General features: G+C 34.6%; 1 protein-coding gene across 1 annotated transcript; it reads right to left on the reverse strand.

The window, feature by feature from the left end:
• Positions 1 to 51,402: 51,402 nt before the first annotated feature.
• LOC131066527 (uncharacterized) lies at positions 51,403 to 115,487 on the reverse strand. The gene is made up of 4 exons (XM_058001304.2): positions 115,331 to 115,487; positions 114,511 to 114,835; positions 113,083 to 114,427; positions 51,403 to 55,072 (listed from the first exon to the last, which is right to left on the reverse strand). Exons 2-4 carry the CDS (start codon positions 114,681 to 114,683, stop codon positions 51,800 to 51,802), a joined length of 4,791 nt encoding a protein of 1,596 aa, XP_057857287.2. The 5' UTR covers positions 114,684 to 114,835; positions 115,331 to 115,487; the 3' UTR covers positions 51,403 to 51,799.
• Positions 115,488 to 144,179: the final 28,692 nt, after the last annotated feature.

Raw genomic sequence — 144,179 nt, forward strand, 5'->3', positions numbered from 1 at the left:
AGTGTTCCTTTGGTATGTAGAGTATCAGATACTTAGGATATGTTATTGACAGTGAGGGTGTCCATGTTGATCAAGAGAAGATACAGGTGATTAAGGACTAGCCGTCTCCTAGAAATCTCACAGAGTTATGAAGTTTCCTTGGGTTAGCAAACTTTTATCGCAGGTTTGTGTTGGGATTTTCCCATCTGTCTTGGCCTCTAAATCACTCATTGAGGGGGGGGACACAAGAAAATTTTAAATGGACAAGTGCTCAACAAGAAGCATTCGAGGGGCTAAAATGAAGGTTATGTTCTGCAGCAGTTTTATCTCTTCCTGACCTACAACAGCCATTTGAAATACAAACAGATGCATCAAAATATGCTCAAGGGGCAGTCCTCATGCAACAGGGTCATCCAGTTGCATATCACAGTCAGACATTTTTTGATACAGTGCGTCGATATGCTACTTACGACAAGGAACTGTATGCTATTGTTCAAGCGTGTAAGCAGTGGAAACATTACATTTTGGGTAACGAGACTATCATCCACACAGATCACAAACCCCTTCAATTTTTGCAAACACAAGGGAAGTTGCAGAATGATCGACATCAACGATGGTTAGCATATCTTCAACAATTTCACCTCAATATTCACCACAAGAAGGGAAGCACTAATAAAGTGGCAGATTGTTTGAGCAGGCCTCCAATTGCAGCCATAAGTATGGGTTTGAACTCATGTGGTCATCAAATTGAAGCCTGGGCTTGTTTGTATGAGAACGATGTTGAATTTGCAGATATTTATAATCAATTAGTGAAGGCACAACAAGTGAATGATTTCTATTTGCAGGATGGAATGCTTTGTCACCTTGGCCAAATCTATGTGCCCAATGCAGAACACAAAAAAATGATATGGGAAACTCACTATAGTAAGGTTGCTGGTCACTTTGGTATAGGTAAGACTACTGCTATACTTCAGAAGTATTTCTATTGGCCAAAATTATGGAATGATGTTATTTCATATATTCAAGCCTATGCATGTGCTATTGCTAAGCCTGCCAATCATAAACTTGGGCTGTAATCACCACTTCCTGTTCCTGAAAAACCTTGGCACTTAGTTTCTATGGACTTTATGTCTAGTTTTCCTACCACCAAAAGAGGCCATGATTGTGTGTATGTTGTGGTAGATAGGTTCTCAAAAATGGCAGTAATAGTGGCATGTAAAAAAACCATTTGTACAAAGGACACTGCAAAGCTATTCTTTGAATATATTTGGCTTCATTTTGGTCTGCTGAATACCATTATCTTGGATAGAGACAACAGGTTTCTTAGTAAGTTCTGGTCTACACTATGGGAAAAGATGGACACAAAATTGATAAAGTCTACTGCTTTCCACCCTCAAACAGATGGCCAAACAAAGGTAGTGAACTGGATGACCATACACATCCTACGAATGTATCACTCAAAACATCCCCGCACATGGGATGAAAGTCTTCCATATGTTCAGCATAGCTACAACAGGGCAATTCACAGTTTAACTGGTCACAACCCATTTAAGGTTTGTCTTGGTTATCAGCCACTTGCACCCATGGATGTTGCCATACCACTTATTCAACATGATCTGGTTCCACATGTTGGTAAGGAGGAGGATAAGGCAACTCAGTTCATCGATAGAATTCATCATTTACAACAACAAGTTCATGAAATTTTGGAACACACCAATAAGAAGTATAAGGAGAGACATGATGAGCATCATACTCCTCATAATTTTCAAGTCAGGGACAAGGTGTGGTTGCATATCCAGAAGGAACAATTGCAGGGTGCCAATAGGAAGCTTCATCCTCTGCGTTATGGGCCATACACCATCATCAAGCAAGTTGGTGATAACGCTTTTGAGCTTAATTTACCTCCATTTCTGGGTCTTCATCCAGTCTTCAATGTGGAACTCTTGAAGCCATATTTCCCTCCACTATTAGATGTTGCAGATGTGGCAGAACCAATCTCCACTACAAAATTGAATCCAAATGCAACTACCCCATTCCAATGTGATCAGATTGTGGACACCATGGTGAAAACACTCAAACAATAGCAGATTTACTTGTACAAAGTGGTTCGAGTAGGGCGGATTGCTCAACAAGGAAAGTGGTTTACTAGAGAGTAGCTTCAAGAATGTTTTCCTCATCTCATTCAAAGTGTTGATGCAATGGGGCCCATTGCTTTCCAAGGGGGAAGTAATGATCAGAAGAATTTTTGAATTATAATTTTTTTTAGTTTAGTTTATCTATATGTTAGTATTTTGCAATTTTGAAGGTCTTAAGGGCATTTTTAGCCCCTACGACCATCAAAAGAGCATAGCTAAAAGATATCCTCTTTCAAATGTGGGTCTACATCTCTTTGAGACCTTTCCAACGAGATCAACAGCTCGTAGTTTTGAGTCACGAGTAGAAAGTTATGTCTAGTTGAAGTTAGGATAAATTTTTATATAGTTTTTTAAAAATTTCATAGTTTTTAGATTTTATTATGTAATAAACAATGTGACTGTTGGGCTTCAATTCTCAAGAGGTCTCTGTGACCCTTGGAATCTCATGAACTTCTATATGTTGGATTTTTGAATGAAATAGATTACTTTTTGGCTTGCTTCAATTCTATGATTTCTGGTTTTTGTAAACAGAATTTACAATACCGTAGGTTCTCACTCAGGTGTTGTCATCCAAATCCTTAATTTGGATCAGAGACATGGAGAGATAAGGTGTGATGGTTGGAGACAAGGAGACAAGGGGCTGGAAATAGAGTGATAAAGGAGCTATGACAATCTGAGAAATGGAGTGATAAGGAGTCTTTGAGGGATAAGGAGACGTTCAATCGTTTGTAGTGCAGGGACTGGTTGGAGGGACTGGTTGGAGTGATAAGAAGAGGAATTTAGACATCAACAAGAGATGGATCTAGTAAGTGTTAATGCCTTAGTAATATCAAAATATCATAGGGAGATGGGGTTTTCCATTGTGATCCATTGGTTCATAGTTTCAGTTAAAAGCTATTATGTACCAAAAAAAAATTGATCTTCTATTTTCAATATATATTATGTTTAAATTTATTTTATAAAATTTTATTTATATTCTTTTAAAATTATAAATAAACAGTTCATTATATAATATCTTAAATTCTATTTATTATTTGAAAATTATTTTTTTATTAATTGTATGTTTTCTCTTAAATCATCCTTATAGTTTAATTTCATTAAAATTTTCACTTTAATATTTTTAACTTATAGATATTAGCTATAGGCTATTATTTCTTACAAATCTATTTATTATAATATTTTCTCAACTTTCATTTAATTAAAAAAAAATACTTATATATAATCTAAATCTTTAACGTTAACATATTCAATATTTCTAACGATTTATTTTAAGTTAATCTATTACAGGTAATTGAATTTTACATTCTTTTAAAAAATAGAAATAAAGAATACAATACATAACATCTTAAATGTAATTAAAAAATAACACTTTAATAAAATTAAAAAAATTACTATTTCACATAATCCAAATAAAACACATAAAATAGAAGTTTAAAGATTAATAAAAATACATAAATATTAATCTAAATTGCTATAGAAATATCTAATAAACTATCTAATTAAAGAATTCCATTGCATTTAACTACAACTTTCTTCTAAAAATTGTTTTTGGATTTTTGTATGTTTTTAATGATGTTTTGGATCACACTAATCTATCATTAGAAATGGAGAAGTGAAGAACAAGATGGAGACTTGACTTAAAAAGAGAGAGCAACAAGGAGAAATGGGGACAAAAAGGATTGAAGAAAAGGGATTGTAAAGCAAGACAAAAAAAAATTAAATTAATTTGATTAAAATTAAAAGTAATTTGAAAAAAAATAAAGAAAATGACTAAATTTTAAAGAATAGATTTTTAAGATGGAAATAATAAAATAAAATATAATTGAAAGATGAAAAAAATTAGTAAAAAAAAGGAAGGAGAAATAATTAAAGAATAAGAAGTTAAAAGAGAGAATAAAAAAGTTATAGAAAGAAAAAAAAATAGATTTACAAAGTTAGGAAAAAAATAATAAACAAAAGGAAAATTAAAATTAAAATAGATGAAGATAAAAGAATTCAATAAAACCAAAGACAAAAAAAAGGTGGCGGGGCAGGGTGTAAAATAAACAAATAATCAAACAAGAACTGAAAAGGAAAGAAAAGACCACAAACACAAAGAAATAAATAAATATATATAAAACTATAGAAATAAAATAGCCCATCACTTTTGTAAATTTTTGTTCAATATAATTGGTCCATTTGTGCACCACTATTGGAACATTTGTGCAAAACTATTGAGACATTTATCCACAAACAAGTACAAGCAATTTTGAGTCAATAGCTTTAAGCAGCTAATTAGTCGCATACGAAGACAACAAAAAAAATAATTCAAAATCCGATCTACCATTTAAGATCTGTGGATGCGCGAAATTAGCTATGATACAAGCAATTTTGAGTCAATAGCTTTAAGCAGCTAATTAGTCGCATACGAAGACAACCAAAAAAATAATTCAAAATCCGATCTACCATTTAAGATCTGTGGATGCACGAAATTAGCTATGATACAAGCAATTTTGAGTCAATAGCTTTAAGCAGCTAATTAGTCGCATACGAAGACAACCAAAAAAATAATTCAAAATCCGATCTACCATTTAAGATCTGTGGATGCCCGAAATTAGCTATGACGGCTACTGGTGGTCTTCCCCTATCAGCTGTTGGTTTTTGAGGTCAACCGTATTACTGAAAAATCTTCAGTCCTGTGCGTTATTGTTTGAGACGAATTTAATATTATAAAAAAAAGGATAAAGAATGTATGAGAGCAGTAAGTTTGTCTCATTGATCGGAAGCTACCAGTTGGTCGTCGGAAACTTGTTGTTTACAGGGTGAGTTGATCGGGTCAATAAAATAGACAGCCATGAGCCATCCATTCGTTCGGAATAAAGATGTTAAAGAGTGGACCCCTGCATATTCTTACAACCCATCTAGTCAATCACCCCTTTGCCTATCCAGCACGTTTGACTCATATGCTATTAACTAAACTTCAAACATATTCTACTTAGATTTATTTTAATTAATTACTTTTATTGTTTTAGTCAAATATTGGATAGACGTTACCTAGGAATAAAGAAATTAGAGTGGGATGTGGGACAAACCTCACATCATAAATTTAGTCATTCTTATTATAATTACTTCTAACACTTTTTATAGTTTTAATGGAATATTTTATTATAGAATCAACCTTTTAAACTGATTGAGGAACAATGAATGGATAATTGTCACTAGTGTGCTTGACACGCAGATTGGATCCTCAAATTTAGGGTTTGGGACGACACCATGCATGATATGTGTCAGGATTATGGATATGATGAATAATATAAAGTAACATATACATCCATATATGGGTTGCGTAGGTGCCACGTCAACACTACGCTCCCCTACCGATCTGCTTAATTGCGTTTTCCTTTTCTCGGGGCGATGAAAACGAAGACGGACGTCGCTTTCTGTACTATGTATTTACCTCCATTTTGATCGCGCTGTTTTGGTGGGTAGTTAGCTGCCACCTGAAGTGAGTCTGTTGCGAGCTCCTTTTCTTTCATCTCGGGCCTCGGCTGAATGATTTTCAGATTGTTTCTTTTGGAATGCCTTTTATATTGTGTGGCTGAGGAGTTTTCTTCAACAAAAGAGGGTTTTCTATTGAGAACAGCATTCACCTAGACCGGAAATATCATTATTGAGAGGTTATTCTGTGGCCGTGTTTTTCTTTCTGTCATAATGCCCGATTTGGGTTTAAGAAAACTGTGACCTCTGCGTTTACCGCGTACGATGTTTACATAATCTCACACCTTGACCTGATGGCCTATCGGCAAAATACTTAAGGACATCACTGCTAGAGGCTTTTTAATAGAAGCTTGTAACCGTCTAAAACTGGAATTTTAGCTTCTCGCTACAAAATAGCTACAGAATTTGGGGAAGAAAAACCTTGAGGGATTGATTTACTGATTGAGGGAATAATTGCTCCGAACGGTGTAGAGATGGAAGCTTTACGCAATTCTAAACCATGTCCGAAAAACAACGATTCCGAATTTGCAGTTAGCAGTCAGATTTCATTTTGACCGCCATTTTTGAAAGCGCACAAACCTGACACTAATTTTCCGTTAAAGCTGAACCAGAACGGATAACCGGCAACTTGGGTACTATGATAAAGATTCCCTTAACCTGAGCCTGGCTCGCAGTTCTATATTCGATTTGACGGAAACGGAATACCTGCTAATTGAGTAGGTATCTCCGAGGGAACAGAAAATGGCTACAGAAGTTGTAATAGGAAATGAAAGAGACGAAGTAAGTTGAACAGAACATACTGAATACAATATATACATAGGGGAAGAGCACCAGCACTTGAGCATCCTAACTTCGCGTTTTTCAAAATCTTACGTGGAAATTTCAAATCACTCCCAATAACTAAGCTTTCGGCACCACATCATCAAATATGGTGCCACATCAGCATGTTTTTTGCCAAGGTGTCCAAAACAGCTCAAAAAAAAAAGTGAGACCAATAGGTGTGCAAAAGAGGCCCCACTAGTTGTGCAGCGGATATGGCATCACCTGATTGGTTACTTTTTACAATATTAGTACATTTCTTAACAACTGTTGATACATTTCCTAACAAAAATTGATATTTTATGTTTCAAACAATAGGTTTTATTTGTTCAATTTTTGGAACAAAAGGTATCAACAACCCTCACAACAATTGGTACGTGCTCAACTACTGGTGCTCTTCCCCTAGTTACAATTGCTTAACACTCAAGTTATAATTTAATTTAAGGAACCAACAGCAAACTAATTAGGATTGACAGTTAACTGGACTAAACAGGCAACTAAATTTTACAAATAACAAATTGTTTTGACACCTGTAGTTTATTTATTCAAACTTTTACAACATGTAGAATTCATTTATTACTTATTCTAACACTCCCCTTAAGGAATAATTGAAGTTTGATGGATTTCTAACATATCTTTACCTAGTAAAAACAAAACAGTACATTATGTAGAAGCTACCTTTTGAAAACAGTTCTTAGACTAATAAGACTTCTTCCAATTGGTCCCAAGCTGCTGGTATAGTCATGCAGCTATCATCCAAGTTCCTAACATCATTGGCCACCATTGGTACATGAAGTGTCTCGTCACCCTCTTAAAGGTATAATGTCAAACTTCCAAATTTATAAATATCCCCTCAACTATTTGACGCCAATTCTCACATGTATGTCTCATAACCTCAATGGGGTATAATTTATCTGATCCATTAGCAGTTCATACTATTGAGCATCTATCTACCATCTACTACACCTTTTCCTATTTTCAAAGTGTTGGCCTCTTCAAAATAGAACAAATGTCTCATCCTCAATGAATTCATCAATTGGTGGTTCTTCAACCATAGCTATACCCTTGCGAATAAGATATGAATTGACATGAGTCTTCTTCTAACTCTTCTTGCACCCAAAACCCTTGATCTCTCATATATTAAAATAGATCATTATATTTGCATTGTTGTTTGACTGCAATAGGTGCAACAAATCAAACAACTCTAATATCATAAAAGGAAATGAAAGACCTAAAGTAAATTGAATAGAAAACTTAGTGAATACTTCATTGATGAGGGATACACATACGTAGTTACAATTGCTTCAACAATCAAGCTATAATTTAGATAAAGAAACTAACAAAAAGCTAATTACAATTAACAACTAACTATACTAATTACGTAACTAAACTTTACAAATAACAAATTGTTTTAACACATCTATAGTTTATTTATTAAATTCTATTCAAACTTATTAGCACATGTAGAATTCAATTATTACTTCTTCTAACAAGCAACACATGATCAGTAGCAAAACCATCGACTCAAAGCAATCTAAGAGAATCCCATATTGAAAATTTGTGTTTAGATGTAAGTAAATCTGAGTCAGTTAAAAACGGACTTTCTAACATTAGCAATGATGGAGTTCTTAGTCAAGATTTGTGTAGTGTGCAAAACATTTACACCAATCATTGTAATAGTTGTGATTCTTCATATTGATGTTTTCCTTATCCAAGCATCTAAGGTAGAGAAGATGGAAGATGGAAGGTATAATGGAAAATCACAAGTCAAGAAAATAGGAAAGGTGGTCAATTTTAAGATCTATGTTATTTTTTTGTCTTATAGTACTAATAACTAAACTTAGAGTTTTATAGTACTAATAATTAAAGTTAAACTATATAACCTAATAAACAAAAAAAATTGACTTGATGGTTCGCACTAAATAACTACCCTCAGAGTGTCAGCTTCAATGTTTTCTATTCCAAGGTATAACATTCTTATATGCTCTATAAGTATTGTAAACATTCTTCATGTTTAATTTTATGAATAAATATGGTTACTTATGATTACAATGAACATATTAAATGCATTTATATCTAAAATAGTACTGAGAGATATCAATATGAAGCTCTTTTTTTGTACATTAGAATAATTACATTTATGATATATGCACATAGACATTAATTTTATTGTGTCTATATCAAATTAAAAAGAATATTTGTATACTCTTCTATTTTTCAACCAGCACATCATCAACATACAATAATAGCTCAAATCATAATTTTGTAAAGTCTTATAATACACACAATGGTCAAATTCATATCTAGTATAATTTTGATTAGCTATAAATTAATCAAGTTTTAAGTACCATTGCATTAGAGCTTGTTTTAAACAAGACAAGCTTTAATTAATTTTGCAAACCAGATACACTTTTACTTCTTTTTTGAAGCCTTTAGATTGTTTCATATATAAATTACCATCCAAATCATCACAAAGAAAGACTATCTTGATATTGAGCTTTTCTAATTCTAGGTCATACATAGCTACCAAACCCATTTTTAAAAACTAGTGCGTATTTTGATATGAAATCAATGCCCTTTGGATGATCTTAACCTTTTACCAACAATATAGCCTTATATCTCTTCTTCCCACCTTCTTCTTCCTACAATATGCATACTCATCTGTTTTTCTAATTTTTCTTATTAAATAAAAGAAACAGCAAATCCTATCTTTGATTTTCAATCAAGTATTCCATTTCATCTCTCATATTTTCTATCATTATCTTCACATATTTCTTCAAACGTAGTAGGATCGACTTCATTGAATAGTAACAAATGTTGAGTCAGATCATTATATTTTGTTGGAGGGCTACATGCTCCCTATTCAATATTTAAATCTAAGGAATCAATTCCTATAGAGTACCCTCCTTATTAGTACTAATGCGATGATCTTACATTTCATTATCATGAAACGTTGGGGGCTAAACTTGTGGTTACACCTATAGCTAATTTATAGTACTTTTTTTAACAAAGTGTTGCCATTTGTGATGTCATATAATGGAGAATAATTGATGGATGATATGTTTTATCTTTGTAAAATTTCTAGTACCTTTTCTCAATAAACATCACACCTCTAATTTGTGTCAATTTATTGGTAATTGGATCCCAAAACCTATAACCATGTTTTTCATCTCCATATCCAATGAAAACACACCTTTTAGACTTCACATCAAGATTTTTTTATTTTTTTCTTGTGGGATATGAACAAAATATTGACACCTAAACACCCATAGTTGATTATATTAAATCATTTTCCCCAATAACTTGTCCTTAGGAATTTCTTTATCTAATCAAGAGGATGAACCTTCATTCATTAGGTAGACCATTTTATTTATATCATCCACCAAAAACTATTTTCCTAAACCATATTTGTTAGCATACTACATGTTCTTTGAAAAAAAGGTTCTATTTAACTTTTTTGTTGCATCATTCTTTTGTAGTTTGAGAGAAACTATCTTAATTTATTTTAAGTCATTCTGTACACAATATATATCGAATTATTTTGAATAAAACTCACTCTCATTGTCAGATTTTGAACACTTAATTTTACTACTAATTTTGTTTTTCTATAAGTGCATTAAAATATTTAAACATATAAAAATTATTACAGTCTTCCTTTATAACCAATAAAATCAAACCTTTAAATTAGCAAAATCATCTAAAAATGTAAGAATATAATTTTACCAACAAATTGAGGGTTCCTCAAAGGGGCTGAATACAACTAAATATACTAATTAAATGGTCATGACTTCTTCCCATTTTCATGATAGAGAATATTTTCCTCTTATTGTTTTCATTTACGTAATGCTTGCGTAATACAAAATCTACCAATTCCAAACTTGGAAGTTAATTCTTCTTGTGAAATATCTCAAGACATTTATTTCTTATGTGATGAAGTATTTAATCCAAAAGCTCTAATTTCCTATCTACAACATTCATTATAGCTTCCATTTCTATTTGACTCTCTAGCACATACAAAGGGCTTGCTTTTATTTGCCTACCAATCACCAATGCTCATTTTTTTATCTTCGATGCACTAGCCTTAAAAGTGACACAACATCCATGCACATCATACTGGTCAACTAAAGTTAGATTTATTTTGAGTTGAGGGACATGTTCAACATCTCTTGATAGCTAGCTATTGTTATTTTGTTCAATTTAGTGAAATATCTCCCTCTCCAATAATATAATAGATCTTATCATGACTAAGAAATTTTCTCAAATTTATTGGCTTCATATTATTTTTAAAACTCCCTATAATATGTGACATGAAATGATGCTCCTATGTCAAGAACCCAAATATCTACAGTAATTTTTCCTACACAAATCAAACAAGGAAAATAACATTCTCTTCATTAGTCATATTAGCTTCACTTTCTTTTGATAAATCTTCATCATTATTAAATATTTTAGTGACTATCAATTATTCTTCATATGGCCTTGCTTACTATAGTACCAACAACTAACTTCCTTGCCAGTGGACTTTGATCTTTGGCTAGAAATTGAACTTTTTCTACAGTTATCCTTCCATCATTCCTATGTTTTGCCTCTGCTTCTAGTTACAAAATAATCTTGTGATGGGGTACCTTAGTTTTTCCTTCTTATGTCCTCATAAAGAAGAACCCCAACAATATTATGAATTTTTAACATGCTTCCCTTCTTATGAAATATCAAGAACACCATTCTCATTAACACCACAATTGGCTATTTTTGGTACATCCTCACCACATCATTATCTTGTTGGGTTGAGACATATCCTGTATGCTTCCTTTGGCGAAGATGTCATATTGGTTTCGTAAAATATTTATGACCAAATGTGCCTTCTTTATTTTAATTTTCATGAGTCGGAGAATTATACTAAAATTTATTAGTGTCATGTATGTTACTAGTGCATATATGATACCATTGATTCATCTTTCAAGGATTTTTTTTTTCTTTTTGTTTTTATTGTGGTTTCTTTTATGGTGTTCCCATTTGAAACTTATAATCACACTACTATCTCAAGAATAGTTTTTTTAATTCTATCTCATATTGTACTCACAAGATGGCTTCTTCTTGCTAGAGAAAACTCACTATTTCTTTAAATTGCACTACCTATTTTTTGATGTGTAATGTCATGAAAAATAGCTCAAACTAAGAGGCAAGAGGTCTCAAACTAATTGAGACTAGTAGTTTTTTCTCCATCTTCTCTTTAAATGCTAAAATATAAACTTATAGTTTTGACACATACTATAAGAACTGTACTTTATTTACATATTGCATAATAAATATATAAATTTATGAATAGACATGAGGGATCCTTTTTTTATTCACCTCTTAAATGGTTCATACAGAATCTTAGGTCAACTTTGATATTGTAGCATTATTCACTTGTGTTTAAAGTTCATCATTGATTCTAAGTATGATCAAAATCAAGGATTTGGAATCGACCTTGTCATACTTCCTCTTCTCATCAATGTCAAATAAATGATTTGACACTACATGAGTAACAATCCCTAATAGCTCTTTGAATTGGATAATTGTATATATCTTCATCTTCCATTCTACATAGTTGGACTCTTTTAAGAGTTGGACATCCAAAAGGAGCAACTTTGGTGCTAACATAATGACTCCACAAAAGAAAGTTTATTCCAAAAAAAGATATTTAATTGATTGTATTTTGACATACATGTCTTTTCAAAAATAAAGAGAAGCTTCAAGATGAGATCAATATTCTCATGACTGAGATGTAGACACTTGTCTAGGCGTTCTACCTCACATTCGTTATCTATATCATAAATTTCTTTTATTTTTCATAGGCCGCATTTTCTTGGAATCACACATTATATATGAAGTATTTCAGTAGCTCTTGACAAATAAATTCATCTTTTTGTAGATTATTGGTGTTTTGGAGAGTGCCAAAAAGTGTAGAGTATAAGTTGGTGCTCTCTAGTGCTTTTCCTTAGCATCTTAGTTGCTATTCATTTTTATGATTTCTCACAAGTCTGCTAGCATTAGCTGGAACAGTCAACATCCACCAAAGATTACAATTCTACCATTCTTGGGAAAATCACATGATTAGTTTACAGGATTCAAATCCACATACTTTTTTTCAATGATCTTTCTATATTGTTGGACCCACTTCTATAAACTTTGATCAAGTGATGATGTGTCAAATATTTTAAATTATTTTTATGTGTTTTGTTCCATGCGGTAAAGAGATATTCATGCCCATGCAATACACATGTGCAACTTATCTCGCTTGCTCTCATTTTTTTCATTACCTTTCTCTTTCTATTTCAAATTCCTTGCCTCCTCTATTTTCCAATGTGTAATTTATTTATCCATTTCTATTCAAACACTTTTCACACTCATATGTCCAAGGATATAATGGCTCTAATACCACATGTTGAGCTACAAATCATATGGACTAGTTAGGACTTGAACCTAGAATGTTTCATTTGCTACTAGAGTACTCTACCAACTAATATATCGGTCCCTCTTTTCCTAGCCCATCATTGATTCAGTTGTGCCTTGTTTCAAATAGATTGGTGGAGTTGCTTATTGATATAGATAACCCGACAAGTCTAAAAGTGCAAAAATTAAAGATGGACATAAGGAATGATAAAAAAACTTCAAAGACATGGACCTTTTAGATTTATTTTGCAATATTAAACACAATGAACACATAGGGATGCCAATTTAGATAACATTTCGATAAATTTTGACCTATAAAAAAGCCACTTGACTATGTTATATTTGTTATAAATTATGAGCTAACATAAGGTAATGTGCACAAACCTAGGGAAAAATAAAAAAATAAAAATTGGAAAATGATGTGACAAGACCACCAATACTCTAACATTTCTCATGAAGGCATCAAAATAACTATTCACATTGATCCTTGTCCCTTCTAAGATTATAATTTTCTACAAGGCACATAACAATATAATATTCATTATCATAGCATTTATGTCATCACCCAAAGAACAACTACACCATCTTCTTCCTACATTGATTCCAAGGCTCTTACATTCACCTCCTACACTAAACCTAGCAAAACACAAGATCACTAACACTAGTTGTTTAGAGTATGAGCTATTCAATGCCATTTAGATTGGAAAGTCCTCTTTATTACTATGTCTCATGGTTGACCTCATCTAGGACCAAAAATATATAAATCATTTACTTTGGTGGCATCACATTTTTTCAACATGATATTTTATCTAGTGAAGACAAAGGTACAATCGACCATTGGATCTACAATGATGATTAATTTCGAACATGTTTTCTTAAAGAGACAAACCAAGGTTGTATTGTCTCAAATATAAAAAAGCATGAAATAGAAGGTTAAATTATTTAGGATCCATGAGCAAGGTATTCTTGATCCATTCATTATAAAATTAAATATCAAAACTCTAGAACTAGGATGTTTACTAGTCAATGAGAAATCTAATGAACCAAATAAAACTGCTATGTTTATAGAAAATAATGCCCATGATATTGAAAACATCAATGTATGGTTAATCATTAACTCCTTTCATAATCTAACCATCACAAATATTTCTAAAAAATAAATATTTATATCATTGTCATATCACCTGTGTGTCCTAAACCCGTCAATTAAGAGCTACAAGATCTTTTGTCTTGGGACACAATTCATAACAAGTCTATTACTGAGATTGTGAGGGTCCATGATAGAATCTTGCAAAGGATTGTAAGAAAGGATTTGTTGTAGCCTTCATATCGCAAAATATTTTAGGGAGCAAAGTAAATTCCATATTAAAAAATATCAAACTCATATAGCAAAATCCACAGAGAGGCACTATCAAATGTAGAAAGAGAAATAACATGTGTCTATCTATGGAAAACTCATAAGAAACTGATTAGACCCTAACAATTTGATGATGTATCTTCTTGTATTATTCTAGGTAATCATAAGAGGAGATTTTTTAAAAAATGATGTATCTTCTTTGTATTATTCTAGTCAATCATACAAAGAGATTTTAAAAGAATGTAAAATTATCTAAGTTTTTTTTTCCAAAATCTTTCACAATATAAAAATATTTCATTTTTATTTAATTTTTAAAAAATTAAAATAAAAAAATTCCAAATTTTAAATGTTTGAACTATAAATATGAAATTACACATAATATTATTATTCAATACATCAATTGAATGTAATGCAAATTAGATCAATATAATTATGTTTGTTGTTGTTATTTTGTTTTTATTGTTTCTTTTTTGTTGCATCAGTGGTATCCCCGTGACCCAGCCCAACGCTCAACCCACCAAATGCATCGATGAATCCAGACCTCAGAATCAAACTCAAGACCAATAGGAAGCAAACCCACAGCCCAAACCAACTCTGCTACCGATACAGACTTATTTGTTTTTATTATCATTTTCAACCTGTTTTTACACAAAGCTCTACTAAATTAAAGAATTGGAGTTTAGTGTTTTCAGCTTCTACTTACCTGGTTTGATCTACAATGCGCTTTTTGACTATAACATTTGGAACAAGGACGCAAAGCATCAAGTTTCTACCATTAGAAGAATGAGAGTAATGGATAGAGAGAAAGAGGAAGAGATAGCTACATATAGATGGAGAAATAAAGCTATTCAAATAAAATTTTATTCATAAATCAAAAGTGAATAAACTTTCATTTATAAAATTTATTTTGTTATAAAATTTATTGACTTTTGAACTAAAATAAACTTCATAATAAGTATAATAATAAACTTTGTAAATAAGTATAGCATTATTATTATAATAAGTACAACGTTATTATATTAAGCATTAAACAAATTCCCATTATAAGTATAAAATAAGTAATAATAAAGTTATATTTTTAATTATATATATAATAAAATTAATTTATAATTATTACTAAAAAATTATAAAGTTTATTGGATTAGAAATGGTGTTAGTTAGTTAGAGATAAAGTTTCAGTTATAATTCAAAAATTCAAAAGTGAATAAACTTTCACTTATAAAGTTTATTCAATTATAAAATTTATTCACTTCTGAATAAATTTGATAAGTGAAACTTTATTCACTTTGAATTAAAATAATCTTTAATAAGTATAACATTTTATAGTTATAATAAGTATAACATTATTTTGCAATTCTTTTGTATATTTTCAATTAAAAAAAATATAACATTATTATTATAAAATAAGTAATAATAATATTAGTTTTAAAATTAGGCTTAGGGTTAGGTATATAATTAAAGAAAAGGTTGGGGTAATAACTATTGTGAGGGGAGGAGTTAGGGGTAGAATTTGAGTTAGGGATAGGGATAAAATTATTATTGATTCTAGAATTTTATATAAAATTATTAAAGATATATATATACCTAATTGAGAATTAGGTTTAGTGTTAAATTTTCATAATGTATTAAAGTTATATATGCTAATGTTACAAATTTAATGTTATAATTTTATATAGATTGTTACGACTTCTTTTTGCTATGTTAGACGGCTAATGATTACCTTAATGCTTACATTAGCATTTCCAATTAGATATTAAATTTTTTTTTAAATTCTATAATTAATATATATTTAAAAAATAAAAGAAATAATTTAAATAAAATATATTAAGAAATAAAAAATATAATAGAATTAAATATATTAAAAATTACTAAAAATATAATTAAAATTTATTAAGTAAAATATAATAAAAATATATAAAATTTAAAATATATTAAAAAATAAAAAAATATTATATAAATAAAATGTATTAACAAATAAAATAAATATTAAATAAAATAGATTTTAAAAACATATTACAAAATAATATAAAATAGTATATATTAAAAATCTATTTAAAATATAACTAAAATTTATTATATAAATATAAATAAATTATTTAAAATATTAAATAAATTCATTAAAAAGTATAATATCAACATGCGAAGAAATTAAATTTGAAAATGAAGTAGAAAAAGCACCACTATTTTTAGTGGGGGTCACGTCCAACCGCTAACTCACTTGTCGTGGGCCCGGTCAAAAAGAATGAGCATTTTATAATTTAAATTAATATTTTTTTATCCACTTAATCGTCTTGCATTAGTATCGCCGTTGTATAAACTATTGATGATGAAATGATCTTGCCTCACTTCATATGAGTTATGCCTAACTCCGACTTAAAAATGTTAAAAAAAAAATCTTGGTCATTGAAGGCACGGAGCAAGGCAATGTCACATCAGCACATGAATTGGTTATTAAATTTCTAACCATTTTTAATTATGACAATTATTAATTGTACATAAAAATTATGTATATTTTTGTTCACAAAAATTAAATTTAATGCCTACAGAAATTCATATAGACCAATCACAGCATAAAAAAATCATTTTTTTAATATTTTTTTCTAAAAAATAAGCAAGTTAACATTTGAAAATAGAAAAATTTATTTTAGTTTGAAAAATTTTCAACTCTAATTGGTTACCAAGGACAATAACTAATAACTATTTAATACCATAGTGGATGCTTAAGTATTCCTGCCATGGCCAAGAACTAATAAAAGCATCGACATCGTTGTTAGAAACACGTCGACATGAGAAAAAGCAGAATGTCATATTTAATGATGCTTGTAAAAATAAATCGTTGATGTGCTATTTTGCACACAATCCTGCGGATGCCGAACTTGCCATTTATGCAATATAAGAGGGTGACCCACACGAAATGAACAAAGCTTCTTTACACAGAAACATTATGTTATCATTATTGCGATGCCAAAATCTATTTGTAACCATTTATTATTATTATTATTATAAGTAATGATGTTTCTATGCCATAAGTTTTGGGCGACATCGATGCAGCAGATTGTTGATCCATCATTGGAAGAATAAAAATAGTTAAAAGAGAAAAGAGATTTATTGTGACATGCGACAAACAATCATATGGCTAGAAGGCCGTAGAAAGATGGCCTAGCTTGGCAAGTATGTATTTAATATTATGCTAAATCTCCTGCAAGCTATAGATAGATACTTTTACAAAAACTTGTACTCTCTTTTATCTTCGCATCTACAATACCCAATTTTCTTGGGAGTATGCCGGATTGTACTTCTAACTATTATCAATTTATGAGATAGGGGAGAGGATCCAATATGTTGTGGGGTCTAATATGTTGCGATAGTATTGGGGCGGTAAGGGATCATAATGGTGCACCAAATTTAGTACGTGTCACTTTTTTTATTGAAAAGTATTTTTTGTTCAAATAAAATTAGATAGAAATTATATATATATAACTTAAACTTCAAAAGTTAATTGTGAAATAGGTGGGACAAAATCATTTAGCACTTATCCATATCACTAACACAATGTATTATGTCCATTATTGGTTGTATGATCAAATTTAACTTATCCATAGAGACAAAAATCAGCCAAAACATTGATTGTCATATAAGGCTTGCCACCCTACATAAAAACCACCACAACAAATTATACTGTCATGTGAAATTCCATCGAGTCAAATCAATTTTATCATAGAGATCTGCATACAACTCCTAAGGCTATGTGTGCCTATTAAGACATGACTATGTTAACATGTTATTGCACCCTTTACCCCATCTATCAAGCTAAATTGCAAAACTATCGGTCACTTCTTCACACATGTACTGGTCAAATCACCACTATTCCCACTCGAATCCAATGTACTAGCCTATAAGTTCACCTTTTTCCATTTAAAACCAATCAACTTAAACATAAATGGCAAAAACAAATTGGCACTAGAAATTCAATGAACATTGAAACTTCAAATTGGAGATAGCATAGAAATTAAAGAGGCCATACCAACAAATCCTTAGTTTGACACATTAAAATAGACATGAAATAATCTCATTTGACATAAGTAGAAGGCACAATAACCATTAAAGAGGAGGAAGAGGATACAACAACCACTGAAGAGGAGGAAGAAGACACATATTTGTTCCAAGTTTTACTCTTTTTCCATTTTTCAATTAGTATTTATAGATTTGATGCAATTCAAACTTTGTTGTGCTTGTTCATGTTAGCAACTGTGTATGCCAATGCAATTTTCTACATATTTCTAGTATGTTAAACCCTTTCTTATTGTTTTATCCTCTTAAATATATTTTCCTTCATGTTCATTTCCTTCTCAATTTTTTAAACCCTTACTTATTGTTTTACATACTCTTGCTTTATTTATTTGATTAAACCCTTGTTGTTTTATATCCTTACTATTTTAAGGTTTTAGTTTGTTAAACCCCATCTTACTGTTTACATGAATCTTAATGAAATTTTCTTTCTATTGTTTCCTTGACATTCATTTCCTTACATAGATATCTAAACCCTTACTATTTTACATCTTCTTGGTTTTTAGTTGCTAAAACTTTTATTGTTTTACATCCTCATGCTTTATTTAGTTTATTAAACCCCTCTTGTTTTAAATCCTTCTTGTATTAATGTTTTAGTTTGTTAAACGCTTTCTTACTATTTTACATTCTTAGTTTATTAAACCCTTTCTTACTAGTTTACTGACTTAAGGAAACATTCTTTCTATTGTTTCCTTGATGTTTGTTTCCTTTCTAATTTTCTAAACCCTTACTATTTTGCATCTTTATTATTTTGTGGTCTTAGTTAATATTTCATGACTAGAGATTAAAATAACAAATATTAACAAATAACATGTCCAAGCAACACTTTAAAAAAAAACATTATGTAGAGGGAAGTGTAAATCTTCTATTCAAGCAACATTGTCATCTTACAAAAAAGAAACTATTATTGAATATAAAAATGGATAACGCTTACTCATTAAGCATCTTTATAAAAAATAACTTGGTTAGTTTGTTCCATTTCATAGTTACCCATACTATATAATAGTTGAATTTTTAGGTCACATATCAGAATTCTAATTTGAATTATTGTCTATAGATAAGGAACGTAGAACATATGATAACCTTTGTAAACAAAATAGAAACCAAAAGGTTGCCCCCTCATAAAAGAGGAGTCATATTCCCCCAAGAGCCTAAAACCCTACCATAAGTTGATAGCAATTCAGAATCTATAATACCAATTGTCGAGCATACTACACCTTAGAGACTAGGGCCAAAAGTAACAAAGTAGTAGAATTGTGGCTGATGAATACCATGAAAGGGGCAATCAAAGATGTTGAGGACAAGGATATTTTAGTAGGGGCTGTATCAAAAAATTAGTGCATCCCAACAACCACAATCTTCAAATGATTAGGTGGTCTAACAAACACCTCCAAGAGAGGTCCCCTAACAATCGTCACCAAGGATGAAGAAGATCTAATTCTTGAATGGTGTAAAGAGATGGTAGGAGTTAGTCATGGGCTTGAGATTGTTATTTTGCTCAAATTTGCCAAACTAGACCTAACCCTTTCAAAAATAGGTTACTTAGAAAGTCTCCGTGGATGGGTTTTCAGGGTCAACATCTAGAATTCTCATTACATGCAGTTGATGGCCTTGACAAAGAGAGGGTACTCAACCTCAAACCAGCAATTGTCGCTACTTTTTATGAGACATTATCAAAAGAATATGCTACAAATCCATATGGTTTTAGTTGCATATGTAATTACGATGAAATTGGTGTCCAAGTAGACAAAAATGGGGCAATAAGGGTGCTAGGTAGAAGTGAAAGTATGGGTGTTTCTTACATCATTCCTAAGAGTAAAGAGTGAATTACCATTCTATCTTGTTTAAATACTTTCAAGTAGAGTAGTCATGGCTTCTAGTTGTTCAAGGTCAAGAAGCAATTACTGAATTAGATATCCCACTATGTACCATGTTCTTGCATGGTAGCCCAACCACATGCATGGATGACAAATGAACTATTTATGAGTTGGTTGCACCACTTTGCACTATCAATTACAGGGGCATTGTACCCACCAATAGGCACTTACTGATTTTTGATGATCATGGAAGTTGTGTCGCATTCATAACCATCTAGGAGGAAAGGGTGCTTGATATTGATTTACTAACCTTGTTAGGACACACCTCACATAAAATACAGTGCTTAGATGTGAGTGTATTTTCTCCTTTCAAAACATACTTCAAATTTGAATGTGCATCATGGCTGGAAATGTTTTCCAACATAGAAATCAAGAGGCTAGAACTTGCAAAACTAGGTAGAAAATTTTTGACTAAAGCATTGATAGTTTTTGACATTATTGCAAGATTTAGAAGGATTGGGATATGGCCCCTCAATCTCGATGTGCTCATCGATGGCATGCATCCTACCGACACATTCCAATCAATCATAGTGAGGATGCTTTAGCAATGCAAAACATACTTAGTCTGTCAAGATTTATTGTTTCAATAGAAGATGTCACACAAAATATTGCTCAAAACAGTCAACCTAATTTAATTGTGCAATTAAACTATGAACAACCACCTCATAACTTGGTGGAAAGCTAGTATGAGGAGATTGAGGATAGTCTTAATCTTCCCTTAGTTCCTAGTCAACCATCGTGGTTGGTGGATGGGGTAATTAATATAGGTATTGATTTGCAAGTTGAAGAAGAACAAGGAACTTTCTCTTTCCCATCACCACCACCCACAACCCTCCTAGTAGAACTAGGACATTACTACACAGATTGTGTCATTTTAGATTGTCAAAATGATGCAAATTTTACTCAAGAATCATAGTCAGTTGGAAATGACAAAGAGTAAAACATACAATCATAAGTAAATGAGACTCAAGATTCACAAACAAAGTCAACAATCAATAAATTGTTAAATCTACCCATGCACATTAGTAACCGAAATCACAACAGTGTGGCTACTAATGGAATCCCATTGAGCTATCAATCCTAGCTCTTAATAATAGAAGTTTAAATGAATCTTTCAATTAGCGTGAGCTAAGGGAGAAATAACTTGAGGAGATAGAAGTATGAAAGCAACAATAGACTAAGGAGAATAAGGATGCACTCCTATTCTAGCAAAGGAAAATGATCAGGACATAATAGAAAAGGTAATTGTGAGTAAATAAAAAGAAAGACTAAGGGAACAAGAGAAGAAGGACAAAGATGCCAAAAAATAGAGAGAAGGAACTAAAGGAACAAGAGGCGGAGGAAAATTCCATTTAGGATAAGGCAGGGGTATTAACAAAAAAAAAGAGGTTAACCATTAATTCCACTCCAGTGCTTCAAAACTATGGCATATTGTGCGATATGATCAAAATAAACATCCCACACTTTTCAACTACAATGCAGGGTTTCTATCACATGTATTGAGTAGTGGATATTGCAACCCAGCTCCAAATCAAGTAACTAGCACTCCACAACCAACATCAAGGGCTGAGAATTCAGACCCCATTACAACCTTAAGGACCCAACCTGCATCACCAACCACTTCTTTTCCTAAATGGATGTCCTAAGGTTGAAATGGATCAATAATTGAAATGGCAATCAATGATCTATAGAGGCATCCCTTTTGTTTTGGATTTTGATTTATACTATTAAATGTAAACTAAAATTATATGTTACGAATATATGGATAACACATTCTTTTTTTTTCCAACAATGTTCATTCGGTGTCACCTATTTATTGTACCATATGTGGATGCAATCTATAATCTCTAATATGATGCTTTAGCCAAGGTTTCAAAAAATGCATACACATAGGTAAGGGAATTTTGAGTTAATAATTTAAGTTCATTTTTTGTTAATTTTTAAATTTGTTTTCCATTTGTCAAACATTGATTCATCCAAGGTGTGAATATTTACCATTTTGGTATGGTGACAGTTACCTATGTTGGGCCACCCCCACAACTTGCATGGTGTATTGTTCAAAATGGACATTGTGACCATGCAACATTCCATCACATGGCCACCCTTCTATCTAGGTTGTGTGCATTTATTGCACATTGCCACCCTACAATCTTCCTTGTAGTGGCATTGATATTTGTCCAACTTTACTTAGAATTTAGTAGTGTAGCAAGGACACACTTCCATTTAAAAGTATTTTTATTGTTGAAAAAGTGTTGCAGAGGTATCCCAATCAACTTGATTAGTGGTGTACAACAAATTTTAACACTAAAAGGGTATAAAAAAACTGCAAGTCCTAATTGCTAAAACCAAAATCCAAGACTGAATTTATGTCATCCTACACTCTTCCTTGTAGTGGAATTAACTTTGCATCTCTTCTCCTTACTTTCACCATATTGTCCATAAATCTTGATCACAATTGCATTTAATTCTCCTACCTATTTCCAATTGATCTAATTTTCATTCCTTTCATTCCTAGGTCTTCTCGAGTCTTCGACACATTAGGTACCAAAATAAGTTTTGCCTAGGACCTCTACAAGTTAAGGTGTTATTATAGAACATGCTAATGAGAGACATCGGTCTCCCTTCCTCCTTGACAATGGCTATGCCCTAGTTCTTAGACAATTCAGATCCAATCTGAATTATGTAGTGCAATAGGGACACACTATCATTTAAAATGACTTATAGTATTAAATTATGTTGCAGAGATCTCCCATTCACTTTGAATGGTAGAGTGCAATAAAATTTATCACTATAAGGTTATCGAAGAACCACATGTCCTAGTTGCTATACCCATAAATCAAGGAGCATTTTTATGTTGTATTTGAAATAAATATTGTTGGAAATGGTGTGCACATGTGTATATTGTGTACCATAGATAGGCTTGTGCACATGTTTATGTTTTCATTTTGTATGGTCTGAATGTCTTAAAGAATTGAAGGGTAAGCATGTTTAATTAAGTAATACAATAAGGAAAAACTAACATTTGAAATCCTTTTTAGTGTTGAATTGTGTTGCAAAGCTCTCCCATTCACTTTGTATGGTAGAGTGCAGCAAAATTCAATACTAAAATGGTATCAAAGAACTAGATGTCCTAGTTGGTATTACTGCATGGTGCATTTGAAATAAGTGTTGTTGGCATTGTTGTTTCTACTTATTTTTTGTGTATGTGTGTGTGCACATGTGTATGTTTTTATTTTGATTCTATTCAAATCAGATTTACAATTGAAATAAGATTTACAATTCCAATCATATTTACAATTTAACATTGGTATCTACAATTCAAATTAGACTTCTACTTTGAAAGTTGATATTTTGTTTCTATTTTTTTTAAAGTGTGTGTATGTGCACATGTTTATGCTTTTATTTTGATGCACAATTCAAATTAGATATTTGGACAAATCAAATCATATCATATTAGATGTACAATTCAAGAAACCTTCCCTACTCAAAAAACCTTCAAACAACAAAGGAGACCTATTATTAGGTGTGGGGGAGACTCTTTATTTCTATAGTGTGCACTTAGTATTCTAAATTTATTTCTTAGAAAAATCTCTCCTCTTTTTGCATAACCTATAATTAATAGTCAAAAGTCAGTCGCTAATTGTGAAAAGTGCCCATCTCATAGGGACATTAGGGGTAATAATATCTGATGGTAGAGAATTAATACATAAATACATTTTGGCAACTATGGTGACCCTTCTCACATGAGGTATACAATAAAATTTCCTCACAATCCTTAAATAGTAATGATTGCCTTCATGTACAATAACAATTGTCCTTTTAATTATTTGAAGCCATTAAAAACCATGAAATTCATAGGAACATAATCATGGCCTATCCCATCTTTCTTTTTATCTTTAAGATAAATTCATAACACTTTCCTTTTTATTATTGTGCCAACTCACCCTTGTTTCACATGGCATGTAGTCATTAGAACAATTTCCAAATCTTTGGGAAGGCTTTCCTTGGTAATTCCTATTTGCCAAACCTAAAAAGGTTGATTTTTTGTTATTATTCCTCTTGATATTTTCTTTCATTTTTTCCATCACTAAGTGGCACAAGCTATAATCCATTTTCTCCATATTCCATGTGGCAAAGTTTCACAAGCCTTTGTGAGAAGTTCCCTTTGGAGATTTACAGAAAATTTAATAGGAGACATGTAGCATGAAATCTACCTCCCAATAAGTACTCAAATTCAAATTAATATTATTTTGGCATCTTTTATATCTCCTACCTAATAAAAGGTAACACTCAGTATTCCATTTGTTCTTATTATCGCCATTTGGCCTAATTTTATAGCCTATCATAATATTATCCCTTTTAACTTTATTTCTATGTGAAATGGATCCATGTGTCAACTCTTCACCATTCCTATATTTCTTTCTATTGGCAATTTGGCATTAAGTTGTCATTGATGTCAATCAGTTTGACTAGGTCACTGATAAGTAAGAAATGGTGATAGGGATAAGAAGATCAAGACAAAAGAACTGCTACCGATAAATGTGACTTATGTCATCTATCTGTAAAGAAGGCTTACTGGTAAGGCATAAACCATCATGAAGGCTGCTTGTGTGCTATGAAGGCATAACAACCGGTAAACAAAATAGAGGGGATGGTGGATGGTCATACCAGTAACATAAACTAAACCTATAATCAACCTGGGTCAACAAAGTATGTCAAACCGACATAGGAATCCAAGAAAAGGTGGATGTCGACAAGAATGACAACTGGATGCCAGGTGGAGGTATTGCATAGGTTGGTGGAGTGTGCATCGATGTAACAAATCTACAAGCAAGTCAACTTTTATGAGGAACCCGGAAGTCATGCAGGATGTTGGAAGATTGCGGCTCGAGGAAGGCAAGCTGGAAAAGAAATCAAACTGATCTTGCAAGAAGATTTGATCTCTATACCTATTAGGTGAAGGAAATAACAAAGCCATTAATGGTGAGTGATAGAGAAAAACAGAAAAGCATGGTGCAAACCTCCAGATTTAGAAAATGCACATTGGAATGCGAAATTTGGCTGATGATTGATTGTTGTCATAAAGATAATATCCCTGAAAAGAAGATTGAATTAAAGGGGATTCAGATTTAGCTAGAAAAGGAAAACCTAACAAGGTAGTGTTTGAATGCATTCTTGGTGGGAATCAATGATTATAAATATACAAGCTCGAAACAGAAAAGGGTGATGTTGGTGGAGAAGAAGAAGAGAGAAGAGAGCTTGAGTGCATAGAAGGATCATCTTACTTAGAAGTTATTCTAAGTAAGTTTCAGAGTGAGTCAACAAGCAAACCAGTGAAAGGGTTTAACCAGTAGTGATTGAGCACCAGTATAACTGTAGCAAGTCTGACAGTTGAGTAAACCAGTGAGGTGTGGTTGAGCAAGGTGTCATCCAAGTGTGTCATAGTGAGTTGTGAGACTGTGAGAGAGAAAGAGAAGAGATGCCAAGAATTTGAGAGAGTGATCTCATAACCGGTAGTGTGAGATCTAGTAAAGAAGAGAAGACTATCAATTAGTAGTAACATATTTGACTAAGAGTTGCAGAACTCATTTGTAACAAGAAGCTATAACTAGAACAAAATTGTATTTCATTATACATAACCAAGTTGGATCTTGGTGTAGGGGTTGGTGCTCCTTGGGTCGGTGCCCTAAATCAGAAGGGGTTGGTGCTCCTTGGGTTGGTGCCCTAAATCTTTGTAATTCATTGTTTTTACTTGTGAGGCTGGATTGGAGCAGTAGTCTCCAGTAGCATTTCTCACTGAGGTTTTTCCCATATTGGGTTTTCCTCACACATCTAATGTTGTGGGTTACATTTGTGTGATTGTCTTCTTTGGTCTCATCATAAAAACCAATATTCTGAAGTTGTCTTAAAAGTGAAAAGAATTTAGGAACCACTAATTCACTCCCCTCTCAGTGGTACTCTATGTTCAACAATTGGTATCAGATCCTAGGTTCCCGGTTATTTATAAACCTTGGGTAGATTCTGGACTTAGAACACAATGGCAAGAAATGAGTCTCCTTCCTCAAAAGCCCCCATGTTTGATGGATCCAACTATGGAGCAGAAGAATGGAGACCTATATTTCCTCCCTTGGTTTTGATGTGTGGATGTCTGTCAAGAATGGGTATGTTGTCCCTAGTGTTCCTCCCACTAATCTGGATGCCAAGAAAGAGTATGAGAACAATGCAAAGGCCAAACATTCTATTTTGAGCAAGTTGTCTGATAATGAGTTTGTCAAGGTCATGCACTATGTATTTGCCAAGGAGACCTGGGATAAAATGCAGAGGTTATTTGAAGGAGATGCAAAAGTTAAAGAGGTTAAGAATCAAACACTAAAGGGCCAACTTGAAAGCATCAAGATGAAGAATGATGAAAAGATTATAGACTACCTTCACAGATTTGATGAAGCTATGAATACCATCAAAGGACTTGGAGAAGATATTATAGATGAGATCCTTGTCAAGAAGGTACTTAGGTCCCTTACACCTAAGTATGATACAAAGGTGTCTCCCATAGAAAAAGCCAAGGATCTGAAGATCTTTTCAATGGATGAGCTATTTGTCTCACTACCTGCCTATGAAATGAGAACAGCTGGTGATGCTTCCTTAAGGAAAGAGGCAACATTCAACACCACTTAGAAGGGCAAAGAAGTAGCTGCCCATAAAGGATCCAGTGAAGACTCTGATGCAAAGGTAGCAAACTTTGTCAAAAAACTCAAAAGAGGATCCAACAAGTATAAAGGAAAGATACCACTCAAATGTTTCAACTGTGGTAAAGTTGGAAACTTTGCTGCAAAATGTCCTTATAGTGAAACTGGTAGAGATGAGTCAAGAGGGTTTAGAAGATCAGCTAGAAAAGATAAAGAAAGAAATGTCTACTGGCAAGGAGGAAGAGGCTACTGGAAGCAGAATAGCCTCTATACTATTGAAGATGATGCCACAGATGAAGAAAGTGCATCAGAAGATGACTACCAGGAGAATGACATAAAAGTCAATCTCTTTATGGCACTTCATGAACCGGTTGGTTAAAATGAGGAAGAGGAGGATATTGAGGCTAAAGTGGATTTAGAAGGTGATCTTATAAGTGCTCTTGAGGAATTGAGTAAAACAAGAAGAGAACTCAAGAAGGTCAAGTTTTTTGTAGTAGATGAACAAGGTCTCTTAAAGAAATCCCTAAATGAGTCCAGTCAAGTTATATCCAACTTGAAATTGTAGCTGGAAGAAACCAAGAGGATATATGAAGTTACATCCTCTGATCTAATAAAGAAGGAAAAGGAGCATCAAGATTTGGAAGAAGAAATAGTGAAGCTCAGAAAGGTGCTTGAAGAAAGTAAGGAAGAAATAAAAGTAAAGAGCAAATATGAAGGCAACACTAAAGCCTTAGACAAGATGTTGAACAAACAGAAGCAATCCAATGATACCGGTAGCTTAGGCTTTGAAGAAGGTCAAAGTTCAAACAACAAAGACACATCCGATAAAGAAATAAAGCTCACCTCTTCAAATGAAGGTGAAGAAAAGAAGACATTCACTATAGGCAAGGATACTAGTAAAAAGACATATGCAAATGTTGTTGGAAATCGCCACACAAACCGGTATACATAAGCAATAAACTGGAGGCCACACTCATCGTATTGACATGTAGATCCAAGGAGAAATGTAAGAGTTGACCATGAAGGATTCACCAAAGTTAACAACATTAGGGGAAGACCCCCGATGAGGCAGTCCTTTGTAGGACCAAGGCAACCTAACCGGTATGTTTCTAACTTTCATGGCTACTATTATTGGTGTAAAAAATTTGGGCATAGAATTGTTGACTGTGGATTAACCAATAAGCCCTCTAAGAGTTATGAAAGTAGAAATCCATTTAATGCACTCTAGGATATGAATGTTGTCTATTATCAGTGCAATGGATATGGTCATAGGACTTTTGAATGTAGAAAGAATAAACCAGTGCCCCACAATAACTTTAAGGATTTATCTTTAAATAAAAATGTGAAATGATATAACTATCAAGAGTTTGGACACATAGCAAGGTTATGTAAATACAAGAAGATCAAGAAAAAGAAGACAAATCCTGATCAAGAACTGATAGGTGAACCTGAGCATAAAATAGCAGCTTACAAAAAGAAGCAAACCAAACTGGTATGGGTTGAGAAAGAAAAAGAAAAGGTAGAATCAAGTTTGATAGTGTAGACTACCTTACATTCTAAAATGAAAAATCTATGGGTTGTAGATAGTGGTTTCTCCAACCACATGACTGGTGACAAAAAGAAATTCATCAAACTTGAAGACTAGAATGGTGGTTCAGTAAGATTTGGAGATAACTCATCTATCAAAATAAAGGGAAAAAGTACTCTAAGTATTGATGGAAATTGAAGGCACATGATGTATATTATGTGGAAGGCCTAAAGCATAATCTGCTCAGTGTGAGTCATATGTGTGACAGAGGTTATAAATTAACCTTTGACTCAATCAGCTGCTAGATAAAGAAAGACAATACCGGTCAGGTTGTAGTAGAAGGAAAGAGAAAAAATGGTAATGTTTATAATCTGAAGGAGTGCTATAAGTCCCAATGCATGTTAGGATAGGTTGATGAAAGTCGGTTGTGGCACTGAAGACTAGGTCACATAAACTTTGATAACCTAGTTGTAGTAAGAAGAAAGGGGTGTGTGAGGAATATTCCACCCATCATCAAACTGGTAAGCACATTTTTTGATGAATGTTGTGAAAGGAAAGAAAACTAAGGTGAGTTGTAGGATGAAAGAGCACAACACCTCAAGACCACTTGAGATTGTGCATACAGATCTGTGTTGTCCAACTAGGACAAGAGTTCTAGCTGGTGAAAGATATTTTATGCTCTTTATTGATTATTACTCAAGAATGACATGGGTCACCTTCCTGGAAGATAAGTCACAAGCATTTGACAGATTCAAAATCTTTAGGAAGATGGTAGAGAAAGAAAGTGGGTGCAAGCTAAAATGTATAAGATCAGACCAGGGTGGAGAGTTTACATCAAATGAATTTGAAGATTATTGTGAAAACATGGAATTAGAAGGCAATACTCAGCCCCTAGGACACCATAGCAAAATGGTGTGGTAGAAAGAAAGAACGGGATAGTTAAGGGGATGGACAGAACCATGTTAAATGAGACCAATCTGCTAGACACATATTGGAAGGAAGTTGTTCATACGGTTGCATATACTTTGAACCGAGTTCAATTAAGAACAAACAAGAAAATGACACCTTATGAGCTATGGTATGACAAGAATCCATCAGTCAAATTCTTCAAAGTATTTGTCAGTAAATTCTATATCAAGAGAGATATGGATGGTCTAGGAAGTTTTGACTCCAGGATTGATGAAGGAATCTTCCTTGGTTACTCATCTAACAACAAGGCCTACAAATGCTACAACAAAACACTAAGAAGAGTCATTGAGAGTGTGCATGTAAAAGTCCAAGAGGATATGCACAAAGGAAGCCAATCACAAGTGAACCGGTATGATGATTCTAGTGATGAAGGTGAGGAAGCTTAGTCAGACAATAAACCAGAAGAAGCATCCAAGAAGGCTCCAAACTGGTATGTGTAGTTAAATCATTCGGAAGAGAAAATTCTAGGAAATAAGAGTGATGGTGTGCATACTAGAAGAAGACTTGCCCGGAATGATGAACAAGTCAACTTCTGCCTCATGATTGAAGTGGAACCTAAAACATTCATTAAGGCCAGAAAAAGACAAGAATGGATGGATACCATGGAAGAAGAACTGCAACAAATTGAGAAGAAAAAAACTTGAGAATTAGTGCCTAGACCAGAATACAAGAACATCATTGGCACTAAATAGGTCTACCGGAATAAAATGAATGAAGAAGGTAAAATTGTTATGCATAAAGATAGATTAGTGTGCAAAGGATACTCTCAGGTAGGGGGAATTGAATTTGAAGAAACATTTGCATTTTTAGCTAGATTAGAAGCAATTAGAATATTTTTGGCTTTCTCTACCTACAAGGGTTATAAAGTATATCAAATGGATGTAAAATTTGCCTTCCTAAATGGAAATTTAGAAGAAGAAGTATACATGGAGCAACCAGAAGGGTTTCTTCTACACGATGATGAAACATTTGTGTGTCAGTTGAAGAAAGTCATGTATGGTCTAAAGCAAGCTCCTAGAGAATGGTATTCAAGATTAGATCAGTACCTGAAGGAGCAGGGATTAAAAAAGGGGAGTGCTGACAATAATTTGTACATAAAGAAAGATGGAAAACACGTGACCATTGTGGTTGTGTATGTAGATGACATTATCTTTGGAGGCAATAAGGACACCCTCAGCAAAGAATTTGTTGATTAGATGTAGTCAAAATCTGAGATGTCAATGCTTCATGAATTGACATACTTCCTTGGTTTGCAGATATTACAACAAGAAAAGGGAATCTTTATCTCCCAAACCAAGTATGCAAATGATATGTTGAAGAAATTTCAACTAGTACCCCCATGGTGACCGAAAGTAAATTAAGCAAGAATGATGAATCACTGGTGGTGGATCCGACCTTGTATAGATCCATGATGGGCAGTATATTGTATCTAATTTCTTCTAGACCAGATATAGTATAGGCAGTGTGCATGGTGGCCAGATTTCAAGTTGCACCTAAGCAGACACATATGAATGTTGTAAGTAGAATCTTTAGGTGCCTACAAGGAACACTTAGTTATGGTTTGTGGTACTCTAAAAAAGGGGAATTCATCTTGGAATCATACACTGATGTTGATTGGGTAGGTTGCATTGATGATCGAAAGAGCACAAGTGGTGGTGCATTCTTCCTAGGTGACTGGTTAGTCTCATGGCATAGCAAGAAGCAAGACTCGATCTCTCTATCAATAGTTGAAGCATAATACATTGTTGCTGCTACATGCTACTCTCAGGTGTTTTGGATGAAGAAGACCCTCAAAGACATATAGGTGGACATCATTGATCCTATTCTCACCCGATGTGATAATTCAAGTGCAATCAACATAGCAAAGAATCTGGTGATGCATTCTAGGACAAAGCATATAGCCATCAAGTATCATTTAATCTGAGAGAAGGTTGAAGGATAGGAAGTTAGGATGGATTATGTCCCTACCAAAGAAAAAGTAGTAGATATTTTCACCAGACCTTTACCGGTAAGCATTTTTGAATACCTAAGACACAAATTGGGAGTTGCGTCATTTGACTTATGCACTTGAGAAAGGAAGGATTTATCTGGTTCAGGGGGAGCTCATAGCAGTCTAAGGTCTCGGTATGGATCAAAGGGGAAGTGTATAGTAACCTTTGTCATTGTGTCAAAGGGGGAGAAATGTATCAGATTGAAGTGTCTTGCAGTAAGTTGACATCAATGCCAAAGGGGGAGATTGTTGGCAATTTGGCATTAAGTTGTCACTGATGTCAACCAGTTTGACTAGCTCACCGGTAAGTAAGAAATCGTGACCGGGATAAGAAGATCAAGACATAAGAACTACTACCAGTAAATGTGACTTATTTCATCTATATGTAAAGAAGGCTTACCGGTAAGGAATAAACTAGGATGAAGGTTTCTTATGTGCTATGAAGCCACAACAACCGGTAAATAGAACAAAGGGGATGGTTGATGGTAATACCGGTAACATAAACTAAACTGGTAATCAACTTCAGTCGACAAAGTATGTCAAACGGATATAGGAATCCAAGAAAAGGTGGATGTTGACAAGCATAACAACTGGACGCCAGGTGGAGGTATTGCACAGGTCGGTGGAGTGTGCATTGATGTAACAAATCTGCAGGTAGGTTGGCGTTTATGAGGAATCCGCATGTCACAAAGGATGCAAGAAGATTGGGGCTTGAGGAAGGCAAGTTGGAAAAGCAATCTCAGTGATCTTGCAAGAAGATTTGATCTTCGTACCTATTAGGCGAAAGAAACATCAAAGCCATTAATGGAAAGTGACAGAGAAAAACAAAAAAGCATGGTGCAGACCTCCAGATTTAGAAAATGCACATTGGAATGCGAAGTTCAGTTGGTGATTGATCATTATCATAAAGATCATATCCCTAAAAAGAAGATCAAATCAAAGGGGATTTGGATTGAGTTGGAAAAGGAAAACCTAACATGACAGTGTTTGAATGCATTCTTGGTAGGAATCAATAATTATAAATATACAAGCTTGAAACAAAAAAGGGTGATGCTAGTGGAGAAGAAGAAGAGAGAAGAGAGCTTGATTGTAGAGAAGGATCATCTAACTTAGACTTTATTCTAAGTAAGTTGCAGAGTGAGTCAACAAGGAAACCTGTGAAAGGGTTTAACCGATAGTGATTGAGTACCGGTATAACTGTAGCAAGTCCAAGAGTTGAGAAAACTAGTGAGGTATGGTTGAGCAAGGCATCATCCAAGTGTGACATAGTGAGTTGTGAGACTATGAGAGAGAATGAGAAGAGAGGCCAATTATTTGAGAGAGTGATCTCATAACCAATAGTGTGAAATCTAGTAAAGAAGAGAAGACTGTCAACCGACAGTAACATATTTGACTAAGAGTTGCAAAACTCATTTGCAACAAGAAGCTATAACTAGATCAAAATTGCATTTCATTATACATCACCAAGTTGGAGATTGGTACAGGGGTTGGTGCTCCTTGGGTTGGTGCCCTAAATCTTTACAATTCAGTGTTTTTACTTGTGAGGCTGGATTGGAGCAGTAGTCTCCAACAACATTTCTCATCGAGGTTTTTCCCATATTGAGTTTTCCTCGTACATCTGGTGTTGTTGGTTGCATTTGTGTGATTGTCTTCTTTGGTATCATCATTTTCTTTACTAGTTTGATTGTTTAGTACTTAAGATAACAACCGGTATTCTAAAGTTTCCTTAAAAGTGAAAAGAATTTAGGAACCACTGATTCACCCCCCTCTCAATTCTACTCTGTGTTCAACACTTTCTTTGTAATTCCATTTTCAGCTTTAATCTCGTGGTTGAGCTATTAGTTTTTCTTCTCAAATTTATTGGCTTATAACCTTTGATTAGCAACATTTTTTTTTTTAATTTTGGGGAAAATTTTGCTTAAGACTAGTAGGTCCAACCTCTATAATTCAATCCCCAATTGTAAACTACATCAGTGGCCAAGTTGCCTTTTTAGCATGTGTTGGATTTTAAATTGACTAAAACTCCTTAGAAACTTTATGTTGTCTTTCAAAATTTCTCTCATTTGCTAGGGAGGGGAGGCTTCCCAATTAATATTTTGTTAATAGTATTATAGTCTCCTTCAATTTAAATTTTGGAATGACCCCCAATTATAATTCTTTTGATAGCCCACTAGACCATCATATTTTTGACAATATTAGTTGAGGGGTGGCAAGCCTTTAAGATTAAAAATTTATCAACATTATTTTGTCATCTCTTATAATTGCACTAGACGTTGCCTCTCTAAGGTTCCCTTTGGAACACCCATGGAAATTTATTTTGGTCCAACCAACCTCAAGGGAACTCTACGTAGAATTGTATCTTTTGAGAGATTTTATCTTGATGATATTAGCAAGATCATGAACAATGCCCAAAATTTGTTTATTCTAAGATACTATTATCAAGGAAAGTATTTAGAATAGCCATAATGTCTAGAGTTTAAAATATACTTTATGCTCTAGAAAATACTTAAGAATAGCTCCTTACTGTTATTGTTTTGATCCTTAAAAATACAGTTGTTTTTTTCTTTTCAAAGGCCCCAAGACATGAAGGGAGGAGTTTTATTTCATAAATCTTATATTATGTTATGGGAGAAACTAGGGTTATGATACCACCTAGTCATAAAATATTTCTCTGAATTAGGAAAATTCAATGCAAAGAAATGGATTGGAGAATATAAGACCAGATTTCTCTAGAATAGGGGTAGTGCATTATCAAATGGTCAATGTCTTCTTCAAGTTGACAACACAAATTGAATTTATTTATGAATTGGAAGCCTCTTTTGTGAAGATTATCTATAGTTAAAATATTATTATGAGACATTATCCACCAAAAGTTGATCTTTAGGATTAAGTGAAATCTTTATATTAAATTCCAATTGAAGTTAGGAATTGAGTATGTTGATTTTGAAGAACATAATCTAATCTCATAGAGATTTTTTTGAAAGGTTTAGGGTCCAGATATAGTTTTTTGGACGAAAAAATTCTACTGTTTTGTCCAAAACCAAAATTTTACCACTTTCGATTGAACAAAAAGAAGCTTTTGATTGAACATAAATGTTTAATTATTTTGATCAAACATTATGTTCAATTGAAAGAGCTTCTAGTTTGATTTTTTTTAATATTTAAAGGGGTTCGATGGAACCCTTTAAATAGGATTTTTTTTAAATGTATAAATCTTTTAAAAATTTAAAATTTGTGCCATTTATGTTCGATAGAACAAGGGTTCAACCAAAACCTATTATGTTTGATCAAAGGTTCTTTGATCGAACACATGTTTTACTGAACTTTCCTATTATGCCTCTCCCTCCAACCTCTCCATATTTTTGCAGATTTCTAGCCTACGAAGCTCTGATTGAAGGCTTTAATGGAACAATGCTGACAAACCCAAATGCATGATAGTAGTACTCATATAAATATTTCCAATCATTATAATTTTAATATATATTGAGTTTATTATGACTTTTTTTTTAAGTTTAATTTAACATAAATTTTTCACCAAACATCAACTTCTTTGTTCAATGCTTATGGAAAAATAGTATACTAACAAAAAGAAATCTTAAAAATATCTATGAAATAGGTATTTAAGTCCTCTTTCTAACAAAAAAGAAATAATTATATTTTGAAACATACAGAACAAGTTACGAGTTATCAAAGGAACCTATGTCAAAATTATAGTTAACTCAGCTTCAAAAATTAATAAAATATGAATTATTGAACACAATGTTATGAAAGGTCAATTGCAAGTTAATTAGATATTGATGTTACAAACCTAAATTTGAAAGAATCACATTTTTATCTATTTTAGAAAAAATCTTATGTGGTACCAAGTGAGTATTACTCTTTAAGAATAATGTTTGCTATTAAAAACTAGTTTTTGAGGGAGGTACAAAATAAAATACAAATTGATTCAAAAAAAATTCAAAAAAAAAAAATTTAGAACCTACATACAAAATTTCACAAATCACTAATTTACATCATCTACAAATTCCTTGCAATTTAGCGGTAATAGGTGTCTAGATAAGAAGTTATTTTTCAAAATGTTTATTTTAGTGTCCAAGTTGGCTAAAATGTGTAACCCACTATTATGGAATCACCCAAGTATTCATCCCTTTTAGAAGGAGAATGAGAGGATATATCTTTGATCTATTCCAATAACAATCAAATAGAATTGTATAGGATTTGGTATCTATCATTTTTTTCCTCAAAATTACCCCTTATTTATCCTCAAACTTTTCTCCATTGGGGTCTTTCATCCTCCCAATTAATATAATTATAAATAAATTTACTATTAATTTTGATGAAGACTTATTTAAGATAGCTAAAATTTTGATTAGACGAAAAAGAGGGACCTTCCCTCCAAGACCTTCCCTCCAAGAGTCATTCTAGAATCAATTATTTTACCATCATCTATCATCCATTTGATTCATTTTCTAAGGATACTTCTAATATTTAGATTATTATTGTACATGATATAAGAATTGGGGAGATCCAAACTAGAGAGGATGCAACTCTTATCAAAAGTTTCCATATATTTAGCTTTGACTATGTTCCCTTGGCCTTTATTTTCTTCAATCAGACTCCATGCTACTAAATGGCAAGCAGGGTTTTGTATGAAATTTTGAATTTTACATATTCTCAAACCTCCAATCCTTTTGAGTAGGTGCACCATTTACTAATTAACTAGTTCCATCTAAGAGTGTTCTTAAGTTCCTATCAAGATAAATTTTCTCATATCTATTCAATCTCATTAGAGATGAAAGCTCTAATCTCAAATAGAGAAAGATAATCAATAGGAACATTATAAAGAGATGCCTTGTAGAGAATAAGCTTTCCTTCTTGGCTTAAAAGTTTTCCTTGCCACCTAGCAAGTTTCTTCTAAAATCTTTCAATAATTTTTATCCAAAAGGAATTAGGTGGGCCTTTTGTAATAAGAGGTAGTCCAAGATAGGTTTAAAGTAAATCTGCACATTGACATGTTGCAAAATCCTTTTACTTTTGTTGTAAATTATGTAATTCCTAGAGGCTTTAGCATGCTTATAAAGAGTAGTTTTTCAATACCTCTCTTCTAGGATAGAAGCATCTCCAAAGAGGATAGTATCATCAACAAATTGTTGATGTGTAGAGAGGGATAAGGATGAAGTAACCTTGACACCTTTAAGAGACTTTTTATAATCTCCTCCAAGTAAATAGGATTATGTAGCTCCTTAATGTCATTGCCATTTAGTATGCTTGTAGTATATTGAAGAAGGTTGTCAAGACTAGAGAGCTATGGATTCAAGTCACTTAGAGATTATTTGATAAATAAATTATGGGCTAAGGAATAAAACCTTCATCATTGAGAACATAATTATTTTTACATTAAAGCCTACTAATAAGATTTATTTTCCTATGCTTCATAGTATATTGGTGAAAGAACTTTGTATTGTGGTGTCCTTCTGCTTGTCGTTTGATTCTCAAATTTTTTCCCTCTAGACTTCCTCCAATTTTAAAAGTTTCATTCATCTATTAAGTCACTCTCTTCATCATATAATTGATGATCAATGTTTCTAGCTACCACATTATCCTAGATTTTTTTGAGAATAGTAAGAGTATTCTCTTACTAGGATAGAGTAGTTTTTCAATACCTCTCTTCTAGGATAGAAGCATCTCCAAAGAGGATAATATCATTAACAAATTATTGATGTGTAGAGAGGGATACAGATAAAGTAACCTTAACACCTTTATCCTGTGACATTTTTATTTTTTAACAAGGAAAAACATTGGAGTTACAACATAAGGTATACTCCAATAATCTTTCACCAAGTCTTTGAACTCCAAGTGGGAAGCTCAAATTATCTCATATCTAAAGGGGAAGGAGCCTCTAGGTACCTCATCATTCCAATTAAATAGAATTGCATTGTCCTCTGAACTAGTTTTGGGATTACCTTATAAGGAAATTTTCAACAAAATATCCTAGCCAATAGAGATTAACAATCTATGAATCTTACCTTGAATATGATTATTCCCTGATCTTCTATTTGAGCAAAAAAAGTATAATCCCCAGTGATCAACATCTAGTATACCATAGTTAAAGACAAAGTTTGAAAGATCATCCATACTTTTAGAAAAATCTATGTATAGGCTACCTAATTTCTCTAAATTAAAATGTGGGTTGTTAAAATCTCCTCTAAGAATCAAATTCTCCAATGGTCTTCTATTCATTAAATTCCTTAAAGTCTCCTTGAGTCATTTTCTCACAACTCCTATGTTGGGTTCATAGATATTGATAAGGTTCCATTTGGTATAGGTTTTTGAGATCCTCAAAGCTAATAACCACACTATTTTGACATTTTAAAAATTCAACCCCTTTCACTCTAAAGCAATTCCAGAAAGTAACTATACCTTTAGAAACCCCATCAATAGATCTAATAGAAAAATGGTTATTGACCAAATGTTCTTAACAAATTAAGAAAGCATAGAATCTATCATCTTAGTTTCTTGAATGGGGATAGTATCTAATTTCTATTCTATTATGTAGCTCTTAGTGAGGTGTTGTTTTAAAGGACTATTATTTCCTCTAATATTCGAAGAGAGAATATAAATATAAGATTAGAGATAAATTAGCAAGACCTTTATTAATAAAAAGGGGTGGGCCCCATACTAGAGACATTTATTTCTTCGTAGATGTTTTACCCTAAAAGGTTTTTCAAAGTCTATTATTTTCCTAAAGCAACATTCCTAGTAGCTTCATGATTTCTTGTGTCTCTTTGTGAAGGTCTTTCTTGTTTTCTCCTCCTACATATTCTTTTTTCTTCTTCTTTGGTCTTCAATTTACCTAAGTCAATGTTTGCTTAGTGTTTTCATATAATTGCTTCACAAGTGGGGAAGGAGTACCATTTCCCCAAAACCATGAATAGATAACAAGTCTTGAAAGGTCTTGTCATCTTGATCTTTAATTTCTCTTTTGATCAGATCATTATCAAAGAGGGGTTACAAATAGGAACAAATATTTCCTCCTTCATCCAAATTCATGAAACCATTGATAATGGAATTTTGAAAAACAAGATTTAGATTAATTATGAGGTCAACCTTATGTGGGGCTTCCCCTACTTAATGGTATTTTTAAAACCATTTCCTTCTGGGACATCTTTATATAGTTGTCTAAATATATTGTAGTCATTGGGTTTTCATTGTTTCCTTTTTTCTAGCTACAATGAAGTAGTATTAATATGCTCTATATTAATTTATAATGGTTTTGTTACACTCTTAATCCACCCTTTTCTTTGGATTAGGAGGATAAAGAACTATTATGGGTAAGTGCAAGAAGTTGAGTCCATTTAATGTGAAAGTTTTACACTTAGAAAAAAAGGCCAAATCGGGCGGAGCGCATGGGACACGAAATGGGATCCCGATTAGCCCTGGTATCATGTAGCGTTTGGGATCCTGAGCTTGATTTTAGAAATGGGATCCTATTCTAAAATGAAATGAGAACCCCTTCTAAATGAAATGGGATCCCATTTGAAACAAAATGGGATCTCGTTTCTAAAAAATATAAAAGTTTAAAAAAAAATTGGGACCTAGTCATTTTTCCTAACTGAGATCCCATTTGCTGCTTCCACCTGCTCCTCGAGCCTCCCAAGTAGGCCACCTTCTCCATATTTTTTCTGTTTTAATTTTTAATGTATTTTTTTTAATTTTTGAAATAATTTTTTTTGTTTCATTTTTTTTTTTAGTGTTCAATGTAATTATTCCATTGAATATTCTTTCCAAATTAAGAATTAAATTATTGTTTAGTTTATTCTTTATTCCAAAATTTTTGTTTAGGCTTTAATATGTGAGCATTTTTTTAATAAAATTATTTGTTTTGCATAAATGAAAATGAAAAAATTGAAAAACAAAAACCAAAATGAAAAATAAAATCAAAAATCAAAACAACAAAAAATGAAAATGAAATAAAAAACAAAATAAAAAATAAAAAATGGAAATGAAAACAAAATTCAAACCCAAACCTAACCTGGTATGCAAAATATACTTTCAATACATACATTTAAACCTACAACATTTAGGATCTCATTAGAACCTATAGTCAAAATAAGACCCGTTATGATATTAATATCACAAATGAGCCTAGGTTAAGACATCTTAATTATGACAGTGACCCCTTATGTACAAGTTTCAACATTAATTCAACATGATCCCTTAAGACATTAATTTAAATGACATGGCTCCTTACATGTACTTTCAACATGTATATGTACACCTAATGTAAATTCAAGATCTCATTAGGACCTCTACCTTTAATCATTTGTCTACGAACCCTTAAGACAAATTTATTAATTATCACATGTGACCCCAAGTTAAATCATTCATTATCACACACATGACTTAGGCTTAAGACATAATTAACATGGCCCCTTAAGACATTCATTATCACATGCCCCCCTTAAACTTTTGAAATGTGTACCTAATATTCAAGATCTCATTGCGACCTCTAACTGATTTATAGGACCCCTCAAATTATATACTTTCAATGTACACATGTACTTGATGTATCTAGGATCTTATTAGGACAGGTGACCTCTAGATCTCAAATAAGGCCCGTTAAGACATTATTTATGATCTATGACCTAGGAAGTATTAAATTCTTTCAATGTACATACATATCTATACTATTTCAACATGAAGGGGATCTTAGGACCTAGGCTTAATAATCTACATCCTTGATTTATAACATGTGAAACCCCTTAAAAATTAATTTTGAAATGTACATGTGATATATATACACATACTTAAGATGTATTCAGGATAGATCATTAGGAGCTCTTTGTTGAAATAGGACCCCTTAAACTTGATGTCCTCAATCACATACATGACCCCTCCAAACAAATTGAAAGAATGTATGTACATGTGTATTTATTTTTTAATTTTTAGTGTACCATGTGTATATTTTTTTTAAAGTTTCAATCTAGAGATTTAAATTAAATGTTCATGTTATTTAAAATACACATGTATCATGTATGTGTGCTTAAAATTTTGAAATTCAACGTGTACATGTGTGATTGAATATATGTTATATGTATGCACATGTCACACTCGAAAGTTAATTTTCAACATGTGTAGTTGTACATGTATCTAGATTGATTTCTATATCTCTATCTAGTTAGACTATATATGTAATTTAAACCTTTAAACTACTTCAAATATTATATATATCTCTAGTTTAAACATTTATGTCATGTGTGATGCACATATATATTTCATACATTCAATGTGTTGTTTGTACATGTATGTGATCTCTAGGATTTTATTTATATGTGTATTTGGACCTAGATTTTTAAATTTTATGTTAAATATATAAAATTTGAATTATATATATGTACATATAGATTTAGATTCATTTTAAAAGTTAATTTTTTAATCTTTTTTCAAGTTTAATATTGTTTGTGTATGTATATACAGAGCTACCCATCTCATAGACACATATCTAGACATCATGGATGAATTTGACATTGATGAGTTACTTAATCCACCACCTCCACCCCCCTAGATGACCCAACTCAAGGTGAACCACCTCCATCTCCACCTCCACCTTCACCTCCACCCCCTGGATCTAATGAGGCATGATATCAAGCCAAGATTAATGAAAATGTTGGATCCATTCAAGAAAAAGTTAATGAGATCCTTAATGCACCATGTGTGCCTCCCACATAGTGTGTTTTGAATCGAAGATGCAAAACATTATCAATGCGGTTAGGGCCATTGATGAAGAACTTGATTCATATCATGGACGGAAGGAGGAGAGACGTCGATTCTATTTTGATGGCCTCTCCTATAGGGATATTTTAGACTTGAAAATAACCAAATCCCACATAGCTCTATATTTTATTGACCCTGTCACAAACCTACCAATTCCTCCAAACAAATCACATATATCAATGAGGTGGTGTATACATAAGTCGATGATTGATCATTTTTGGGACCGGTGGTACATGTTCTTTGACCAACCACCACACGTTAACTTAGAGTGCCCACTATACTTAGAGAAAAAAAAATATGTAGAGTTTATTTTGGGTTTAAAACCCAATTATTTTGATATGAGATCATTCCAAGGTGTTGGTGTTGGTGGTGGCATGCCACAACATAATTTGGCCACTATACTTTTAGAAAAAAATATGTAGAGTTTATTTTGGGTTTAAAACCCAATTATTTTGATATGAGATCATTCCAGGGTGTTGGTGGTGGCATGCCACAACATAATTTGGGGACACATATTGACCCCAATTGACCTATCCCTCGCTAGCCCATGGTGGATCCCCCTTATATTGTTATACCTATTCCTATTCACCATCGTTCTATGATCTTCGCATTGGGCGCATTGACTTCACTTACTACTAACCTTATTGAGCAGACATCTGACTTGGTAGTTGGTCATGATGTTGATGAAGAATTAGGATGAGATGATAATGACATTACATCCATTCCCCATACATCAGCAGCCCATTTTTGTACTAGTTGTCATCGATTATGCTATGACCCTAGCGGTGATCTAGGTGCATCAATTTCACATCATGATTCACCCACTTCAATTGTTGCATAGGGAGTGTCTTATGATCATGCTAATATTGGTTCATATATTGATTTCCTATGTTTCGATGATCATTCAACAGATCACCGTGATAGATAGGTACATACTATACATATAAATGAAATAATTAAACTATATAAAGTTTCATACATATCAATTGTGTCTCTAGGCCATGGTCAAGGCTAGGCCCCACACATCAACTATATGTAAGGAAACTCAAGTGCGGAAATAGCTTCCTACACTAATCTCTAGAGGAAAGTATTGTGCAAATTCTTTTAAATCCTTATAGTTTTAGATTCGTTAACTACTTTAACAAAGATATTGCAGCCATATACCATGCATACAGAAAATAGAGAATGACACAATGATTTACCCTGGGGAAAACCTTTCGGTAAAAAACCCTAGCACTCCAAAACCTGCACAATGTATTATCTTCAACACAACGGTTACAGCACACTTGCAATGCAAGTTCTTTTAGGAGACAATCGACTCTTAAAGACAAATCTAGTAGCACGATATCATACCAACAATACACTCTTTTCGTATCATAGTCTATAACCCTAAAAAACACTTATGCGCTTTCCTTTTTAGGGCAACATTCAAAGATAGCCGTATTAGGGTTTTACCATTCTCCGAGAAAATAGGAACCCTAAAATTTTTTTGTACAGTACTCAACTTTATCAATTGCCACATGTCTTGCATGTCTTCACCCGTCATTGAAATCTCCTAGAAATAGCTCTTGCGTGTCATAGGAATCCGTCATAACTGTTTCAGCCATGATCTCCTTACACACAATTAAAGATGCCGACACATCAAGTGGAGTGACACATCAACATGCCAACTAGACATGTACACTCACACTTAATTACATTATTTGCAAGAAATACATTTTACAAAACAAATAATAAGAACAGGAATTATCCAAGGTTGAGACACCTTATTCCTAACACTATATATGTTGACCGATTTAGTGTTTTGTTGACACCTAGGGATCTCGACACACCTTTTGGGTAATATTTTTAATTCGATTCATTTTTTAAATTAAAAGATTGATTTTAAGTTGAGTAACTTTTTTAAATGTCTATGTATGTATATATTAATTTGTTGGTATGTATGAAATTTTTGAAGGGAAATATGGCATCAACTTCCACGTTAGATCATCCACCTATGATTGTGGTGAGTGCTTCTCTGATATCGGTTGTTGTAGATGAGCCTACAATTAGTGTATGTTGAAGCTGACCAATTTTTGTATCTAGATATAAAATTTATATATATATATATATATATATATATATATATATATATATATATATATATATATATATATATATATATATATATATATATATATATATATATATATATATGTATATATATAACATGTAGTTGTATATATACACATACATATTGAGAACTTAAGTAAACAAAAATTGAATTTGGTTACAGGTGGACTCGACTATTAGGATGGGTTTTTCACACCCATATGGTCCTCTTGGTGAATTTTTGGAGACATCGGTTCTAGTTTAGGTGAAAATTTTAAATACTTTTAAATAATATTATGTGTGCATGTGTATATAGATAAATTGTAGCTCATACACAATGATGTATGTGCTCTTTTGACCTTGTAAGAACTTGTTAATACCACTTTTGCTCATAATATTACAACCACTTAGCCCATGTATCACCTACACATACTAATGCATAGCATGTGGATGTGCATGGAGTAGATTATCAAGTATACAATATATATATATTTGTATATATATATGATTAAATTATAAATTTAAAAAGCACCTAATTTTAGGACACATGCATAAAGTTTCTAGGACCTAATTTTATTTATAATTATTAAATTTAAATTTATTTCTAATTTTTCATTTCTAACATGTATTATCTAGCATGAGAGAGGCTCAGAGACTTCAATGATAGTCCCCATAGCACCTGGAGTTGCAAAATACACAATCGAGAGAGGAGATTACCAGATTCATGTATGGTACATTTTGGTTAGTTTTGATTTTATAATTTAAATTCTAAAGTGAATTTATATTTTAAATCATTTTAAATAGTTGTAAATTAATATTTTATTTCAAGTTCATCTTTGTCTTGCAAATTGATTATCTTCATCCTAGTTTGTGTGTCTTGAAGAGGAGTCTATATTTTAGGGAGTCCTCTTAATTTTAGGGGCTAGATATGGATTTAGTACAAGTTTCATGCAATTTGTTTCATCGTGGACTTATTTTACATTTCAAGACCTACATGTATTATACTTATTTCATTTGCATTATATTATATTCTTTCTACACATGTACATGTATGTACATTCTTTCTTTCTAGTACTTTGGTCTATGTATATGTATGGATTTTATATTTATATGTCTTCTTAAATGCACACATGTTAAATTATATTGATTTCTAGCAATGCTCATATGTAGCTTGATTACAAATTGAAAGAATAGATAATAATCACATAACTTAAATAATAATATACATTTAAAAATTATATATACATGAATTAAAACATTATAAATGAAGCAGTTTACATGAATCAAGATTGAAATAATTTATTCGTGCATAAGCAACTTACATTCAAAGCAATTGATAATTATGATCCACATACCTCCATACAAACACTTAATGTTTCTTATAGACCAAGCTTGAAACATGTTCAAAACAGAGCTTGGTATTGTTGAACTCCATCCCAGTTTATTATGAAGCCAGTTCCAACATTTAAGTGAGAAATCACGGGATAATAATAAGTGATCCACATTTTCCTCCTCCTCGCAAAGAGGGTATCTACTTGGGCCTTCATAACCCCAATTTTTAAACAAGACGACAGTAAGAACCCTATTATGTAGGGATAGCCAAGAGAACATTCCTCCCTTTGGGAGGCAATTTTTATCCCAACATAACTTTAATGGAATGTCATATTTTGGTCTTAGTTGTTTTCCAACCAAGATTTTATAGCCCTCCTTGGTGTTATAGCTTCTAGATTTGGAGCTATCCCACACTAGTATATCATGGCTAAGTTGGAAAGATATGACTCTCGATTCTAGGATTCGAATCAACCCCTCTTTCTCTCCAGTTAGAATATCTATATTATCCAAATATTTTCATCTCCACTTCTTGGTTATGCTTCCATCTTCTACTTCAATATAATTTCTGACATGTTTTCCCCATTTATCTTCCAAGAGGGTTTGTGCATATTTGAAATTAGCCAACTTGTTGATTACCGGATAGCCACCCCATGAGTCTGACTAGAACAAGGCCTGGCCACCCTCTCCTAGATTTCATGTGAGTTTTTCCAAAATAATTCTTTTGCAATCAAGCATTAAGTTCCAAATGTGTGACCCTCTTGGGCAGTTAGCAGTTCTAATGATGTTCTTAGGGTTGATGCTATTCAAATATTTATGATAAAGGATTCTGGCCCATTTAAGGTGGGGGAATTTATGCATTCTCCACACTAATTTCTCTCCTAAGGCCTTACTCTGATCCACCATGTTCTTAATTTCAAGCCCACCAATCTCCTTAGGCCTACAAACTTTATCCCAAGCTAGTAGTGCAAATTTCTTTTTATCTCTCGACCCTTGCCAGAAGAAATTTCTTAGGATTTTGTTTAGCTCCTCCTTTTTTACTATCACAAGGTCAATACAAGACACTTGATAAATTGGCATGGAAGAGAGGATTGATTTTATCAGGTAGCTCTGCCCATTGAGGAGAGCAATTTTCCTTTCCAGGATTCCACTTTCGATTTTATTTTGTTGACAATATGATCCCAAAATTTAGAAGATCTACAACCTTTAGCTAAGGGTAAGCCAAGGTATTTGCATGGTAATTCCCCTACCCTAAAATTCAAAATATTATGGATTGCATATTCCTCATTTTTATCAGTGTTAAAAAAAGAAGATTTCAGATTTTTCAGTATTAATTTCCTACCCTAAAGCTTTGGCATAGGAATCAAGAATTACCTTGAATGAGCATGCCTCATGTCTCCTGCCTAGGCCATATAACATAGTATCATCAACAAACTGATGATGAGTGATGGGAGCTACCCCCTTGGTTATTCTAATGCCTACTAGGGACTCCCTATCTCTAGCTCTAGAAATTGACCTACCCAGAGAGTCTGCCATAATGATAAAGAGAAAGAGAGAAATAGGATCCCCTTGCCTCAATCCCCTAGAAATGCCAAAGAAGCCCTCAGGGGATCCATTTACTAGGATGGACATTCTAGGAGAGGAGATGCATTCATAAATGAGGTTTACCCATGATTTAGCAAAACCGAAGGCTTCCAGACATTTACAAAGGAAATGCCGGTCCATTTTATCATAAGCTTTCTTAATATCTAGCTTGTTTTGTTGGATGGAATGAATGTCCTCTTGGGAAATGATAATACCATAAAAAATAGACCTACCTGGGACAAAACTAGTTTGATCTTCACTTATAAGGAGAGGGAGCAATTTCTGCAGTCTGTTGGCAATAGTTTTGGAGAGCAGTTTTTAAATAGTATTGCATAGAGATATTGGTCTCAAATCACCAAAGTTCTCTACCTTTTCCTTCTTAGGAATAAGGGTAATAAAAGTGTTATTGATTTCCTTGAGCACCTTAACTGAGTTTCTGACTCCCTCCAGTGCCCTCATTACATCATCCCCAATAAAATGCCAACACTTCTGAAAAAAGGCAGTTGGGAAGCCATCAAGCCCTGGAGCCTTGTTAGGGTTCATCTGCCTTAGGGATAGTTCCACTTCTTCTTTGGTAAAATTGGCACCTAGACTCTTGTTCTGTGCATCAGTATTAATTTTTGAGATGCTGGCCAGGATAGCATCTCGGGAGCTTAGGTTAGAGCCTTCCCAGTTATTTAGGATATTCTCAAAATACTTGACTGCCTCTGCTGCAATTAGGTTAGGGTCTTCAGTATAATGGCCATCACTCAATCTAATTTTAGTTATTCTATTAACTGAGCTCCTCTGTTTAGTGCTATTGTGAAAAAACTTAGAATTCCTATCTCCATCACTTAACCATAACTCTTTGTACTTTTGGTGCCAAAAAACTTCCTCCTTAGCTAGTATATCCTCATAATTCGCTAGTAACATTTTTTCTTCCATGAAAAGAGTCTGATCCATCCCATTATCCATAACTATCATATTGAACGCACTGATCTCACCCTCTAGTTTGGCCTTTATTTCAAAAATATTACCAAAGTGTTTTTTATTCCACGTTAGCAGGTTATTCTTAATCACCTTCATCTTGCTAACAACATTAAAAAGTTTGGACCCTATGGTTTCTGACTCTTTCCACCATTGCTCAATCAATCCCAAGATCTTGTCATCTTTCTACCACATCAATTCAAATTTAAAAGGGCACCTTCTAGGTTTGAGTTCCTTTGTAATTGATAACCAAATGGGATAATGATTTGAGCTAGAGATAGGAAGGACTTCTGCATCAAGTGAATTAGGGAAGTCGATTAGGCTTCCCCAGATAAAAATCCTACCCAATTTTTCCACTATGAAGCTAAAGCCTAACCTTCTATTGTTCCAGGTATAAGTTTCCTTCGCTATCTTAATCTCCATAAGACTGGTTCTCTGTACCCAATCACTAGAATCCTTCTCTGATTGTGACCTTGCGCTGATCCCACCCCATTTCTCTTTTGGGTCCAAGATGGCATTAAAGTCTCCCCCAATGATACAAGTCTAGTTAGGGATTGTTTTTAGAAATAGATCTAGGTCCCTCCACGTCCTTCTCTTATCCTTATTTTGTGTTGGGCCATATACATTTATAAGCATGATTTAATGAAAGTTGTTTTTGATACTTTTAACCCAACCACTCATCCAATGTGCCTGGCTATTAACCATCTCAAAGGAGACCTTTTTGGGATCCCAGATTACAGCCAAGCCACCCAAGGCTCCAATAGTCGGATGTCCTACCATTTCCCTAATGCTTAATTGTTTCTTAAAGATCTCAATATCATCTGAGTTAAGCTTAGTTTCCTATATCATAACTATCTCAGAACTAGTAGATGTAATGCAACATTTTATGATCTATTGCTTGTTAGGGGCATTCCACGAGAGGAGTTTCATGGCTCCTTGGGAAGGTACTTCCCCTTCCCTGTATCAAACACAGAAGTTAATTTTACTTGGCCTTCTGCAAACCCATCCAGATTTCTCAGTTCTAATAGAGATTTCCTGCCTCTTCTTTTACATTGTTTTGCACAATGCGGGGTTTCCATGCTCCACTCATTCTAATCAATCCCCAAAACTTCCATCCTGAATTCCCCGACCTCTTCATCTTTGCTGCCTAGCCCTTCCCCCAGCTCATCCTGATTGCTTGCTTCCCCTACCACATCTTTTAATTCCACGATCTTCGTAATTAAGGCTTTTTTCTAGAGAGCCAATTCATCTTCATTCGCGATTTGCTCTATAAATCTATCCATAAGATCATTAATAACTTCATTACAGGCTTGGTTGATTGAATCCTCCATTCCCTCCCCAATTGACACATCCTTGTCACGTGGTGACATATTATCTCTACCCTCTAGCATCTCAGGGTGCCCATTCACCAGCTCATCAACACAAGCCACCCTTTCAGTGATATTGATTATTTCTATAGCCCTCACGGGGTTCTCAAGAAAGGGCTCCTGACTCCCACCTACCACTTTCTTGGTCTCTAACCCTCTATTGGGACCACTCAGAATCTCCCCCTCAATTCTTCCCAACTCATGATTATGTTCATCCTTATGAGATGAAGGTGTTGATACATTATCATACGAAGGATTTACCAAACCTAGTTGAGCATATCCCAACAAAGGACAATTCCCATCAAAAATTACAGTCTCATTATTTTTTGGGGGCTTCTCAAGTGCTAGTGGGGAAGCAAAGAGAAGTTCCTTATCCGACATTAATTCTCCTTCAATTTCAGAGGAAGGGTTTGGGACAAAGGCCACCTTATTCAACCTAGGCGGGCACCCAACGCCCTCAGAGCCCTCCTATAGTATGGTTGAATTAGCTAAATTCAGGGGCTTTGTTAGCAAGGGCTTGGGAGTTTTAATCTTCCTTCTTACAAGAAAGGAGGGTGATAACTTAAAGGCTAAGTGATTCGATACCGAACCGGCATAAAGTTCAGGTTCTAAATGGTATTTACAATTAGTAGTAGTGAAGATTATTGGTTTAAGCTGAGGTGAGCAAGAATCCAAATTGATAAGCATTTTAATATCCAAAGAGCGACACAAGTTCCTCTCAAGGCCAATAAAACCCCAAGGCAATCCTCGATATTAAACAGGATTTGGGCATGCATAAGTTCTACTATGATGTATTTAAATCTAACCCATTTTGATATTTTCTTAAACTTATACGTGCTAGGGCAGAAGTTCGACTGCCAATCTATGAAATTAAAATTATAGCTACGATAAAATACAAATTTACCACTTAACAGCTCCATTTTTAATGATTGCCTTGTACAATCGATAAGCAAAAAGTCATTAGGGAGGACAGTAATACTTACCTGTCCCGCATAAGTGTCTTCCAACCAATGGGCAATAGATTCCACTGATTGACCTTTCCCACACCATTTAGCAAACAAACCATACTTTCTGCAATGTTCCCTCAAACCCTTGGCAAATTTTTATCATCCTACGGTCTAGGGTTTGCTATTACTGGTTTGTTTGGCTTTTTCTGAATAAAGACACCATTCCTTGATCTTGTTTGAGGCAAACGACGAAGGGGCGATGCTGCTCCAAGGATAGGGTTTCGTCTTCCACCCAGGGGGGTCACATTGGCACCTGTAGCAAAACTCAATGTGAATGAGGATATGGGGGCAATCCACACCTTCTCTCCAAGATTTTCGCGGTTAAAATTACTAGAGAACCTCTCCTAGGTCTCATCGGTTCGATCCTACAATAGCCTATGGGATCTCTTGCTTAAGACATCATGCCAGTCATTCGCATTGTTACCTTTGGATATATTTTCTTGGTACTGTTTCTGAGGTCGCCGCTCCCTCTCATGGTAAACCAAAGCAGGGTAAGCAACAGGTTCTCTACCTGTAGCAAGGGGAGGATCGACCTAGGATTCCAAATTTGTTCTCTTGAAACCTGTAGGCAGGAGAGCTCGATATAGGGTTTTGCCATATTTTATGTTTTACTGCCAAATTTCGCTTCTTGTGAGCCAGCACCGCCAGTGCAGTGATTATTATAAATATTAAAAAAAACACTTTACACACATTTTAATAATCTAAAAGTATCTTAATTCATGTGAGCTAGGTTAATGAGATAGTTAACGAGAGCATTTTTATCTGTAATCTCTACCCCAAACATGAACATTAGAAATAAGCTTATAGTTTTCGATTATCAAAGAACTGTTACTTCCAAACTGAAATTATTTGCAACGGAGAGCAACCAATTTTTAATCCAGTTTACTCGCAGCCCAAGAGGGATAATGCATATGAAAAAATTCGAGTATGCAGAATTTAAATGAAATCCAACAACCAGGTTTAAAGGCAAACACTTAACCACCTGGGCTAGCATCACTGTTGCGTACGGATAGAACACTAGTATTCTCCGAGGGTTAACAAAGTGGGAGCATTCACTTAGGGTATGTAAACTGGGGTTTTGTTAGAGATTTTAGTTTCTACAGCTCTCATACATGGGAATACTAAATGTGAAAACCTCCAGAAGGGATGCGATATGTTTGTCAAAATGCTTCCTCCAAAAGTGGTGTTAATAACTGCAATCACTGCTGGTATGCAGAGAATGGGGTTTGCTGTAGAAGGATTGGAGATTCTTCAGAAAATGACCATTCGACGGTATAAATTTAAGCTTAGTAACGTTGGCCAGAAATTTTTAGAGTACTGTAGAAGTTTAAAACGGCGTAGGATTTTGGCCTAGTGATGGACACTAATTGGGGAAAATAAGAGAGAAATATTGTGTTGGAAAGGAGCCCGTGGCGTTGTCTGATATGGTTGCTGCTTCTGGCTAACCGAAGCTCACTAATTTCTTTTCTAACTTTCAGCTCTAGTAATGGTAGGGGTCGGTAATCTTATGAGCAGAGTACCTCAACTATTTTCATTAAAATATCTGATATGTTCAAGGACTTGCAAGTAAATTATTTTGACAAAAGTAAATAACAGAAAAGTATAAGATATTGGGTTTTGTATGCGTTGTTTTGAAATGTAGAAGAAATTGGGATTGCAGTTGTACAATATTTTGTTCTCTATATGACGATAATAACAATGAACAATAAGCAAGGGAGTACTTCTGGCGCAGATTGGGATTGCTTACTTTGGTTATGGCATCAACAAAGATTGGTAGCACTCAGAACTTACAACCATCTAAACAAACTGAATCTTCTTTCTTGCCACAGGAAGTTAACCAAATTAAAGATAAATTTGGCAGGTTTTAGAAAACATTTCATGTAAGAGAGAACTAAATGGTTTTTATTAGCCAGTGATACAAAATTCAAAATCAGAACATATCATAGCGGTGAAGTCAATACAAGTATCTCGTGCAAGATAAAATTAGTGTTCATCCATTGCAGCTCATGTGTACAGTTCTAAAATTACATTAGATCATCAAACATTAGCTTTTCAAACTTGCAAAAAGTATTTGACGTCAACACAAAAAAATCACTGGAAAATCAATTACACTACCGTATCTGCCATTCAACATACCATTCCGTTTCTCAGTAAAATTTATTTCTGTTAAGTGTGTTTGTTAGGCTGATATACCTTATCCAGACTATTACAGCTGCTGTCAGAGAGAATTCCTTGTGCTTGACTACGTCATTAAATTTATCACTTCAGTTCTTTATCTATATTTGTTTGCAGTCACAGCTAACAAATCTTATCCTTTTCCTCTGAACTTGTTTCAGCAAATGGTAATATAGGCAAGGATTGCTATCTATGCTCTTTATGACAAGGCGGCTTCAATAGCTGCTTTGCACCCTGGCTTAATTTCACTGGTTCTGCCAATTTGGGGAAGCACCCTGCATTTGAGCAATGCAATCCAATTGTTGATGTCATGATTTCTGTTTCCAAACGCTTATTCATAGGTTCGATGTATAATCCACTTTTCCTTTCCAGACATTTTTGAGAGAGCCCAGACTGAGGAGGAGCATTCGAAATAGAATCATTCTCTACCTTCTTGTGGGAAGAGATTCCTGCATCCCTTGAAAATTCACCCCAGCTGTTATTTGTTTTGCATATTTCAACATGCCTGACACCCAGCTTGTTATTTTCTGTTCTTTCGCTTTTCTTGAGATGTTTAACAGCTATATTGGTAGAACCAATTTCTTGATGAATTACTTCCTTTCGTTTCTTTGGATTGTGTGTTGTTGAGAATTGATCAGATTTCCGCATTGGCTCTGCTACACAATCTTCATGCTTTCCAGAAAACCTTTGCCCAAGTAATCCCTCTGTCTCTTTATCATACTTTCTTGTCCTTGAATCATCTCTGCACTTTGTGTCAACATCAGAAGCATTTGTTACTCTCATATTCTCACGCCTAGTCTCACAGTTATTTTTGGTCATATACTTGGGTAATTTTGGTATCAGCTTTTCATTTTTAGTTTTAGCTAAATTCACTGAGTGGGTAAAATTCCCTGGCATTGCCAAGGTTGGAGAATCTGCAATTGAAGGATTTTGCCAGTGAGATTGCTTTTCAGTTAGGAAAGAAGTTGAAGGAGCAATGGAATATGTAAAAAAATGTAGAGGGCCAGATGAGGACCCCAAGCTGTAAGTGGGGCAGGCCAATGGTTGGTTTGGACTTGAATGGACTGGAGAGAAACAAGGGTTACTGGTGTACGTCCAGCCATTACACATTTGTTTCTGGAATGCAGATTTTTCTAAATATGAGTTCAGAAGTTGGCTGTAAGTTTGTTTTTGTAGGGGAGAGCCTTCCTTACTTACATGAGGATCTTTACATTTCATTTTGTGTTCCTCATTGAGGCATGTGTTGCCGCAGAAGTGCCTGACTGGGGAATTGGACATATTCCCAATTGGAGCTGAGAGTGAAGAACTGGATATCCATTCTTGACCAGAATAAGTTTGATCCTTTAAAGAATGTCCACGAACATAATCTGTGGTGGGCCTCTTTTCTACCAGTTTAGGACTATTATTACTCAATATGCTATCCTCATGACTCGGAATACTTTCTGTATGATTCAATTCCTGACGATATGCTTCTTTGAATTTATTTCGAACACTTTTTGATATACTTTCTTTATCTCTACAGCATTCACACAAAGCATTACCCCTAGGACATTGAGAATCAAATTGACCTTTACTGCATACTATACACTGATCTATATAAGCTGCCGTCCTCTGCATAGTAGATGACATACACTTTGCGGCTCCCGTGGTGCTTATAGTATCTTGAATATTGCACTGCTGAGGGTGATTTAGGGAATTTCTGCCCTCATTCTCACCCCCAATTGTAAAACTCTGTCCCATCAGCCTCATGATTGGTTGGGATGTAGATTGTTTCCATTTTGTGATATCCACTGCATTACAAGTTTTCTCCAACACATCTTTTTGACTCGGATCTGCATTGTATTTGGACTGAAGAGATGCTTGCATAGATGGCATTGCGATATCTGGCATCCCAGTTGATGAAGTTGAAATTCTAACACATGAGCTTCCACAGTGCATTTTGTCACTCTGGATTTGATCAAGCAGAGAAAAATTCTCTGAGACTGTCTTATCAGGATTTGACTGATTACTTCTAGATATCGAGTCCTTTAGCTGATGGTCAGCCTGTTGACACTGATTGCAATAGTTCTGCTGTGATAGGCATTTAGAACGACATCTTTCAAGGGGCTGGATAAGTGAAGTAACATCACAACACTTTGTAATGCTTTCAACAAAATTGAATTCTCGAGGTGTTTTGGTACCTTGTGAGACTGATGGCTGATTAGCAACTGTATAATTTGGAATCCTGCATACTTCACTAAATCCTGGTCTGATATTGGGGTTGTAGTTAATGTGTTCCCCTTGGGAATCCAGGGGCAAACCTATGTAACCATGAACAGTGCGATTTCCAGTGAGACCAAAATTTACAAATTCCATTGCATTTTCAGATGTATTTAGTGAACTTTTGGGTGGCTGTGAGGATATACGACTAGGTGTTTGTTTCCATTGATGAAAACGTCTATCACCATCTTTACACCCATTAATAATGTCAGAGCTAAGGAAACGTCCTTTAGAGTCTCTTGGAATAACACAGACCTTCTTGTTGAGATCCAATCGAGCATTTCTAAGGTGAGGCCTCTCTGTTGACTTTCTGGTTTCCCACATGTTTCTTTCATTTTGCAGAGATTCCACTGCCTCAGGGTTTTCTTTTTCCCTGTCAAAACACTTTTTGAACGAATTATTGCTGGTATCACCCAGATTATGTTTGGCATTATCTTGTGCGGTATTTTTTCCTTCTGTTTGAGCAACAAATCTATACCCAGAGTTAACAGGTTCAGCATGTTGATCAGAAATGTTTTCCTCTGTTAGAGGATGGTCCTCATTGATGCAATTCATGGCAGTGCATTCTGATTTTCCATAGGTTCCATTTGATTGTTCAACTTCCCCTGCTTTTTCAGGATTTAGAGATGTAACCTTTCCATACACAGGATTCTTTCCAGACAAGTCGAGCAAATTAGGATCTTCAGATTTGAATGTTTCTCTTGCCTGCAATATGGAATCATCAGCGCTGTATACCTTGTCATGGCTGCATTCATTTTCATGCAGAAGTTTGGAATTCTCATTGTTAGAGTGAGATATATCATTGCTTACAGCGACAGTGTCACTGGTCACATAAGAATGGGAAACATCAGTAGTAGCGTTTGCTATTCTGACTATTGAAGGGGGCCCTTCAGTATTCTCATCTCCAAAAAGAATGTCACTTTCTTCTCTTTGTGCGTTATAATTAGAAGTGATGTCTTCCTTGTCCCTGTTCTCTTTGGGTAACATACTTGCAGATTGAGCATGGTCCATAAGATTATCAGACTGTTGATGCTGATTGTCAGGTAAGTTGCAAATTTCCATTGTATTGATTTCCATGCTTACTGGTTGCTCAGTATTGGAATCTCTTGAATCTTCTTTTATGCTTAAGGGCTTTAGATGACGTTCTACACCATGATTTGCTTTTGTGGATTTTGTTGTCAGTAATGGCATTTTAAGCTCCTGAAATGCAACAGACATCATGATTAGTGCTACATTCTTACCTCACAGCACCTGCATCCTTTTATCATCAGTGGTCTTTTGCCTGCATTATTTAAGATTCAATTTGATGAAAATAGTCGAATTATAAGTGCAATTTTAATGTTCTAGAGACAGACATAGGAACCGACAAGTATATTTGATGGCAACAATGTAAATGACCACAACATTAAATTGAACTAGATCATTAGGCATTTGTTTAAGATGATTTAATTAAGAGCACCTCTGTTGCTTTCCATGTCTTTGATTAACAGTTGGCTCATTAGAATGAGAATTTAATAGTCTGTTGAAAATTGTAATCCTGAGTTAGAATACCAAATTTCTAACATACACCTTTCACCTGACTGAGATCTTTTGGACCTTGCAACCCTCATTCCCCCTACAACCACCAAACAGCAATCAATTTTGGGGGCTTGTTTCTGATGCCCAAATTTGGGTGTTTTGAACAGAAATTTATTTTTGGGGGAAGATTAAATACTGGTAGGTGAATTTGCAATGGCATGAGAAAAACAAAAGAGAGTAGAGAAAAGAACAATTAGTAGAGTTTAGAAGAGAAGTAGAGGAAAATGAAAAACTACAAAAAACTACAGCTGCAGTAGAGGTCTGGAGAACAAAGAATAAGGAAGAAGAAATTGTGTAGCAGTAGCTAGTGCCACACACACAGCAGCTCCGACAATGTAGCTCTAGAAATTTTTGTGACTAGAATGTAACTTTTTTCATTGTAAAAGACTTTTTGATATAAATAGAAAAATATGTTCTCTATTTTTATGAGTTTTGTTTCTTGTTCCTTAGTTTCAATTCTTGTTTATTTTGGCTTTTATTCCAACAGCTTAGTCCTTCTTAATCCTAAGTCTCTTTCATGCTCATTCTACATTTCTGGAGCTAAATTTTTTTATTGTTGAGCTCAACATTACAGAGCTCTTCCAAAGCTTGGCCATTCAAGAGCTCCCCATTCAAAAGCTCAACCATTCTACAGCTCGCCATTGTCAGAGCTCTTATGAAGCTTGACCAAAGTGTGTTCAAAATTGATTGTGACGTCTCCAAAGATCTTGCATTCATGATACCCAAAATCTTTCTTGAGCATTAACCATTGTCTTTTGGGAGTGCCTTGATCAAAATGTCTATAAAGTATTGCTCAAACTTGCAATATTGAACTTTAGTATCTCCTCGTGAGTGAGACAAAGCTCTTTATGATTGCCTCCAGGTGGTCCTGTTGATGTGTTTTTTATGACAGCGTCTAACACAAAATAAAGTTGCCTAACTGTCATTGATATCAATAGATAATGCTTTAGCGGACAAATTCCAAATAAACCAAGCTCTGCTTCGCCAAGTTTAACTACAACTCCGCAAGAACCGGTGCAATCTTCTAAGGATGTTGAAGGATTTTAACATTGAGAAACTGCATTTAAATACCCAACACGGTGCAATCCAAATGACTATTCACAATCAAACTTAGCACAAATTTGGTGGCTAAGGCTAGCTTTACATTGCAACTTATAATTAACAAGATGCAAAAAGTATGAACCATGGAAATTCATCAAACACCATTACATTCTCCATTGAAATTAAAGCACTATACTACTACTCTAAGCGAGGAAGGTGAAACCATGCAAGTTTTTGAAAAATAACTTAAGTGGACACCATCAGAGAACAATGTTTCACTGTTATCATCTCAAAAACTTATCGCAACAATTTCATACAAATCTCCCTCCCTTACAAATGAGGGAGTCACTCCTTTATATAGGCTTCAAGCCACGACTACACGCAAGACCCTAATTAGGGTTTTCCTAGAAAGATTCCTCACACATGATGCAACAAGGTGGGAATCAACAATAAATGCCATTATGCCCATATACAATTAATTCTATCCCATTATGATTGGTATCCAAAATGCATTAAATGCACCACTCTTCTTTAAATTCGTCCAACATGCACTGAATATTCCTCCATGCAAAAATCGCCCATTTATGTCATAAATGCACCATCATCTCCACATGCAATGATTTCATGCAAAAAGAATCTATCATAATGTCTTAAATGTGTTAACCCAACTACCACTTGGCAAGAAACCCCTGGAGAGAGAAAACTTTACTCGAAAATAATTTCCTTTGTGTTTTGATTTCATCTTGTTCTAGGGAAGCTTTTTCATCGATTTTCCACAACTCCTATTTTTTAGGGATTTTTTGAAATTTGAGTCCCTGGGTCCGGGAGAGAGAAAATTCTCTCACTAAGCCAAATCTAATTTTTTTTGAAATTCAGACGGATTTTGATGCCTGAAATGGGATTTTTCAAATGTTTTACCGGGGGAGGGGTGGGGGAATTTTCTTTGTCAAATTAATTCATCCTTGGTCTCCAATTTCCTTGCCTTGGAATTTATCTCTCAATCTTGGGCATGGAAATTCACCTTGAGGTGGAATTTTCAATTTTCTTGTTTTTCCTTGACCCCTTGGGGTCTCGGGGGCTTCACTGGCTAAGCAATATTATATCACATGCATTCATATTGGGGGGTTTAATATCTCATAAATGAAGGTACAATATATTGGTTATCGGTGAAAATAGGGGGTTTTTAATTTGGGCAATGAAAAAATATAATATCTAGTGAAAATAGGGGGGCTTTTAATTCGGACTGTGTATTGGGAGGGGGTGACAAAAAAGGAGTTTAGGGCAATATTTTTTGAAAATAGGGGGATTCTTTAGTATGCCATGAATGCACGTGCTATAACCCAGGTTTACTAAGTGAAGCCCCTGTGCTTGGGATTAGCACTCATCCTTGTCCTTGGGTGCCAAATTGCTAGCATGGAGGAATTTTTTTTCTTTCCTTGACTCATTCCATGGCCCCCTTCACCTAGTGCCTTGCCTTGACCTTGGGCGCTAAAACACCCCCATGAAGGAATTTCATCCTTAGCTTGACTTTCCCTAGCATCCTCATTTTGGTGCCCATCACTTGTCTTGGCGAAATTATCATGCTTTGGAGGAAATTTTGGCTTTGATGATTTTCCATGGCACCTCCCATTTGGTGCCCATTTCCAGGGCTAGGTGAAAATTCCATGCAGTGGAGGAATTCTACATTCATTGACCTTTTCCATGCCTCCTTCATCTTGGTGCCCAAGCACCTGACTTAGCAGATTTTTGGCATAATGAAGGATTTTATGGTGTAGAGGAAAATTCCTCCGCACCCTTAGTTTGGCACTCTCCCAACAACTTGGGCACTAGATTGGCATGGTCAAGGAAAAATAAGGGTGGAGGAAAATTCCTCCACCACCCCATTCTAGCGCCCATTTTCATACTTGGGTGCTAAAGCCATTGGGTGAAGGAAAAATTGTCATGGAGGAAATTCCTCCATAACTATGATCTAGCATCCATTTCCTTTTGTCATGCACTTCAATGCCTTAGGACATTTGTAACCCGACTTAGACATTTTTCAGTCGTTTTCAGATCAAGATGTCATATTTGGAATTGAAGAGATTTTCTTGGCTTGGGAAGATTTTTTGATGCTTTCCACATCTGGAATGATTCCCACACAACCATTTTTTATTATTAGCCTACATTTTCCAACATTCAGTTTTTCCAAAAGCCTAAAGGAAAGGCCTCAAATCCAAGTCTTAAGGATGAAACCCTAAATCGAACAAAACAAACTCCAGACTTAGCCAAATTTGCTGAAACAAGCTGCAAACTAGATCAAACTGACCCCCAAACACCTACAAACTGCGGAGACTGATGAAATTGTTGCGAAGAGACCCAACAAACAAAAGCCAAAAGACCAAGAGGACCTAAAAATTAGGGGGTCCCCATTTGCAATGGGGGGATGTGTGAAAACGTCACAACATCTGGCCCCCACCCAAATAAATGTTCCTAAACATTTCAAAGATAAAAATCCAATTCATGGGGAAAGAGTTTAAAAACACTTGGGGTTAGAACCCAGATTAAAGCACATTCATCTGAGATTGCATAAGTACGTGCATATGCATTAATTCTATCTCACAAGACTATCCAGAACTCCTAAGATTAGTCATGGCAAGCTAAAGCTATCTATACTTCAAAAGTATCCGAGACATTGCCTCACTCCCAGTCAAGTGTCTATAGCTTTGACAAGGTTGTCTCTGAAATCCCACAAATATTCCTCTACTACTGGCCTGGTGTCCATAGCCTTGGTGGAGTTATCCGCATATTCCCAAAGCCAATGTTTTAATATTTTTTTCCGTTTCTTTCATCTTTTCTTTCCTTTGATATTTCATTCTATTCTCGTCAATTCCTTTGGCTCGTAAGTAGTGAAGCCTACTATGAGTTTGGAAATTTCAGTGGTGCTAAAGGAAGATGTAGGGTTTTTGCCAGCCATAACTTCTCCTAAGAAATCTAAATGCCTTAGAGAAATTGTTTATTTGTGAAAAGCATGACAATCTCAAGAATCAGGGGTTAGGATACAACAAAAGTGGAGTACAACCAGACCTGTGCAAGGGAGAACATCATCACCCCACTCACAAACAATAACTCCAAACAATTTAGGCCACACAAAACCCTAGACCTAAGCAAAACCACTTGAGCGGACAGGCTCAAGGGAAACTAGTACCAACAACAGAAAACCAAAAACCAAAACCCAAAGCAAAACAAAACAAAACAAACCAAAACCAAAGAAGGAAAGGGAAACAAAAGAAAACAAACCAAAACCCACAAAAGGGAAACCTAGTCTAAAAGAAACCAAAAATTTTGAACGGACAATACTCACAAGACCTAAATATATAGAACTCCTAACATGATTTCTCAAAATGTGCAGGAGCAGTATGGCATTAGTCATGGTTCGAAGCCTTACAAATTCATCTTTAAACTCGGAAAAGTAATCTTTCACAATACAAATCTCAAACTCAAGAAAAACTTCAGGAAAGATTAGCAACTAGGGAAACTCATCTGGACCATGATTAATCCTTAAGCAAGTTGTTCTTCGCAAATTTCCATAATCAAATTCATAACTTTCAAACTCAGGAGTGAGGAAAGAGACAACCTAGTGGTCTTCATCCTTGAGCGAGAATTCTCGCATATCATCCACTGCTTCATCAAGAGGTTGAAGTTGGTGATGTATCATCCCACTTGCATCCACAACATGTAACTTGGAATTCTAGTCCTTGGTAGGTACACAGTGGCGAAATCTAGACTCAAATGGAAACTTGGAGATTTGAAGGATTTCAACCACTAGCTTCTTTTGAATCTTTAGTAATGCATCTAGCCCCAGCCCCAACCCAAATTGCTCTTTGTACTTTGCTTCCATCTTGGTGACCCATTGGTCATCAAATATTCCTCCTTTCCTTAGGTTGGTTATCATTTCTTCCATCTCGAGCATGCATGGATGAACTTCTTCATCAAGGACTATTCCTTCTTGAAGTGCACTTGAACCGCTTCCCTCTTCATGTTTTCCTCCTTGGATGAATGAGCTTTGGAAATCTCTCACATCACGTCTACTTTGAGATAAGTCCTCCATTTTTTGTTCTTGATGATCTTCAGTAACTTGTAATTTTGTATATTCATTTGCTTCCATATGTCGGGAGTCGCCTTGGGTGGTTCTCCTTGCTTGGATGTATCCATTGCTTCTTTGATCTTTACTCCAATGGCATCTCATTCTAGTGTGATGTAGGAACAATATTTATCCACTTGAATGCTTGATTCAATTGTACCATCTTTTTCCAATTTTCCTCCTTCACAACCTGACAATGTTGCAATGCTTTGTTCTTTCAATGATGTTGACTTCATTTGTTCAAGATAGACACTCTAGATTCTATCTATAATGCATTCCTTTGTAGGCTCTAAAAATATGGACTGACATTTGACGTTGTTGATAGCCTCTTCACATATTGGACAAGTGAATTTTGAATGTTGTGCATTGTGAATCCAACACCAATGAGGAAGCAACACACTTCCAAGTCGTTCATTGCCCAACTCTATTTGATTTTGAATTCTCAACTTGAATCTTGACAAAGGATCATTTCCATTGACCTCATCGTCAGGATTTATGCACAATTCCAGTTTTGGAACATCCTAAAAGATGATTTTCCCTTGTAGAACCAATTCTATCCTTGCCAAGAATGTCAAACAATTAATCTCATTATGTTTGGTGGTTTCATGAATCTGACACCTCCTCGGTAAGAAAAATTGAGATAGATTCCTCGACTGCAGTTGTGCATTCAAAATTTCTTGAATTTGAGCAATGTCCACAAGGAGATTATCTTGACAACAAGAAATATGAAACCGATGCATGTCCATTGAGAAATCTTCTTTGATTTTCTAGATTTTTTTATTTTTTTATTTTTCGCCTTTTTTGGATTTTCTAACATATCTCTGATTTGGCATTTGAAATTTCATACTGGTTCTTTCCAACTTGAATTTCTTCACATGTGAAAATGAATGGTTTGATGTTCAACCCTCCTTCTAGCGCCATTTCTGTCGACGTGGTTTTTATGACATTGTCTAACACAAAATAAAGTTGCCTAATGGTCACTTCACTCTCTCTTGATCAAAGTACAATTGTATGATAAGATTGTAGTAAGTTCAAACAATCGACTTCAAAGTTCCTATATGCAATGGATGTGAGTCAGTCGGCTGATGCGATATACTTGTAATCCAAGGGGACTTACGTTCAAATTATTCTTTCACCTCTTTGTTCTGGCTGGAACTTCATCATCATATATAGCAATTATGTGATGCTTCTTCTTAAACTAAAATGTGTTAGACAATTCAAATAATCGAAAGACAACTGAGAGGGGGCAGGGGGGGTGGTGAATTAGTTGTCACATATTACTAGAACATTTAGATTTTATAACTTTAATATTGGAATGCTTAAACCAAATACCAAAATAGCAGTAAAACCAATTAAACATAAACAATAATTAGAGAATAAATACCATCCACATGATACCAAGATTTATACGTGGAAAACCTCGTAAAGGGAAAAACCACGGTGGGAAGCCTACCCATAGTCAGATAATACTTCTGCAGTAAGTATGTGAATTACAATTGAGGGGCCTGCACTTGCAGGAAGGCCAACAACCTAGAGCACACTGCTCATCACAAAAAGAGTCTCATTGACTACATAGAAATCCATACTACAATCTAGAGAATTGATTGAACTGCAAAAATAACATCTCCTATGCCTGAGTATAGTTTCGGTTAAGCTCAATACCAGAGGACTAGATCCTCTTACATAAACCCAATTAGATCTCCAATGATCGACCAAATCCTCTGCCTGAATGATATTACATTATTCGCATATTACATATCCATATCTTATTCCCTGACCATATGCTTATGATGATCTACAATGAGATCTTACATCATATATATACAAACCCTCGACCATAAACAATCAAGTCAGCCACAAAACAATAAACCAATTACATAATTACAAAATATGTCATCCTTAGACCAAACAAACAATATCTAGCACATAATTCATCCTGGAAACACATCGAGAGGTCCAATCCACACGTTACCTTAAGTCGGTCCATAACCTAGATCAATCGGGACCCAATGTAGCTCCACACGCTAAAGAAATGATCTCCATCCGCCAAGTCTCAAACATGATCACCATTAGCATCCTGAATCTCCACCAAAGCTGCACCAACACCACTTATGCAATTCATCAAAGATCTTCATCAAAAGCTCTGTCGGTGAAACCCTCGCCGGAACCACAAGCCAAGCTTTCAAGCAAGTAGGATAGCATCCGATCACCAGACCAAAACCAATTGACTGAATATGAACATGACTATCATGGATAAGCCAATTCCATAACCAAATCATACCGGAGCATACCAGATCATGCCAGATCCAAACCAACCAGAAACTACTCAACCTACTGGGACTAGAAGGGTGTCGGTAAAGCATCCAAAACAACTAGTGTTGACATCAATGACAAAACATCAATGCAACACATAATCAATTCCTCCAAATGGCCAACAAAATGAACTAAAATAAAGCAAAAAGGGTTAGAAGGATCTAAATCTACTCCTAAGGGCACTGATATCAATAGAAAATGCTTTAGTGGACAAATTCCAAATAAACCAAGCTCTGCTTCGCTAAGTTTAACTACAACTCCACAAGAACCGGTGCAATCTTTTCAGGATGTTGAAGGATTTTCACATTGAAAAAAGTGCATTTGAATACCCAACACGGTGCAATCCAAACGACTATTCACAATCAAACTTACCACAAATTTGGTTGCTCAAGCTAACTTTACACTATAACTTATAATCAACAAGATGCAAAAAATATGAACCATGGAAATTCATCAAACACAATTACATTCGCCATTGAAATCAAAGCACTATACTATTTCTACTCTAAGCGAGGAAGGTGAAACCATGTAAGTTTTGAAAAATAACTTAAGTGGACAGCATCAGAGAACAATGCTTCACTGGTATTATCTCAAAAACTTATTGCAACAATTTCATACAAATCTCCCTCCCTTACAAATGAGGGGGTCACCCCTTTATATAGGCTTCAAGCCACGATTGCATGCAAAACCCTAATTAGGGTTTTACTTGAAAGATTCCCCACACATGATGCAACAAGGTGGGAATTAACAATAAATGCCCGTTATGCCCACATGCAATTAATTCCATCCCATTACAATCGATATCCAAAATGCATTAAATGCACCACTCTTCTCTAAATTTGCCCAACATGCACTGAATATTCCTCCATGCAAAAATTGCCCCATCATGTCATAAATGCACCATCATCTCCACATGTGACAACTACATGCAAAAATAATCTTTAATAATGTTTGAAATGCATTGACTCGGTTGCAACTTGGCGAGAAACCCCCAGAGAAAGAAAACTTTCCCGAGGAAGAATTTCTTATGTGTTTTGATTTCATCTTGTTCTAGGGAATCTTTTTCATCGATTTTCCACAACTCCTATTTTTAAGGGATTTTTTGAAATTTGAGTTCTTGGGTCCAGGAGAGAGAAAATTCTCTCACAAAGACAAATCTGAATTTTTTTAAAAATTTGGACAAGTTTTGATCCCTGAAATGGGATTTTTCAAAATTTTTACTAGGGGGAATTTTCTTTTTCAATTTAATTCATCTTTGGCCTCCAATTTCCTTGCCTTGGAATTTATCTCTGAATCTTGGGCATGGAATTCATGTTGAGGGGGAACTTTCAATTTTCTTTTTTTTCCTTGACCCCTTGGGAAATTCCATGCAGTGGAGGAATTCTATATTCATTGACCTTTTTCATGCCTCCTTGATTTTGCGCCCAAGCACCTGATTGGGTGGATTTTTGGCATAATGATGGATTTTATGGTGTGGAGGAAAATTCCACCACACCTTAGTTTGGCGCTCTCACAACAACTTGGGTGCTAGATTGGCATGGTCAAGGAAAAATTGTCATGGAGGAAATTCCTCCATGACCATGATCTAGCATCTACTTCCTTTTGTCATGCACTTCAACACCTTAGGAAATTTTTAACCCAACTTAGCCATTTTTCAATCATTTCCACATCATGATGTCATACTTTTGAATTGAAGAGATTTTCTTGCCTTGGGAGCATTTTTTGATGCTTTCCACTTCTGGAATGATTCCCACACTTAACCATTTTTTATCAATAGCATTCTTTTTCTAACTTTTCAGATTAGACAATTCTTCAAGAATGTTCAGTCTTTAGTGTCTGCCTGTGAAGAGCCTCCCAAAATAGACTTTCCCAAAATAGTAAGAGTTTCAAAATGTTAGGATTAGGGAAAAATAAGTCAGGAAAGTACTTCCTAAAAATAGAAACAACTAAAAAATAGTAACTTTGATTTTCAGTGAAATAAAGACAATCTGGGAGGCAGTGAAATCACTAAAAATAGGAACTTTCTAAAAATAGAAATTTGCTAAGAATTCGCTCAAATTTCATTGGCGGGTTCCTTCAAGGGTCATGATTCCAATACAACATTCAGTTTTTCCAAAACCCTAAAGGAAAGGCCACAAATCCAAGTTTGAAGGATGAAACCCTAAAACGAAAAAAATAAACTCTAGACTTAGCCAAATTTTCTCAAACAAGCTACAAACTAGATTAAAATGATCCCTAAACACCTGCAAACTACAGATATTGATGAAATTGTTGCGAAGAGACCCAACAAATAAAATCTTAAAGACCGAGAGGGCCTAAAAAGTAGGGGGTCCCCATTTTCAATGGGGCAATTTGTGAAAATGTCACAACATCTAGCCCCCACCCCAATAAATGTTCCCGAACATTTCAAAGATAAAAAACCAATCCACAAGGAAAGTGTTGAAAAACACTTAGCGATAGAACCCAGATTAAGGCACATTCATCTGAGATTGCATAAGTGTGTGCATATGCATTAATTCCATCTCACAAGACCATCCAGAACTCTTGAGATTAGTCATGGCAAGCTAAAGGTATCTATACTTCAAAAGCATTAGGGACATTGCCTCGCTGCCAATTAAGCGTCCATAACTCTGACAAGGTTGTCTCTGAAATCCCACAAATATTGCTCCACTCCTAGTCAGGCATCCATAGCCTCGATGGAGTGCATATTCCCAAAGCCAATATTTTGATGTTTCTTTTCATTTTTTCATCTTTTCTTTCCTTTGATATTTCATTCTATTTTCATCAATTCCTTTGGCTTGTAACTAGTAAAGCCTACTATGGGTTTGGAAATTTTAGTGGCGTTGAAGCAAGATTTAGGGTTTTTGCCAACCATTAGTTCTCCTAAGAAACATAAATGCCCATGAGCAATTGTTTAGTCGTGAAAAGCATGACAACCTGTGCAAGGGAGAACATCATCACCCCACTCACAAACAAGAACTCCAAACAATTCATGCCACTCAAAACCCTAGACCTAAGCAAAACCACTTGAGCGGACAAGCTCAAGGGAAACCAGGACCAATGGAGAAAAACCAAAAACCAAAACTCAAAGTAAAACAAAACGAAACAAACCAAAACCAAAGAAGGAAAGGGAAACAAAAAAAAACAAACCAAAAACCACAAATGGGAAACCTAGTCTAACAAAAACCAAAAAATTCGAATGGACAATACTCACAAGACCTAAATATATAAAACTCCTAACATGGTTTCTCAGAATGTGGAGGAGTAGCATGGCATTGGTCATGGTTTGAAGCCTTGCAAATTCATCTTTAAACTCAAAAAAGTAATCTTTCACACTACAAATCTCAAACTCGAGAAAAACTTCAGAAAAGATTAGCATCTGGGGCAACTCATCTGGAGCATGATTAATCCATAAGCAAGTTGTTCTTCCTAAATTTCTGTTTAATAAAATTCATAAATTTCAAACTCAGGTGCAAGGAAAGAGACAACCTGGTGGTCTTCATCCTTGGGTAGGAATTATTGCATATCATCCATTGCTTCTTTAGAAGGTTGAAGCTGGCGATGTATTATCCCACATGCATCCACAACATGCAACTCAAAATTCCAATCTTCAGTAGGCACATGGTGGCAAAATCTAGACTCGAATGGAAACTTGGAGACATGAAGTATTTCAACCACTAGCTCCTTTTGAATCTTTAGTAACGGGTCTAGCCCCAACTAGAATTGCTTTTCGTACTTTGCTTTCGTCTTGGTGACCCCTTGGTCATCAAATATTCCTTCTTGCCTTAGGTTGGTTATCATTTCTTCCATCTTGAGCATGCATGGATGAACTTCTTCATCAAGAACTATTCCTTCTTGAAGTGCATTGGAATTGCTTCCCTCTTTGTGATTTCCTCCTTGGATGAATGAAGTTTGGAAATATCCCACATCATCTCTACTTTGGGCTAAGTCCTCCATTTTTTGTTCTTGATGATCTTCAATAACTTGCATATTTGTATATTCATTCGCTTCCATATGTCGACAGTCGCCTTGCGTGGTTCTCCATGCTTGGATGTATTCCATTGCTTCTTTGATCTTTACTCCAATGGCATCTCATTCTAGTGTGATGTAGGAACCATCTTTATCCACTTGAATGCTTGATTCAATTATACTATCTTCTTCCAAGTTTCCTCCTCCACAACTCGATGATGTTGCAATGCTTTGTTCCTTCGATGATGTCGACTTCATTTGTTCAAGATAGACACTCTAGATTCTATTTGTAATGCATTCCTTTAATTTGGACTGACATTTGACCTAGTTGATAGCCTCTTCACATATTGGAAAAGTGCATTTTGAATGTCATGCATTGTGAATCTAACACTAATGAGGAAGCAACATGCTTGCAAGTCATTCATTGCCCAACTCTATTTGATTTTTAAATCTCAACTTGAATCTTGAGAAAGGATCATTTCCATTGACCTCATCATCAGACTTTATGCACAATTCTAATTTGGGAACATCCCAAAAGAAGATTTTCCCTTGTAGAACCAATTTTATCCTTGACAAGAATGTCAAAAAATTAATCTCACCATGTTTGGTCATTTCATTAATCTGGCATCTCATCGGTAAGGAAAATTATGACAAATTCATGGGGTGTAGTTGTGCATTCAAATCTTCCTAAATTTGAGCGATGTCCACAAAGAGACTGTCCTGAAAGCAATAAATATGAAACAGATGCCCATCTATTGAGATATCTTCTTTGATTTTCTATTTTTATTATTTTTTTTTTTTTCTTTTTTCTTTTTTTTGGATTTTCTAACATATAAGAGATCTAACATATCTCTGATTTGGCATTTGAAAGTTCATACTGGTTCTAGCCAACTTGAATTTCTTCACATGTGAAAATGAATCATTTGATAATCAACCCTCCTTCTAGTGTCAATTTTATTGACGTGTTTTTTATGACAGTGTCTAACACAAAATAAAGTTGCCTAATGGTCACTTCACTCTCTCTTGATCAAAGTACGATTGTATCATAAGATTGTAGTAAGTTCAGACAACCGAGTCCAAGGTTCCTTTATGCAATGGATGTGACTTAGTCGACTGATGTCATATGTTGGTAATCCAAGGGGACTTACGTCCTAATCATTCTTTCACCTCTTTCCTGTGGCTGGAACTTCATCATCAGATATACCAATTATGTGATGCTTCTTCTTAAACTAAAATGAACTGAAAATAAAGGGGAAAGGGTTAGAAGGATCTAAATCTACTCCCACAGGGACTAATATCAATAGATAATACTTTAGTGGACAAATTCCAAGTAAACCAAGCTCTACTTCACCAAGTTTAACTACAACTATGCAAGAACTAGTGCAATTTTCTGAGATGTTGAAGGATATTCACATTGAGAGAGTTCATTTGAATACCCAACATGACACAATCCAAATGACTATTCACAATCGAACTTAGCACAAATTTTGTGGCTCGGGCTAACTTTACACTGCAACTTATAGTCAACAAGATGCAAAAAGTATGAACCATGGAAATTCATCAAACACCATTACATTCTCCATTGAAATCAAAGCACTATACTACTACTACTCTAAGCAAGAAAGGTGAAACCATGCAAGTTTGAAAAAACAACTTAAGTGGACAGCATTAGAGAACAGTGTTTTACTGTTATTATCTCAAAAACTTATCGCAAAAATTTCATACAAATCTCCCTCCCTTACAAATGAGGGGGCCACACCTTTATATAGGCTTCAAGTCATGGCTACACCAAAACCCTAACTTAGGTTTTGCCTGAAAGATTCCCTAGACATGATGAAACAAGGTGGGAATCAACAATAAATGCCCATTATGCCCATATACAATTAATTCGATCCCATTACAATTGGTATCCAGATTGCATTAAATGCACCACTCTTCTCTAAATTCACCCAACATGCACTTAATATTCCTCCATGCAAAAATCACCCCATCATGGACATAAATGCACCATCATCTCCACATGCAATGACTGCACACAAAAAGAATCTGCCATAATGTCTTAAATGTGTTGATCCGATTGCAACTTGGCGAGAAACCCCTAGAGAAAGAAAACTTTACACGGGAAGAATTTCTTGTGTGTTTTGATTTCATCTTGTTCCAAGGAAGCTTTTTCATCAACTTTCCACAACTCCTATTTTTTAGGGATTTTTTGAAATTTGAGTTCCTGGGTCTAGGAGAGAGAAAATTCTCACACTAAGCCAAATCTAATTATTTTAAAAATTTGAACAGATTTTGATGCTTGAAATGGGATTTTTCAAAAAAATTTAATGGGGGATTTTTTTTTCAATTTAATTCATCCTTGACCTCCAAATTCCTTGCCTTGGAATTTATCTCTCAATATTGGGCATGGAATTCCCCATGAGGGGGAATTTTCAATTTTCTTGTTTTTCCTTTACCCCTTGGGATTAGCGCTCATCCTTGTCCTTGGGTGCCAAATTGCTAGCATGGAGAATTTTTTTTTTCTTTCCTTGACTCATTCCATGGCCCCCTTCACCTAGTGCCTTGACTTGACCTTGGGTGCTAAAACACCCCCATTGAGGAATTTCATCCCTAGCTTGACTTTCCCTAACATCCTTATTTTGGCGCCCATCACTTGTCTTGGGTGGAATTTTCATGCATTGGAGGAAATTTTGACTTTGATGATTTTTCTCCACTCCCTAAGTTTGGCACTCTCCCAGCAACTTGGGCACTAGATTGGCATGTCCAAGGAAAAATGGGGGCGGAGGAAAATTCCTCCACAAACCCATTCTAGCGCCTATTTTCATACTTGGGTGCTAAAGCTGCTGGGTGAAGGAAAAATTGTCATGGAGGAATTTCCTCCATCACCATGATCTCGCATCCACTTCGTTTTGTCATGCACTTCAATGCATTAGGAAATTTTTAACTTGACTTAGCCATTTTTCAATCGTTTCTGGATCAGGATGCCATATTTGGAATTGAAGAGATTTTCTTGCCCTGGGAATATTTTTTTATGCTTTTCACTTCTAGAATGATTCTCAAACTTAGTCATTTTTTATCAGTAGCCTTCTTTTTCCAACTTTGCAGATTAGATGATTCTTCAAGAATGTTCAGTCTTTAGTTTCTACCTATGAAGAGCCTACCAAAATAGATTTTCCGAAAATAGTAAGTGTTTCAAAATGTTAGGATTAGGGTAAAATAGGTAAGGAATGCACTTACTAAAAATAGAAACTACCTAAAATAGTAAGTTTGATTTTCGGTGAAATAAAGACAATCCAGGAGGCAGCGAAATCCCTAAAAAATAGAAATTTTCAAAAAATAGAAAGTTGCTCAAAATTCACTGAAATTTCACTACCGGTTCCTTAAAGGGTCTTGATTCCAATTCAATGTTCATTTTTTCCAAAACCCTAAAGGAAAGCCCTCAAATCCAAGTCTGAAGGATGAAACCCTAAAATGAACAAAACAGACTCCAAACTTAGCCAAATTTGCTCAAACGAGCTCCAAACTAAATCAAACTAATCTCCAAACACCTTCAAAGTAGAGAGATTGACAAATATTTCATGAAAAGACCCAACAAACAAAATACAAAAGACCGAGAAGGCCTAAAAAGTAGGGTGTCCCCATTTGCAATGGGGAGATGTGTGAAAATGTCACAACAAGTCCCAGTGAGGTTTTTTGCAGCCCAAAATGCCTTATGTGAACAACTTCTCACTCTTGAAGACCTTAAAGAAGCTGTCAATTCCATGGTAGATGAAAAAGTTCATTTAGTTTTAGGGGCTTTCCCTTGCCCATTTGACTTGGGTTCGTGCCTTACAATTTCACAAGCAAGGCATTCACACCCCCAATGATTTATTTTCTAGAGCATTGATGAATCTTCATTCTTGGGAAGATATGAAGCCCAATATTTTCTTTTTCAGCCAGATCAAGAGACATTTGACATTATTATGTAATCTCTACCTCTGAATATGCTTAAAAATTTGGCATTCATTTTGTGAAGCCTTGGAGGAAAGATTGGTGTTGGTCCCCTAACACCACTTTCTATAATTATAAGTTATGATTGGGCTACTGTTAGCTTTCTTTGCCTTCGAATCTTTGATGACACTTGCAACCGCTTGTATCTATTTGGCAATGTCAATCTCATAAAATCTATTTTTCTATCACCGTGCCTAATCTTGCTCATTTCACCTGGTGTATTCTTTTTCAATGCTCTCATTTGGGCTCTTGCCTTTAGCATATGGGCATCATGGACCCTCGTTGTCCATTTTGTGTTCAACCAAAGTCTTTCAAACATCTCTCTTGATTTAGTCATTGTGCTCAAAACTTGTGGAGTTGGATTCAAGACTTTTTTTTGCCCCTTCCAACCAAAAACATTCTCTTGGGGTTCTTTTGGGGGTTCTTTTGAACTTTGGTTGTAAGCAATTTTAGATGAAAGTGAGAAAAATTAGGAATTATATGCAAATAGATATTGCAGTTATTTAAAACATTTAGAATCTTGATATAAAATGTCCTTAAGATGGTGAAAGTACCTTAATTCTTGATAGCAATAGTTGAAAGTTTATGGGATAAAGTGGGGCTTGTAGTGTAGATGGAAAGTTTTATTTTTGTCGAGTACTTTTTTTTTTCAATTTCATGGGAATGGCCTTTAGGAGCTAAAGTCCCTTACATAGGATCACCACTACTACAATATTACCTTATCCTTGGATCATATAATTGTGTGGTTGTCATAAACTCTTTTTTAATCTATAACATAGATATGATTAATTTCAAATTTAGATAAGCTAAATTATTTTTTGAAGCCATTTGTGAAATTATAGCTGGTTTATTTATTTGATCAAGCATAATATTGTAATGTGTTTGCATTTTAAATGTGTATAAATATTTTCTTTTAGTTCAAAATATTTAACATGATTAATAAATTTCTAATTTCAAAGCACATACTTATACTATTGCAATAGTGAAATTTACATGCCGACATGAATTTCAATTTAGTTTGTGTTCATTTTAAGAAATGACTTAATACAATTACATATTGACAAATGAAATATTTTGTGCAATGTTGGGCTCATTATTCTACCATCCATCTATCTTCATTACACAGATTTCCAAATGTTCCACCATCCATTACCCATATTTGCACAACATTAATATAGCTCAAATATTGACCTACCATGATGAAACATTTATTCATTTTGTGTAAAAACATTATAGTTACATCAGCTTGGGTCATATTTGTAGGTGCAAAGTCAATATAGCATCCATAAATGTGACCCTTGAATTTCCAAAATTTAAATTTAAAACTAGTCAACTCCCACAAATTTCACTAGACATGATTTTATATTATGTATTTATTTTTAAAGGAATCCAATAGAATTCATTTTTATCATTCTCATATTCAATTTCTCTTGTTCTAGAGTATTCACTTAGAGCATTTTCTATATTAATGTTTTGAATTGGTGTACTAAAAAAATCAATGATTGCATATTTAACCTATGAGTATTTACACAACTAAAGCTTCCTGTCTTTGATCATTGATATGATCATAAAGACAATCCTTTCTAGTGCTTGATGTAACATTATTTTTTTGAGAAAAGAGCAAGACCCTATCTTTGTTCACTCAATAATTGACCCTCTTAATCTTCAACATTTTTAAAAAATCCTTAGTACTTTAAAAACTATATTCAAAGCATTGGAATTATCATTCTTATCACATCTTTATGTTTCCTCAATAGCTCAAATTATTGATTGATATTTATTTATTTTTATTTAAAAAAATTCTTTTTATGAAACCTACTGTTCATGCCCCATTTCCCCACACTAACCAATCAAATAAGTTATATCTCTCTAATTAAGCATGTCTCCCAAGTTTTTATTTTCTTACAATGCATAAGTTTATTAAAATATACTTCTTGGCAATGCGATGTTTGATTAATTGGCGTAGCATACCTTTTAATATAGGATTTTGTTGTTAGTGTTGCACAAAGAAAACCTTAACCTTATCTAGAGGGCCTCACAACACTTCACTATATGTAGTGGATAAATATGTTGTTTGTGGTCCATATAGGTGATTTGGAGTACTTGATGCCCTCATACCCTTCTCTAGTTGGTATCTATTTTTTGTTGCTTCATGCATTTTCTCTATATCCTCTCTCTTCTCTCTTTGGTTTCTCTTAAACAACTCTTCTTATTCTTGTCTCTTTATTCATTTTTTATTTTTTCCTTCCATCTTCTTCCTTCATCTTCTACTTATCCTACAATTGCAAAACATATAAAATTTCTTTGGCTAAAGCTTATCAAACAAGAGAAAACTTTGTTAATAGTATGCCACGTGCTATTTTATTCTATTTTTAGATGAGGACCTCTTCTATTGGCCTCTACGTGTCCACCATCTTAGCCATTACTTTTTTTAACTATGCCAAAAACTTTTGTTGTTTCTTCATTATTAGGAAGGTTTCAGTGTGTTCTTACATCATCAAATCCTATTGTTTGTATAATGCATCCATACTGCAATGTTGGAAAATGGGATCCTAACCTAGAGTCATAAACTATGATCCCAAATCAATACAACTCATTAGGGGAAATAGCCAACAAGATCCAACTTCAATCCTAAAGGAGAGCCAAATATTTTCTCTAGTTGTTTCCTCTTTTTGATCTGATATGATTAGATATGAATGTGCAACAACTAGGTTAAATGATGCAAAATTGGCAAGATTACACACAAACAAATTAAAATAGAGCAGATAGAAAGCTCACAAATGTACAAATCTAGAAATCAAATATAGAGAGGAACCTAGAACCAAAATTCGAGCCTAAAAATCTTGGTCAAGTGTTCTAGGCAAAGTTTGAGGACTCAGACTCGCCACAGACTCAACAACCCAAAAATTGGACTCAGACTCAAACTCTGAAAAAAAAACCATAGTTTTACAAAAAAACAAAATTGATCTTGTTTCCTATCCTTCTTCAAACCCTACATACCTATTTTGAGCAAATAAAAATGCCAAATGAGTGAAAGATAAAAAATAAAAAAAACACTTTAAAACCTTGGTTGGGTGTGTTTCACTGCAAGGCGAGTCTTCTCATTGGACTCACAAGTCTTGACTACAGAATCGCATGAGTTTGGCACATAATCATGAGTCTTCTGCCATGACTCTCACGGACTTTGCTTGTGATTCCTTGGCAAGTCGACTTGACTTCCCAATATACTTGCAAGTCTAGGTAAGTCCATGGCAAGTCAGACGAGTTTGCAAACCATGGTTCTAGGTGCCTCAGACCTGGAGATACTTCTATTAGTTAAAACTTTGGATTTCAAATCAAGATTCTCTATAGATCACTCCCTTTGAAATTCAACAAAAAAGTGTTGATCACATGTGCAAATCAATATAGAGCATGGGTTTTCGCCTGTTCAAAATTTGGAATCGTATCTCTCAATTTGCTCTCTACAATCCCACAACTTTCAATTTTCAAATCTATAATCTAAAAATAGAAAAGAGGGAAAATGTTGTGTTATATTGGAGTTTACCTAAGTCAAACCTAGGTACAAATTAACCTCCATGACAACTATGATTGATTAAAACACAGAGCTTACCCTTGGTAGGGGAGAGGCTAAACCTGAAGTGAAATGTTGAATTAACAAGATAATACCTCAAGATTGATGACGGTGATGATGGAATGCTCTTTAGATAAATCCTTCAAGTGTTGATACAATAACATGATAAATCATAACAAAATCCATCATGAAAACATACTTGAAACTATCTTCTTGTAGCTTGATGCTCCTTGTACTCAAATTTTCTCTTGAAGGAGTTAGGAATGTGTTGATGGGTGTTTTGTGACCAAAACAACATAGAATAACATTTCCAAAGGACACTCTACCCTCTCTTGAGCAAAATCTCATGTAAGCTAAGATTGTGAAAGATCATATAAGTGATTCCAAGATTCCTACTGTGAACGTGTGACTTTGTGGTGGATATGAGCTCGTTTTGCTTGATGTATGTTGGTAAGTTAAAGGGGACTAACATGATGTGAAATAATATTTCAAGGAGACTTAAACAAATTTGAACTTCAAGGAAGTATTGCGAATGATTTCGCAATGACAAGTACTTTTGAAATGTTTTTTTTTAATAAAATATACTAAACGTAAATGAGAGTAAAGGGTTGAGAGACTCTATTCTAATCCTAAAGAACTCAAAAGACAATGTTTGTTTAGGTGAAATCAACCAAAAATTGTTTCACCAACCTAGACAACTAGGCAAAGGAGGTGCAATCTTCAAAGGTTATGCTAAGAATTTTCATACCATCAATGAACACCATCAAGAAGAACAATGCACATCCAATGATCAAAGTTAAACATACACATAAAAGGCTCAAACCAACCTTACACTGCAAGTAGAAATCATCTATTTGCAAAAGGTATGAGCACATGATTTCAATACAAAACAATATTATCCATTTCTTTCATCTAATTTCTTGAAAACAAATCTAATCTACTTGAGGAAGAGAAACCATGCAAACTCCAAAACAACACAAGTAATCACCAAATTTCAATGAGTTTCTCTTATTATATTTATAGTTTATAGCAACAATTTCATAAAAAATCTCCGTCTATTACAAATAAAGGGGCAAACCCCTTTTATATGCCCCAAAAATGAAATGGACGACCAAGATCAAATTGGAATCAAGGGACAAAATTTCTCCATGCAAACCCTAATTAGGTTTAGACCAAAATTGACCCATGTGGTGTTGAGTTGTGGTCTTAAACATTAGTGAGGCATCACACTCATTATGTATTTAATAGCCCATCACTTCAAAATAGCACACCCACTATCTATTTAGGAGCCTATCACTCCACTATGCATTTAATAGCCCATCACCCAAAATAGGACACCTACTATCCCTCTCTCTAACAACAAATGCAATGAATTGGTTCATGACAACTTCAAGTTTGCCCATAGACACACTTGGTGCGGTCTCAAGCTTATACTCGAAAATAGCTATGTCCTTTCCAAGCCTGCAAAAAATCTTCTCCCATCCTGCCATTGCATCTTGAGTTTTGTGCATGATGCTTGAGAATATGGAAAAATTCTCCAGGTCATCCTTTGAGAAAGATTCCATGAAAAACAATTCGTCTAGCTTGTTTCTCAAATTATCCGCTGCCATCTCCTCATCAGTCGGTCTCCTTGCAAATAATTCTTCAACTGTATTGATGATTCCTTCCTAATTGATTTCCTCACTCGAGTTGACTCTTCGTTTGACCTTTCAAATAATTATTTTTTGTTGGTCACTACACAATACCATTGAGGGAAGTCATATTCTTCATTTTCTGTTGTGACTTCACCATCTATCAATGATTTCTTAGGAATTTCAATCAATGCTTCCAGGTGTGGAATGGTCTTATCCTAGTAGATGTGTGTGTCTTCTCATGCTTGGTCTACATTCTCTATTCTACCAACAATAGTTGGGAACCTCCCATATATCTAGACCAAGTCTTCAACAAACTTACATGTGGCAGAATGAACGTTCTTTGCCCTTTTCTTAGTGCCCTGGGTGATTTTCCTTATTTCTTCAAGGCCATCAATTTCTTCCTTTGGAAGAGTAGCAGGAGGAACAAAAGCCTGATCTTCCTACCTAAATGGATGCATTAGCCATTGTACATACCCACATAGAGGTTTGTTGTCATTTTTCAATTTCTTGTATTTCTCTTCCATCTTCATTTGTTCTTTCAGTGCCTAAGAGGAATCATCAAAATTCTCCTTTACCTGTGCCTTGGTAACGCGTCCTAGATCAACTGTCATTACATCATATTCTTCTAGAGTGATTTCATTCCTAGCCTTGTCAATCCTTAGCACTGTCATATGGAGAGTTTTGGACCCTGATCCATTCCTTGTGACCTTCGAGAATTTATTTGCCACTGCCTTATTTATTTGGCTTAGAAATTCCTCCAACTCTATCATGGGATTGATTTCTTCTTCTGGATCCTTCCAAATCCTTTCCCTTATTTATCCTAGACAAACTTATTGTTGATCACACATTTCTAGTTGTTATTGCTTCCTAGAATGTCAAGTCTCCAATGGTCACTATCCTCAAACATTCCTAGGTATGCAATTTTGTATTCAGAGGAGGTTTTTTTTCTTCATTCCTCAGCTGAGAAGACTCCCTGGAAGCATTGGCACTTTGTGTATCTTGTTCCTTCAAAGCCATTTGACCCTTTTCTAAGGATTCATTCATTTCAACATATTAAAACCAAGTATTTCTCCTGTGAAGAGGTCAACTTCTTGCACACTCGAGGAATTGCTAGGAGATGACCCACCGAGGCATCATTTAGTGAACCTGGGTTATAGCATGCGGGTTCATGCAATACTAAAGAATCCCCCTATTTTGAAAAACTATTACCCTAAACTCCTTTTTTGTCACCCCCTCCCAATACACAACCCGAATTAAAAGTCCCCCTATTTTGACCAAATAATGTATTTTTCCATAGCCAGAATTAAAAACCCCCCTATTTTCACCGATAGGCAATATATTGCACCCTCATTTTTGGGATATTAAACCACCCAATATGAATGCCCGTGATATAAGAATGCATAGCTAGTGAAGCCTCTGTGAGATGATCGTACTTCCTTTGATCCTTGTCTCTTTGGTTGTGGTTCCTCTTTCAGGACATCCTACCTTTTCTTTGACTATGAATCTCGAACAATGCTCTTCTCTTTTCCATGCTTTGCTTTTCCTAGAGGATTTGTCTGTTCTTTGGCTTGAACTCTTGATGATTTCTCAATAGCTTCATCTTGTGATTCCAAGTCTCCCATCAAATCATAAGTCAAGTGGGAATTCTTTGCTTTCAAGTTGCTATTGTGATGCTCAACCCAAAGTCTAATGAATTTTGTAACTGGCCTTCTTAGTGTGTCATGATCAACAATCTCTACTTTTGACCAATTAGGTGCTTGGTTTGGCTTGTCTTTCTCTTTCTCAAAATTAGGGTGAACATTGTTCACATCCTCTTCCACCTGGTCTAGCACTGGGAGGATTTCACATATCCTTATCATCCTAGGGGGCAACCTAGAAAACATTCTCTTCTTGACCTCATAATCACCCTTGGCATTAGCCCAATAATATTCAAGTTGTATCTTATTCTTGTGCCTCAAACCAACCACAATCTTTATCTTATCATATGGATCAAAATTTGATCTTCCAGTGTGGAATGTGAGGTGATAGAACTGTAGTTCCTCTATTGACTTTTTTGCTATAGCTAATGACAAACACACTTAATTGGAATCCCCCATGATGATTGGGAACTCAATTCCACCCTTCTTCTTTCTTTGGATCTTGTCATGAGCCATTTATTACCTCGTTACATCGAGCAGTACCATCTTGTCAGTTGGGTACCTTGGGAGCCTATAAGGATAGGAGGAGAACCCTTGAAGCTAGGTGTAGGTGAATCTTGGAAACTCAATGAACCATGCTCCATAATTTTTTATTTGTTTCCTTGATTCTTGTGATAGGCTCATGTGAATGCCTCCCTATATGGACCAGACAACATGCATGGTGAAGGTGTTGTTATCTCTCTTGAAATAGGAGGTGATATATAAGTGCAACTGGGGGTAGCACTCACATACTTTGAATTGTCCTGAACCACATCCCATGGGTCCTTTGCTCAATAATCCATTGAATCTGGCTATCCTTGCCAACATATAAACAATGTATGAGCCCATGTAAGAGGATCATGAAAGCATTAAATTCTTCAGTTGCACATCCAGGTTATCACTGATTACCCTTGCTGAATCTACAATCTTTATTGCATCCATCACATCCTCTATGAATTAGAACATCCATGGCTCCAAGATGAATGCCTGCGGACATCCCATGACTCAACTCATCAACATTACGAGGTCATTGTAATCTTTCTTGAAGTCCATCCTAGTAAGTTGCTTAGGCATTTTGGAATGATGGGGCTTTGGCTTCTGCATCCATTTACGGTTGATGATACACACACATCCATCCACTCTGGAATCATAGAGCCTTGCTGCTCTCTCCTTTGTCTTGTATACCATGGAATTGTATGTGGGAATTCCAAAAGCCTTAGTAATTGCCTCAACTATGAGATTCACCAAGAGTTTGTTGTCAGGAGCTACAATTGCTCTTTGCTCAGAGTTGTAATATTTTGCACATTCCAAGATCAACTTCGGGCACCAAATGGTAGGAGGAAAACCAGTCTCTACCACAATTTTGTTGGCATTGTGTTGTCATTGATGTCAACTGGTAATGGTGTCATTGATGTGAACCGGTATGTTACAAGATGGAGTTAACCGGTGAGTAAGGATTTGAGACCGGTATGGAATGACAACTGGTGAGTGATGTATTGGCAGTATGTTTTGCCAACCGATAAGCATGTGACCGATAAGAAAGCAAGGTTGAACTAATGAAGAATGTGCAGGTAACCGATAAGTTATTGGATGTCATACAACAAGACTCCCACCGGATGAAGATGATATGATCGATAGAGTTTGGGTTGCTGCAAGTGAGTAAGGTAGACAAAGGGGATGTCTACTGGATTATGTGCCCGATTGAAGATATGTCTGCTCAATTTCGGTAAAGTCAGGCTTAGTGCATTGGTCCATCCACTTCTACCGATAAGTGGTAATTCTTAGCTTATCTCACAACATGCATGGAATGCATCATAACCCTTTGAGATATGACCATCAGAGAAGTTCAAGGCAGGTGGTTGAAGACACATACCAGATGACCAAAGTGAAACATCATAAGCCTCCAGCTTGTGAAACCAAAGATGTGCACTGGATTAGCAAGAGAAGGCATGATGAGTTACTGGTACAAAAGAGGAAGAATCGGTTGTGATGAGTTTGCCACTTTGGCAAGGATTGAGATGAGGTATGAGCTAATGAAGGAGAAGGAAAGATTTTGCATTTGCAGACATGGACCTACTCTGGGGTGCTAATGTTAACTAGAATGTAGATAGAGATTAGTGTCACCAGTGTATAGGTAGATGAATTGTCAAACAGTAAACATATCTACCAGTATGCTAGAAAATCAGATAGAGATTGATGTTGCCATGATTGGACACAGCTAAAGATTGTCAACATAGTGACCCTATTACCGGTATGCAGACAAGAGTGTACTCAACCAGTAAGAGAGCAAAAAAAACAAAGTGAAAAGATCCTATCAGATGGACATGTGTGTGAGTTTGGTGACCAGACAAATGTGATCCAACCGGCAAAACAAAGAAGAGATGGCATGCAAGTTGATAGGTTAATGTATAACTGACAGGGAAGTTGAACCGGTAGGTGAATACCGGTAGAGAGTGTTGGTTGGTGATTGAGCCTAAACCGACACAGTGGCTTGAGCTGAGGTGGATGCCAACAAAGAAGACACATAGCTTCCAAGTGGCAAAGTAGAAAATCTAACATGTAGAGGTCGGTGAACAAGGTAGTTGGTAATTGGGTTGACAGTTAATGCAGATCGTGAAAATCACAGGTTAGATACAGGGGGTTTACGGCTCAAGATAGAACGAAGGAAAAGATATGGCAATGTTGCGTGATTTGTTGAAGGTTGTCAATTTCAAAGACAAGATCCAATATGATCTGATATGCCTCTCAGTTTGTGGAGGAAACCGTTGCATGCCAAAGTTTGAAGTTACATTTTGGCGGGAATGATTGGATATAAATATGTAGACAAAAGACCTAATTTGTTTGCTGTTGGATGAGAGTGTGATGTCGATGAAGTGAGTGCAAACAAAGAGTCAATCAGTTGGGGAGTCTATTGCAAAATATTGAGGAACCTGAGTAGAATCGGTAAGAGGGTTTAACTGGTGAGGTTAAAGTGACCGATGAGCTTTGATATAAACTAATAGATCATTCAACTGGTAGCGTCAGAACCATGAGAAGGCAACATGGAGTGAAGTAGTGCAGAGTAAGTGTATGAGGAGATCTGGCAAGGTAGAGCAAAGGCAAAGTGGCAAAAAGAGATTCAACTGGTAAGGGTTGAGGTAATCGGTGACACAACTACATTGTCTATCAGTTCATTTAACTGACAGTGTCTAAACTAGTAAGGTTGTAGCATAAAGGGACGAACAACATGAACAATGTGAGTGGAGAACAGATAGAGCACAAAGCAGAGGTGAACCAATGAAGAGATATTTGTGAGAGTTACAAAACACATTTGTAACAAGGTTATTACTAATCTATTGTTTACAGTTATTGTAATCACTGAGTTGGTGCTTGGTGCAAGGGTTGGTGCTCCTTGGGTTGGTGCCCCAAATCAAGGGTTAGTGCTCCTTGGGTTGGTGCCCTAAATTTTTGTAGTACTGTGTTTTATTGTGAGGCTGGGTTGGAGCAGTAGACTCCAGCAACATTTCTCACTGAGGTTTTTCCCACATTGGGTTTTCCTTGTATATCCGGTGTTATGTGATGTGTCATGGTGTCTGCTTTCATATTGATCTCTTCCCTTATCTCACTGGTATGTTTACTTGGTCTTTGATATGTTAACTGGTACACACATTTAGGTATAAAAGTTTAAGATTATTGAAAACCACTGATTCAACCCCCCTCTCAGTGGCATCTTGTGTTCTATAATTGGTATCAAAGCCTAGGTTCCTAGTTAGATAAGCTTTCTCCAGCTTGGGAAGATTCTGGTTTTGAGAACATAATGGTTAATTTTGAGTCAACCCATACTCCAGTGTTTGATGGGTCAAACTATTTCATTTGGAGTTGTAGAATGGAAGTCTACCTATCCTCATTAGGCTATGATGTATGGATGTCAGTTGTTAATGGTCTCTCTAGTCCGGTCAGTACTCCCACCGGTCCTAAAGCTAAAAGAATATCTACATGCAATGCTCAAGCCATGAAAGCTATACTCAATGGGATTTCTAGTGATGTTTCTTCAAAGGTGGATAGGTGCAAGTCTGCAAAAAGCCTATGGGATAGATTGAATAAACTTTATAGTGAAGAACCTTGCATCGCTGAATAAAATTATGGAAGCAAGAAGATCAATGAAACAAACACATGTGCAGATAATAAAGGTAGATCAGTCAACTGCTGCAATAATGATGAAGAGGAAACTCATCTCTTCATGGCTCAAGAGATAGAAAGTGAGAAGCACACACCAAAAGAGGATAGCACAAATCAATCCTATTGACAAGATGTGTTTGGCAGTGATGAAGAAGATGAAGAAGAAGAAACTAAAGTTGATCTTGAAGGAGAAATTGTAAGTGCACTCGAGGAGCTTAGCAGAGTAAGAAAAGAATACAAGTTGTTTAAGAATCTTGCTATTGTGGAACAAAACCGGTTGATTGAAAGTCTTCAAGAGTTAGAGTCAACCATTGCAAATCTGAAAGCACAAGTGGATCAAACTTAGATTTGCACATTAAGAAGTGCAAGTGCAAAGACTTCAAATTAGAGCTAAAGGCCAAGGAGCAAGAGTATCAGAAGAAAAAAGGAGAAATAGATAATCTGAGGAAAGAACTTGAGAAATGTCAAGATGAGCTGAAGGTGAGGGTTTGGTATGATAGCAGCTCTGAAGCCTTGGACAAATGTTGAAGAAACAAAAACACTCCAAGGATACCAGAGGATTGGGTCTTGATGTCGGCATGTGCTCCACAAGAAAGGACATCTCCAACAAAGACATTTAGTTTGTCTCCTCAAGTGGAAATGATAAAGGACAAACCTTCACTTTTAGAAATGCTCCTAGGAAGGAGATCGACCTAACTGCAACCGGTGAAGACATGAGGATGAAGACCGGTGCTGCAAGAAGGAACAATGTTGATCCAAAAGGAAAAGGTAAGCTGATAGAAGATGGCTTCATCAAAAATGAGAACATAAGAAGATAGTCTAGAAGACCTCCTACTGGTGGAAGACAATGTAATGTTGCTGCCCACAAGTCAAGACAAGTGTGGGAAAGGAAGGGATCAGATGAAAGGACTATGGAAACCGGATAGTTCAAGAACAATCCCCAGAGAAGTAGAAATGGAGAAGCCAAACCAGTAAGATCTCCTCACGCATGGTAGAATAAGTTTGTAAGTTATAAATCCCCCTTCTCCAGTTACTGTTTCTCTTACAAATATTATGGTCATAGGGTAGATGAATGTAAAAAGAGGTCTAGGAATAAACAAAGTACTCTTCCTAGGAATAGCAATTTAATTTGTCAAAGATGTAATGCATGTGGGCAGAAGACTTCAATATGTAGACAATTGCATATGCCCCTTCCTGGTTATGCTAACAAGAATCATTTAGCTATTCCAAGAAATGTAAATATCGTATTTTATTAAGTTGCAATGGATTTGTGCATAGAAGTCATGAATGAAAGAAGAAGAATTTTTAGAAACATGGCAACCCTTCCACTTTCTCCTCAAATGAAATTGCAAGACCTAGGAATTATGGGCAGCATGGAAGGGGTAATAGAATGTGTGGGAGAAAGAGGTTTGCATGGAACAAAAGGAGAAATGTTCTTGCACAATCAAGAAATAAAAAGAAACCGATAGCTGGCTACAATGGCATGATTAGAAGAAGAGGGGCAAAGATCTGATAGAAGGTCCTCAAGATAGTTGCTTGGCTTGAACATAGTATGCTACTGCAGCAATGTTTGTAGAGAAAGAACAAATGAGCAGAAGAAGGTGAACACTACTCCAAAGATTGTAAATGAGAAAAGAAAATAAATCAAGTAGGAATGGAGGAAGAAGCAAGAGGAGATAACCATAGATATGCATTATGCATTCAATGCACAAGTGGCATCTCCCAAGGCTTAAAGGAGATGTAGTATTTAGGGGAAGATACTTATTGATCACATCATTCACCACCAAAATTGAAAAGGATGGGATGCAACTGGTATGAGGAAGAAGATGAGATGGCACTGTCTGTAGTTAGTGCCTTGGCTACACATGTACACATGAGAGATGTATTATTGTTGGATGTGTCAATGGAGGGTTCAAACTACAAATTGGGATCAGAGGCACTTGACACAAGAAGATAGAGGCTAATGGATAAGGTGTTCCGGTAAGAGATGTTGGTCTGGTATAGTAAACCGGTGTGTATAGCATGTTACCAATATGGATATTAACCAGTATTGTAGATTATGTAAGTCAATGTGTTCTGGGATCATTGCAATAACTCTACTGGATTTGAATGAGGAAATTATGTCTCGAGTGATACTGGAGAAGACTTGAATGACAATGTGTTGGTCCAGTAGTCAACCTTATATGGATACATCATTTTGTTTTAACTGGTTTGATGGTTGACATGGTGGTGATGTGGTTTGGCATTGTGGTCATGTAAGATCATGTCTCAAGTTGTGATGAACATCATGGAAGTGAAAGATCATTTGTAGATCACATATACTATATTCTACTGGTACAAGGTACACTTTGGATCCTCAGTTTAGGACCTGACAGGCAAAGAAGACTTGAGATCTATGGTTCAGGGGGAGTTCACAGCTTTACATCCCTTGATTTTTAAACCATATGATAGCCAAAGAGGTAGAGTTACCTGCACAGGGGGAGATTATATAGTTGGTATCCGTGTCAGCATCAACAATTGGTATCAACAAAATGGTGTCAGAATAACTTTCCACATATCAAAGGAAATAAGATGCAGTCTGACCGACAGGTAAGTGAAATTCATTGACACACTTTTCAACAATTGGCATCAGACTGGTATATATAGTTGGTGTCAGATTGTGTCTAATCCCTCTATCTCAAGTGTTACTGGATAAGAGGATGCAGAGTATAATGGTCAAAGGGGGAGAAGCCACAGGTAGAAATTTTTGTCAGTACCCTTAGCCATTGTTGTCAAAGGGGGAGAAAGAACCAGTAGTATACTAGATACTAAATGTGTTGACATCGATGCCAAAGGGGGATATTGTTGGCATTGTGTTGTCATTGATGTCAACCAGTATGTTACAAGATGGAGTTAACCAGTGAGTAAGGATTGGAGACCAATATGGAATGACAACTGGTGAGTGATGTATTGGCAGTATGTTGTTGCCAACTGGTAAGCATGTGACTGATAAGAAAGCAAGGTTGAACTAATGAAGAATGTGCAGGAACCGGTAAGTTGTTGGATGTCATATAACAAGACTCCCACTGGATGAAGATGATATGAGTGACAAAGTTTGGGTTGCTGCAAGTTAGTAAGGTAGACAAAGCAAATGTCTACTGGGTTATGTGCCTGATTGAAGATATGTCTGCTCAATTTCGGCAAAGTCGGTCTTAGTGCATTGGTCCATCCACTTCTACCAGTAAGTGGTAATACTTAGCTTCTCTCACAACATGCATGGAATACATCATAACCCTCTGAGATAAGACAATCAGAGAAGTTGAAGGAAGGTGGTTGAAGACACATAACGGATGACCAAAGTGAAACATCAGAAGCCTCCAACATGTGAAACCAAAGATGTGCACTAGATAGGCAAGAGAAGCCATGATGATTTACCAGTACAAAAGAGGAAAAATAAATTGTGATGAGTTTTCCACTTTGGCAAACCCGTTGAGATGAGGTATGAGCTAATGAAGGAGAAGGAAAGATTTTGCATTTGCAGACATGGATCTATTCCATGATACTGATGTCAATCGAAATGTAGATAGAGATTAATGTCACCAATGTACAGGTAGATTAACTATCAAACCATAAACATATCTACCAGTATGCTAGAAAAATAGATGGAGATTAATATTGCCATGGTTGCACATAGCTAAAGATTGTTGACATAGTGACCATATGGATGTTACTGATATTTAGACAAGATTGTAGTCAACCGGTAAGTATGTCAACTAGTAAGCAAGAAAAAGAGACAAAGTGAAGATCTCCTATTAGATGGACATGTGTCTGAGTTTGGTGACCAGGCAGATGTGATCCAACCGGAAAAATAGAGAAGAGATGGCATGAAGGTTAGCCGGTTAATGTATAACCGGTAGGGAAGTTGAACCCATAGGTAAATACCAGTAGAGAGTGTGATGGACTTGAAAAGCACTGAGAGGAAGGAGGTGAATCACTGACACCAAAAATAAAACTACTTCAAACACTAACCGATAGATGAACTTAACAAAGCTTTTAAACACAATGCATGCAATCCAAAATGATATAACAAAATCCACTAAAAGTAAAGCATCCACCATATCACAAGTATTTGTACATGGAAAACCCAAATAGGTACAAACCACGGTGAGATAGAACTCACAAGTTAACTATCTACAGTAATAGATAACTGACCGGTTAAGGTATACAAAGTGCTCTACTAGGAGCGAATCTTGTTAGAGATCCCAAAGCTTGATTAGAAGCTTATGCCTTGTTAAAGGCAGTACCTTGTTAGGAGTAACCTCGGTGGAGGATTTATGAATCCAAACTAATGGATCACCCTGTTACATGATTTATACATTGAATCTTGTTAGAGCTTACCCAGCTAGGGGATATGATTTTGATGTAATTGTTAGAAAACAACAAGAATGGTTTGATCTGTTTTGAGTAGCACAATACTTGCTTGATTAGATCCTTCTAAACATATTCAACACTACTCTACTGCATACTCTGCAACTTAACTCTTTTTTCCTTTTGCACATAACATAACACTTTCACTTATATCAAAATAGTTCATTGCGATGTCAATATATAGACCTTATGATTTCATGTCAGCCTTAAGAAATCATAACACAATTTCCTAGGTGCAGTGTATCTGGACAAGTAATCATAACTCATCGCAAAAATTATCGCCAAGCAGTCGATGCTAGTAACTCATCACGAAATGTGGTAGCTCATCACAAAATTACCGAATACTGGTTGGAACAATCAAATACCGGTTTGAGTAAAACATATGAACCGTTGTCCTTGAATCTCCACTTGATCTCCATCTTGATCTTCATCTTGATGTCGACTTAGTATAACCACAGATTGTCTCTTATGCACATACCAGTTAACACATGGTACTAGTTAGAGATTAACCACTAAGTATACCTATTGACAGTGTAAATAATTGGGGGTACACTGGTAATCAATATAATCATGTATGTGTGTGTGAGTGTTTCATCAATGACAACATATGATGAATACACTACAATCATCATCAAGCCAACAATCTCCCCCTTTGGCATTGATGGCAACACTTAGACAATTTTACAGTAATACCAAATTGAAAAAGCAATATATATATATATATATAGAAAATTTGTATCAAAGTGTTTAGCATATACAAACTAAAAAATCAAAGTTTAGGCATAAGCAATTCTCATGAAAATAACATTGTAGCTCTTCTTCAATTGTGACAAAACATGGGTCCATGATTCCAACACGTTCTCAGCATACTCGAATGTAGACATTAGCTGTGAATGAAATTCTTCCATTGAGTCCAGTGTACGGGTTTCAAGAGTTGCAAGGATAGCCTCTGCATTTGATTAGGCTCTCTGTAATATGTCTACTTGTGATGTTAGGAGACTCTTGAGTTCCTTGAGAGACCAGAGTCTCTTTACCTTCTCATTATCATAGATGTCTAGCCTGGTATGAAAATCATCTATAGATTTGCTCAAGGCAAATATGGAGTCCTGAAGTGGGACATATGTCTTACATATCCTTTCCAGCTCTTGCTCTGTTTCTGTTTGTCTTTTTGAAATGTCAGAATAAAAGAACGAAATGTTAGAGGTGGAAGCAAGATACTTTCCTCCTGTTTTAATAACATTTCTCAACAAATCTTTGTTGTGTGAGAGAGCCATTTTTCCACTATCAATATCCTTTGCCAGTTTTTCTCCATACTTCTTCTTGTGACTCTTTTCAGCATAGAGTTGAGCAACATCTTCTAGTGAATTAATTTGATCAAAGGCATCTACAACTAACTGACCAAGTTTGCTAATAGGTATAGGTACATGTGTTGTAGATGTTTCCGGTAGCAGACCAGATAAAACATCTACTGCAGTCTGAATTGTTTCAGCTTCAACCCTTTGCTCTTTCAGTCTCTTTTTATGTGCTCTAGATTGCATGACACTTGCAATCTTCATCATTTCCGATGCGCTCAGGTTGTTCATATCAATAGGTCATCAAATACTTAAAGAATCATCATCATCTTCATCAAGTTGTGTTTGCTTTGTTGGTTCAAAGGATACAACCTTAATGATTTCTTTTTTTGTATACTTCTTCATTTCCTTTTCAGAGGAATGTGTGATAACAATTTCAATAGGCTCCTTCTGAATAACTTGAATGACCAGTGGAGATTGGGGTTTCTCTAGTTGTGTTGTTTCCGATGGATTGTCCAGTTTTAATTGAGTTGTCGGTTGCTCAACTAAGGTAACCTATACATCAGTAATTGCAGGAGGTTCCATATCTAGTGCAATGTTGTCTCCAGATAGATAAATTGTGTCCTAAACATCACCAACAACATGAATGATTGAGTCATCCTTTTTCTTGAGAGGATAGACCTCATCTTCTTGAATAATCTCTTCTTCGTCCATTTCCAGTTGATTAACATCATTTGCAACATTATCCTCATTCATAGAGGATTGGATGAGTTCTTCCATTCTTTTGATTTCACAGGCTATTTGATGAGTCTCAGTTTCAACAATTGCCTTATTTCCACTGAGTAACTTCAGTCTTCTTGATTTTAACGTAAACTGAGATTTGTATCGAGCAACTAAAGCACTAATATCATCTTTAGAAAGTTTAGGAAAATATTGTACAAATATTTCATCCATGATTTCTTTTTCTAATTTTATAGCTTCCTCCCATTTGTTCAAAAGAATAGTGTACAAAGAACTTGAGATATCCTTTTCCAATTCATGTGGATATCTACTGTAATGACACAAATGAGTGATTACTTGTTGAATGACTTGCTCTTTCTCATTTTCAGTGAAGGAATCAAAATGCTCTTTGACATTGTCAAACCTATTCCTCCCTAGTGTCTTCATTGTTCTTTCAAAATGGGTTTCAGGCTTGAAAGATGCTATATCAATAGGCACAATTGCCTTTGGTACTTCCTTGACTGCTTTTGCTACTCTATCGGTAGCCTTCACCTTCTTAGGTTCTTCTTCATTATCCGAACCTTCAGATTCTGGTTGGAGAATAAGTTTTTGATTCCTATTCTTTGGTGCATTCTCCTTCTTTGTATATACTTTAGGTGTCATTTCCTTTTTGGTTAGGACACTCCGAGTCACCCTTGTAGTCTTTATTACTAGAGGTGAGTCAGTTTTCTTTTTCTTTCCTTTCACATTAGTGACAGGAGCCATATTGGTTTCTACTGGTGCATTTTGGACTGCCAAAATGTCCAATTTTGCCTTCTTTTTGTCTTTGAGAGATGCTAATAGGGTATTAGCATAACCAGCCAGTAGATCATAGTTCACCTCATAACTCATGTCTTCCATCTCCTCTTCTCTTGGCTCAATTGCTTGCATCAAGCAAAAGTCGGTGGTAACAGATTAGACTATGTCTTTTTCAAAGTGCCTTACCACAGCTTTTGGTAGTCTCATTCTCATCCTCATCTTTTTCTGAAATTCATTAAAATACTTATTCATGGTTGCAGGGAAAGTATTCTTTACAACCTTAATGTTGTTCTTGATTTGTGCAGAGACTAGTAGGTCTTTTGACCACTCAATGTCTCCAATTCCTGATAGAAAGTTCTGGAAATAGAAGGATAACCCAACCAATAGTTGACCATACTTGAATTTTTGACTGTTCTCCTTTTTAATAGATTGCAAATTTTGAAATAATTGCCTTTTAATGGCTTCACAAAGATCATAATTTGCATTATCAACAATAATTCTGTGAGCTGTATGAATTGTTGCAAATGGAACACTATTAAGTCTACTAGAGTAAAATACTTGGTAGCCTATCACCATTGCTGCTAGTTTTGCTGCAGGGTCTCTAGTATTGTTGATAGAAAAGGCATGCTTATCAGAAGTAGAACCAGTTAAAGAGAATACCATGTCTTTTGAAATTCGTCTGAGAATAGGTACTTCACCGGTTGAGAAATAACCAGTTACAGCCTGAATGGCTTCCTTAGTTATTGTGTAAGTTCTCTTTAAATACATTTTCTCTCCATGAACTCGAATTAAAATGATTCTAATATGCTCATCCTCGAAATCTTCAAGAAAGTAAGCGACATTATGAAAACCCTTTTTGAAAACCCTAGCATACTTTGTTTCAATCTTTCCGTTCTTATCACAAAGTGATTTCAACTGTGTATAAATGTATAGAGATCCTAAATCTTCTATCTTGCAGTCAATATAACTAGATAAATCACCTTTGATCAAAAATCCACTCGGAACTCGTGACAATGCATTATATGACACGATTTGTTTTGCCTCTATAGCTTTCATAGGCTCAGAATTAATCATTAACCTCTCTACAGTCTTTGAAGTTGATGCCATTTCAGATGAACAAGATTCAAAGTGGGATGTTCAAAGAAATACCTTGTTTTGCACAAGTTGCCCCATTTACCGGTTGAAATGCCCAAGTGCACACTAGTTCAACCTTTCGGAACCTTCAATTCAACTTAATTACACAAGTTAGAAAACAATTCAACAATTGACAGCAAAACAATCTTTCTCAGCTCAATAGGCACTCCAAATTTCTTTTCTCGAATGCGTTAGTAAAAATGATAAAGTAAAACTCGCTTTTATCCTTTTTACCTACTTCATTAAATGCTCGACCGTTAGGGTTACAAACCCTAATTTCATCGCTCAAGGAGAAAACTGGTTGATAACATATTGACAAAAAGTTACCAAAATTTCATGTTTCAAAATTCTTTTATTGCTCATTTTTCTCAAGGGGTCCAGAGATAATTTGATCGTTAAGCTCCCCTTAGCCATATTAAAAAGGCTTAAGTCACCGATGCAGGGTTCTCTTCATTAGGTGAAGGAATAGTTTCCTCTCTAGGTGAGTCATCACTTTTCTTCTTCCAAATCTCTTTCATTTCCTCTCTGGTTTCTTTAGCATTAACTTTCTGCTTTCCTTTCTAATCCTTAGAAGAATTGACCGATTTGTTATTTCTGGATCTACAATGATAACAGGCAATACCAGATGGTCTCAAAGGTCCTGCATTGCCTCTTCCTGTTCTTCTTCAGCATTCATAGCCACATGACCAAAGTTATTATAGATGATGCAAATAGCATTTGTTACCTTTTCCATCTCAAATGGGCTAAACCGGTTGCCGTAGGGTCTTTGCTAGTTCAGGTTTACTCGATTGTCAAAGTTCCTCATCCGGTCACCATTTGGTCTTGGATGCATGTGCGGTACAGGATTGTTTGCTCCATATCTACACTCAACAGATCTATGTCCATACATTCCACATGTGAAGTAATGACCTTTAAATTTCTTGGACACATACCTAGCATTATTGTGACTTACATTTCTGTTAGGTTTGTCTCTGCAGACATTTGCAGTGTGACCTGTTTATGGTTAAAATGGAAACAACAATATTGAAAGACTAAATGAATTCAACCACAAAACCCTAGCCTAACAACAACAAAGATCCACCATAGCATATGAAGATTACCTAAGACAATGCAAATCAAATGAAATCACAAAGATTATACCATCACATGTCCAATAGGGTTTGGATCTCCATTCTTCCTATCTCCATTGATCTTGCTTGATATATTTGCTCTCAGATTTTGTATGCACAAGAGCTCAACAAAGAATAGAAATGTGGTTGCAAGTAGGATCGCATATGAAAGATCGAATGCTAGGTTGCTTGAATAGAATGTATATGTCCAGGGGTTGAATGCATACTGAGGGTTTGATAATGAAGGAAGCATCTCCTTATATAGAAGACACTATAAGAAATGGAGGGATAAGATTGAGAGGTGTAAAAGATAAATGGTCGGTATGATTAAAGGGTAGGTAGAGAAAATAAGAAAATAATGAAAGGGTAGGTAGTGTATGAATTAAGAGATGAATGACATGTGTCATGGGTAGAAAAGGTTAATGAATTAATTAAATAAATATAAATTTATTTAATTAATAGAAGAAGTGGGATCAATTAAATAAATAAGATATTTATTTAATTTAGGAAAAGGGATAATTTAAATAAATAAATGTATTTATTTAAATGAGAAATAAGGTTGGAAGAGGATAAATGAATTAATTAATTAAATAAAGATTTATTTAATTCATAGAAGAATTAGGCTTAAAATAATTAAATAAATAAAAATATTTATTTAATTAGACATGACAATTTTAGGTGTCTACATGACCAGGTTATGGCAAACAAAACAAATAGGTTTAAAGACCTTCTTACCGGTAGGCTTATTAATCTTAGGAGCAGATTTGTTCTTAGGAATGTTGCTCTTTGTAATCGAGGATCCACCTTTTTCAGATGTGTGAAAACCAAGTCCAGAGATATCACCTTTCATTTTTTGTGATTGAATTTGTTCTTCTAGCATGGTAGAACTTCTGTTGAACTTCTCCAATTTCTCATTAGCTTCAGTAAGTTGTTTGGTGAGATCTTCACTATGCTTTGACAGGTTCTCTCTCAGAGATGATGCAAGTTCAAGATCTAGCTATCGGTTCTCCTTTTCTTCTCTTTCAGCAACCAAATGCTCATGCGTACTGACATTTTCCCACTTGATCTTGACAATCTCTTGATCTCTTTCCTTGATAAGATCTTCAACAACTCTTCTAGCTTCTAGTTCCTGACTCATGCGGATAGTGAGACCTTCTAGCTCTCTCCTCAGATTTAGTTTCTCACCGTTTAACTTTTCAACTTCCTCTGCTAAAGCATTAATATTGGCTTCATCTGAAGAACTATTATCAAATATCTCCAATAGTTGTTCGGTTAGCTCTGTCCTCTTGCCTTGTGAAGTTTTTAGTTTGACCCTAAGGGTTTCAAGCTCATTTCTACTAGCTTCTAGCTCTCTAGCCATCTCAAAGTAGCTCATGTCCCCCATGGTGTTTGCAAGGCTCCCTTCTAAGCGATTAGGCTTCAAAGAAGTTAGGCTCTGATACCAATTGATGGAATTGAAAAGCACTAAAAGGGGGGGAGGGGTGAATCAGTGACACCAAAAATAAAACTACTTAAAACACTAACCGGTAGATAAACTTAACAAAGCTTTTAAACACAATGCATGCAATCCAAAATGATATAACAACATCCACAAAAAGTAAAGCATCCACCATAACACAAGTGTTTGTATGTGGAAAACTCAAATAGGTAAAAACCATGGTGAGATGACACTCACAAGTTAACTATCTGCAGTAATAGATAACTGGCTGATTAAGGTCTACAAAGTGCTCTGCTAGGAGCGAATCTTGTTAGAGATCCCAAAGCTTTATTAGAAGCTTATACCCTATTAAAGGCAGTATCCTGTTAGGAGTAACCTCGGTGGAGGATATCTGAATCCAAACTAATGGATCACCCTGTTACAGGATTTATACATTGAAGCTTGTTAGAGCTTACCCGGTTAGGGGATTTGATTCTGTTGTAATTGTTAGAAAACAACAAGAATAGTTTGATCTATTCTGAGTAGCACAATACTTGCTTGATCAGATCCTTCTAAACATATTCAACACCACTCTACTGCATACTCTACAACTTAACTCTTTTTTCCTTTTGAACACAACATAACACTTTCACTTATATCAAAATAGTTCATTGCGATGTCAATATATAGACCTTATGATTTCATGTTGGCCTTAAGAAATCATAACACAATTTCCTAGGTGTAGTGTATCTGGACAAGTGATCATAACTCATCACAAAAATTACCGCCAAGTAGTCGGTGCTCGTAACTCATCACGAAATGTGGTAACTCATCACAAAATTACCGAATACTAGTTGGAACAATCAAATACTGGTTTGAGTAAAACATATGAACCATTGTCCTTGAATCTCCGCTTGATCTCCATCTTGATCTTCATCTTGATGCTAATTTATTATAACCACAAATTGTCTCTTATGCACATACCGGTTAACACATGGTATCGATTAGAGATTAACAACTAAGTATACCAGTTGGCAGTGTAAATAATTGGAGGTACATCGGTAGTCAATATAATCATGTGTGTGTGAGAGAGAGTGTTTCATCAATTACAACATTTGATGAATACATTACAATCATCATCAAGCCAACAGAGTGTTGGTTGGTGATTGAGCCTAAACCAACACAGTGGCTTGAGCTGAGTTGGATGCCAACAAAGAAGACACGTAGCTTCCAGGTGGCAAAGTAGAAAACCTAACATGCAGAGGTCTGTGAACAAGGTAGTTGATAATTGGGTCAATAGTTAATGTAGACTGCGAAAATCACGGGTTAGATGTAGGGGTTGGTCGCTCAAGACAAAGCAAAGGAACAAATATAGAAATGTTGTGTGATTTGTTGAAGGCTGTCAGTTCTAGAGACAAGATCCAATCTGATCTGATATGTCTCGTAGTTTGTGGAGGAAACCCTTGCATGCTAAAGTTTGAAGTTACGTTTTGGCAGGAATGCTTGGATATAAATATGCAGTTAGAAGACCTAATTTGTTTACTATTGGATGAAAGAGTGACACCGGTGAAGTGAGTGCAAGAAGACAGTCAATTAGTCAGAGAGTCTATTGCAGAATATTGAGGAAGCTGAGTAGAACCAGTATGAGGGTTTAACCAGTGAGGTTAAAGTGACCGATGAGCTTTCATAGAAACTAACATATCATTTAGCCAGTAGTGTTAGAACTATGAGAAGACATCAGAGAGTGAAGCACTACAGAGTAACTGTATGAGGAGATCTGACAATGTAGAGAAAAGGCTGAGTGGCAAAAAGAGATTCAATCGGTAAGGGTTGAGGTAACCGGTGAAGCAATTACAGTGTCTGTACTAGTAAGGTTGCAGTAGAGAGGGAAGAACAATAAGAACAATGTGAGTGGATAACCAAGAGAGAACAAAGTAGAGGTGAACCGGTGAAGAGATATTTGTGAGAGTTACAAAACACATTTGTAACAAGGTTATTACTAATGTATTTTTTACAGTTATTTTAATCACTGAGTTGGTGCTCGGTGCAGGGATTGATGCTCCTTGGGTTGGTTCCCTAAATCTTTGTAATATTATGTTTTATTGTGAAGCAGGATTGAAGCCCTAGACTCCAACAACATTTCTCATCAAGGTTTTTCCCATATTGGGTTTTCCTCATATATCCGGTGTTATGTGATGTATCATGGTGTTTGCTTGCATATTGATCTCTTCCCTTATCTCACTGGTATGTTTACTTGTGTCATGGTGTAGACAACTGATGGAGGATGTCCATCATGAACAAACATTCTCCTCCTGAATTGATACAAATTGAATGTTCCCAAGTTAGTGTCACTGACTTCCTTCCAGTTTGAAATGATCCATGATTTTTGGAGAAATCCTTTGAGTTTATTCTTGATTTGGGTCTGCCTGGACATGTTTGCCACCATTGACTTGACCATCTAACTTCATGCAAAATAAAATAACTAATATCTATCAAAATTTAAAATCCATCATGAGAATATTTCCACATTTCTTATTCCAGACTTGGAATAAATTAAAACCTTTGAGGAAAGGATTCTTCAATGAGAAATCCATGCATTAGCTACCTAGCACGCCTTGCTTTTGTTTGTGTTCTCCAAAATGTGATGTGAAAAAAAAATTATAATCTCATGCTCTATTTAAATAGGGAATTCACCCACTATGCTACCAAGTTGGCACTGGGATAAGTTTAGTAACTTCATTAATTCCTTCCAAAACACATTTTTTGTTTCCATTGTTAAGAGATGACTTGTCATTCTAGTGGCCCCACTCGTCATACCCTGTTTCAAAATAGCAATGTCCATTATGTCTTGTGTGTCATGCCTCATTAATGAGAAATATTCCTTTTTGGGCATTCAAACTTTGTCTTCCACACCACTTCTTGTCTTGGGTGCATATGGCATAAGTAGGAGGATTCTCCATGCTCAGACACCAATTCTCCATGGTGGAGGATTTCTTTCATACTTAGTCAAATTTGTTCATTTCTTCTCATCCTAAAGTTACAATGCCTTGGTCAAATTTGTTCATTTCTTCTCATCCTAAAGTTACTTAGTCAAATTTGTTCATTTCTTCTCATTCTAGAGGTGAAGGAGGAATTTACAATGCCTTAGCCAAATTTGATCATTTCCAAGACTTCTTGAATGCTTGGGCACACTTCAAGGATAAAGGCTAATTTTTTCAACACTTAGTGAAATTTCTATCATTCCATGCCTACTTGAAGTTGAGTGCATTCTAGAGATGAGGGATAGATAGACAAATTTGATCATTTCCAAGACTTCTTGAATGCTTGGGCACACTTGAAGGCTAGAGGATAACTTTTTCAACACTTAGTGAAATTTTTATCATTCCTTGCCATCTTGAAGTTGATTGCATTCTAGAGGTGAGGGATGAATTTACAATGCCTTAGCCAAATTTGCTCATTTCCAAGACTTCTTGAATGCTTGGGCGCACTTAAAGACTAAATGAGGATTTTTTCAGCTCTTAGTGAAATTTCTATCATTCCTTGCCATCGTGAAGTTGGACACATTCCAAAGGGATAGGAGGAAATTTACAACACTTAGCCATATTTCATCATTTCCAAGACTTCATGAATGCCTGAGTGCACATTGGGCATAGAGGAGGAATTTTGATTGAAAGGATGAATCCTCTGTGTCTCGTGTTTTGCGCCCAAGGAGACCTTCCTAGTACAATTTGGGGTTATAGGATTTTTTAGTTGACGATGATTCCTCCTTGTCTTGGGATTTGTGCCTAAGGAAAGTTCTTTGATGTGCTTAGGCCTTGAAGGAAGATTTCCAGACAGCCAAAATTTGATCATCTACTTGCTTCATTCATCTTTTCAGATTTGGAACTAGATGCCTTGGTTCTTTCTACAATCAGTGCTCACCTATTGCAATGTATAGAATTTCTAAAAAATAGACTTACTAAAAATAGTAAGTTCTTCCAAACACAAAATTAGGGCCAATAGGCACACAGTGAAACTTACTAAAAATAGACTTACTAATAATAGTATGTTTGTTCAAACTCAAAATCAGGGCAATCGAGGGCACAATGAAACTTATAAAAATAGTAAGTTCATGAAAAACACTCAAATTCACTAGAAGGCCCTTTCAAATATTTTTTTCCTATACTTGCCAAATTTCACTATGCTCAAGATTACTGACTTCCTTTCTAAGTCTGCAAGACAAAAACCCTAAAATAGACAGTGCTCAATTCCAGACTCAACACAAAATCATCAACACTTATTCAGACGATTGGAACTTGAGGAAATTATTGCCATACTACCCAAAAACTCAAACAAAAAACCAAGTGAAGAAAAATGTAGGTGGTTGCCATTTAGAATGGGGTGATGTGTGAATAAGTCACAACATAATTCTTGTGAATTAAATTTCTAGCTGTGTAAATGAATTAGAAATGATGTCTTTATATAGGGTTCTCAAGGTATGTTCACATTTAGGCCAACTTCCAATGGTCATATCAATTTATTGAGATCAAATCACAAATGGTAAGAACTAGCACTCCAACAATTAAAATTTGGGCACCTTTTGGAGGGACTATGGCACCAGGTGCCCTAGCCTGCTAGGACTAGAGTGCTAGGCACCATTGTCTAGCTAGAAAGGGACCAAAGCAAGATGGATGTAAAGTGCACAAGCCTGAGACATTGGATCAAGTCACCTCATGAGCATATGATGACAATTTGGATGTGATAAGACCAAAATAAGCTGAAAATGACCCAAAAGAAAGCACACTAAAGCAAGGGCCCAAAAAGGAGCATGAAATTGTAGCGGGTTACAATTTATGACACTACATTTAACTTTGAAAATAGTATACGACACTAAAGATGAATTCACGGGCTATCAAATTCATAATGAATTAATGAGCCTTGATACAAATAACTTTGTAAATAAATAGGATTTTATCACCAAGGTTAATGATCGAAGAGCACAATGTAAAGAATGTGGAACTACGAAAAAGGAGATTCACTTGGTCTACAATGTTTTCAAAAAAATATGTTAGTTTTTCTTATAACTTTCATAATCAAAAGCTAATTATGGGATCTCTGTATACTAAAATGTTATTTCTAATATGTTAATAAATGACCAATAGAAACTCATGTTTATGGATTTTAAAAAATCATCACAATCTTATACTTTTCTAGTTAGTTAGGTGAAAAAGTTTGAACAATTTGATAAGCAATAGAAGAAATCAAAGAGCAATCCACATACACATCAAGCATAAAGAAAATCCTTTCCAAAAGGGAATTCATCTAAGAAGGAGAAGCCTAATATTACATATTACAAGAACCTTGGATGTGAAGAACATTCTTATTATAAGGAGATTGATGAATTGAAACATCTTATTAAGAGGAATTGCATTGATTTATCTTCCCAAATATCTAAGTAAAATAAATGACATTCTCTTTATGCTTCTATAGGTCTTGGATTAGGGAGATGGCTTTTAGATTCAAGGGCATCTTATCATATGTTTTCTTCATAGTCCATGTTCTCCTCATTCAAATATTGTGCTATGCCACCTATTTTGATGGGAAATCATACATACATGCATGAAATTAAGAAGGGATCTATTAATATTGGGGATGACACTTTCAATTTTATCTCATTTATAAAACAATAATATTTCTATCTATTCAATTATCTATGGTGGAGTAGACAAAATTATGGAATTCACACCTCATTTAGCTATCATTAGAGACTTGGATAATAGAGATATCATAGCTACTATGGTATTTGAGCATGAATCTAGTTTGTAGTCCTTTTGAAACTTTTTCTCTTTGTGGTGCTTTGATCCTTTGGATGATAATTGCATTTCAAGTATGGACCATGATTTTGAGGAGAATTTTTGCTCCCTAAACTTGGGTATTCTCACATGTGACCTAGATCTTTAGCCTTCCATTCCATCTCCTACATCTACTATTGCATTAAATGATTCTTGTGTTGCTACAATCATGGCCACTTGCCATCCAATACAACACGGATGTATGTTATCTCCTAGATGTGGCTACTTAGGATGACTATTTGATAGACATTGCAAGTTTGTTTAGTGAGTCTTATTTCATATTTGGGAGATACCATTGATGATATTGATCTTCTCTTTGAAATCAAGATAATTAATCTTCAATTGTTGTGAGGGAACATACAAACTTGCTTGCTTATTCTCTAGATGACCACTCATCATAGTTTGACATGAGTGTGGATACTTTTGAACAACATTTGCATGAGGAATTTCTCTCTTCAAATGAGACACTTGTCTCTTTCTATATTGTTCTACATGTACCTTTTGACAAGGTTCAAGATCATCATTATCATTCGTGTGGCCTAGAATACTTGATTTGGAAGTGGCAACTTTCAACATCAGCATGGGGATACTTGAGCAATTTTTAGAGACTTCATACATCTTGATATTTCTTCCTACATATTTCTTTGAGGAATGGGAAGTCATCATCCATCTACCCATGGTTTTGTTTCTTCATAGAGGGGAAAACATTGTTTTGTTATCATGGACCATCATCTACATTTTGTTTCAAGCATCTACCATTGGTATTGATTGAACATTGCCTAGTGTCTCCATGAGGGGTCCATGGTGTCTCTGTCATCTCTCTTATAGGGGTGAATTTATCCTCACATCTGATTTTTCTCCTTGTCATTCTTGATTGAGAGTATTTTTGTATCCTTTCTCTCATGTGGAGAGTAGTTTTGATCCACTAGGTTTTCATGTTTTCTTTGTTTGTGAGATATTACATTTGTCCATGGGTATTTGACATGGCCTAGTATTCGAGACCCATCTTTGTATCATTTATATTTTTCATCATTTTCCCTAAGTTGCACTTAAAGGGGATGTTGGAGTGAACATGGTTATTTCCTATTGAGATTCTCCCTTTGTAGTATGAACAAGGTACATTATCTAGCTCGTTCCTTATTAGGACATTTTATCACATGTTAATATCTTAAGTTAGTAAAAAATATTTATAGAAGTCTCTTGTAGACATGTGATCTTATCTCCTAGTTGTTGCTTGACATAGGATTAAGACACTTTTCATCATCCTAATCAATTTTATTTTTCAACCTTGTCTATATAAACAATGTCTCATATGTACATTTTTTTCATTTCATATGCACATCATTGATCATATTGATCTAATTGCATCCATTATCACAAATTTATGCTCTTTCCTTTATCTGTTGTAGAAGGTTATTTTGGTTTTTGTAGGTAATCCTAGAAGCTTGATTCCTTGAGTCACTCTAACACTTAGAGATCATTCCACCAATTGGTTTTAACATAACAAATGAATAGGACCACACAAAGTACATTTTTATTTTTAATGTTACAAATAAGATCACTTTTATGTGTACTTAGCATTTGACTCTCTTAATATTATCTATTTAAAAAAAATAAAATTTAGAGACTAAATTCAAAGTACTATAATTCTTGCTTTATCACATCTTTGAAATTTTTTACTGAAGCCATCTCAAGTTATGCATCAAAATTTAGGTTTGATTCTTCCTAGAAAATATACCACTTTTGACTTTATTTTTGTCTCTAATTTCCATGCACATACCTAGATTTCTTGAATATAGAGTATGGATAAACATTATTGATGCACTCATGATTTTGATTAGTGTAAAACAGGTTTTACAGGGACCCGAAACCCATACAAAAAGAAATAGTCTTTAAAGACAAACCAGAATCAAAGCCATAGCAGGCTGGTAGCAACTAAACAACAGAAAATAGGATCTAAAACCCTAGAGACCAAACAATTTCGTTCAGCATTTGAACAATCTTAATATTTTTCTCAATAAAAGCCCTAATGATACCAGATAACTCCTCCATATTAGTGTCTTTAGCATGCTTACCTTTATCCCTACTTCGGGTGCAAGATGAAGGTACCTAATTAGTCTGGGTCTTGCCTTCCTTGATAAGATCCTTTACCTTGCCTTTTCCACAGATCGACATTGAGACGGATGCATGAGTGGTTGAAGGGGAAACATTAAGAGATTGAACCTTTTCATTTAGGCTTAGAAGGCCCTCCATGCTATTGATCATGGCAGTTCTGCTCACTGCAATGACCACTCTCAGCTTCTCATCAACCCTATCCATAGCCACCTCCGAGTTCATTTTTTTTCTTCATGATCATTATTCATGGCTTTGACTTCTGTAACCAATTTCTAACTTAACTCAAGCATTTTGTTCGTGTTGTCTGAAGAAGGGGAGGAATTATGTCCCGTGGTAAGGTAATTGATCCTTCTTTTCAAACCAGAGATCTTCGCGACCACCCTATTGAAAAAACTAGTTTGGCCCTCCATAGCCACTTTCACCACAACTTATCTAGCCTTAGAATCCACCATAGAGGACCCTGCATCTTTACCCACATGGGCTGCCTTGTCCTACTCGACTGGGATTTCAATATCAAAATATAGATTTTGTTGATCCCCAACAATCCCAATGGTATTTTCAATCTTTATGATCTTGGGAATTTTAATTCCTTGAGGATTCCCTTGTGTGTTGGGGGAGGGGGGGCTCTTAACACTCTAGAGGTAGAGCCCAACTCAAAAAACATTTTATTTCCTTCTGAGGCAGGAGGCCTTGGGGCTTTACCCTTTTAGAAGAGCCCAGGCTGTAAGAATCAGGAACAAACTCATCTGAGGGGGCATAGTTAGAATAATCCTTATTCGACACATCCCTTTCAGGGACAAAACCCTTACCCTTAGAAGAAGATTTCTTTTTACAGGTTCCAAGGTAGAAGGCATCTTCATCAGATGTTTTAGACTTCAATGACTCATCTGTGTAGTGTCAATGAACATTTTGGGCATAGCAAATATTTTTCTTTCTAGAGCCCAAGGGATGGAGCTCAATCTCAAGGGATTTGACATGTTCGACAATCAAAAGAATCAAACCCTGGTGGAGAATAGGGGATCTCTGATTCTTGAGGTGGGCATTAACACAATTACATAAAATGAAATCGAAATGCATTTGTCATGCCTAAAACGGTTGATAATAGTGAAGTGATAGGTAAAAATACTTTTGTAGTGACCATCCAAAGTAATGTACCTTATAATAACTTCAGCCACATCTGCCCACAAGGATTTCAGGTCCTCACGATTATAGACACCATCAATCGTGCAACAGACTTTTGCTTTCTCATTCTTATAGAAGATGTCAAGGGCTTCCTTTGAAGCTTTCCTGTCTCTATAAAATTTCCTTCATTCCATAAGAATCCTTGTAAGCTCAACAATGAGGTTATCATCCACCACAAATTCACCCTCAAACATCCAAAGGGTGTCATTATTCCAGCATTTGATGAAGAGCCAAGTAGCCCTAGGGTTGTGGCCATGGATTTTCTCAATGTAGGGCATAATTTCATCCCCAGACACTTCATCCCAAACCTTTGCCTTGTTCCTCCATGTTTCATATGATCTGGGCTCCAATCTATTTCTATCACCACCCATTATGGACCTATGATTTTTGTTTGAAACCTCCCAATTGCAAGCCACTTGACCCCAGGAAACAACATAGAAGAACCACAATTCTAGACTTGTCTAAAGAACAAACCCCACCTTTTCTAAGAATATAGTGAAAAATACATCCTAGATCAATTCTCCACATAAATGAAAAGCGCATCAAAATAATCCAAACGACATGCCCCATATCAACACGGTATATAATTATCATAGATGAGATTTTTAATATCCTCAGGGATGAAATCCTTGGGTCTGAGCCACCATTTAATATTATGAATCTTAACTCCAATATTGGCCAGGTCATTGATCACTTTGTTTCCTTCTCGAAACACATGGGTGATATTGATGTAATCATGTTTAATCCTGACCATGCTATCTATAGAGTGAAAACTATTTGCTAAAGGATTGGGGTCCTTTGGCACCTTTTCTAGATAGAGATATTAAATTTTCATTTGTTCAAAGTATTTTTACATTTCTTCTAATTTTAATTCTTAATAGTTGTCACTTAGATGGAATTTCTTACACTTCCCTTTTCTTAATTTTTTATATTTTTGAAGATACTTTTCAAGAAAGTTATAGTTAGCATTTATTTCAAATGTTTGACAAATGCTAATCATTGCATATATTTTTCATTTTATTTTTTTTCAATTGACCTCTCATTATAAGGAGAGGTAAAAATAATCATATATATCTATCTCCTTTATGTTTTCAAAATGTATCATCAAAATTAATTAAGATGCACAAGTTAGGAGAGAATGGAATGTAGTTAAAATTGCATAGCCATTCCATTTTCCTTTATTTCCTTGGACCCACTATATTAGAGAGAATAGTTCATACAACAAAAAATTCTTTAGCATACTAATATATTCTTGTATGGAATTTGGCCCATGACCTTATCCCATCTTGATTCCATCATCACTCATCCTAAGATCTAGTTATGATCCTTTTATCTTTGTTTCATCACACTATATTAGATCAATGAGTGTGAAATGACCCAAGATACATTTTTGCCTATTGATATGAACCTCAAACATTTAAAATTCAAAGTTCAAATTTAAAATTTGATTGATTTGTTCACTATCCATTATGAGTTGACTTGCTACACATTACTGTGGAAATTTAGTGTATGTTATTGTATTTAGGGATATTCACCATTATTTTTGAAGTCATTCAAGAATAATTAGAGTATTATTGTGGAGAATTCACAATACATCTATAGAAATATATTAGAGAATGTATGATCTTATTAATCTCTACATACTTTAATCTTAACTTTAATCATTTTTACAAAATTATTGCATCAATCTACCTAGGGCATTGACCCAATGATAATAAATCCTTTCCTAATAGGTTCCTAAATGACATCTATAGACATCATGTCACTTTAGCATATGTATTATGGGGCAATTTATGTTTGCAACATTTTTCAATTCACATCTCATTCACGATCCTTGATCTAGGTTCAATTCCATGATCTATAATAGCTTTGTAGGCACATGGATCTATTATACAAACATAGATTTGAATGAGGCTAAAGAACTATCCTTTTACAAATTTATTGAGACAAGGCCCTATTTTAAACACATTGGCAAATAAATTCCTACCATCTTGAACATATATTCCTCCATCCTTAATGCATCTAAATATCACATTTAGTTTACAAAAATTCCATATATTTAATTGAGAATTTTTTTTTCTAATCCTAGCTATAAAATCCTAGGGTTTTATTATTATCTGATTATGTGCCAATCTTACAATAAATACTTACTATAATATATTACATTAATTTAGAATACAAACATGCTAGTAGAATTTACATTAACACAAATACAAACATGGTAGTAGAATTTACATTAACGCAAATTTACATTTGCATGTAATAGTGAAATATTTATGTAGTTAGTTAAGATGAATTGTGAGTAGATAAAATTTGTTAATAGTGATTGGATGAAAATAAAACTATGAACACAAGTCAATAGAAACGGGATTTGATGGAACATTTGCTAGAAAGGACTAGTAAATAAATAAATACGTAAAAGTATTTGGTTGTCTAAATTTGAGGATGAGTATAACATTTTGGATATTTCAATAATTGTAGACACTTGATTTCATATAGTAACATTGTTTTCAAACGTTTAATAAGTTTCTTTTAATAATATATTTTAAAACTTCGAAGACTATTAAATAAAATCAAAATCAATTGTAATTTAAGCTTTATTCTATTGGTAAAGTTATTTGGACCTAAAATGTCTACAAAGAATCCTATCTCTTTTCTTTTTTTACAAAAGCCCACCCATAACAAATCCTCTTTTATATTTCATAAACAAATAAATATTATTCTATAAAAAACTAATTGTAAGTTGTATAGCTCAGACCTATAATTACTATAATTCTACTTGTCAAAATTGACCATAAACCTAGTAGTAAGATATCATAAGAATTATCTTTTAAATAATTAAATAATATTTGTTTAATGTGACCATTAGATTAAGCATCCTTTTGCCCACCAGCCACCAGCCATCAGTTATTTAAGTTATAAAAAATGATATGAGGAGGTATTATTGATTTTAAACTGAAAAGCAATCCATTAATTCTAATTTAAACTTTTTTTTGGTTAAATTTAAATTTAATAACCCTAGTGACTATTATAATAGAGTAATTATTCCTCTATACCAGTATATTCTCTCGTCCTTAAGCATTGCCAATATTTCAACTCCTATGACCATAGTAACAATAATATTTTTGTTGGCATCCTCGTTTCCATCACCATAACGAGGCAATGAAATTCATGTAAGATTTTTGGTTGATGATTGTTGCATCTCGTACACTCTCACAAATTGACATATTCAATTCGCATTGTTGTAAGGTTTTAGTCTTTTGTACATATGTCGTCATGCAGAAACTTTGATGGCTTACCGTATACATGCATTCAAGCATAAGAGAGGCTTATTATCATCGCCACGAAACTAATATTATGTTCTTAATAAACCTGGTTCCGTAAAACGTTTGGAAGATGAATAGATCATTAGCCAGAATCCATCTTTTCTAAGTAACTTTATGTATATAAACCAAAATAGAATCGGTCGTTCCTCTTAAGATATCTTGGCATCTTTTCTAAGTAACTTTATGTATATAATCCAAAATAGAATCGGTCGTTCCTCTTAAGATATCTTGGCATCACTCCTTTCCTCCTGCGGACCACGAATATGACAGTAATGGGTCGATAACGACGTTAAACGTTTAACTATGTAAGCGCTGGTAAACTGGAAAATCGGAGTTTCAGTACAGTTATTCTGCATCAACTTAATTTGATCCCCGGCGCTATTTTCTGTATAATCATAATCTACCGAGTAAACACCGGCATCGCTGTAACAAACACGTCGACAGAAGAAAAAGCAGAATATCGTATTTAATGATATTTGGAAAAGTAAGACGTTGATGTGCTGTTCCGCACGCAATCCTGCCGATGCCCGATTTACTATTTGCGCACTATAGCCAGTCGGCTGGCCCACACGAAAGCAATGGAGCTTCCTTACACGCAAACATTACGCAATCATTAATTCGATGCTAAAATCTATTCGTAACTGTTATTTTATTTATTCTAACTAATGATGTTTCTGTGCGATCGTTTGTGTTTGACAGACACAGACGCAGAAGATTGTGGACCGGGCATCGGGTAAACTTTAGTGGAATAAAGATAATAAAAGGGATTTGTTGCCACCTGCGACAAAATCATACCGCTGGCAAGACGTCGACAGATGGACCAGCTTTAGGAGTCCGTATTTAATATTTATACTACATCTCCTGTAACCGAGATATTTTTTGGAAACAGTGGTAGTCTCTGGTATATTTTAGTCTACGCTACCCAGCTTTATAGGGGAGGTTGTACTTATCACTTGGCAAGATATTAAACGTCATGTCAAACCTACTTTGCATTGTTTGTTTTATTTCCTGTACATGAACTACTATACCTTTTTAGATATCTGAAAAAAATCTCTGACTGTTCTTGAAGTTCGAAAAACATCAGAATTACAATTGCGGGCAATGTTGACTAAATTTTGAAGCAATTGAAAATAGATTATTATTACCAAAGTTAGTCATGTTTTCGACCTCAACAGAACACAATACAAACCTCACTCAAGACTAAAGTAATAGGTTTAAAGGCAAACGGGTAAAGGCGGAAAATAAATGCCTTTAATAGCGAAAGTGGAAACCTGTATCGATCTTGATAAAGGCCAGGCCTGGTTAAGCGTCGCAATATTACGTTTATTGAAGTTCTTTTAATAATTTAACAACGAAAATTTGATGCAACTATCTCACGTTTTCATGACTATCTTATCTTATAACTATTTTATTACCTTATTCACTGAGAACAACTTTTAAGGTAACAAAAAAAGTTTTTAATGGACCAGCTTTGAAACGTTACAAGTTATGTTTCCTGTATTGCTTATCTGATATAATTAAGTTATGTAGCTTTTAAACAAATTTGTCAACCAACTTTTGAGGAACAAAGTATTAAAAATAAAATTCTCATATTATTTAATATTAGTGCTGACTTGAAACGTGTGCTATCAGAGAAGAGTTCTTCGATTTTTTTAAAATATTGTTCTGTAAAATTTAAAACTGAATTTTATTCATTGGATTTTAGTGGCATTTATTGTTGTTTGATTATCTTTATTTAAATTTCTAAGCTTTCTTAATTAATGTATTTATCATTTTGTAAAAAATAATTAAATAATTAAAAATTTATTGATTGGTTAGAACCTACATTAGAAAAGATGAGCAATAAGAAGATTCATTGTAATGTCTATACAATGAGGATATATCTAGGAAATGAATAATATCATGTATATTTGATATATCAAAATTTCAGTTTGTGTGGGATAATTTAAAAAAAATAAAATTAGAACAGCAATTAGAAAAACAAAAAACACACACAAGAAGTGCATACCAGTAAATAGAATTGTGTGGTTCATCAATGTATGACTACATCGAAAAAACTTTAATTACTTCCAACATCAAAGATACAAAGTTTCATCATCCTATACAAGTGATTGAGAACCAAATGTCCTTTAATTTGTTAGTTTTCTTGAAAAAAGTAGTTTAGATATAATATAGACCTTAATTTTTATTTTTCAAAATAGTGTTGTAATTTAGTTTCTTAATTCATGTCCATATTTAATATAAACAATAATAACATAAAAGTGAAAAAGAAATATAAATAGTAAATTATTAATCATTGAAGATCTTGGATATGGTTTAAATAAAAGAATAATTGGGTGGATTACAATATTTTGAGTATCTTGTGAGTTGAAAAAAAAGGCCTAATTTGATGATAATATCAATTATATTGTGAAATCTTTTTTACATGAATGAGCATTCCACTATAGTCATAATGTTGTTGAATTGTACTTCATATGATAATCTTCTTCATTCTTATCTAATTGGTGATATTGTCTTGTTTCTCTACTTTTCTATTTAATTATGTATGATATGTTAATGTAGAATTTTTAAAAAAAAAGTTGATTAATTTTCTTATGATAATTATCAACTAAATGTTGTCTTCAAAATGCTAATATACTTTTAGAAAGGTGAAAAATATAGAATGGTTAACTATATTTTATAATTAAAGTTAATGATTGACCACAAATGAGACTTAATTAATAATTTTTCTAATTAAATCGGATAAACAATTCAATATATTTTCAAATTTTGAATATATTTAAAAAGAGAGTTTTATATTGATAAGATTAGCTTTTAAATTACTAAGACATATTTAAGTTGATAACCTTCTGTATACTTTAAATATATATTCTAGTACATTCCTCGTATTTGAAAAACTATTTCTTAAAAATCTAGAAAGCAATAAGGACTACTACTACTCATAAATTGATCAACACAAAATTTGCAAATGATTCTGGGAAAGAAAGGTCAACCAACCCTTGAAACTAAAGATATTCCAAAAAAAAAAGAAAAAAAAAGTCCCCATCTACCAATGCGCCAATCAATAGGGAAAGAGAAATTGAAGATTGCTTCCTTGTCAAATTCCTAAGTTGAGAAACATTGACATAAAGTATTGCCTCCTTCTAGTTCTTAGAGCATATAACTCTTTCAATTAGCATTAGAAGAGTACTATAGCCCATTCCTTCTAACATCTTACTATATTTCATAACAATAAGATTTTTTACCTCTTCTTGTAGGTTGAAACAAACTATGAAGGCCATAGGTCAGAGTACTGAACATCCAAAAACCTCATTATTTAACACACAAAAGTCACCATACTACGTGTGACAAATCTAAAATAAATGAGTCAAAGATGAACTTCATATCTAGGAAAACAAGGCACTCCTTCTAAAGAGAGAAATTCATCATCCAACATTGCATACACACATCCAAAATGTTAGAATCTAGCTCTTGCAAGAAGTCTTGGCTAATAGAGAACTTACTGTTCAACTGACCCAACACAACAATTTCTCCTAACAATCAAACTTCACTAGATAGAGGGCTAAGATCAAGAAAAAGAAAATTGCTTTAATAAGATGTCTATCTAGCATGGCCTCTCAAGTGACTTTGGCTTAGGATTTGTAACTTTCGTTTCCTGATGGCATTGCGAGTGGGGCCTATAGGTAGGACAAGGAGCCATGAGGGTGAAAAAACCATAGCTGATGTACCAAAGAATTAACAAAATCATTTTAAAAACATGGCATAAAGTAAGTCCACAAAAATACTCAATAGGCAAGTTGTTTAAAAAGTGACATGTGTCAACATGCCTCTATACTCTCATCGCCAACTCCTAAATCAATCAAATACTTCCATCATTGAGGATGACCCCACACTGTAGCGGTTAGCTGCAAGCCTCCTACATAGAAGGTCTTAAGTTCAAATCTCAAAAACATTGTTCAATTAAAAAAAAACCAAAAAAAAAAACAAAACAAAAACAAACACTTCCATCATTCACTATGCTTAGGAAAAAAATAGAACGATCATGAGAGGCAAATGATCATTTAGAATGGGGAACTAAAATTGAGAAACATTATACTAATGTGACCAACTATGCACACCCTCATACCTAACACTTTGACATTTCCATTTCTAAACTAGCACCATGGCCATTATATTCATATGCATGGATGACCATAAGATAGACTAGAGGGTTTAAGAGTTAAAGTCTACACCAGCGTTAGCAAGCAAATTAGTTACCTTATTACATTTCTAAACACAATGATTCCAGAGGATATTATCAAGACTATTGCAAATAACAAGTGCGTCACCTAGGATGTATTTTAGCTTCCAATTAAGCCAACCCATTTTGGTTAACCCCTTATATGACATTTAAAGAATTGTATTCCACATTCCTCAATTAACACCCTTGCTAAAAATAGGAATGGAGAGTGCTCACGTAGGAAGGGAGGATGGTCGATGATCAATTTTCAAATCTTCTAAAATCTTTTTCATTAAAAACTAGTTCTACGATTCCCTGACTATAATATCTCACTTTAAAAATAGATGCATGTCTTCAAAATTCAACTATCTAATTGCGAAAGCCCCTAAATAGATTTGAGAATTTAAAGTTTGATAAATCCTCTAAGGAAAAGCTTAGCATTGGAGTTGTTGATAAAAAATTTTAAGGAGCAATAACATTTTTTTGGGAAAGAAAAATGTCCTTTCCTAGGACCTCACATCAAGAATGAAATCGAATGGAGGGTGCTAAGTGAGGAATTCATCTTTATCATCTATTCCAAGCCTTAAAATATGTTTTTCATATTTTTTTCGAGCTAACAACATATTATACTATTCTAGAATAATTTATTCACAGTTTGGCTTGTAAGTAGCAAGTTTGATTGAATATTTTCACATGTGATTATTTCAACTTTATATAAGACTCGCATTCTTTCAAAGCGCGTGGTAGCAAATTATATTTGCCACTAATATATGTTGTTTTACATAGCTTTTTCCAAATTTCTATCTTGCATATATAATTAAAAAATTAAATGTATTGCATTTTATAGTTAAAGGTTTAGTATGAACGTAATTTCATAAAATTAAATCTTTGTGTATAATAATACGTTTTCAATTTAGAGTTGGGACCTCTTCCAATTTTATCTAATGAGAATGTTTCCATCTTAAGACCTAATTATTCTGTGATTCGAAAGAAGACTATATAACATAACTAATAATAGATAAACATATTCAATAGCTTTTTCCTATCGTACATAGGCTAAAAGACTACATAATATACAAGAGACATTTATTGTATCGTACATAGGCTAAAAGACTACATAATATACAAGAGACATTTATTGATGCATAGCCCATCAATATAAGAATTTTTATTTTATTGCTAGGAATTTTTATTTACTAATAGGGATGCTTTTAACTTGGTTTTAACTTTCTTTATTAGGAGCCCAATTTATTTTATAAGAATTATATTGCAGAAACGAAAATGCATTAAGTAATGGAGAAAATGGCTGTAATCTATTCATTAGTTTAAATAATTTATTTGTTCTAAGAAATTGGTAGGGCGAATGTCTTTGTTCCTCTTAGAATTAATAGTTGGACTCCATAAGCTTTGGCTCCTTATTGATGATGTATATAATTGTTCTCATCTAAGCCACACATTCGACAACATCCTTAACTTTCATAGCACATGTTGTATCGTTTGCATCAATTTTACTATTTTATCAACCACACTGAATGCTAGGAAGAATATTCAGCTTTTCTATAATAGTGAATCATTAATAGAATAATTAATATATATGATTTTTACTAGTGAATCATCAATCTCAAAAATAAAAAATGATGCTTTTTCTATTCAAAATTTTAAAATAGTTTAAATTATTATTATTTATTGTAAATTCTACATTTTCAAATATATGTTGAATGTGATTTTTTCTTCTCTAATTTAATCAATCAAGCTCCATCACTTATGTTGTCATTAATATACTTGATTTATTTTCTTTCCTTCGACACTGAGGTAATTGATAAAAGGTAACTAATTAGCTGGGCTCCCATGTAATTTTATGATGGCACCTAGACTTACGTTAAAGATAAAAATATGCTCCTAATATTCAAAACATTTATCACTAAGTGTGAATAATTTTTAAACTAATTTTAATTTTAGTTATTATTATTTATTGTAAATTCTATATTTTCAAACATATGTTGAATGTGATTTTCTCCTCTAAATTAATCAACCAAATCGTATCACATGTGCCACCGCTAATATACTTTGTTTTCTTTCTTTCTTCTGCATTGAGGTAAACATTCAATGTTCCTCAAGTGATGAAAGGTAACTGGCTAGCTATGCCTCCATGATATTTTACGACAGCACACTGGCTAGCTATGCCTCCATGATATTTTATGACAGCACATAAAATGCATTGGAGGAAAAAAAAAAAAATATGCTCTTAAAATTTAAAAAAAATTATTTTATTTATTCTAAATTCCACGTATTCACGCGATTTTTTCCTTCTAAATTAATCAACCAAGTCCCATGACATGTGCAGCCATTAATATACTTGGTTTTCTTTCTTTCCTTCTATATTGAGGTAAACATTCAATGTTTCTCAAAATAATGATGAATGGTAACCGGCTAGCAATCCCATGCAATTTTATGTTGGCATGTAAAATTGCATTGCAGGTGAAAAATATAGTCCTAAAATTTAAAACTTTTCCAGCTCTAATGTGAATAAATTCTACTGGGTTTAACTTAAATTACTTTAGCCAGCATATGGGAACCTTTCATTTGAATGATCGAAACAAGCTTATAGGGAACATGATGAAAACCCTTCTCTCAAAATTTGTTATTTTAAATTTTCCTTACCTAATTTTCCATTGCTGTAACACATCTAAAATATTAAAATTCTATCCTTTCAATATGGCTGAAAATATCTTCCCCCTAAAAGCAAACTAAACAGATAATTAAAAGACAATTAATTTAAATCTCTGTAAAACTTGGGTGTAAGATGGACCAGCTCCTCGCATCAGAAAAGTGAACGAAAATAGGGGATCTTGTAAACGCTAGTTTTCAGGTATTTTTCAATGGAGCTCAACCGTGACTTGACTGGTGAAACAATGCGCAGTTAAGTCATTTAATGACTAATAGCATTGACCTAAACTAAAACTCCAAACTTAGAATGCTTTAAAAATGTTTGCTCGCATTGCAGACGAATGCTTCCACCCTTTATCTGTACGTAGTAAATTTGAGCTTAATGGAATATTATAGCTGAGAGAGAAAGGTTCTTCATTGGATAAGTTTCAGCACTCTTAAAATTGAATGGCCTTTGGCTGCAATTAGCGTTTACAATTGAAGACTTATAACGGAGGTTTTTGGTCCATTTTCTGAAACTCTTTGTAGATGTAACAAATAAATTTTTATTCGGTTGCTTGGTACTGGTCACACGCCAGATTTAGAACGTTATAGATGGTAATAGCGTATCCTACGCTATATTCGTCAGATATCTAATACTTGCCCTCAAAATTACGACCTAAATTCAAGTACTTTGTTTATCAGTTTATGTAGCTGATGTTTAACTATGTAGTAGCCTATTTGGCAAGACTTTAATGTTAACTTCAAACAATTATCCGCCTATTAGTTTCTAGAATTACTAAATTTTGAAATTAATATTGAGAAGCAGAAAACCAGTGTTCATTTGAAGTTTTGTCCTCTAAATGATCATTTCATAATCAAGATTTGACAGTAAAACTCGGAAAATATTAACCAGCATTGATATCACAAATACAATTAACAGTGAAAAGGATTAACAGCATACCTTAACTCCGTCCAAAATACTGGATAATGTTCCAACATGCTGGCGTTTTCTTTTTATCTTCAATGACTCAGCTTTTCCATTTCCAGATTTCCCATGTTTAATTGGTGAATTTCCTTGATTTGCCCTCTTGCGCTTGCAATTGAAAGTTGGCAAGTCATCACGAACTGCATTTTCTAAACTTGTCTGTCTCAGTGGAATAGTTTCGTTGAGCTTACAACTAGGAGCTGCTGAACCTTCTGATTCATTCATCCCCAACTTTTCTGGGTGATCCAAATGGCTGTCAGCTGGTGGAGCAACAGCACAAATATCAACAATTGATCTCTTCTTTTGTCTTCTTGATTTATGTTTCTGCATTTTACCTTGTTTCTTCTCTGCTTTAGATGCCTGGTCAAGGCAATCATCAATGTGGGCATTCACAGCTGTTATGGTTGTTGAGGTAAATACTTTGCAAACCGGGCAAACTTTGACTGCAGAAACTTCATCATTTGCAATATTACAAATGTCATTTCTAACCAGCTCAGATTTACCCGATTGGGAATTCAGATTTTCAATATTGCTTCTCTCCATTTGTTGGTCTGGAACGCGACCCGCTGGTACCTGCTCATGTGCTATTTCTGTAGCCTTTTCTGTTTCCGCACGGACACCTACATCCTTATATGTCCGGTATTCCCTTTCGTTCAAATCAAAAGTAGTACTCCGTCCCGGGCTTTGGCTGACGGAATCTTTACGAAAAACAATACCCGGTTTTCCGTTCTGGTTTTGAATTGCCGGAACATTATCAGGTTGCTCAATTTTGTGCGCTTGGGCAAGCTTCCCCTTGCCAGCGCGGTGGGAAATGCGATCGAGGGTTCCAATCTTCGAGGAAGCGGTTTTGAAAACTGGCGGTCCTAATGAACTCTGCCGACAACAGTACACATTACTTTTCCCACCTTTAGTTTGCGTTCTCCTTATACACCCTTTCTCTTCAGCAGTATTGTCGTCCCGTCCGGAAATCTGAACAGAGCTCAATTTTAAGATTTGTTCTTCCAGATCCTCAGAATTGTTGAAATCCCCATCTGAAATTGGACCTAAAGAAATGTTTATTTTCCGGTTTCCAAATCGGTCGATCTTTCTGATATAACTTTCCGGCTGACCAAGATGATCCTCCATTCTGTGAGAAGAGTTCCCAAAGGGCTTGTGTTCCACCTCCCAACCACAATGTTCGCATGCCCACCATCTGTGATGAGGGCTCTTTAGAGGTGGAAGCACGCAGTCTCCACCTTCCCTTAAACATCTTTCCAGCAAACTCTCAGAGAAAGGCCAACATTTCCTGATGTTTAAACTCCTGACTTTCCCCACATAATCACTGCAAAAAATTGGACCCTAAATGCTCACATTCATATTGACCAAAACTCAATTACAGATTTAAAATTAGCATGGTAATCTTACCGAATTGAGAAACCTTGGCATAAGACGCCTTTAGCATTAACAAAGCAGGCCCCGTCGTTGAGAAAATTACTGGGATTTTCGAATGCCTGTAAAGACCGATCTGTTTTCAGCCCGAGAACGGAAACTTCTGAAGCGTTTTCACAATCACTCATTGAATTGGGTAAAGTTTCCATCTCCACACCTGCCAGGACCAATTCTTCCTTCAACAATCACACAGGTCCTCTAATTTGTCCAAACAATTTTCTGCTGGAAGCCGATACACCAGTTTGAGGGTTACAAACTTTTTTATAAAAGAACACAGCAGTATTGTCAAGCACCTGTCCAACTGTCAAAGCAATCAAAATTTTAAAAGAAAAATATACCACAAATCCAACCTACAATTTTCCATATTTTTACGAAAAATGGAACAGAAGAGGTATTCAGCTAATCCATCACAAGCTTTGAACAATTAAAAAACCCTAAACAATGTGTCCCCAAAAGAGGCTGAACAAAATGCGTGGTCTGCCAAAAAAAAATCGGATCACACAGCCTTCTGTAATCGATCAGAACTACTAAATAACGCAAATAATTTACGCCTTTTAGGTCAGACCTTCACAGATTTCTTTAACTCAAATCTTCCAATACAACAAAATAACGCCGCCACAGAAAACAATAATAATAATAGTAATGGTTTTTGGGGTATGGGCAAAGGCTGCTCAGAATAAACAGCTTTCTGGGAACGAGAAGAATGAAAGCACTCAGGAAGAAGCAAACTCTGATAAATAATGAACAGTCACTGGAATGAAATAAAAAATGTAAAAAATTTCTGAAACAGACTCACCTGAATTCGAACCTAATCCTCCGGCAAAGCAAAAGGGATCAAAATCTGATGAAACGAACAACAGAGAAGGATAAAGAGGGGCTCTTGTTCATATGCATCGCCATTTTCATGGGTGGATGGGAAGGCAAAGGCAGATAATGAAGGGAAGGGAGCAGATTAGGGATGTAACAGCAACCCCATGATGCACATGTGCATCATAGCCATATAACATGCATAGAATGATTATGATATGCGAGGTTGGATGTATCGTGTGGGGCTCTTGTTTAAAAGCGGTGCAAACCAGCATATGTCCGACCGCCTGAATCTGCGTTTTACTGAAAAACTGGAGAACATGCAATTGTTAGGGCGGCGGGCCCACCCACAGTGCCTTTCAACATCCATATCGTAACTAGAGTAAAATCGAAGCAAGAGCCCTGGCTATTTTATTAAATATACATCAAACCTTTTTGCACACGGTTTGAAACGATGCCAAAACAAAAAAAAATTAGACGAGAAAAACCAGATAAAAATGAAAGCACTCGGTCAAAATTGTTATCATTAACCGGTCCAAGATTTTACACAGAAATGTGAGACTATGGCATCAAATTTGACGGCCAGTCCCACATAGTAGTGGGACTTCCAATGTATAATTTCGGAGCAAACTCACATACTCAATGTTGTTGCATGTTTTAAGATATACTATAGGGCATAATATAAAAAATATAATAAGATTTAGGATGATGGTGATGAGAGAGGGAGAGGATTATTATTGATCTTTCTTAGTTGTAAATTAGATGGTTGAAGTTTAGTTTTTTCGTTGTGTCATTAGATGGTTGAAGTTTAGTTTTTTTGTTGTGTCATTAGATGGTTGAAGTTTAGTTTTTTCTTATCTTCGTCTTACTTAGAGTCAAGTTGGGGTTCAGGATATTAATCATGTGTAGTTGTAAATAAGACAAGTTGGGGTTCAGGATACTAATCATGTGTAGTTGTAAATAAGATTATTGATGTTTTGTTGAAAGTGTATGAGATAGTAAAGAAAAGGGTGAAGAAGACATAATCACTATTACTTATTATTCTTAGCTGTAAATAAAATAATCTAAGTTTTGTTGAATGTATATTAGATGGTGAAGAGAGATTGGTAACAATGGGAAAGGATTGAATTTGAGAATATGGCAAAAAAAACAAAACCATTTTCTTTGATATTAGTTAAAAAATGAATGGCTTCTATTGTTGTGGATATGCATTAAATATTGGGAATAAAGAGAGGGATGGATTGGGAAGATTGAATTGGACATACATAGAAACATTACATAATGTGTGCTCATAATTGTAAATATGATGATTTCAATTTTGTTGAATGTGCACTAGATGGTAAAGAGTTAGATGTCAATGAAAAAGTTTAATTGTAGGAAATAGGGAAGTCATACCATCTTCTTTATGTTGGTAAATAATTGATGGTTTCTATCACAATTAGTGTGCATTAAATAGTGGTAAAGAGAAATAGTTTGCAGTGCACAATTAATTAATAGGAGTAAGTAAGGCAAATAAAAATATTTCTCTTTTCACTTCTTCATAAACATAAATAACATTATCTATAATAGAAAATCATAATCTCTAACTAGAGCATGGTAGTTGGGATGGAAAAAAGTTATTTGTAAAATGGGCTATCTGATTTGTGCAACTCTTTTGAATAGAAAGGCTTCTACTAATTTTTCTTGGTAGTTGGCTTTTATTGTTGAGTACCCCAGTTAAAACCAAAAGGTAAATCAAAAAGTTTCTTCAATTGTTTCATCTTGATCAAGAGTAAGTTCTTCATCATGACTCATGCTAGTAGTTTGGTTAATGTACTATTTTACTTTGAGGGGTGGGTGGTATTTTGTTAGATCATCTTGAATTATTCCTTTTTTTAGCCCTTTTACTAACTATGACTATCTAGAAATCTCTATCTTGTAAACATATGTTACATTATTTTTATCTAGAATGAAATTGTATAAAGGATAATTGTCTGAAAATATTATCTTTTCATCAGGAAAAAAAGGTAAACATTATATTAAATGAGAAGTCTTCTTAGAATACATAGAAATTTTCAAACAAATATAGCCACTAAGGGAAATAAGATAAAAAAAAATCAAAGAGGTTTCCACCAATCCACCAAGAACCTAGAGAATAAACAAAGCTTACACTGTACAATCAATAATCAAATCATATCATTTTAATGATGAAGAAATTGAGTAGCTTGATTTGGAGATAAAGATTTTTGAAAGTAAAAACATTCTATCTCTGAGTAGTAAAAAAATTCCATTTAACAAGAGAATCAACAATGATATGATATTCCACTGTCAAAGAATATGAATAAAAGAAATCAAATCAAAGTGGAGAGAAATATACCAAATCTAAGCAACCAATGATTTCAATCATTAAGAAAAAATATCAAAGATTTTTTTATTCAAAAGGTAAACCAAAGCTATAGAATCTATCTCACAAATAATCTTTTTTTGATCTAAAACGTAAGATTTCTTAAAATGTACATTGATTAACTGGTAAACCAGATAACACAAAATCACAAAATATTAATAATTATTATAATTAACATTTAATATGATGATTTAAAAAATAAAAAATAAAAAAAGTTATTTTTGACAAGATAGGTGGCATAATACATGCATTAATATACCATTGAAAGAAAATCTCTCCGTAACATTAAAATACCTATAACTTGGTTTAAAAACTTATTTAATAATGATGCATGACATTTAAAAAATATGGATCATTTTGAAAGAGAAATCTATTGTGTCATGCACACCAAATTTTATGTCAAAAATATTTAGCTTGAGAGGGTAATAAACTCGATATTCTCTTACAGTGTGGATATGGGGTAGAGTGTAAAAGGGACATTTCATTTTTACTATCACTAGTGACAAAGTTTTAAGATATTCAGTACGGTTTGAACAACATAGAAGACATGGCACACACTAAGCATATAGGGTATGGGTAGAGGTAGTATTAAAGAGTCATAATATTAATACTTAGATTAAAGTTTATTTGTCTTAGATTGAGATATATTTTTGTTAAAGAGATTGAGGAGGAGTGAAAATTGAACTTCGAACTTGACTACAAGTACAGAGGGGCTAATTGAGAATAATCAAGCTGAGAGATATACACTATACTAATATCTTAGACTTCTCAAGAGGTAGTATTAAAGAGTCATAATATTAATACTTAGATTAAAGTTTATTTGTCTTAGATTGAGATATATTTTTGTTAAAGAGATTGAGGAGGAGTGAAAATTGAATTTTGAACTTGACTACAAGTAGAGAGGGGCTAATTGAGAATAATCAAGCTGAGAGATATACACTATACTAATATCTTAGACTTCTCAAGCCAGAGGTGATATGCCATATTAGAAGATTGGTGATATGCCATATTAGAAGGATGCTAAACCTTGCAATGAGAATTTATAAATTTATAATCTAAAATATTAGACAAACTCAAGGAATTATTACATTCATGATCTAGTCAATATTATGATTTAGATTCTAATCATTCTCAAGATAGTCTACTCTAGTTGATTATGTTTTTGGATGTTTATTTATTCATTTGATGCACCTATTTGAAAATTTGATCTAAGAAGCTATTTTTTGTTATATGAACATATTTTATGTATGTTTGAATGTTCATGAATTTTTATATTCTTTTATCTTATATTTCTCATGTAGAGATACAAATAATATAACTTGATAGTAAACAACAAAGAGTTATATTAATATATCATATGCATAAATTAACACTTTAAATCAATAATAAAGCAATGTAAAAATATATCACATACAACAAACTTCAATGCATAGCTAAATGAAGCAGAAAATCAACAATAAATTAATATAAACTATTATACTTTTCTATAATAATGAGTTTTCACATATAAATATTTTAAGATTCATTCCTTTTCTTTGAAACATTATTCTAATGAATTTTTAAAATATTTAGATACATAATCTAGATTTTGTACATTTTTTGTCTTGATAGAACTATTATGTCTTTTTTTATTTGTATCCATACTTTTTCATAATTTTATTTTCTAGAGCCTATAATTTATCTATTTCTATAATTATATAGAAGAAGCCAAAGTATAAATAACTGTCTAATCACTATTGCAAACACAAGATGAATTTATTTCATCACATCACAAAGTTTGTAAGGAGGTCGTTACATAAAATAATCATATAGATTATAACCTTATAAATTAAGTTTATGTTTTCTAGTGTGAAAAATGTACATTCAAACCAAATATACTCAAGTTGTTAAACCAATCCACACAATATCATATGTTGAGGAATCTTTTTCTTTAATTTCCATTTCATTTTTCTTATTACATTAATTAAATTTACAACCCACATAACATTAAACTATTAACAATATATTAACATATTATATTCTATATTTTGATAAATGGTTTATTTTTAAGAAGATGGTAAATGTCACCAATAAAAAATCAACTATATTTTGATAAATGGTCTATTTTTAAGAAGATGGTAAATGTCACCAATAAAAAATCAACTAGTGATATGAAATCCCCTAATTATAAGACCAAAAGAATATGTTGAATAATAGTCAACTTTGTGAAGAAGGAAAGATAAAAAGGCCTCAATAGATAATGCATCCCCATACATGAAGTATAAACCCATAGAAGTATGAGAGATGTAAGGATCATTTGATATAAAGTTTAGGAGCTACTAAAACTAGTGAGGAAGGAAAGAAAAAAGGCTAAAGTATGACCATCTAAAAGCTTTCATACTGAAAAAAATCAAGAATATCCAATCCATGGATAGGTGAATGGGGAAATTGTATAGATATTACTATTGAAAAAATCAATAAAAAATAAAAGTAAGTCAGAATGAAACACTATCTATATATCTTATTGTAAGGAATATATTTAATTTCCTTTTCTTAAATATATTTCTAAATTATATGATTTTTGTATATTCTATTGGGTTATTTGATTTGTATATTTAAATATATATTTATATGTACTATTTTTTAAGATAAAATTGTATAGCTCTTTAAACTTCATTACTTTTCTAAAATCTATGTTATGTTAATTAAATAATTATATTTTTTTAGATTTGATGATTTTCTTATATGAATTGCAATTTTGTATCTTTATTAATCTTACCATGCATAAGTCAAAAGATTAATTTGTTAATAAATGTGTACATTATTTGATTTATATTTGTGTTGCTTGTTAAGTATGTAATTTAATATAATGGTGATTATGGTTCATGTAATAAGGCAGGAGAGTGCTAAACCTATGAAACAATATTTGACTCGTACAATTTTAGATTTAGATTTTTAACTTTCTTTGTATGTTTTTATTAATTCTATGTCTCTACATTATTTTATATGAGTTGAAATGATAAAATAGAAATGAAAAATAAGTGCTATGCTTGGAATTGAAATTAGTTATTTAAAATTTTTCAATGGCATCTTTTTATATATTTTGTTAAAAAAATAAAGTATGTTTGGAGTATATGGCTTTCCAAGAACTATGAATTAACATAAGAAAAATTGACTTATATAAAATGGGATATTTGAGTTAGGTTTTTAATTTATATGCAAATTGAAATTCTTTTCAAAAAATTATCTTTTATTTTTTTTTCTTTCTACGTTAAGCAATTTGGAAAAGTGAGAGAAAAATATCATGCATTCAAACCATATCTTGTAATTGGAGAAATGGGAAGGATTGGAGCATCAAAGGGTTATGATTTATAAATTGAATCATTTTTTATTTTGTATCTCCATTTTGGATAGCTCATTTATAAGGTATTTTCCTTTTTTACTGCAAGTTCTATATTCAAATATATGTTTTTTAATTATGAAACTTTTCTTGATAGAAGGGAGGGAATGTTCTTTATATTCTAATGATAAAATGAAAAGATTAAATTGTATTATTCTTGTAATGTACCAAGATAATGTAATCCTTTTATTTAAGTATTCTATGGGAAAATTATGTATTAAGTGTTAATTATGCAATTGGATTCTATTAATAAGAATATTAATGAAATTTTTTAATGATAACTTTACATAATAAGTATAATAAAAAAATCACACCGTGAACAATTTCTTTGCATGGGTGGAAATTCCAAATAAGTGTATTACATGAATGTGATTAATTAACAAGTACTACATCAAAAAAATACATTAATTGAATTTTTACCATAAGACCTTCTTTCTCTATGTAACTTCTTATCTTGGTCTCGTAAAGTCAATGGAAAAATTGCAGTCTTCATTCTACCCACATAATCCTTATTCACTTGGAAGGATTATATGTAATTATGTATGAAAAATAAGGTTTGTTTCTTGTGTTTGAGAGAACCTTGAATGTCATTTTTGTGTTTGATAATCATGACATCCATCTCCCACCTTAGTGGAGTGGGACTTAGGGTGCTACATTGGTTGAGTGGTAGATAATTTACCTCCATTGTTTTGTGCATTGAGATCATGGTAGCACATATTAAAGATCATGCAAGGATAATGTTATATCCTAAGATATTGTAACTTGTGTATGTATGTGCTATGGTAGCCTACATTGGAGTAAAGATAGCTTTAAGGGAAAGCAATAGAAAAATATGACTAGAAAGTGATTCTATCAATATTGCTAATTGTCTTCAAGGTCTTCAAACCCTTAGTTAGACTATAAAGACATCAATTGATGACACTTCAAGAATTCTAAGATTTTTTGATAATTTCACCATCACTCATGTGTTTCGGGAAGGAAACAAAGTGGCTAATGGCCTGGCCAATATTGAAGTTAAGATAAATAGTATTAAGTGGTGGGGGGGCCAAGATATCATCCCCGTTGAAATTTAAAATCTTATTTATGATGATTATAGATTTGTTGATTGCAGGATATCCTTTGTTTATTATGATGTACATCTCACATATGTGGAAAGTTGGGTTGAGATGTCTTTATCATTATAATTTTGGAAAAGGCAAGGCTTATTTTCTAGCTAATTAAAGAATATTCATGTTTGTTCTATGTCGTAACCTAGGGTCCAGTGGCTTGTGGTAGGGTGTTTCAGACATAATTGTAGGCCCAACATGGGTTGTGATCAAACTAGATTGTATCCCACTTCATATGAAAAATGGAGAAATAAGATAGATGTTTGTGATGAAGTGTTGGGGGGAGGAATTACGCCCTACATCAAGAAACTTCATAGCCATGACCCTAGGGATACTTGGTTCTTTATCAAAAGTTGGAATAATGGTACCCTATGGGTGTATGGGGGTGAATTTGTGGTGGATGAGAGTCTCATAGATAAGGTTACTAGGATGCTTATGGAAGGAAAGAAATTGTATATAGATGGGAAAGCTACAGAGGAAGCCCTTTAAATCTTTTTCTAGAAGAATGAGAGGCCTAAGTCCATCACACTACTGATGGAGGATACAATTATGCAAACCTCAAATCCTAGTGGGCGGATGTTGTTGAAGTTATTATGAGGGTCAGTGCAAGAAGATGAGTCCACTTTTTGGCCAAAAAGTGGAAGTGTTTTCCCTGTTTTTCAGATTTTGTCTCACTTGAGCTTAAATTTTGAAACACTTAGAGATTGAATCTTGGAAAAAGTCAGGAATATAAAAGATAGCTTTCTGAGTGTACTTTTCAAATATGTAATTTATTTTAATACCCACATAATAAAAAATAACTTTTTGAATGGAGTTCTAAAAACTATGTTTTAAAAATGCCTATTTCAGGACCATACCATGCATGTGTACGACCCACACTTTTTGACACAATTAAAATTATTTTCTCAAACCGTTTTGGGAAATGGTTTGTAACACACTGAAGATTGATGAGCATATTTTTCTGTATTTTTTTTTCAAATATTTTTTTTTTAATTAATTTTTAATGGCCGTAATTATCTTTTTAAAAATTTGACGTTTACGACCCACATAATTTGACGTAAACTTAGCATTTTTTGAAATTTTTTTTTTTTAAATTGAAATTTTTTTTGTGTAGATTGATGACATATAATTTTTTTTTCAAAATTCATTAAAATAAATAAGTTATTAAATTAAGAAAATTAGTTAATATTTCAAATTTATGAACCTGATTTAGTATAAATTAAATGAAAAATAGTTAAAATAATCAATTTTTAAATTAATTTACATATTTAGAATCTAGACAGTATAATCTGAAATGGGTTTCAATTCCGTATAAAAATTCTTTGATTAGAGGCACGTAAACTATTTCGTTTCATCATATTTGTGCTTTCATTCATGGAGCTTTGAATTTGCAGGTTCATGTCTCAGGTGTGGCCATCCCAGGCCTATCCCGGGCCTAATCCCGAGGCAAGTGGCGGGTTGTGAATTCAAATTTTTCATAACGGGGGCCCGTTTCATTTTTTGCCCGTTGGATTTAACAACGGGCCCCCGTTTTTAAAACGGGGGCCCGTTATTTAAATAACAGGCACCCGTTATTAAAACGGGGACGCGTTATTTAAATAACGCCCCCGTTCTAAATAACCGTTACTATAAAAAAAAAAAATAGATTGCATCGATTTACCACACTATCATTGAAATCCGTACTGATAAAGATTTTTTACATCATTTGGCAGTACTTTTAAATATTTTTTACACTATTTTTTGAAGAACTCGATAAAAAAATATTATTTTTTGAAGACGAGTTTGTAAAAATGGGTTCTAAGCAACGTCAAAAGAAAAAAAAGAGGACAATGACAGTGGACGAAATTCAAGCACAAAGAGAGAGGGAGGCAAAACGCCAAAGAGATTGAAGATCACAACAACGACAATTGAATAACACTTCTGAAGCATCTAGTTCAGTGCCCATTGTAGATGAGACCATTGAAGACATCATGATGGATGCAAGAAATGTAGAACCACACACGAGTATGACTGTTGATGCAAATGTTGATGTGGATGCGAATCCTGGTATGTTTTTAAATCCTGATGACTATGATGCCAATCAAATTGCTGATTTAAATGAAGCTGGATATAAATTTCATACACCAATATGAAAAGAAATAAAAATTGAAAATATTACACCACCCTCTCTAAAAGAAAATGAATGTAATTTGTTTACTATTGATAGCAATGTGCTAGATAATCTTAATGGGTTAGTTTCTTGGAGACAAATCAGAACACATGCAAACAGATTATATAAACAATTTTTCTATAATAAAAAGTTAGGATTCCAATGTCAATTAATGCTACAATTAATAAAAATGTTAAAAATGCGTAAAGTCATGAAAAAAATAGGTATTTATGCAAAACCAAAAAGAAAAGATGAATCATATAAGCAAGTTGTATCTACTGTTGCCAGTGCCATCGATTCTATAGGAAAAACAAGTCGATCTAAAGATAAGAATACAGCACGTAGAGTTATAACAATATGAAAATAAAGGTTTTTAAGACTCTAGAGACTTGTTCATCACAATATTTTATTGTTTAATATGCAAAATTTTGAAAGATTTTGATATGTATAGACAAACTAAATTTTTCATATAATTAGAGGTGAAATCAATTTTGAATTCTACCTCAATGATTGAGGGGATCTTACAATTTTGACTTTAAATATAGCTTCATTTATACTCTTTCATAAATAAACTAAAATAGAAGCTATAAAGAATTGCTAAATTCTAGCAATATATGTGTATGCAAGCAAGCATAAAAAATAGGATGTAAGGTGCTTAAATTGGCAAGATAGGATGTAAGGTGCTTAAATTGGCAAGATAGGATGTAAGGTGCTTAAATTGGCAACATAACATTGCATTACAAGAGTTCTTGAAAATAGCTCATATAATGATTTATTTATAGTCATGAAGGATAGAGGATTAAATACTAAGATTGTTTTGAGAGATCAATGGAGTAGATTGATTGAAAGGATTGTGTGCATTAGAAGCTTCCAAGTGGCAACTTATGTTTGGTGCACATGAGGAGTTCATGATCCAAGAAATTTTTGAGGAAAAGGTCTTCTTAGGGGCGTATACACCAAGATGTTGTAAAGAAAGGTAGCCAAATGACCAAAAAAAGATAAACACAAGTGCGTTATTGGGAAATTCATTTAACGCATTTGAGGTCTTTTTTGTAGTGATTTTTTCTTACACTATCCTAGGCTTGTTTACACTATTGTAGGTTCATTAGGACTATCCTAGGTTCATTAGGATTGTCCCAAGTTCATTATGGCTTTCTTAGGCTCATTAGGACTTTCTTAGGTTCATTAAGACTGCCCTACATTCATTAGGATCATTTGAGGCTCATTGGGACTATCATATGTTCATTGTGATTGTCCTAGGTTCATTAATTTAATTCGTGTGTTCATTAGGACTATCTCACGTTCTCAAATAGCTTCAACTAATATCTTAAATTAACTATTTTAAAAAAAGAATAGCTCCTTAACAATTTAATATTATATACAATCGAATATGATTTCAACTTCAAACCTTGTGCACCTTTTAAAACCAAAAGATGTTGTTAAAATCATTCTTCTAATATTAGCTTAATCATAACATAATCTAATAAATCTTCCTCAAAATATCTACCAACTTCAAATCATATATTAAATCTTTTATAATATAAATTACATTCTAGATATACCAATATACTTCTAAAGATATTCAAAATACTTCTTGGGAATTATATTTTTCAAATCTTTCGGATGTATATATAATTATCACCCCATTTAGAAAACTCATTATCAATCAACATTATAAATCAAGAATATTTTTTATTTTGTATTAATGAATTATATATTTGGCATATTAGCTTCCTTTATGAACCTATGTAAACCAAACTCTAATTTTAGTAACTTATCTAGCTTTGCTCTAAAATTGTGTCCATAATTGATCATTTTATACCATCACATGACATAATAGGACCATAATAGGACCTTTATGCCATGACATGGCATAAACCTAAGCCTAAACTTTCATATCTAAAATTTGAAGAGTAATGTTAACTACTTTTAAGGTTATACTAATTTAGTGGTAACTTTTGTATTGCCTAATGAGGATTAAGAACAATTTAGGTACATATGTTCGGTTTTATTTCAATTTCATTTTCGAACGTTTTTGTTTTTGTTTCCATTTCATTTTCGGTTTTTTGTTTGTGTCGATTTCATTTTGTTAATTATCTAGGTTTGGTTTTGGTTTATAAATTTGTTGATTACGGTTTAGGGTTAACTGTTCAAAAATATTTTAGATCAAAATCAAGAATTTACAAATATAAAAAATAATTTATTTATATGCTACTATTAAAAAAAACTAAATAATACACCAAAAAAAAAGAAAAATATACAAGAAAATTATGAAATGTGAAAATAGATGACTGAATGTGTACCTGGGATAGTGGTGGAGGCTTGAAGTGGAAACCACAGCATGGGGGCCCGTTTTTGATCTCTTCTTGTCAACTCACTGTAACGGTGAAAATGAAAAATTGTCCAAAAAAACGGTAAAAATAGAATTTCAAAACGGGCCCCCCGTTTTTAAAAAATGGGGGCCCGTTTTATTTGGCTTCGGCACCCCGTGACCTTTCGGCTTAGGAGGCCGAACCATTAACGGGCCCCCGTTTTTTAAAAACGGGGGCCCGTTCTGCAGAGCGCGTTTTCCAACACGCAGACTTCCGTGAATTTGTGACTCATTAGCTTGCACATACCCATGAGGTACATTACCCTTGATGGACACCACAAAAGAATTTTTACCTATCATTTCATTATTTTAAACCATTTTATGCATGATAGGTGCATTTCAATTATGTTTTATTTCTTTCATCTCTGTGCGATAATGTTAATGCCCACCTAGAAAAACAAAGCTCCCCTGTTCTTCGTCAAGGTTTAATTCTCCTAATTGTTGTAAATGCTAAATTGTTGGTGTAATTATTTATTCGTATAGGATATAATTACACTTTACTTAATTTGACTTAGGATAATGCATCTCATCGTAGTTTGGATATGAGACACGTAGGGATGATGTATGTAGGAGAAATTCCACCTTTTGTGGTCTTATCTTGTTGTTACATTCTACCTTCGGTGGGTGATCCACCTCTTGTGGAATATTTCATCATTTCTCCTACCTACCCTTGTTTCTCATTGAGCCACATGTCATGATTGTGTGCTCACATATCCATATGGCCTTGTTTATATAAGCAGGCTCATATTCATTGTATTGGTTAATCCAGCTGATCATATTTGCATATTGATGAGAATACAATTTTTTCTTGTCAAATTATTGTCTCTCTTATTTGTGCTATTCCTTGTGCCCTTGATCTTAGCAAATTCTCACATTGTATCAAGGCCATTGGGGCTTCATTAATTAGTCTTTGGGAGATATTTTAGATGGTTTCATTTTTGGATCTAAGGAGTTACACTTTTGGGGGGCCTCGTACAATGATTTCAACCTCACCATTGAGTTCGAGAGGCCGTTTCCATGAAAATCAAGTATAAATTTGCTTATATTTGGTGAAAGTGCTTTTCTAGGCATTAGAGGATTTTTTTACCCAATTCGAGTAGTACGGTACGAATTTGCAAAAAGAAAATTATTATTTTTTACCAAAATTAATTTTTAATTCTCATTTTTTTTTTTTTAAATTTTTTTTACATTGCATGCATTTGAAAAAAAATTATTAATTAAAAGAATTAAAATATTATATTCTTTGTGGGGGGGTTGTTGTTCCCCTCCCCCACCATTGTACCCCTGCGTCAATTTTGCAGGGTACTGTCATTGCAAGCCCGTCGTCGCTGTACTCTCTGACCACCATCCGTAGTGCCTGTAATCTGCAACTGACAATTGACCTTGGCTTGGCCATCTCCCAGCTTTGACTACCACCGACATCCCAGTCGGGATCCACCGAGCTGCCACATGGGATCCACCGAGCCACCACACGACCGTTTTTAACTGCTCCATGCAGCATCCACGTGCCTGTCACTTGCCACGCAACACCTATGCAAGCGCCACTTCAATGACAGGTGACGACATTTGATTCGCCCAACTCCGACAAGTTAGCACTCAATTGGCGCCAACTCACCAGACATGCAAGATGCCATGTAAGCTTCTGTAATGCCACATGTGTGACCACATAGGTGCATCTACAACCTATATATTCAACATGCTAGGTCATCCACACGGACGTTAGTCATCCTGCCACATCACCCATACAGACTGCATAGTCGCCCTGCCATGTCATTCGTACGAATGCCTAGTCAGCCTGTCGCATTAGCAAGTCTGTACGGTCAGGCAAAAGGGTGCGACGGTCTGGTGATGGCCATACGACCATAAAATTTAACACAACATTTTGCTGACATCATCACTACATCAGTACTTTTTGAAAATTTTAGATCCCCTCTCCATTTCAGTTTTTGAATTTGTAGTCGAAATTTGAAGGCTCGTATCTTAGTCATTTTGAGGCCTTTTTCAATGCAATCTTTTTTTTTTTTATTTGGGCTAATTTTTTGTGCTCTCCATAGTGGTGTGGTTAGTTTCTAATTTTGGTAGATAGGTTTTTCAAAATTTCCAATTTCTCACAACTATACCTATCCAATCCTTAGTTTTGCAACTTCAAAGGCTTCGTTCGGGCTCATACGACCTCCTTTTTAGATGCCTTTTTTGAAAGTGCATAATTTTTCGTCTACTTTCACGTGGTGCTATCATTTTTTTACCAAATTGGATAGAAATTGTACTTTCAGAATTTGGTCTTTTTTGGCCTACTTGGTACTTGTAATTTAATTGGATCTTAGTTTAGATCTCTTGCATTATCAGTTTGAGTCTCTTTTGGCCTATTTGAGGTAGTTGTAAAGTTCAAATCAGAAGTCCGCTTTGCCATTTTTGCAAGTGGCCCATTGTACATGCACTAAGTATAAAGTGCCAAATCATCATTATTTATTTATTTATTTATTTTTATTTTTTTGGGGGGCGGGGGGTTCTTTGTGTTGCCAATTTGGAGGAATTGATTATGTGTTGCATTGATGTTTTGTTATTGATGTCAACACTAGCTGTTTTATTGTCTACCGGCTTCCGGTAGAGTGGTTGGACTATGATACTGATCTGGAGACCATTTCCGGTATTCTCCGATTTGGTTCGGCTTGTGGTATTGGCTTGGATTGGTTATTCATGTATTCCTAATGCGTATCACATTCAATTCATTTGGGATTTGATGATCTGGATGCTATCATTTGTTCTAGTAAGCCTTTTGGTCATCGGTAAGGGTTTTACCGACAGTGCTTTGATGAAGATCTTTTGATGAATCCGATAAGTGGTGTTGGTGCGGCTTCTAGAAGGTTATTAGGATGCTAATGGTTTGTTAGACAATTCAAATAACCGAAAGATAACTGAGAGGGGGGGTGAATCAGTTGTCACAGATTACAGGAATATTCAACAATTAAAGCTTAATACCGGAACCCAAAACAATAATACCAGAATAACAGTTAATCCAATTAAGCATAAATAATAATCATAGAATAAAATCCATCCACACAACACCAAGATTTGTACGTGGATAACCCGATAAAGGGAAAAATCACAGTGGGAAGCCTACCCACAGTTAGATAATACTTCTACAGTAAGTATGTGAATTAAAATGAAGGGGCTTGCACTTTTAGGAAGTCCTACAACCTAGAGCACACTGCTCATCACAAAAGGAGTCTCACTAACTACATATAAATCCAAACTACAATCTGAAGAAGTGTTGAATTGCAAAAGATAACATATCCTATGCATGATTATAGTTCCGGTTAAGCTCAATACTAGAGGACTAAATCCTCTTACATAAACCCAATTTGATCTCTAATGATTGGCCAACTCCTCTGCCTAAATGATATTACATTATTTGCACATTACATTCCTTGACCATGACCTCTTATATTAACGATGGTTATCTACAGTGAGATCTTACATCTATTTATATAAACCCTCGACCATAAACAATCATGTGGGCCACCATATAATAAACTAATTACATAATTACAAACCATGTTGGACTTTGACCAAACAAGTAATATCATCACATAAGACATCCCGAAAATACATTAATAGGTCCTATCCACACATTACATTAATGTCGATCCATAACCTAGATCGACCGGGACCAAGTATAGGTCCACACACTTCAACAATGATCTCCAACCACCAAGTCTCAAACATGATCACCAACAGCATCCTGAAACTCCATCAAAAGCTACACCAACACCACTTATGCAATTCATCAAAGATCTCCATCAAAAGCTCTGCTGGTGAAACCCTCGCCGAAACCAAAAACCAAGCTTCTAAGCAAGAAAGATAGCATCCAATCACTAGACCGAAACCAACTGACCAAATATGAGTATAAGTATCATGAACAAGCCAATTCCATCACCAAACTATACTGGAGTCTGTCAGATCATACTGGATCCAAGTTAACCAAAAACCACTTATCCCACCGCGACCAGAAGGGTGCCGATAAAGAATCCAAATAGCTAGTGTTGACATCAATGCAACACATAATCAATTCCACCAAATGGCCAACCATCTCCCCCTTTGGAATTGATGGCAACACTAGATGTGAAAAACACCTAAGTACCAAGAAATGCCAAACATGTCTCCCCCTGTGGAAGACAACCAACAATCACCACAGATAGTTCTGAATATCAATATCTCTCCCACTTTGACTTTGACTTTTTTTCACATGAATATATCTCCCCCTTTAACATCAATGCCAAAAATATGATAGAAATATCAAAGCAAAAACATAAGCCTTTGAATCTCAAAGTTGACTACTCCCCCTGAGTAGTAGCATCCCACATCAGTGCCACAATGAATAGTATCTCAGATAGTGCATGCCAAAACTGATGCCAAACCACATCAATCAAGTCTCTATCAGAGGGCAGAAACTCCCAATCTATCTCTCAGGTACTAAAATGATTCCTTGGATAACGGTTTAGTGAAAATATCTATAATTTGTTCTTTAGTGTTCACATAAACCAGTCTAACTTCATTTGCTTCCACCTTCTCCTTCAAAAAGTTATACTTGATAGATATGTGCTTTGTCTTAGAATGAAATACCAGATTCTTTGATATATCAATAGCAGCAGAGTTATCACAATGAATAACTACCAGTGCATCACAATCCACCTTTATATCCTTCAACATTTGCTTCATCCATAAAACTTGTGTACAGTTAGTAGCAGCAACAACATACTCAACTTTAGTAGTAGGTAAAGAAGTACATGATTGCTTCTTGTTGATCCATGAAACCAGCTTCTTTCCAAGAAAGAAAGCTCCACCAGAAGTACTTTTTCGGTCGTCAACATCTCCAGCCCAATTAGCATCTATATATGCACAGAAAGTAAAGTTATCATCCTTAGGGTACCACAAGCCATATTCTGATGTACCTTGGAAGTATCAAAAAATCCTTTTCACTGCCATCTCATGATTTTCTCTAGGATCACTTTGAAATGTTGAAACAATACAAACATCATTCATAATGTCAGGCCTAGTTTGAGTTAAAGAAAGTAGACCTCCAATCATATATTTGTATCTTGTAGGATTTACCGGTGCATTAACATCTTTTCTTGTCAATTTCTCACTTGTAGTCATAGGTGTACTTATAGGTTTACAATCTCCCATACCAAATTTATTCAACAATTCCTTAGCATATTTAGTTTGACAAATAAAAATACCTTTGTCAGTTTGAGTAATCTACAAACCTAAGAAAAATTTCATTTCACCAATCATAGACATCTGAAATTCTTTCTCCATATTCTTAGAAAATTCTATGCATAACCTATCTTCACCTCCAAAAATAATGTCATCAACAAATACTTCAACAATCAGTATATCATCATCAATTATTTTATAATATATATTACTATCAGCAATGCCCTTAGTAAAACCAATCTTCAAAAGATATTTATCCAACCTTGCATACCAAGCTCTAGGTGCTTGTTTCAATCCATATAAATCTTTCCTTAACCTACAAACCATATCTATATCATCTGATAGTGAAAAACCATCAGGTTGCTCAATATAAGCTTCCTTATCAAGATCTCCATTCAAAAATACACATTTAAAATCCATCTGATAAACCTTGTAGTTTTAATAAGAAGGATAGGCATGGAATAATCTTACAACTTCAATCCTAGCTACCAGTGCAAAAGTTTCTCCATAATCAATTCCTTCCTTCTAATAATATCCTTTACAAACAAATATAGCCTTATTCCTTATATCTTTACCATACTCATTCAATTTATTCCTAAAAACCCATTTAGTTCCAATAACATTTTTATTTTTAGGCCGGGGAGCTAAAGTCCATGAGTTATTTTTCTCAATCTGATCTAATTCTTCTTCCATAGCTTTTAACCAAAATTCATCTTTACATGCCTCAATTACTGATACCGGTTCAACTTGTGAAATTTTACATACCTCATTAGTTGTCTATCTTCTTCTTGTCATCACCCTATTGTTCTTATCCCCAATGATTTGATCTTCAGAATGATTCAATCTCACATACCTAGGAGTCTTCTGACTCTCTCTTCCTCTTCCCTGTTCTTTAGTTACTATAGAATTCTCTGATATTTCTGGAGTAATCGATTCAAATCTTTGTTCTGGTAAAGGTGCTACTAGTTCAAATATAATCATTTCTACTGCCAGTTCCTTCTCATAATCTCTTATTTGACTTTTGTTCAGCTCATCTACTTTGACATTAGCACTCTCCACAATTCTTTGCAATCTCTTGTTATAACATCTATATGCTTTTCTTTCATTAGAATAACCAAGAAATATTCCTTCATCACTTCTAGAATCAAATTTTCCAATAGTATCATCTCTCCTGATATAACATTTGCTACCAAAATTTTTGAAATACTTAACTGTAGGTGTATTGCCAAACCATAATTCATAAGGTGTCTTACCAGTTTCTCCTTTGATATATACTTTGTTGAATGTATAAACCATTGTACTCATTGCTTATCTCCAGTAGATATGAGGTAGATTATCTTCCATCATCATTGTTCTACCAGCGTCCAAGATAGTTTTGTTTTTCCTTTCCACAACTCCATTCTCCTGAGGTATTCAAGGAGCAGAAAATTGTCTTCTTATACCATGCTTGTCACAAAAGTTATTAAACTCACCAGATGTGAATTCTCCACCATGATTTGATCTCAAACATTTAATATTCAATCGTGTCTCAGTTTCCACTTTAGCCTTAAAGATTTTAAATTTTTCAAATTCTTCATATTTTTCTCTCAGAAAAGTAACCCACACCATTCTAGAATAATCATCAATGATTAGCATGAAATATCTATCACCATGAAATTTTTTAATTCTAGCAGGGCCACACAAATCAGTATGAATAAGATCAAGAACATCATTTGATTTATCTTTGTATACACCTAAAAATGGTCTGAAGATAATTAATTAAATAAGCAATTGTTTAATTAATCCCCCTTCCCAATTTAATTGAATTCACTAAGCAATTTGATTAAATTCCTCCTTTCATCTACTTATTAATAAATCTAAGGATTTATTAAATAATAAGTTCATTTAAATAATCCCCTTTGATTAATTAATTCAAATTAATTAATTCCCCCCCATCAAATTCATTTCTTCTAAATCTCCTACTTAATTAAAACAAATCAATTAAGAAGTTGTTGATATTAATGTCTTTTCCTATTATTTGAATTTTAAATTCAAATTCTCCTAACTTCTAACCACCTAACCTAACCCCTTCTAAACCTAACTCATTCCATCTAACCTCGGGTTTAATTAACCATCCTAGCTTGCACATCCTAACCACCATGTCCCCTTTCCTAGAACACTTTGCCCTCTCATGAGAAAATCTTTGTGACACTTGTCACTAAGTGTTCCCTTTCATCTGACCTCTTCTAGAAGCCTCTTGACACTTGTCACCATGGAGATGACATTGTCCCCTTTCATCCAACCCCTTCTCCTACCAACCTCCAAATGTTCCCTTTCATCCAACCTCTTTTCCAACCTCCTCCGATTTCACCATTGAGACCTTTAGACTTAATCTTGACCATTGATTCCTGCCTCCTCACCCCTGGCCTTGGAAATCTTATAAATAGACCCCATTTTGGAGAAATAATCATCCATCTCATTTGCATTCAAGCATTGTTACTATAGTCATATAGCTATTAGAAATATCATTTTAGCATTGTCATCATGTTCAATTTTAGCTTAAATCTAGCTTATTTTCTAGCATAATCATAGAATTATGTAGCTTAATCATTATCATTGCTAGCTTAAATGCATCTTTATCATTTAAATCCTCCATTTAAGTGTAGTCAAGTCACTGGAATTTGCATGACCAGGTCTGAGAGCAAAATTCATACTCGCATTTACTAGGAGGCGATAGATCACTTAGTTATGGTTTTATCTTTCTTTGCTTTAAATTCATTAACCATGCTTGTAATGATCTATTGAGTGTTTTGTGTTGCAATAACAGGTATACACTTCACAGACACGACATTTTGGTGCCCACCATGGGCTCGGAGTTATCATTTTTGGCCTCTCAAGCTTCATCAACATTCATCTCTGTCGGGTTTGAATCAGAGTATCGTACGAACACATTTCTGGCCTAGTACGACATACTTTGTGAGCTGGAGAGACAAGAGATCCTGTATTGTATGAGGCTTTAGGAAAAATTTAATGTCGTACTATCTCTCATCCTGACTTGTATGGTCTCAGAAAGATACTCGCACGAGTGGGTAAAGAATGTTGTACGACACTCTGCTTCTATGGTTTTTTTTTATTGACTTCATGTTAAGGGTTTGCTGCTTTAATTGATTACCACTAACGCTAACTCTGTTCTATTTATGAGATTTTTGGCAGTCTAACTCTTTTGTGTAGGATGATTATCGAAGATACGCTAGTCAAAGATCAAATTCAAAACACATCAATGACTACTAACGGATTTATTTTGCAGGTTGCCTAAAAGAATTCAACAAAACTTTGTGTATTCCTTAAAGTTTTTTTAGGCACACTTATCTTTTGCTAAAGGAATGAGCAATCATGTATTTTGTGTCTTTGATGATAGCGAGTATGCTCTCACCTTTCTTAGGTGATTAGAAAGCTAGACTCATCTTTTTCTTTCATTAATGCATTTCTTTAGCAGGCCTACCCTCCTGAGGAGTTAATAACTCTTAAAGCCATTACAACCGGTGTGAGGGGAACGACCTAAGTGGGAATGGCTAACGCCAAGTAATCCAACCCACTATAAAATAAATGTGATTTGATGAAAATCAAGTCAACGATAGTTCTTGGGAATAGCTCTCCTCCATACCTTCGAGTATAGAAAACCTTGGTTTTCAAGGCTGGGAGATCTCTTAATTGAGTATTATACCCTGATGCACGGAACGGATCCCTTACTAGTTCCGGTTAAATTAGCAACTACCCGATTCACCTCCAAAATGGTGATAATATTTGTGCAAGAGAGATAGTAACTCTCCCAAGATACTTGCCATATCATTCCCCCATTAGCGTTTGGAGTTGGATAATATGGCGTTGAGAATCCATTGCGTGAGACTCAACGGTCATATTCTGATTAGCTATTGGGTGTGTACCTAAGCTTGCAAGCAAAGGTTTTCTCTCCTCAACCAACTTCCTTAGGGTTTAGAATGCTTGGAGTCACTTATCACATCATGTGTTTGCTGTGTATTCATCCCTAAATTGAAAAACCAGACACCTAAAATTGAAAAACATAAGCAAAACATCAAATTTCACTAATCCAAATTCAGCAAAACAAACAATTTTTATCTCTGCTCTGTTATCTGTCATACGAGTCATGTTCTCTGTCGTACTGTCTGGTGATTTTTCATATTGTTCAGAAAGAAAGGTCATATGAAACTAAGATTTTTACATGAAAGTTTTTATTTGTCGTTTGGTCTTATATCTCTTGTCGTTTGGGGCTATATAATTTGTCATACGAGTCTCTGTTTTTATCATTCCAAAGCTACTACTTTGCATGACTTTTTTAGGTTTGTCATTTTGCTTGATCACTTTGCAGTAATCATAAACACCTGTTATCTATTATTCTATGCTTAAATTGTCTTCTTGGTTTGCTTGGTCAGGTTATCATCCATCAAAATCAAACTTTAGAAGAAAAACACCTCAATATTTTCAAGTGTTCACACTCAACACGTTCAAGATCTAAACATCTCAAAGTGTATTATCACCCTCTTTAGTAAACTGATCACTCAAACATTGTTTCTCATTGGGATCTATCATCCTCTATCACAAAACTGAAACATTTGGTCAGTATAATCTTGTCCCACATCGTAGGATACATCGTTCCTATTGGACTTGGTTTTTATCAAATCATCATCATTGCACTCCAAAACCAAAGATCGAAAAACTTGCAGAAATTTAAACACTTGAACCATCTTTTGGTGTCATATCGCGCTATCACATTTACCTTGACAATTGATCACTTATCAAAACAAACTTTTGGACAATCAAATCCTAGCAAAATAACACACGTGTATGCCCATTCTAAGTAGAGCTCAGAGATGAAGGATCGCAGAGACAAAAATCAAAACATTGGAAACAACTGAAGAGCATATAACCATGGACCATGAAGATGAAATACAAGTTGAAGGATAAATAACAGAACAAAATATCAAAGACATCAAGAAAGATCCTTAATTCGACAAATTTATGCAAAAATTATTTGAGGGAGAAAAAGAAAAATATTTCCTAATGCTAGCCAAATCTGGTGCTACACACCCCCAAGATTTTGATGTGAACAAATTGACACAAAAGAAAAGTGACCCTCCCCCTAATAACGAACAATACGAAGATATTTTTTTTCTCCACATGAATGACACATCAATCCCCAATAATACCAGAATCAATGAAGAAACCTACATACCCAAAAGAGATGAAGAAGAAATTCTGAATAGCATCCAATCTGATGAAGATACAAGAAGGACTAGAGATGACACAAGAAGAGATCCAGATCCTCCTAGAATACAAAATCATGTTCATGCAAGAACAAATCATGTTGATAATCCTATAACAACTCTCACACAACAACTACAAACAATGCAAACACAAATTCAAGATATGCAGAGAGGAAATGCTAGAAGATACCCACTTCAAGAAATCTATCCTTATCCATTCGACAAAAACCTAAACATGATACCATTTCCTATAGGTTTTGAAACTCCTAGATATGAAAAATATGATGGAAGCACTGACCCTCAAGATCATATATGAGAATTTTGCACAATGAGTGTGGAGTTTGCACATGAGAATACCTACTTGATGAGATTATTTTCGAAAAGCTTAACTGGACTAGCTATGGAATGGTTCTCCAAACTTCCACCTGGAATAAGATCATTCTCAGAGTTGGTGGATAAGTTTGTTTCACAATACTCTTACAACCATACAACATGAAGTAAGAATGCTAGACCTATGTAATGCCAAACAAAAGAGTGGAGAACCTTTCATGATATTTTTACAACGATGGAGACAGTTAGCTTTGCGGTATCCTCGTACAGTGCCATAATATGAAAAAATGGACATATTCATCGATAACTTAAATGATCAAATGAGTTATTACTTAAAAATGCAAGGAAATCAAAGTTTTAGAAAAATGGTCGATAATGGAATCAGAATGGAGGAAGCCATGATAAAGAAAGGTGAGTTGAAAATATACAAAGAAGGAGATCATCCTCCTAATAACAACAACACCAATAACAACACCCACAATGATAAACCAAAGTTTTGGAATAGAAATCAAAATATCAGCAACGATGGAATAGTGGATAACAACAATGTGAAACCAAAACAACTGGCTTTTAATTTATCCACTCACTCAGCAACGGCTCAGCAAAACAACCATCACCAAAAAGCAACTATCAAAACTTTCTTTCGAAGACAATTTACAAACATTGGTGAATCCCTTGGGTCAGCACTAAAGACACTTCTCGCAAACAAATTGATCACTTTACCAGAAGAAAGCAACTACGAACCTCAAATCAAACCACCTTGGTGGAATGATAACCATTATTGTGATTTCCATCAAAACAAGGGACATCACACAGATAATTGTTAGAGGTTGAAACATATCATACAAGATATGATTGATAATGGAGTAATAACTATGGATGGACATACAACAAATGAAATATCTCATACAGCTTTTAAAAGTCCACTTCCAAATTATGAGAAAGGTAAATCATCAACAACAAATATTGGCAAGGGTAAAGCGAAGGTAAATTACACCCATACATATGATAATGTGGTGGACGTGATTGTAATTAAAGAAAAACAAAATCAAGAACATGCTCTGCTATCACAAGAAGCAAAGCCAAAGTTGTTTTGCTGGATCCTACAACAAACACATCATCCACTACCAAACAATATAGTCTAGTAGAGCAATTGCAGAAAATACCCACACAAATATCCATCTTAGAACTGCTAAAGCTTTCACCTACACACAAAGAAATTCTTGAACGAGCATTAGTAGATACAAAAGTATCCAAAGATCTTGATATCAATCAATTCCAAACCATGGTGGGACACCTCACAACCCCTCAGTACTTATCATTCACTGAAGAAGATGACATGTCCTTACAACATCCCCACAATGCTCCTTTGCATATTGAAGTCCTCATTCACAAAATGTGCGTTAAACATGTTCTAATAGACAGTGGAGTTGGCCTAAATATCATTTCATTGAGTCTTGTTCGTGTCTTAGGATATTCAAAAGATGTAGTTGATATTAGGAAAAGGATCACCATAAAAGCCTATGATGAAGAAGAACATTCCTCCAAGGGAATTGTGATACTACGCGTCAGAGTGGTACCTTTGCAGAAAGACACAGCATGCCAAGTTCTAGACTTGGACTTATCATATAATGTACTCCTGGGGAGACCATGGATACATGACTTGCAAGTTGTCCTATCAACATATCATCAGTGTGTAAAATTTCCCTACAATGGGCAGGAAATAAAAATCTCTACAAATTCAAATCCATTTCAATACTGCAACAATCTAAAAATGGCTCAAGAAGTCATTGTTCCTCATAACAGGGAGGCATCATCTTTGAACACACAATCCAAGGAACAATCATTTGCCTCTATCTTGTCAAGTATGGAAAAATAAATGCAGCTAAGAGATCGAGGGAATGGAGAATATTCAATATCATAGTTACCACTTTCTCCTAAATCCTTTGGAAAACCATCAAACTCTAAACAACAACCAATTGTAAAACATCTTCCGATATTTGATGGAGCATTTGTTAGTATTGGAACCTTATCAGAGGAAACAAAAGACAAAGATGTGCTACAGTGGCTATACAAGGATGAAGAATGTCAACAAAAGATTAACAATGTCAGAATACCTACAGAAAAGTATGGAAAAGGATTTAACATTCTCAGAAGAATGGGATATACCGGAACAGGTCCTATAGAAAAGAAAAAAAAAAGGTATCTCAGAACATATTCAACCTCATACTCAAGAGACTACAGACAAAACAGGCTTAGGGTATGGACAAGTCACTCTACCAGAAGACGCATCTTTTAGTCAACAACAAGAGGAATATGAAAACAAACAAGAACAACTGGCAATTGAAAGAGAAGAAACATCAGCTAAGCAACAAACACAAGCAAACATGAAATGGGAAAAGAAGCAGGATTCAAATCAACAAGAGAAACAAACTAAAAACATCTCTCAAACAATATTAAATCTCAATCAAAATAAGAAAGAAGCTAATATAAATCTAGGAGAACTCATAGAAAGGTTGACAAAACTTAATCTCAGTCCTGAAGAAGTTAAATATGAAAGAAGAAAAGATATAGCCATAAAAGCAGAAGAAATGCCATATGACCAAATTTGTAGATTGCAAGCTACAAGTGATACAAATTCTAACGAATGGGAATGGGATTCCTATCACTCGGAAGAATCGGCTGAAGAAAATTGCTTTGAAGGAGATGTAGGAGTCGATGTAGTTCACACGTATGTAGGACAAATGTCAGGAATTAGTTCACTTGAATTAGAATCACATTCGGCTGACTTGGACTTAACTGAGGACGATCGGGGATTTCTTACATGAGGTCATTCTGATGAGAGTATCATTCTAGACATCGACATACATATTGAAAATTTGGATACATTCATCATGACCCTTGGAACCCTTGAAAACTCTCAACCCTTAGATCCCCTACCTCTAATCCACCCCGAACTTATTGATTGGGAAAATGAAGGATATACCACCATTGATACCTTTCCGAATGACCATGCCATATCTATATATCTTAATGCAATCGAACCCATAACAACTCTCACTAGGAATGTCAACAACGCATCCTCCAGTCAAGTGGGTGCCAAATCTCCTAGTCGCAAAAGTGAAAATAAAGAAAAGAATATCAAGTCTAATGCTGAAAACCATTTATTGGCAACATTAAATCAGGAAAAAGTAAAAAGAAAGGATGCATCTAATGGTGAAAACCTCCTTGAGGCACCAGAAGATGGGAGATTTGATACTTTACCTGAGCGCTATCAAGAAAGGTCATCCATTTTGAGTGAACCAATAGAGGTAGTTAACAATGGCAAAACAGAGCAACCAAAGATTCTTCATCTAGCGACTTCTCTATCAGAAGAAGAAATGCAACAATATGTGGAATTCTTCAAATGACGACAAATCAATTTCACCTAGTCCTATGCAGACATGCCAGGGTTAGATCCAGAGCTTATTATGCATCACTTGAATGTTAGTCCAGGAGCCAATACAGTCAAACAGAAATTAAGAAAAATGCATCTGCATATTGCTCTCCTAGTCAAAGAACTAAAGAAATTATTGGATGTAGGATTCATTAGACTTGTAGCATATCCTCAATGGGTATCCAACATCATTTGTGTTTCAAAACCAGATAAAAGCATCAGAATATGCATAGACTTTAGAGATTTTAATAACGCATGTCCAAAGGATGACTTTCCTTTACCTAACATCGACATCATTGTAGATTTAACTTCTGGACACTCCATATTTTCTTTAATGGATGGTTTCTCCGGATACAATAAGATCAAAATAGCACCCGAAGACCAAGAAAAGATAGCTTTCACATGTCCATAGGGTACTTTCTGCTGGAACGTCATGCCTTTTGGATTAAAGAACGCAGGTGCTACATATCAAAGAGCTATGACAACTATATTTCATGACATGATGCATACATTCATGGAAGACTACGTGGATGACATATTGGCTAAATCATATAACAAAGAAGAACATATAGAGATATTGGAAAAGATCTTTGACAGGTTAGACAATACAAGCTAAGGCTAAACCCTAAGAAATCTGCCTTTGGTGTAACTTCAGGCAAGCTATTGGGATACATTGTTTTGGCTAGAGGTATCGAAGTGGATCCAGCTAAGGTTAAAGCAATCATGGAAATGGCATCTCCCAAGAATATAAGTCAACTAACATCACTCCAAGGAATACTCCAGTCAATCAGAAGATTTGTTGCTCAACTAGCAGATAAATGTCAACCATTTAGTCATCTATTGCACAAAAATGTTCCTTTCAAGTGGGACCACCAATGTTAGGACACATTCAACAAGATCAAGGCATATCTCATACAACCACCCGTCCTAATGTTACCAATTCTAGGGAAGTTGTTGTTACTTTATGTATCAACCACTAAAGAATCATTAGGAGTTTTGCTTGCACAACAGGATAATGAAGGAAAAGAATGAGCTATCTACTACATCAGCAGGACACTAGTAGGATACGAGATCAACTATTCATCAACAGAAAAAGCATGCTTGGCTATAATTTCTGCTTCTAAAAATTACGATACTATCTACTATCTCACTCCATCAAGTTAATAGCTAAAATCGATCCTCTGAAATATTTACTCAGCAAGGCAACATTAACAAGGCAACTAGCAAAATGGATCATGATCCTGAGTGAGTTTGATATTGAGTATGTTGACAAAAAAGCTATCAAAGTACAATTTATTGCAGATCAACTAGCAGAGGCACCACTTCAAGATGATCATCATTTACACTTTGAATTTCCTGATACTGATATCCTAATAGTCACAACAAAAACATGATAATTATACTTTGATGGTTCATATACACAACATGGATCAGGAGCAGGCATTCTATTTATCACACCACAAGGTCATACAATTCCAAAAGCATACAAATTAAGCTTTCCATGCACCAACAATATAGCAAAATGTGAAGCTTTGGTTACAGGTATCAAAATGGCTATAGAATGGAACATAATACAACTTCAAGTCTTTGGAGACTCTCAGCTCATCATTAATCAAATCAATGATAATTATCAAACAAAGGACGAAAAGCTAATGCCTTATAAAAAGACGGTTGATGATATCAAGAAATACTTTGTAGAAATAACTTTTGAACAGATTCCAAGAAATGATAACAAAGCAGCAGATGCCATGGCAACACTTGCTTCTCTCCTTCAGACACAAGAAAATCAACAACGTTATGAATTCCTGGTGGAAGAGTTGTTTTACCCTGCCTACAATTGTCCTAATTCCCAAACTATTTGTCAACTTGTTGGGCACGATTCCTCCTACTACGGCCAAACTTACACATACCCGAAAGATAACATCTTACCACCCGATTTATCAAAGAACCAAAAGAGAAGCTTTATTCGCCAATCCTCCCATTTTACTCTTGTCATGGATACCCTGTTTAAATGAGGTGTAGATGGTACTCTTTTAAGATGTCTCGAATAAGAAGAATCTAAGAAGGCCTTACATGAAGTCCATAATGGCATTTGTGGCACTCATTCAAGTGGTCTTACCCTTTCTAAAAAACTCATATGCTTGGGCTATTATTGGCTGACTATGGAATGAGATTATTTTTAGATAGCTAGAACATGCAAAAAATGTCAGATCCATGGGAATTTGATTCATGCACCAGCACAAGAACTTCATGCTTGGGAAACATCTTGACCTTTTTGCCAATGGGGTCTTGATCTAATAGGAAAGATAAATCATTCTTCATCTAATGGTCACAAATTCATCCTTGTAGCTACATAATATTTCACAAATGGATTGAGGCAGTACCTCTCATAAATATCACAGGAAAACAAATTGCTGCATTTATCTTGAATTACATCACCTGTCGCTACAGAATACCAATGACCATTATCACTGATAATGGGTGACAATTCAAGAATCAAGATGTACAAGATCTATGTGAGAAATTCAAGATCCAACACAGATTCTCCACACCCTATTATCTGCAAGGGAATGGGCAAGCAGAAGCATCAAACAAAACTATTTTGAAAATCCTCAAAAAGATAGTGAATGATGCTGGAAGAGATTGGCATATTCAACTGAACCTTGCTCTATGGGCCTACCGTACTAGTATCCACACACCAACAGGTGCCACACCATTCTCTCTCATATACGGATCAGAAGCAATATTGCCAATAGAAGTAGAGATACCTTCTCTATGAGTATCATTAAAAGGTCTCATCCCAGATGAAGAACAATGAGTATCTAAATTAGAAGAGTTAGAAATGATCCATGAACGAAGAAAAAATGTCTTTGATCATTTAAAGGTATATCAACAAAGAATGTGTCGGAGCTATAATCATAGGGTCAAACCATGACTTTTTCAAGTAGGGGAACTAATACTAAAAGAAAATCCATGCAATCAGGCAGATCAAGAATAGAAAGGAAAGCTTGAACCAAACTGGTTAGGTCCATTTTGATCACAATAGTATTTGGATCAGGAGCATATTAGTTATCAACACAGGATGGAGATCAGCTCGAGGAACCCATCAATGCCATGCATCTGAAGAGGTTTTATGTCTGAAAAAGAAAAAAAAGGTGAAAAAGTAGAAAAATAAAAAACATTGCAAAAAATCAAAAATAAAAAAC

Source organism: Cryptomeria japonica, chromosome 3 (assembly GCF_030272615.1).
Source record: "Cryptomeria japonica chromosome 3, Sugi_1.0, whole genome shotgun sequence".
NCBI lineage: Eukaryota > Viridiplantae > Streptophyta > Pinopsida > Cupressales > Cupressaceae > Cryptomeria > Cryptomeria japonica.

What these genes read in the sequence shown, in the direction of transcription:
- LOC131066527 (XM_058001304.2), bottom strand. Translation starts at nt 114,683, where the DNA reads ATGGAAACTTTACCCAATTCAATGAGTGATTGTGAAAACGCTTCAGAA. An exon ending in TGCCAAGGTTTCTCAATTCG is followed by an intron (nt 114,428 to 114,510) that starts GTAAGATTACCA and finishes AATTTTTTGCAG; the next exon opens with TGATTATGTGGGGAAAGTCA. An exon ending in GTATTTTGGACGGAGTTAAG is followed by an intron (nt 55,073 to 113,082) that starts GTATGCTGTTAA and finishes GTTGCATTTCAG; the next exon opens with GAGCTTAAAATGCCATTACT.